Genomic DNA, 118,598 nt, shown 5'->3' on the forward strand with positions numbered 1-118,598 from the left:
GGTTGAGTTTCCTCCGCCCTCCTGATTTGTATTAAAGCTTGGCCTCTTCTAGACTCCCCCTCCCCTCGTTTTCCCAGAGAACAATATCTGTCTTTTCTTTTTCTTTCTTTTTTATACTTTTCTTTTGCTTTAAACAAATACAGATAAATATAAACAACCAAAATTACAAAAGAAAAACCCTTAATAATAATAATGGAAAAAGCTAAAAAAAACTACAAAAAAATCAAAGTACATGGCATAAGGGACGCGGGTGGGGCTGTGGATTAAACCACAGAGCCTAGGACTTGCCAATCAGAAGGTTGGCGGTTCAAATCCCTGCGACGGGGTGAACTTCCGTTGCTCGGTCCCTGCTCCTGCCAACCTAGCAGTTCGAAAGCACCTCAAAGTGCAAGTAGATAAATAGGTACCACTCCAGTAGGAAGGTAAATGGCGTTTCCGTGCACTGCTCTGGTTCGCCAGAAGCGGCTTAGTCATGCTGGCCACATGACCCGGAAGCTGTACGCTGGCTCCCTCGGCCAGTAAAGCGAGATGAGCGCCGCAACCGCAGAGTTGGCCACAACTGGACCTAATGGTCTTTACCTTTACCTTTACCTTTACATGGCATAAAACATAAGCTATTATGGGAAAGAAAAAAGAAAGAAGGAAAAGGAAAGAAAAAGGAGGAGGGGGGGAGAAAAAGAAAAAGAAAAAACAGGAAAATGAGCCAAAACACGCTTCCGTCAAGGTCACAACAGATCATTATTCTTATCAGTTCTCTCTATCTGCATTCCATAGAATCCCTCATCTTGGTATCAGGGGACATTTCCCTATGCGGTATCATTCTAAACATAACCAGGCCTTTATTGATGAACCCTTGTCCCCCTAAGTAATTATTTAAACATTCCCATTCTTCTTTCACCATCTTTTTAGGTTCATCTCTTATTGCATTCTTTTTCTTTTTAAGGCTTTTATGGCAAGCTGCAAATACAGCAACTTCCTCTCCCCCAACTGCTTTAAAGAACAAAATGAAAATATACAGAGCTTATGGCAATGGGGTGCCCACCATGTTTTGGGGGACAGAAAATAAGGACTTTGGGTGAGAAGAGAGACCTCCCACAGCCCCGGCAACCACGTCTTGCTATGGTTCAGCAGGGTCAGGTATGGCCGGATGAGAGTCGTCCCTTAATGGCTATACTGCAAGTAGGCTAGCCCAACCCAGCTTGATGTTCTGCAGATGTTGGCTTGGGCTGATGGGGGTTGGAGTTCAACAACAGCTGGAGGGTGTCAGGATGAAGGAAACCGCAGGAGACAATGAAGAGATCTGCTGGTCCAGGTTGCATGTAACAAAAAAAATCCCCTGTGTTGCAAACACAGACCAACTTAAGCAATAAGAGGCAGCGTGTGGCTAATCATGTTCTAACAACATATATATATATCACCTATATTATTTCACAGTTCTTGAATAGAGAACATATGGTGGAGATACAGCTAATAAAATAAATCAATATCGTATGAACAAAATTGGAGAAGGTATTCAATCGAGACAAACAAGCCTGAAGAAGTGTGCTCATACCAATAACAAACTTAGTTGGTCTCTAAGTTGCTACTGGAAGGAATTTTTTTATTTTGTTTCAGCTACGGCAAACCAACACGGCTACCTACCTGTAAACAATTTCATAATTATCTGTCTATGTATTTCTAATAGTATAACCAAATCAGCAATTTTTGATATAACTGTAAAAACTACTCTGAAAATTTATTATTTCAAAAATGAAACCTTCATCTGGTTGTGAATATTAAGAATGAGTCTTTCTGTAAAAAAAAAAAAAAAGATTTAAATCAAGTCTTACCTTACTGTTTAGGGAAGTTTTTTATATTTAATGCTGTATTGTTTTTAACACTTGATTGGAAGCCGCCCAGAGTGGCTGGGGAAACTCAGCCAGATGGGTGGGGTATAAATTATTATATTATTATATTATTACTGACTAGTGATATAAATCAAGCCTTGCTGACTAGTGATTTAAATCATGATTTAAATGCCTCGCAAGACAGAAAACCCGCTAGACGAAAGGGTTTTCCGTTTTGGAGGTGCTTCGCAAAACGAATTTCCTATGGGCTTGCTTCGCAAGACGAAAATGTCTTGCGAGTTCCTGTGGGTTTTTTCCCCTTTCCCCCCCTTTTTCTAAGCTGCTTAGCCGCTTAGCCGCTAAAAGCCGCTAAACCGCTAATAGCGCTAATCCGCTAAGCTGTCAATGGGCTTGCTTCGCAAGACGAAAAAACCGCGGAACGGATTCTTTTCGTCTTGCGAGGCACCACTGTAATGTATTTTCCTTGCCAGGAGGAAGCTAGGAGTCTGTTTGTATAGATGCCTTTCTGCCTATTCCCGCCTCTGGCCCAGCCCAGCCCAAGCATGAGGCCCCCGAAAAGTCTCCCACAAGGGAATGAAGCACACCAACACTCAGCTGAACTAAAGCCTGGTTTCGGGGCTCAGGAATCGGGAGGCAAAACAAAGCCCAGAGGCAAAGGGATGTCAGAGTGGCCTCTTTGCGGCATCATCCCAGCACTCAGCGGAGGGTCAAGGGTTAGGGTGCAGGGTTATAAAGGCCAGGACTAGCCGCCTGAGAAACAGTTTCTACGCTAATGCAATTCTGGTTCTAAACGCAGCATAAGGGGTCTTTGTAGTATAAAAAGGTAAAGGTACCCCTGCCCGTACGGGCCAGTCTTGACAGACTCTGGGGTTGTGCGCCCATCTCACTTAAGAGGCCAGGGGCCAGCGCTGTCTGGAGACACTTCCGGGTCACGTGGCCAGCGTGACATCGCTGCTCTGGCGAGCCAGAGCCGCACACGGAAACGCCGTTTACCTTCCCGCTGGTAAGAGGTCCCTATTTATCTACTTGCACCCGGAGGTGCTTTCGAACTGCTAGGTTGGCAGGCGCTGGGACCGAGCAGCGGGAGCGCACCCCGCCGCAGGGATTCGAACCGCCAACCTTTCGATCGGCAAGTCCTAGGCGCTGAGGCTTTAACCCACAGCGCCACCTGCGTCCCCTCTTTGTAGTATAGTGTATTTTAAAATGGGGTTTTAGAGTTTTTAGGGGTTTTCGAATGTTTTATGTAGTTTTTATGTAGTTTTATGTAGTTTTTATGTAGTTTTATGTAGTTTTTATGTAGTTTTATGTAGTTTTATGTAGTTTTTCAATTTCATTGTTCCGCAAAGGACAATGACAATAAAGATATCGTAATTGTAAGTCACTAGTCCTCATGGAAATGTTCTCTGGCAGGGGCAGGCTGAGGATGAGGCTTCCGAGGCTCGTGCTGAGCAGCGGTGGAACAGATTCTGGGACAAAGCCAAGGAAGCTCTCCTTGGAGAAGCCGCAAAATCTGCAGCCCATCTTCTTCACAAGGCACATTCCATTCTGAATGTATTCATTCATTCATTCATCCAGCCAGCCAGCCCACATTCAGATTTCTGGAGCCAGCACAGAGCCGGATGGGTGGTCCGAATGCCGTGCCTCTGTTGGGAAACATCTGTGCAAGACAACAGCTCCCTTCCCCGCCCCCCGCCCCCACCACGCATGCAGAGATCCAGAAATGCAATTTTCGGTAAACACAAACGAATGAGCAGGGCACGGTCCAGTTTCCAAAGGCAGAGTCTAGGGAGAGGTTGCAAAAAAATAAAATATAGAAGCCAGCGAGGTGCAAGGATAGCAGGGTCAGATTGGAGACTGGGGTGATCTTGCAGACAGTAGCCATGTTTTTGCAACACGCAGTGAGGATTCACAAATGTTGCACGACAGTATTTTAATCGTTAGAGGCAGATTTTGCTGAGTGATTCTATTGCACTGAACCTTTCAGAATTTTGTTTGTATGTCAATAAAGGTTTGAGACCGGGTTGACCCAGGTTGAAATCCTACCCTCTCCATTGAGTCATGAAGCCAATTATTATTATTATTATTATTATTATTATTATTATTATTATTATTTATATCCCGCCCTTCCCAGCTGAAGCCGGGCTCAGAGTGGCTAACAACATTAAATCCATTCATTATAAAATCACTTAAAATCAAATTAATAGCAACCATTGGGCTAGAGTTCTGTGAAGAATTACCAAAGGAGGGGGTCAGGCTGTGCCTTGGCCAAAGGCCTGGTGGAACAGCTCTGTCTTGCAGGCCCTGCAGAGAGATGTCAAGTCCCGCAAGGCCCTAGTCTCTTGTGACAGAGCGTTCCACCAGATCGGGGCCACGGCCGAAAAAGCTCTGGCTCTGGCTGAGGCCAGCCTAACTTCTCTGTGGCCCAGGACCTCCAATATGTTTTTGTTTGAAGACCGTAAGGTCCTCCGTGGGACATACCAGGAGAGGCAGTCCTGTAGGTACGAGGGCCCTGGCCATATAGGGTTGGTTAAAACCAGCACCTTAAACCTGATCCTGTACTCCACCGGGAGCCAGTGCAGTTGGTAAAGCACTGGATGAATGTGATCCCACGGCGAGGACCCCGTAAGGAGTCTCGCCGCGGCATTCTGCACCTGCTGGAGTTTCTGGGTCAGTCTCAAGAGCAGCCCCACATAGAGCGAGTTACAATAATCCAGTCTGGAGGTGACCGTCGCATGGATCACAGTGGCTAGGTCAGGGCGAGAGAGGTAAGGAGCCAACTGCTTAGCTTGGCGGAGATGAAAAAATGCCGCCTTTGTTATAGCTGCAATCTGCGCCTCCATGGAAAGGGAGGTGTCAAAGATTACACCCAAACTCTTAACGGACGGTGCTGGCACTAATTGCGCCCCCGCAAGAGATGGGAGTTGCCCCCCATATCGTCCCGACCCAGCCAAAGGACCTCTGTCTTCAAAGCCTACTGGGCAAGTCTATGGCTAACTTACCTCACAGGGTTGCTGTGAAGATAAAACAGGAAGGAGGGCCATCTATGCTGTTCCACAGTCCTCAGAATAACGTGTGTTCTTTTAGTATTTATTTGTTTGTTTATTTATTGCATTTCCACCCCACCTTTCTCTTCAAGGAGCTCAAAGTATCATGCATGGTTCTCCACCTCCTCATTTAATCCCAAAACATCCCTGTGAGGTAGGTTAGGCTGAAAGGCAGTGACTGAACCCCAAGGTCCCTCAGGAAGCTTCACGGCCATGTGGGGATTTGAACCCTGGTCTCACAGGTCCTAGTCTGGCCTCGCCACTTGCCTCACAGAGACACATTTCCCCAAATCCATGTGGATACGCTTATTCTTCAATCCTTCACCTCTCCCCCTCAAACAAATTATAAACTTGCAAAACCGCCTTGAGGATCTGGGTGTGTATGAGTGTTGGTGACGGCACAGGCATTGGCCAATAGACACCCCTCGTGCCCAGCTTTTCCCTCACTGCAGTTGACCACATTGGAAATCTTGCAAAACTGGTTTTTCAGAGCTCAGACAGAAAAGGGCAGCACTCTTTGTCCTGAACAGTAAAGGATACTTTCTATACTAGCCCACGGCTCAAACAAATTCCTGGTTTTCTGGCAGCAGGGCAAACGAGCGGCAGCCTTTGGTTCGATTCAGGGCACACTGCCAAACATTTTGTACAAAGTGGCAAAAGCAGATTAAACAGGTACAGATGGAGGAGTGTTTGAATTGACCCAAAGGCTGCCAGATGCAGGCAGAATGGAAGAAGGGTTAAGTTTCTTGGCACGCTGTCTAAATTTATGGTCCGTTTGTTTTGATCTAATCTGTCCAGGGCCAGGGCATGGGGCAGAGAGGAGGGGCAGAGAGGCACCCTGAGGGCATAGCAAACATGACGTCACAGCCGGAAGCAGAACTGGAAAATCTTACCAACTGGTTGTTTTCGTAGATATTTTCTTTGCTCAGAGCATCGAAGTTTCTGGAAAAGAAGGTCAAAGAGAAGGGAGGTTTAAGCCAAACGAGCGAGACCGGGCACAGAGAACTTTATTCAGCTGGAGAGTGGAGCATGCGATCCCGCCAGGTGCAGGGATCTGAGTTTCAAATGTGTTCCCTGCAGGGATTGTTGCAGGCAAAGCAGCACCCGGCAGGATTGAACCCTCAGCTCGCCAGCTCCGCTCACCATTTGGGGCGCTGTGATCTCACACAATCTCCTCACGAAGAAAGCGTTTTCCCCGGGGATGCAATCTTGTGCATTTTGAGGCGCCATGCCTGAAAAGCGCTTTTTCAGAGAGAGATTGCAGCGTGAAATCACGGGAAATCACAGCACCCAAAATGGCTGTCGTGCCCTCGCAAGGAAGGAAAAAAGGGACAACATCCCAGAATATGGTGTCCTGGTTTTTCCCTTTTGATGCACTGGAGGGTATGGAACGGGCGCCTCCTAAGAATTCCCAGCACCCTTAACAAACTACAGCTCCCAGAGTTCTTTGCAGGGGGGAAGCCATGCCTGTTTAAAATGGCATGGTGCTGTTTTAAATGTATGCTGTTAATGTGGCGAAGGAAGCTGGTAAAGGTAAAGGGACCCCTGACCATTAGGTCCAGTCGTGACCGACTCTGGGGTTGCGGCGCTCATCTCACTTTACTGGCCAAGGGAGCCAGCGTACAGCTTCCGGGTCACGTGGACAGCATGACTAAGCCACTTCTGGCGAACCAGAGCAGCACACGGAAACGCCGTTTACCTTCCTGCCACAGCGGTACCTATTTATCTACTTGCACTTTGACATGCTTTCGAACTGCTAGGTTGGCAGGAGCAGGGACCGAGCAATGGGAGCTCACCCCGTTGCGGGGATTCGAACCGCCGGCCTTCTGATCAGCAAGCCCTAGGCTCTGTGGTTTAACCCACAGCACAGAGAAGCAGGTAGATACGTTTATTAAAAGTGCCTTCCAAACTTGCTGAGGAACACGAACCAGTGCAGCCACCCCCAAATCCTATAGCAGCCATCCGCAACTCCAGGCATCTCCAGAGAACTTGAACTACAACTCCCTTAAGCCTGGGAAATGCTGGTTGCAATTCCCCCCTGATCTCAGACCAAGCCACAAGCAACCAATTGTCCACCGAGTGGGTGAGAGACTCTGTACAGGGATACAATGGTTCTCAAATGCCTTGGCACTCATACAAGTTGTAACCCAAACACTGCAAACCCGGAAGCAAGTGTTCTGGTTTGCGAACTTTTTTCAGAAGCCGAACATGTTCTGTTTTGAGGGTTACGCTTCCATTTTGAGTACAGTGGTACCTTGGGTTACATACGCTTCAGGTTACATACGCTTCAGGTTACAGACTCCACTAACCCAGAAATAGTACCTCAGGTTAAGAACTTTGCTTCAGGATGAGAACAGAAATCGTGCTCCAGCGGCGCGGCAGCAGCAGGAGGCCCCATTAGCTAAAGTGGTGCTTCAGGTTAAGAACAGTTTCAGGTTAAGAACGGACCTCCAGAATGAATTAAATTCTTAACCCGAGGTACCACTGTATTAAGCTGAGGTCTGTCTGTTTTTGCTACTTATTTTGAGTTTTTGCTTTTGTGCCTCTTTTTTGTTTTCTTTTTGTGACTGTGTGGAACCCAGTTCAGCTACTGATTGATTGATTGATTGATTGATTGACTGATTGTGTGGTACCTTGAGTTACGCCTCAGGTTACAAACTCCGCTAACCTGGAAGAGTTATCTCGAGTTGAGAACTTTGCCCCAGGATGAGAACGGAAATCATGTGCCGGCAGCGCAGCAACATCAAGAGGCCCCATTAGTGAACACACGCCTCTAGTTGAGAACAGTTTCAGGTTAAGAACGGACCTCTGGAATGAATTAAGTTCGTAACCAGAGGTACCATATGGTTTATTACTTTCATTTTATGAATCAGTGGTCTTGTTAGATAGTAAAATTCATGTTAAATTAGGGGTTGTTTTTAAAAGTCTGGAATGGATTAATCGGTTTTGCATTACTTTCTTTGGGAATGTGTGCATTGGTTTTGGAACGCTTTGGTTTTGGAACAGACTTCCAGAACGGATTAGGTTTGAGAACCAAGGTACCACTGTACTGGGAAGAACTGGGCACAGAGAGCTAGCAGGCATTTTCCACGGCGGTTTTAGGGAAGCATGACTCAGCACCAATGAGTCATCAAAAATCAGCTTGAGAACACATTTCCTCCAAAGGCATAGCTGGTTGGGCAACGCAGACGCCGCAAAGCAGCCAAAAACCCACGCTGATCTTTGCACTTTCCTACTCCGGCTCAAGACTTGAAAGGAAATCATCACCACCAGAGCTTTAAGCTTATAATCCTGCCGCAATTTGGAGGCCGCGCCCTCGCTTTCTCTTTCGTTTCCACCTGGGCATTAACCTTAAGACCCACCTGGCAGGTGCAAAGTTCAGCACGCAAACACAGAGGTTGGGCACTGGAGGAAAATCCCCTGCTGGCTTGTGTGTCCAGCCGCAGATAACGACAGTAGGGCGATAAAAGGAGAAATGGAAGAGATGGAAAGAAGATAAAGTCCCTACCAGAGAAGAATGGCGGATGAAGTTGATGGACTATGCTGAAATGGCTAAAATGACCGGAAGGATCAAAAATCAGGAAGACCTTTCCAATAGTTTGACCGGCTGTGCAATGGTTAGAGCAGGCTTCCTCAACCTCGGCCCTCCAGGTGTTTTGAGACTACAATTCCCATCATCCCTGACCGCTGGTCCTGCTAGGTAGGGATCATGGGAGTTGTAGGCCAAAAACATCTGGAGGGCTGAGGTTGAAGAAGCCTGGGTTAGAGGATTGAATCCTGCTTCAAAACCTCACTCAGCCACAAAGTTCACTGACTAGCCTCAGGCCATTTGCTCTGTCACAGCCTATCCTACAAATATAGTAAATGAAACCATAATGGCAAGCAAGTAGCAATCCTAGTATGATGATGATGATGATGATGATGATTATTATTATTATTATTATTATTATTATTATTAATTTATTCATACCCCACCCATTTGGCTGGGTTTCCCCGGCCACTCTGGGTGGCTTTCAACAGAATATTAAAATACAATAGTCTATTAAACATTAAAAGCTTCCCTAAACAGGGCTGCCTTCAGGTGTCTTCTAAAAGTCAAGACAGTTGCTTATTTCCTTGACATCTGGCGGGAGGGTGTTCCCCAGGGCGGGCGCCACCACTGAGAAGGCCCTCTGCCTGGTTCCCTGTAACTTGGCTTCTCGCAGTGAGGGAACCGCCAGAAGGCCCTCAGCGCTGGACCTCAGTGTCCGGGCAGAACAATGGGGGTGGAGACACTCCTTCAGGTATACTGGACTGAAGCTGTTTAGGGGTTAGAGGTCAGCACCAACACTTTGAATTGTGCTCAGAAATGTGCTGGGAGCCAATGTAGGTCTTTCAGGACCGGTGTTATGTGGTCTCGGTGGCCGCTCCCAGCCACCAGTCTAGCTGCCGCATTCTGGATTAGTTGTAGTTTCCAGGTCACCTTCAAAGGTAGCCCCACGTAGAGCGCAAACTGAATTCACTAGTCCATCTTACTTGACGTTTGCACATTGCTACTGTTGCTCTCCAGTTTTCTGAACTGCCCTTGGCTGGAATGTGAGTTTATCCTTTCCTGTACATGCAAACAACGCAGATGAAGAGAAGCTTGAAACAGTTGCTTGGTTGTCCTCCGCTCCCCTGAGGTATCCTGCCCCTACTCGCATCTCAGCTCAGGGCAAGGAATGACAAGGGGTCTGAGGCTGACCCTGAGTCACTGACCCCCACATGCCTGTGGCAAGTTTCCAGCATCACCATATCAACATCCTGGGAAAGGCTTGACCTGTTGATTTCTGCCTGCAAAAAAACCCCACTCAGTAGAAGCCAAGCAAATTCCTCGAGGGCATGCGGTCTCCTCTATCATTTCACAGCTGCTTAAAAAAGGACATTTTTTCAAGCCCACTGTAGGCAAGGGGAGAAGCATCACTGAATAAAATTTCCCCCTCCAACTTCTACACAACTATTAAAGGCACAGGAGTTCAAACAGACCTGTCTGGTGCAGTAATGAAACTGGAGTGGAAATCTAATCAAGATGTTTTATAGATGGTCCTTAGCACCTACCAAAATAGCTAAAATGTATAAGACAAAAACAAATCTGTGCTGGAGGTGTGGTAAAACAGAGGGGACACTTATACATGTTTGGTGGACCTGTGAAAAAATCAAAGGCTCCTGGAATATAGTATTGTTGTTGTTTAGTCGTTTAGTCGTTTAGTCGTGCCCGACTCTTTGTGACCCCCTGGACCAGAGCACGCCAGGCACTCCTGTCTTCCACTTGGTCAAACTCATGCTGGTAGCTTCGAGAACACTGTCCCACCATCTCGTCCTCTGTCGTCCCCTTCTCCTTGTGCCCTCCATCTTTCCCAACATCAGGGTCTTTTCCAGGGAATAAAGTATACGACGAGCTTAAACAAATGTTTAAATATAACTTTATGAAAAATACAGAACCTTTTCCACCAGCGATAACGGACACAGGTATAGCAAGAGAGGATCAGAAAATATTCTTCTATGCCACAAGGATCCTAAGTGCTAAAAACTGGAAAAAAGAATTTGTGCCAACAAAAAAGGAATGGCAAGACAAACTGTTAGAGTATACTGAACTGGCTAGATTAACAGAGGCAATTAGTAATGAAACTGGAGTGGAAATGAAGGGAAAGCAGGGAGAAGGGAGGGGAATCCCGTATCCTCAGAACAACACCAGGGCAGTGAAAAAAGGATTCCCCCTGCCACAGTTTGAAAGGAAAGTTGATTCCCTGGCCAGGAAGAGAAGAGGCAGGGAGAAAAGTTCAAGGAAATGCCTGAGGGAGGTGGGAGGAGCTGGCAGGAAACAGGAAGAGATACATGAAAAGGGAAAAAGGAGGGTAAATAATGAAGAGACAAAGGCCACTTGGCACCATAAATAAAGGGCTGTGATGCCACTTTAAACAGCTGTGGTTTCATAGAATCATAGAACTGGGGAGGGGACCCCAAAGGTCATCTAGTCCAACCCCCGGCAATGCAGGAATCTCAACTCGATCTTATAGGACAGATGGCCATCCAACCTCTTATTAAAAACCCCCAATGAAGGTTATGAAGATATGGAGATACAGAGGAGCTCAGCCGCCTCTCCTGGCTCGGGCGCCGCTGACTCAGGACAGAGGCAGGAAAGTACTTAGTTCTTTGCCTTTTCTACAGTTTTGGTGAAGACTCACTTTTACTTCTGGATCCTCAGCACAAGAGATTTTTCCTTCCTCCGCTCACAAATCAGCTTCAGGTCAGCTTCCAGTTCAGCTCCTCAAAGAATCCTGGGAGCTGCGGTTTTATAGGGTGCTGAGAGTCGCTGGGAGACCCCTCTGTTGCCCTCGCACAGCTGCAGACAATCCTATTTGGCTACGAGTGATAGCCAAAGAAGAAAGAAGAAGTAGCAGTTCCCAGAGTGGTTCAACAACCAATCCCTCTTCCCAAGGAAATCTGGGAATTGGCAGAATCCGAGACCAGGGAGAAGAGTCGGTGGAAAAAGATTGGAAGAAATTTAAAGCTTATTTACAGAAACATTGTAATATTAAGGAATGTTAGAAGGAGGCTGGAATGAAGTTATGTGGCTTTAGCGGAAATATTATAAAGGATTAAGTAAAAATAGATTGTTAATGGATGAAAGGAGGAAAGGTAAAGTTACATTATATTAAGATAAATTATAGGATAAAAATTGGGAAAGTTGGAAAGGATTTGCTGAAATAGCTAACTGAACTAGAATACAAAAAAAAGGGAGGTGCGAGGAGGTCAAGGAAACAAGTAAATGAAAGATAAGTTATGGGAAGGTTCGTTGTGTTTTTTAATTGTTTCTATTTCTCTGTTTTTCTGTATTTTATAATATTTTTTTTCCTATTCTCCTCTTTCTTTATTGTGATGTGTTGTTAAGTTTTTGTTTAACTTGGAATTATCTCTTTTTCCTTTTGTAACATTTAAAACTTTAATTAATTTTTTTTTTTAAAAAAAAGAAATCTGGGAATTGGAGCTCCCTCGCTACATGGGAATAATTATACTGGTCTACCTCACAGTGTCGCTGTAAAGATTATCAGGGGAAAGTATGTGAATTGCTCCCAGCACTCTGCTCTTAAGGTAGATTTGCGGTGTGCGCATTTCAAACATTGGAGGCAATGACTTCAGCTCGTCCATGATAATATGACAGCAGCGATCGCCGATAACAATGGCTCTCAGTGAACCATTCACAGTGGCATCAGGTGTTAAACAGGGTTGTGTTATCCCCCCAACTCTATTTATTATTTTCATCGGCATGATCCTACACTTTGTCAAATGGAAACTCCCCACCGGAGTAGAAATCATATATTGAATAGATGGAAAGCTCTTTAAGCTGAATAGGCTGAAAGCAAAGAATGAGATTACAATGACTTCCGTCATAGACCTTCAGTATGCTGATGACAACGTAGTGTTTGCACACTCAGAGGATGGCCTCCAAACCACCCTAAATATCTTCGCAGAAGCTTATGGAAATCTTGGCCTATTGCTCAACATCCAAAAAACCAAAGTGCTGCACCAACAAGCACAAAACAACCCCTCTGCAGTGTCACAAATCCAACACAATGGTGTAACGTTGGAAAGTGTCGATCACTTCTCCTGCCTGGGGAGTTATCTTTCCACAAAGGGCCGACATTCATGCCAAAATTCAGCATCACGTGAGCTCTGCAAGTAAAGCTTTCTCCAGATTGAAGTGCAGAGTGTATGAAGACTGGGACATTCACAGGGAAACCAAAATGCTTGTTTACAAAGGAACCTGGTGCCTTCATCAACCTGGTGCCCCTCCTGGTGCTCTGGACGACAAATCCCCCCCCCCCCTGTGCTTGTTGGGGCTTTGGGGAGGTAACAGCACAAAAGATGCTTTTGGGGGGAGCAGCACGCTGGCAAATGATATTTTACCTCAACTTAAGAAACAGCATAGAGAGGGTCACAGAAGCCGCCCCACCAAAGCCCACTCCCTATTAACACCAGAGATATGTGTGCATCAAAATCCTGCTCAACTTCACCCAAACGTCTCCTTCCCACAAAAAAAATAAAATCTTTTCCTCTATATCTATTATGCATATCAGGCCAGTGGGCAGAATTGACTCAGCTTCTGCTGGTCGTATTGAACAGGCGAGAAGCCACACGGGGCGCTCAGGTACCATGCTTGTGAAACACGGACCGCTTATAAACGCCATCTCCAACTCCTCGAAAGATTCCACTGTCTCCAAAAAAGTTTACACATCACTAGGGAAGACAGGCGAACTAATGCCAGTGTACTAGAAGAAGCAAAGATCACCAGTGTCACAGCGATGATTCTTCAACATCAACTTCGTTTGACTGGTCATGTTGTTTGGATGCCTGATTATCGTCTTCCAAAGCAACTACTCTATTCCGAACTTTAAAATGGAAAGCGTAATGCTGCTGGTCAACAAAAGAGGGTTAAAGACTCTCTCAAGGCAAATCTTTAAAAATGTCGTATAAACACTGACAACAGGGAAACACTTGTCTGCAAGCGCTCCAATTGGAGAACAGCCTTTACCAAAGGTGTCATGGGCTTTGAAGATGCTCGAACTCAGGACGCAAGGGAGAAAAGTGCTAAGAGGAAGGCATGCCTGGGAAATCCACACCGTGATCAACTCCTGCCCGGAAACCTATGTCTCCATTGTGGAAGGACATGTGGATCCGGTATTGGCCTCCACAGTCAATTACAGACTCACTGTTAAGACTGCGTTCATGGAAGACAATTACTTGGCTAGAGTATTCCTGTCAAGATTCAACAGGCACTTTCCAGAAACAGCTAAAGACATTTTTGATCCGACAGATGGATAAAGGGGTCTTTTCCACTATGCTTCACTGGGATTTTAATCGTGTTGTGTTTTTTTAACAGTTTTTAATTATCTTACGTGCAAATCACCTTGGGACAGTGGTTTAGAAGGTGATTAACAAATTGTAAAAATACCAAGGCAGGGGCTAGCCCTTGGGCGAGCAGATTCTGTGTCACAACTCCACCCCCGACCCTCTCGCCTGCTTTTCCTGAGAAGGATGTGGATGATGTATAAACAGCCAAACATGTGTCAGACCTGTTAGCAAAGCAAGTCAAAACAATAACAGGCGGACAGGCTTTCCATCTAAACTATTTGCTTTAGCCTCCACATTCCAAGGGGTAAGTTTAGCGTCTGTTTGCTGAGAAATAAACGCTGTTTAAACACAGATGCAATCAAGAGAAAGGATATGGGACAAGAATCCTGGCTTTTTTCCAGGAAGGTTCCATTGCAAAGGTCCAGAATCAGATGGGCTCTTAAGAAGAGAGCAAAACTTATTGAATCCATCTGCGGATCTAACAGTGAGACTGCAGAAGAACCTCCCTCGGGAGGTGGTGAACTCTCCTTCCCCCGAGGTTTTTAAGCAGAGGTTGGGTGGCCATCTGTCCTGGAAGCTTTAGCTGAGATTCCTGCATTACAGGGGGTTGGACTAGATTACATATGGGGGTCCCTTCCGAAATAAAAAATTTAAGATCTTATATATATAAAATAAATGTTCGTAAATGTACCAACCAAGCAGTACATAGATCAGCACGGAAAGTCAGTCCTGAAACCATTTTGACTCCCAAACTGACCAAATGTTTTCTCTGCAAGGAGAGAGGGGATCAGAGAACCTTCCCATTGTCTCAGGAATTGGGTGATCACCATCTCAAAGGAATGGCCAGACTACCAGGAAAGAGAATCAGATAAGGCATTACCAGATAACCTGGCAGACAGGAAAAACAACAACATTCAAATTTCTGTTGTAGACCGCCTTTTCTGTGATGTAGGTATGATGTTTGTGGGGGGTGGTCTTGGGTTACACCCCTTCTGGGATGTATGTATGATGTATGGAGGGGTGGTCTTGAGTTCCAGGAAGGCAATTTAAATTGTCTATATAAGGGCAGGCACACTTTTGTTCTGGGTCTTCCTCCTTTCCTGCATGTGAGGGGAGCACCCTGTTGCAACAGATCAATAAAGATCAGGCTTACGAGCTGCTTTGCTTCTCAATATTCTCTGGTTGGCCTCTGTTATTTTCTCCGACCGATGGAGAACCTACAAAGGACTCTATAAGGGTTCTTGTGTTCCCCATAAGGGAATAAGGGCAGATTTTTGTTTATTACAACTCAACATTTCTACGATTCTTTGACCCGTTGGTGCTGAAGACAGAGAGGAGAGAGTTGGGTAGAAGCAGGGATGTAGCTCGACCGCTCAGCTGTCTCCTTTCTCATTTCCCACCAATTTCTTCGTCAGTCAGTCATATGGAAGGAAGTTGGACATGGGCACATTATGCTACAGTGGCTCAGACAGTCATGCATAACCTCTGAGTTCATTCATCATGTGCGTTTGGGGTTTCAACAGGGATGGCGTCATCCAGTGAGCGAAGTTTGGTTGTGAGCGATTCCTTTGTCTGGCCCTGTTTTTGCAGAAGTGGAGGGCAATATAGTGGACCCCCAACAGGCCTGTGGAAAACCTCTTAGTTTTCTTAACTCCCAAGAGAAGGCAGTTCCTTTTCTTGCTTCTTAATCCTTTTGCTCCTGCAATGGACTTACTCGGAAGAAATGGAGGAGGAGGGGCTGAATTTTGTTATTTATTATTTAGAATTCCATCCTGCTTTTTGTGGGCGGCAATTGCCAATCTGAATTAATTTTGAAGCTTCAAGAGACGAACAGTGAACTTATTAGCTTTGGGGGAATGCATGCAGCCCCAGTGTGAATCTAGGGCAAAACGGGGGGGTGAACTTGCTGAAATGGGAGGGGCAAGTTGTGCTGCGCAGCCCCCACTCAGGCACTCCCTATTGCAGCTGATCTCACCAGGGCTTGCTGTGACCGCCAATCAGCTGACTGGACCATCAGCTAGAAGGGGCCATGAGGGTCATCTAGTCCAACCCCCTGAAATGCAATAATATTTTGCCCAGCGTGCGGCTTGAACCCATGACCCGGAGATTAAGGGCCTCATGCTCTACCGACTGAGCCATCCAGGGGATTGTAGAGTTTCAGAAAAGGGCAACCAAAATTATCAATATTCCACACTAGGGATCATTAGGGAAAAGAGCTGAAAAGAAAAATGCTGGTATCGTGACACCGTGATGCAAATCTCAGGTGCAACTGCATTTGGAATTCCGTGTAGGGTTCTGGTCACCTCACCCCAAAAAGGAGATGGAAGAGTTGGAGAAAGTTCAGGAAAAGGAAATGCAGATAATCAAGGGGATGGATCAACAACTTTACAAGAAAAGGCACCAGAATTTGGGAGTTTTTTGTTTAGGGAAAAGGCAAGTAAGCATATAGAACACTATTGAGTAAATGGTCTCTCCCAAAGTGTTAGAATGCCACAAGTAATTTAGTAACAAAACGCAACATGTGTTATTTTTATATGATATATTTATACAAAGGCATCCATTTACAACATACGATGTTATTCTTTGGGGGGCAAAAAATTTTAAGAAAAATTCTAGCCCCAAAGGGGGGATAATGTGATAGGAATTTTATGGTCTTAGATATATGGTAATGTTCATAACTGCACATACATAGATCAACACAGGAAGACCAACCTGGAACCATTTTGATTCCTAAACTGACCAAATCCTTTCTCTGCTAGGTTAAACTAGAAAAGCCTCCCCATTGTCTCTTTCCTCACAAATCCTGTCTCAAGGATATGCCTGTTTGAATAAGGTGTGAGCCTGTGACCTGGCCCAGGAAATAAGTATTTTACCACTACAAAAGAATGACCAGGCTCCCCAGGCAATCCAATCAAGTAACTTGCCAGACAGGAGATAAACTGTGACAGGAGAAAAACAACATTTAAATTTCTGTGATGTAGGTGGGATGTATCTGAGGGGTGGTCTTGGGTTACACCCCTTCTGTGATGTATTTATAATGTTTCTGGGGGTGGTCTTGATCTACAGGATGGGAATTTCAAAAGTCTTTATAAGCCCTTGCACAGCATTTTTGTGGGTCCTCCTCTTTTCCTGCATGTAAGGGGAGCACCCTGTTGCAACAGATCAATAAAGATCAGGCTTACTAGCTGCTTTGCTTCTCAATATTCTCTGGTTGGCCTCTGTTATTTTCTCCTACCAATAGGGAACCTATGTAAGGACTCTATATGGGCTCTTGGATACCCCATAAGGGAAAAGGGCATATTTTTATTTACAACAAGTTAGAGGGGATAAGATACGTACAAGTTTATAAAAATTATGCATGGCATGTAGAAAGCAGATAGATAAAAGTTTTGCTCCCTCTCTCAGAATACTAGAGGGTATCCAGAGAAGCTGAACATTGGAAGTTTCAGGACAGACAAAAATAATTTATCCACATAGTGCATAGTTAAATTGTGAGGTTCCCTACTGCAAAATGTGATAATGTCCGCTAACTTGGAAGGCTTTTAAAGCAGATTGCAGAAATCCATGAAGGTAAAAGCTATCAGCAGTGGCTAGCCCTGGCATCTCTGTATTATCACTTTTGCTTTTAGGTGAAAAAACTTGTTCAGATCTCACCTCTGTCCTGAATTCCCTCGGGGGAGTTTGGCAAGCCACCCTGTGGGCTTCAGCCAGCAATAATACCACCCCTACCTCACAGGGTTGTTGTACGGATTGTCAGGACAAAATTAATGAGCATGTTTTTAAAACCACCCTTCATCCGGCTTGACTCCAGGGCAGGTTACAGGTTTGTTTGTTTGTTTGTCTGTTTTTAAGAACACAAGACGAAACTGAGGGGGAAGGAGCAGGCAAGTACATTATAAAAGTGCAAAAGAACTTTTTCAAAGGCTGAGCAAACAAAAAGGTGGTGGTTTTTTTTTTACTTGGCACCTAAAAGAAAGCCGTGAAGCTGCCAGGTGAGCCTCAGGGGACGGCATCCCATAACAGAGGAAGAAAGCTTCTCTCACTAAGCACCACCCACTTTGCTTGAAAAGGGAAGGCACAAACAAAGGTGGACATTTGGAACATGATTTCAGAGCAAAGGCAGATTGATAAGGAAGCTTATTGGATCGACCTGGATGTTTACAGGTTAATGAATGTGAAGCTCTATGGACCAAAGCAGCCTCCTGCAAACTGCTGCCCTCCATTAGTTGTTGGGCTCCAACTCCCATCAGCCCCAGCCAGCATGGCAAATGGCCAGGGGGTGATGGGCGTTGTGGTCCCCAACATCAGCAATTACTACTACTTAAAGAGAGATATGGGACGCGGGTGGCGCTGTGGGTTAAACACAGAGCCTAGGACTTGCCAATCAGAAGGTTCAAATCCCCGCAATGGGGTGAGCCGTTGCTCGGTCCCTGCTCCTGCCAACCTAGCAGTTCGGAAGCATGTCAAGTGCCAGTAGATAAATAGGTACCGCTCCAGCGGGAAGGTAAATGGCGTTTCTCTGCACTGCTCTGGTTCGCCAGAAGCGGCTTAGTCATGCTGGCCACATGACCCGGAAGCTGTACACCAGCTCCCTTGGCCAATAAAGCGAGATGAGCACCGCAACCCCAGAGTCGTCCACGACTGGAACTAACGGTCAGGGGTCCCTTTACCCTTTACCTAAAGAGATATATCCCAGCATCATATTTTCTGATCAGAGCACTTTGACATTTCATCTAGCGTAGGAACAACTTTGGACCACAAACCCCAGCTGATCCTGCCTTTTGGAGACATGAAGAAGTTGCCACCGACACCACCTATATTATTATTATTATCATTATTATTATTATTATTATTATTATTTGCTTTAAATATCCCGCCTTTGCATGGTTTTCCCTGCCTCCTCATTTAATCCTCACAACAACCCCGTGAAGCAGACCAGGTTGAGAATAAGTGCCTGTTCCAAGATATAGCTCAGTCAGTTAGAGCATGGTGTTGATAATGCCAAGGTTGCAGGTTTGATTCCTGCAGCTGAGTATTCCTGCTTTGCAGTGGGTTAGACTAAATGTCCCTCAGGGTCCCTCCCAACTTTCTGATTCTATGATTTATGGCCAAGAGAACCCTGGTCACTCCCAGGCCTTTGTCCAACACTCTAACCACTGCACCACGCTGGCTTAAGTCTCTGGTAGACTGCATCTGAAAATGGAGGTGCCACTTAGCTATTCCAGCAGAACCCCCTCTGAAAGCTCTACCTGCCCGAAACTTGCCATCCTGCCCTCATCGCCCCCAGCGCTTTGCTAGGGTTCTTTGCGCGCGCACACCAAGTCCTTAATTGCAAGGGGGTGAGACCCCTAAGGCAGCCCATTCCCCAGCTCTCTCTCTCTCTCTCTCTCTCTCTCTGTAGAACTCACATGAGATCCGGCCTGTGCCGATGAAGGATGGCACAGAAGGCCAAACCGTCCCGGAAAGAAGTGGTCACGTTGGTGATGCTGACATCCCGGTATCCCTGGCACTGTTGCTTGCACCACTGCTGGAGGGCTTGGATAGCTGCCATCTTGGAGGGGGGCGATGAAAATACGAGGAAGCGATGGAGAAGGAGGAGAGAGCGGTTCAGAGCCCCTCGCCTTGGCTTCTGGGCTGCTCAGCGCAGGATTGGAGACGCTGGCGGTCTTCCGAAGCGCGCCGCCGTCTAAAGCTCTCCCCGCCCCTATCCAGCCCCCCAAGTCGCCCCGCGCCCTCCTTTTTCCATAGCAGGAGGCGAGGCGAGGAAAGCCGCGGGCAAAACTGTCTGAAATCCCAGGCACACGTGTCTAGCAGCGGGGCAACGTCTGGTGGCCAGCCACGTCGCGCGTTGCAAAATGTGCCAAATTGTTGTGGGGCGCGGGGCGGGCACTCTGTGCGAGAGACCCTCCCCAAATCCGGCGCCCGAGAAGAGCAGCGCCGGCGCAAATCCAACCCCGCTCCCGATCGGTGGAACGGAAAGCGGCTGCGGCGCTTCCGACGTGCGCCAAGACGCGCGACCTCTCCAAAAAGTACCCCAGAGGCGCCCGTAGGAGCGGGCGGGCGGCCGGGCGGAGGGAGCCCCGTAAGGAGCGATCGCGTTCGAGGAGGCTCCGCCGGGAAAGCCGGAGAAACTCCAGCCTCCGGATCTGTGGGAAAGAGGAGGCGGGGAGGGAAAGGAAAACTTCGGCGGCGGGGGGAGCCGGGGAGCCAATGGCCGAGCCTGGAGCGCAGGAGGGCGGGGAGCTGGACGAGACCAGCCGAACTCCGCCTCCCGAACCTCCCCGCTCTGCCCTTCCTGGCTGCTGTAGGGCCTCCAGCGGCGATCTTCTGCGTGCTTACTCTCCGGTGCGCTTGGGAGTGGTCCAGTGGGGTGCCCTGGCCTGATCCTATGCATGCTTACTCTGGAGTAAGGTGCGCTTCGCGCAGTTGGGAGGACCGGGTCCCTGCAAAGGATTCCCAATGGTGGGGCGAGCGGTCGGATCCTGATAGCACTTTTTTAGAAGTAAGCTCCTAGAGTCCTATAGGACGTCCAGCCCGATCCTGTTGTCCAACAGGAAAACGATCTAGATCATATATGATTTTTTTAAAAAAAACACATGGCTCGGCTGGGGGGAGCTGTCCATTTATTCCTACTTTTGGCTTCCTGCTTCTTAAAGGTAAAGGGACCCCTGACCATTAGGTCCAGTCGTGGCTGACTCTGGGGTTGCGTCGCTCATCTCACTTTATTGGCCGAGGGAGCTGGCGTACAGCTTCCGGGTCATGTGGCCAGCATGACTAAGCCGCTTCTGGCAAACCAGAGCAGTGCACGGAAACGCCATTTACCTTCCCGCCAGAGCGGTACCTATTTATCTACTTGAACTTCGACGTGCTTTCGAACTTCTAGGTGGGCAGGAGCAGGGACCGGGCAACGGGAGCTCACCCCGTCGCAGGGATTCAAACCACCGACCTTCTGACCGGCAAGTCCTAGGCTCTGTGGTTTAACCCACAGCGCCACCCACATCTTAAGCAGTTCCTAATCCATAAGAGGGCCTCTGCTCTTATCCCCTGTTTTTGGCACTTTTGGAGACAATGGAGAAGTGCACCTTCCTGGATAAAGTCAAACTGTTGGACAGTTACAGCGCCTGCCGTGGCTGTAGAGACCGATAGGGGAGAGACATGTTTTGTTGCAGCTGGGACACATGAAAGTGTCCAGTTGTGCTGCTGCAGATGCACCAGGGCGAGTTTTCTCTTCTCCTCCTGGAGGTTATTCCTCCTCTGGCCACTGGTGTGGACGCACAACTTGACTGCTCTTGTCTCCAGGGGATTCCCACAGACATCTCTTGAAACAGACGGTTGCCAACAACTACAAAATAGTATCTTTAACAATGCTTTTCAACCAAGGCTGACACAACCCCCCCCCCCCAGAAGTACACTATATAAAAGAATATAAACCTTACTCCCTCCCCCTTCCTCTCCCCCCCTCTTCTTCTCCAGCCTTATACTGTACTCAGCACTAATGTTTCATAACAAATGTAACTGGTGTGTGAGAAACTCTGAAAAAAAGAAACAAGGCATGTGCTTTTGTAAACCAAGAAGATCTTTAATCAACAACAACAGCAATGCTTTCCAACCCATTTTACCAGAACAGACACTATTCCCCCTGGAAATTCCACACTGGATCCCTTTTTAAAAAAAAAAAGAAAAAGCTTTTTCACTGGCCACTTACCAGTCCTCAAGTTTGGTAGCTGATCTTGGGGACAAATTACATATTTTTGTAAGGAGATCAGCAGTTTTCGCATCTGAGTTCTTTCTAAAGATTCTCTCTAAGACATGGCCCAGGGGCCGTGTCCGGCCCTATCGCCTTCTAAATCCAGCCCACGGATGGTCTGGGAATCAGTGTGTTTTTACATGAGTAGAATGTTTCCTTTTATTTAAAATGCATCTCTGGGTTATTTGTGGGGCCTGCCTGGTGTTTGTACATGAGTAGAATGTGTGCTTTTATTTAAAATGCATCTCTGGGTAATTTGTGGGGCATAGGAATTCGTTCATTTATTTCCCCGAAATATAGTCCGGCCCCCCCACGAGGTCTGAGGAACAGTGGACCGGCCCCCTGCTGAAAAAGTTTGCTGACTCCTGCTCTAAGAGGATGCCTCCTGGACCCAGCAATCTGCTGGGTTTTAATTCGCCAAGGAGGCCCCAAACTCCCCTCAAAGGTCTGCCAAACAAATAAGGGTTTCCAGAGGGTGGCAGAAACCAAAAAGAAAGTGTGTGTGTGTGTGTGTGTGTGTGTGTGTGTGCCAGGGCAGGTAGTGAGGAAGGAGGTGCAAGGCCCACTCTCCCCACCTGCACTGAGACCACTTCCAACCTTCTTGCTTACAACGCAAAAGGAGTTGGGAAGATCAGAGAACAGGAAACTTCTACTGAGGCGAACCCACTGGTCCATCTAGCTGAGAACTGCCTATTCTGACTGGCAGCAGCGCTGCAAGGTCTCAAAAGAAGAGTTTGGATTTGATATCCCGCCTTTCACTCCCCTTCAAGAGTCTCAAAGCGGCTAACATTCTCCTTTCCCTTCCTCCCCCCCAACAAACACTCTGTGAGGTGAGTGGGGCTGAGAGACTTCAGAGAAGTGTGACTGGCCCAAGGTCACCCAGCAGCTGCAGGTGGAGGAGCAAGGAAGCGAACCCGGTTCACCAGATTACAAGTCCACCGTTCTTAACCACTACACCACACTGGCTGAGCCACAGCCCTTCACCTTATAAACAGGTGACAGTCGCTACCATACTCCTTGCAGTTGTGAACACACACACCCCACATTACTCCCAAATAGGGATTTGCTGATCAGTGTTATGGGCAACGGGCATGGCTGATTTGCTTGTTAGGTAAAGGTAAAGGGACCCCTGACCATTAGGTCCAGTCGTGACCAACTCTGGGGTTGCGGCGCTCATGTTGCTTTATTGGCTGAGGTAGCAGGCGTACAGCTTCCGGGTCATGTGGCCAGCATGACTAAGCCGCTTCTGGCGAACCAGAGCAGCGCACAGAAACGCCGTTGACCTTCCCGCCGGAGCGGTATCTATTTATCTACTTGCACTTTGACGTGCTTGGTTGGCAGCAGAAGGGCTAGGTTGGCAGCAGAAGGGATCGAGCAACAGGAGCTCACCCCATCGCGGGGATTCGAACCGCTGACCTTCTGATCAGCAAGTCCTAAACTCTGTGGTTTAACCCACAGCGCCACCCGTGTCCCTGATTTGCTTGTTAACCATGGCTAAATGAGCTACATACATACCTTTAAAAAGCTCTTCTTTTTCTCTCTTTTTTTCTGTTTCCTTTCTTGGTTTTTCTCTTTTTGATATGTTAAGAAAAGGATAAAATGATAAAAGTGTATTATGAAAACCTCAGTAAGTTCAAACTGATGCTGTGTAATTTCTTTAGTAGGATTTACAAAATGTTTAAACTGCTTAATTGTAATGACTTGATGTAGCAACCACTGTGGTTGTTACCCCCCCCCTCTTTGTTATTGTCGAATTCTAAATAAAGTTTTATTCTGCTAAAAAATAAAAACAAATAAAAATAAAAAGCTCTGTTTTTATTGAAAAATTCCTCCCACTTCACAGACAACAACCAGCAGAAACAGCCGCCTAATCCCATTGCAGCCAAGCAAACATGTGCTTAAATGTCAGCAGAGATTTTTTCAAATCTCATGTCAGCCCCGTGGAAAGATGAAGACTTTAGAAGGCGACGTACGCCTCTCCGAAATGATCTGTGGATTATGGTGAAACATGGAATGGTGGAAGAGTCTTTGTTAACATGTGAGATGAGTAGGGGGCCATGATTCTGCGCAGGAACCTGACCGGGGGAGGCCAGCGCCAGCATGCATTTGTTGAGTTAATCCTCTGTCAGAACCAGTTCAGTAAAGCACATCTCTCTCCCAGCTTTCTGAGATGCTAGTCAGATCGCATTTGCAGGTAGAAAGCCAGTGAGGGCTGTTGTTCTATCAGATTTCTACCTTCTTATATTTGTACTTTCTCGGTGTTCTTCAACTTTGGGTTCCTGGATGTTGCTGGACTACAACTCCCATCAGCCCTGGCCAAGCTGTCTGAGGCTGATGGGAATCATAGAACTGTAGCATTAAAGAGTCTGCAAGAGTCATCTCTTCCCACCCCCTGAAGTGCACGAATCTCAACTAAAGCATGCATGACAGGGGAGCTATCCAACCTCTGCTTAAAACCCCCAGGGAATAAGAATCTGCCACCTCCTGAGGGAGATTGTTCCACTGTTGAACAGCTCTTACTGTCAGAAAGTTCTTCTTGATGTTTAGTCAGAATCTCCTTTCTGAAGGAGCATCTTCACCCCCATCGTTCTGCCCAGACACTGAGGTCCAGCACCGAGGGCCTTCTGGCAGTTCCCTCCCTGGGAGAAGTGAGGTTCCAGGGAACCAGGTAGAGGGCCTTCTCGGTGGTGGCACCCGGCCTGTGGAACGCCCTCCCACCAGATGTCAAGGAAATAAACAACTATCTTACTTTTAGAAGACAGCTGAAGGCAGCCCTGTTTAGGGAAGTTTTTAATGTTTGATCTTTTATTGTATTTTTAATGTTTTGTTGGAAGCTGTAACTTGAATCCATTATTTTGAGTTTCTCCCTCTCTGGAGAAGGAGAAAAGCTTCCATATTGAAGTATTTGAAGATGGCTATCATATCTCCTCTCAGTCACCTCTTTTCCAGGCTAAACAGACCCAGCTCCTTCAACTGTTCCTCATCAGGCTTAGTTTCCAGACCCTTGATCATCTTGGTCGCCCTCCTCTACACATGTTCCAGCTTGTCAACATCCTTCTTAAATTGTGGTGCCCAGAACTGGACACAGAATTCCAGGTGTGGTCTGACCAAGGCAGAATAGAGTAGTACTCTTACTTTCCTTGACCTGGACACTATACTTCTCTTGATGCAGCCTAGAATAACACTAGCTTTTTTTGCTGCTACACATACTGTTGACTCATGTTAAGCTTGTGATCTACTAAGACCTCTGTATCCTTTTCACATGTACTGCTAATAGGCCAGGTATCCCTCATCTGGTTCTTCCTGCCTAAGTGCAGAACCTTACATTTGTCCCTATTGCAATTCATTTTGTTAGTTTTGGCCCAGTTCTCCAGTCTGTTAAGGTCATCTTGGATCCTGGTTCTCTCTTCTGCTGCATTGGCTGCCCCTCCCAGTTTGGTGTCATCTGCACACCCCCTCAATACCTTCATTCAAGTCATTTGTAAAGATGTTGAACAACAATGGGCTCAGTCAACCAGCTGCAAATCCGCCTAACAGATACCTTGTCCAGTTGTAGTGCAGTAACATCTCAGGTCCCGAGGTTGAAGAAGACTATAATAAATCTAACTCACTTCTTTGGCCTGGTTCACACAAGCTCACTCCTTGCTGGCTAATGGAGAGGACCATGTATGGATGAGAAATCATAGCTTAATCACTTCAGACAGACAATTTTGAAGACATTGTGTTCTAACGGTGAGGCAGTTCATATATTCAGGTGAGCATTAAGGTAAAGGTAAAGGTACCCCTGACCATTAGGTCCAGTCCTGATCGACTCTGGGGTTGCGGCGCTCATCTCGCTTTATTGGCCAAGGGAGCCGACGTACAGCTTCCGGGTCATGTGGCCAGCAGGACTAAGCCGCTTCTGGCAAACCAGAGCAGCACACGGAAACGCTCTTTACCTTCCCGCCTGAGTGGTACCTATTTATCTACTTGCACTTTGACGTGCTTTCGAACTGCTAGGTGGGCAGGAGCAGGGACCGAGCGACAGGAGCTCACCCCGTCTTGGGGATTTGAATCGCCAACCTTCTGATCGGCAAGTCCTAGGCTCTGTGGTTTAACCCACAGCGCCACCCGTGTCCACAGGTGAGCATTAGCAAGTGCCAAATAATTACAGTGAGAAGTGATAAGTGATGGGCATGTCTATCAATTTCACCTCTTTTTTCATTTTTGTTTCCCCCTAAAGGTCAGCTGGCCCTGTTTCCATGATTTTGCCATTTGCCTTTAAAAATATATATATCATTGAAATTTGTGCTAATTTCGAAGGAGAACATAAAAAGACCCCTGGTGGATCAGGCCCATCTAGTCCAGCATTGGGTTCTCACATGGCCAACCATCATTTGAAGTGGTTTGCATCCTTTCCAGATTCTCTCATAGAAACCATCACAGCCCTTAATCTTGCTAGTTAGACTAATGTTAGCCCAAGGCTAACATTAAATTGTTATGGGGTGGTTTTTTTTTGGGGGGGGGTCAGTCTGGATGATACCCCGGGTCCTTTCCAAGCTTGTGATCTCGTGTCCAATGAGACTCAGAATCTGGTGGAAGAAGCTGCTGAACTGGTTAAACTTGTTCCTTTGTTAAGGGAATGGCACTGGCTGCCCAGTTAAGTACTGCCATTTACATGTTTAAAGTGGTTGCCATAGGGACAGACGAGCGAGCCTTTTCCCACCCCACCGGACTAAGAGTAGGCCAAAGAGGGAGAACAACAGGTCAATGATAGATAGGCCAAGGGGGACCGAGTTTGAGAGAGTTGCATTTGAGAGTTGGGCTGATGCTGGAAGCTGGAGAATGAGCTGTGCTGGACCCAAAGCTGTGAGCTTGGGGGGCTTCCCTGGAACATTAATGGGCAAGCAAGATCTATTGGGGCATTAATGCTGTGAGCCCCTCCATCCTATGCTCAGATGGTAAAGGTAAAGGACCCCTGATAGTTAAGTCCAGTCATGAACGACTCTGGGGTTGCGGAGCTCATCTTGCTTTACTGGCCGAGGGAGCCGACGTTCGCCCGCAGACAGTTTTTCTGGGTCATGTGGCCAGCATGACTAAGCCGCTTCTGGTGAAACCAGAGCAGCGCACGGATATGCCATTTACCTTCCCACCGGAGTGGTACCTATTTATCTACTTGCACTTTGATGTGCTTTCGAACTGCTAGGCTGGCAGGAGCAGGGACCAAACAATGGGAGTTCACCCCGTTACAGGGATTCGAACCGCCGACCTTCCAATCGGCAAGCCCTAGGCTCAGTGGTTTGGACCACAGCGCCACCCGCATCCCATGCTCAGATGGTACATATGTGTAAATAAAACCACGTATCCTAAAGACTTCGCAGTCTCCGTTGACCGTCATTCCAGGGCAACCGAACCCTGGGTGCATGTGGGAACCCCTGGAGTCTCTTGCTGCTCAGAAATTGGAGTGTATGCTCATTGGGGCAGGGACCACTCTTTCTTATTTCATGCTGAGAAATGCCATCTACAGTGCTGGCAGCATTTAAGCGATGAGCAAGCGCCCCCTAACTGGTCATGTATCAGGTTTGTCACGTTACTCCATGCCAAACTGGCATTTGGGATCCTGGCGGGAGCTGTGTGTGTGTCAGAGAGATAAACCCTCACCGTTGATTCGCAGGAAATGTCGGGGAAGACCCAACAAACGTACGTCGCTCCCGGGTGACGGTGCGGCAAAACAGGAGAGGTAAGGCTTATTTCCCCCTCTGCCAGAGCTGCTGCTCATAAATTGGGCTGGAATTATTAATAATACATGCCATATAATATATTGATGACAGTTCTATGGGCACGATATGGATAATATACATTAATATATAACCACCGTTACAAATAATTCACCACATTCCCTCCGTCTACATCAGCGGTCACCGGACAATGCATTTACTTTACGGTAAGGATTATAGATGGCGTTATAAATGGCTCGCCGCCCACCGCCCGCAACTTTTCTCCTTTTCCCTCTCGCGCATCTCGGCGCGCTTTATTATTAATGGGCTCCCGAACTGCAGTGGCGCAACGGCGCAAACAATGCGCCATTAATATTTGATGCGGCATCTATAGCCTCCCCCCCATCCATCATTTATAACAGGCTACAAAAACATTATAAAACATTTATTACGCGTTTATAGATCATTTCATACTAAAAAGCAAAGTTGTGTTATAAATGCATTATTAATCCTTTACGCCGTTTATAGGAATCTCTTGTAATAAGGGTTTAGCATATGTTGCTCTACAAGCGGGATAATAAATAGGTTGTCGGCCGCTGATGGGAAATATATTACACTGTGGAGCTTTGCTTCCTTCAGTCACGGCAAGGCTCAGCGGACGAAAGAGGACGGAATCGGCATCTGTTTAGACCTGCACGGCATTAGGCGTTAAGCGACACCCGCGAGGCATGGCAAAAGGCAAGGCGTTTAAAGCCCAGATGGGTTTTAGCAATGGACCGTTTTGTTGCAAAGGACCCCAGCCAAGGATCCAAACAACTCTCTGCAACTAATTCCTGCCAATATCGTAATGGAGTTATACAATTGCACAACTGCAGTTGGGATACCGTGTATGTTTCTTGCGGCCTCACCCAGTGCCAGATTTATGTATAAGCTAAACAAGCTATAGCTTAGGGCCCCACTTTCTTGGGGGCCCCAAAAAAAATTAAAGGAAAAAAACCCTGGATGTATATTTCCAAAATATAAGATAAAAAACAAATAAAATAAAACCTACATACAGCAACAGTGTTTTGTGTTGTGTGGGCTCCTATAACAGCTACAGTGGTACCTCGGGTTACATACACTTCAGGTTACATACGCTTCAGGTTACAGACTCTACTAACCCAGAAATAGTACCTCGGGTTAAGAACTTTGCTTCAGGATGAGAACAAAAATTGTGCTCCGGCGGCAGCAGGAGGCCCCATTAGCTAAAGTGGTGCTTCAGGTTAAGAACAGTTTCAGGTTAAGAACGGACCTCCGGAATGAATTAAGTACTTAACGCGAGGTACTACTGTATTGACATTTTAGACAAGAGCAGGCAAATCCCTCCTGCCCTGCTATCAATGACCATCTTCTGCCAAGTCAAATAAGGTGTTTGGACTTAATCTTCAAAACGGAAACCGTGGCTGTGTACACACCCTGTACAGTTGTACCTTGGATCTCAAACGCCTTGGCTCCCAAACAAATCAGCTCCCAAACGATCGAAACCCGGAAGTGAGTGTTCTGGTTTTCGAACGATTTTTTGAAGCCAAACGTCCAACAGGGCTTCCGATTGGCTGCAGGAACTTCCTGCAGCCAATCAGAAGCCGCACTTTGGTTTCCGAACGTTTTGGAAGTCAAACGGACTTCTAGAACAGATTCCATTTGACTTCCAAGGTTACGGCTGTACATTGAAAGCACATGATGATCTCCCCTCGCCCCCCGAGAATCCTGGGGCCTGCCATTTAAGGGTGCTGAGAACTGTAGTTGTGCAAGGAGTAAAACTCAGCTCCCAGGATTCTCTGGAGGGAAACTGTGTGCTTTAAATCCACAGCCCAGCCTCCAGGTGCATTTCTGCCCAGTGACTCCAGAGAGGCAATCCCAGCTGAGCCCTGGAGATAGCTGGAGGTTGAAGTCCAAATGAAACCAAGGCAGCCTTGCCACTGAAATGCAGCCGCTCCCTCCTGACGGCAATTAAAAGCCCCCAATGGTGTGGGTTTAGTGATAAACAATAAGAGTAATTTAGTGGCTGCAGAGCATCTAATCATCCTGCAAATATTAACCAATTAACCTCCCCTGCCCTGATGAGGTCGGTAAATTAATATTTGGAGGGCAGGCCTGCCACGCTTGCAGTTTTCTCGTGGGGGTGGAACAGATCTGAAGCAGAGATGTGGCTAGCCCCAAGTCTTTTGCACCAAATTTCCTGTTCCTCTTTCTCCCCCTCCTCCTTTCCCCATTACAGTGGTGCCTTGGTTCTCAAACTTAATCCGTTCCGGAAGTCCGTTCCAAAACCAAAGCATTCCAAAACCAAGGCGTGCTTTTCCATAGAAAGTAATGCAAAATGGATTGATCCGTTCCAGATTTTTAAAAACAACCCCTAAAACAGCCATTGAACATGAATGTTACTATCTAACGAGAGCCTTGATCCCTAAAATGAAAGCAATAAACAATGTACTGCAGTCACACAATCAGTCAATCAATGGGTAGCTGAACTGGGTTCCACACAGTCACACAAAGCCAGTTCCACCCTTCGAAGGAAGTGGAGTTGCGGGCTTCACGGTCCCACCATGCGTGTGGCAGCTGGAGCCCAACCCCTCACGATTGGGGGGATTCCCGGCTGCGTCATCCCCTGGCCAGCCAATCCGATGGCTCTGGGGGTGTGGCCTGCCTTATTTAAAGCAGGACATGGCTGGGGATTTCCCTCTTTGCCGCCTGCCAGCTGTTCCTGCTTTTCCCACCCTCCCACCCTACAAAGTTTTCGTTCCTTGACCTTGCTATGGACCTTGGTTGGTCGCCATTGAGGGGCCTGGTAGGAATTTTTCCACTTGGCAAATTGGCACCAGCCACTTGGTTTTTGCCTACCTCATAGCAAATCGTCACAACTTTCTGGGCATTGGCGGTTAGGCATTGGTATTGTTCTGTAGATGGAAGAGAGGAGGTAGCGCCATCACCTGCCCCACGTATTGAAGGGGAGTCCGATAAAGGATTCTGGCAGGCGTGGCCGTGTCCGAAGCCTGGGGAGGTGAGGGCCTAAGGCATGCCCCCCAGGGGCGCTGACTTATAAAAAATATTGGGGGGGCCCATACCGGGGTCCTGCCCCGGGAAGTTTTCTAAGATCCGCTCCCAGCCCGTTGCTGCTGCTGCCGCCCGCCTCGTGGCCCCCTCGCCAGCTGAGGGAGGGAGAGAGACCGAGAAGGAGAGAGATGCGTGGTGGGCAAGGCAAGTGCCCGCCGCGCCTCGCCTCCCACCGCCCCTCCTGCCGGCCGCCCCCTCCCCTCCCTTCCCCGCGCTCGCTCGCTCGCCCTCCTCACCCCACCTCTTGGCCGTTCGCCCCAGGAACTCGCCGCTGTTGGGGTTGTAGATGAACCTCCGCCACTCGGCCATAGACTGGCTGAAGGGCTTCTCCTCCTCCTTGGCCAGAGAGAGAGAGAGAGAGAGAGAGAGAGAGAGAGAGAGGCTGGAAAGAGAGAGGGAGCTCGGCGGTTCGCAGGCGGTTTTTCCCCTGCCGAAACAACAGCGGCTCCTCAGAACCGCTAAGTAACTCTCCCTCAGGCGCCCGGCGGGAGAGCAGAAGAGAGGAAAAGGAAAGAGGGGCTGGGCCAGTCGCACGCACCGAGCAAAACTACTCGAGCCGCCTCTTTTACTACCGTAATAATTATTTGTTTTAACTCATTACTGAACGTATTTTAAAAGGTAACTATCGTCAAACAAGGAAAATAAAAAATACCAACATAATTTTGTGATTTTACAAAGCATAATATAACTAATAATTTTCTTAAATTATTGGGGGGGCAGAGCCCCCCCAAATGAATTTTTGAGGGGGCTCGGGCCCCTCAGGCCCCATGGAGTCGGCGCCTATGATGCCCCCTATCAGTGACCCCGGGGGGGGGGGATTTCCTAGTTGATGTGCATCAGCAGGGCTCCCCCTACTGGTGGTTAACCCTTCCCAGACTTCAAGCGGATGGGCTGAAGCCGGATATAGTTGGTTAGGACCAATGCCTAAGCCAATACCACTCATCACCTGTAACCAATAAAGTTGTGGCCTTATTTAGCCCATTAACCTTAATAATTGTGTCATGTGTGTGGCACTCAAATCGTAAGCGTAGCACTCAAAATGGAGCACGTTCAACTTTTGGAAAAAGGTTTGCAAACCGGAACTCTTACTTCCAGGTTTGCAGTGTTTGGGTTCCAGGTTGTTTGAGTTCCAAGGCGTTTGAGAACCAAGGTACCACTGTATTTCTAAGAAATTTGCTTGCTGGGTGGCTGGGGCATGTTTCAAAGCACAGGTGAGTCGGAAGAAGAGCCTTCTGGATCCGACCAACGGCCCACCTGGTCCAGCATCGTGAACAACCAGACCCCTGCAGGAAACCCACCAACAGGACCAGACCACAAGACCAACTCTCCCCTCCTGCAGTTTCCAGCAACTGAAATTGGGAAGCATCAGTTTCTCTGGTTGTGGAGACAGAGCAGAACCAGCCAGCCATGTTGTTGTTGTTGTTTAGTCGTTTAGTTGTGTCCGACTCTTCGTGACCCCATGGACCAGAGCACGCCAGGCACCCCTGTCCTCCACCGCCTCCCGCAGTTTGGTCCAACTCATGCTGGTAGCTTTGAGAACACTGTCCAACCATCTCGTCCTCTGTTGTCCCCTACTCCTTGTGCCCTCTTTCCCAACATCAGGTTCTTTTCCAAGGAGTCTTCTCTTCTCATGAGGTGGCCAAAGTATTGGAGCCTCAGCTTCAGGATCTGTCCTTCCAGTGTGCACTCAGGGCTGATTTCCTTCAGAATGGATACGTTTGATCTTCTTGCAGTCCATGGGACTCTCAAGAGTCTCCTCCAGCACCAGAATTCAAAAGCATCAATTCTTCAGTGATCAGCCTTCTTTATGGTCCAGCTTTCACTTCCAGCCAGCCATGCTTTATTCCAAAATACTCCATTATACCCCACCAGATCATTTTCAGCCCTCATTGGGCTGTTTTGTTCTCTCTCTTTCTCCCACCAAGGTTTCCCCCCGTCCTTCAGATTTTGGGGTCCCCCTCTTGCATGCCAATATCCTCCTCTTGTTTTTCAATGACCCCATTTTTTGCTAGAGCACTCGCCATCTGGGTTGGTTATTAAACAGAGTTATAAATGCTAGGAAAAGAAATGTTTTATTATGATTATTTATTAAAGCCAATTGGGCATGGGTTTTCTACGCCAAAAGTCATGTGAGCCCAAGCTCTGCCCGCCTCCCCGTCCCCACTCCTGGTTTAAATAACATTGCTAACAAATATCTATATTCCCTTTCTTCAAGGAAACATCCCTTTTTATCTCTCAGCCTCTGCTTTCCTTTCTCCCTCTTGCTCCTTCACAGGAAGCGGAGCCTGAATGGGGGGAAAAACGCGTAGCAACAATTAAGAATTTCATTATGATACAATAGGACAGTTATTGCGGCGGCATAATTATTAAGCTATAATTGCTAATTGTCTTATTAGCATTTAACAATTATGCAAATAATGGCAAACAGGCTGTAATAGCAATAAAATTACTCCTTTTATTTTTACACTAATAAAGAGACTGCAGATTGCGGCGATGGCCATTTTGCTCTCCAGAGTTTATTGGGAATGACTCATGAGCTGAATAAAAAAAGCTCCAACTGACGCTCTGTGTATGCAGGGAACTGGGGGGGGGGGGGACTGTTCCTACATTTGGGGGCGGGGATTGGCTCTGTTAATGGGTTTGGAATTTGGTTTCCCAGCTTCTTGATTCATGTGGGATCTCATCTGCCTCTTTGCAGGGGAATGAGGCAATCTGATATTATTATTATTATTATTATTATTATTATTATTGCTTTTCTATCCCACCTTTTTCTCCCAGGACCTCAGAGTGGCAAACCTAGCAGTTTGAAAGCACGCCAGTGCAAGTAGATAAATAGGTACCGCTCCAGTGGGAAGGTAAACGGCGTTTCCGTGCGGTCTGGTTTCCATCATGGTGTCCCGTTGTGCCAGAAGCGGTTTAGTCAGGGGTCAGCAAAACTTTTCAGCAGGGAGCTGGTCCACTGTCCCTCAGACAGTAGAATGAGTAGAATGTGGTGGGCCGGACTATATTTTTTAGGGGGGTGGATGAACGAATTCCTATGCCCCACAAATAACCCAGAGATGCATTTTAAATAAAAGGACACATTCTACTCATGTAAAAACACACTGATTCCCGGACCGTCCATGGACCAGATTTAGAAGGCGATTGGGCCAGATCCGGCCCCCGGGCCTTAGTCTGCCTACCCATGGCTTTAGTCCTGCTGGCCACACGACCCGGAAAGCTGTCTGCGGATAAACACCAACTCCCTCGGCCTGAAAGCGAGATGAGCGTCGCAACCCCATAGTCGCCTTTGACTGGACTTCACCTTCCAGGGGTCCTTTACCTATTTAATCCGCACAACAACCCTGTGAGGTAGGTCAGGCTGAGAGTTATAATTCAGCCTGGGGAGATCCCAGGCCAGCTCTGCAGGTCTGCCAACTCCTTTTCCATCAGCAGGGCAACACTGCCTCCTTGGCCGGACGCTGGTAAAGAGTCAGATGTTGGCAGGACGGGTGGGGAGCTATCCAGCGGCAGGCAAGCCAGATTCATCATCCTGAAGCCATCCGGGGAAATACCTAGGCGATTAGCCTCGGATTTCATTCCAGGCCCGTTGTGGGCACTCAAGTCGTTTGCTGAAGCTGCCGCGGTCAGATGTGAAGTGTTAGTTTGACTCCAGAGAATGCAGCAATCTCTGTGATGGGAAATGCGCCTGGCCTGATGTTTCGAAGGAAGGAAGTTGCAGATTCACAAGCCTGCCTTCCCGCTACCGGGTCGACTGCAAGCAAACGCCAAGTTTGTGATATCCCCGCCTCCAAATATATAGGGCTGGACCCAGCTTGGCACATCTTGGGATGCACAAGCAGGGCAGGATATGCTACCAGACCTCCTTTCACTTGTCCCCATCATCCGTACATTTAATAATAATAATAATAATAATAATAATAATAATAATAATAATTAGCGTGCCTCTGAACATGGGGGCCCAGTTCAGTCGCCATATCTGCTTACTGTTGACAGAACGGTCCCTCCATGGATTTGCCCTCTGTTTGAAAGCCACCTGAACCAGTGTCAGCCACCATCACTTCATGTGGCGGTGAGTTCCATAAGCTGATGGTCATGCATGCCAGAAAGGATATTATTGCACCCAATTTTCCCTTTCCTTTGTATAATGAAACGTGATATTCCTCGCCTCTAAAGTAGCCTATCAAGAAGCATGTGGTGCAATGCAGCAATTGATTAACACAGAGCTAATAACAAGAGTTTTATGATAACAAGAGTTTTAAGATGCTGTGTTGAGACAGCATCTTAAAAAGTAGACAGCATCTTAAAAAGTAGAGACATCACCTTGTCAACAAAGGTCTGTATAGTAAAAGCTATGGTTTTCCCAGTAGTGAGAGATGGAAGTGAGAGATGGACCATAAAGAAGGCTGATCGTCAAAGAATTGATGCTTTTGAATTCTGGTGCTGGAGGAGACTCTTGAGAGTCCCATGGACTGCAAGAAGATCAAACCTCTCCATTATGAAGGAAATCAGCCCTGAGTGCTCACTGGAAGGACAGATGCTGAAGCTGAGGCTCCAATACTTTGGCCACCTTATGAGAAGAGAAGACTCCCTGGAAAAGACCCTGATGTTGGGAAAGATGGAGGGCACAAGAAGAAGGGGACGACAGAGGATGAGATGGTTGGACAGTGTTCTCGAAGCTACAAACATGAGTCTGACCAAACTGCGGACGGCAGTGAAAGACAGGAGTGCCTGGCGTGCTCTGGTCCAGGGGGTCATGAAGAGTCGGGCATGACTAAACGACTAAACAACAACAACAAGTGTTGAGAGGCATACGGTTTCAGCTTTGTATTCTCTTATTTGTTACTTTGGACCATATGTGTTGGCTCAACTCTGCTTCCATCCCAAATACTCTCTCCACCTCCAGGGGTCACTCAAACTGCCACCCACTCCCAAACTCAACTGACCCTCCCACGCCGGGATCCTTTGGAAAGAAAAACAAAGCTGCCCCTATCATAATGCCATTATACGAATCTGTGGTGCGACTGCATTTGGAGTACTGTGCACAGTTCTGGTCGCCTCGTCTCAAAGAGGAGTTGGAAAAGGGGAACCAAAACGATCAATGGGAAGAAGCGATTCCCCTAATGCAGAAAGGTTGTAGCATTTGGGACTTTCTGGAGAGTAAAGAAGTGACACGATAAAAGGGTTTAAAATTATGCACGGCAAGGAGAAAGGGGGTGAAGTTCTTCTCTCTCTCTCGTGCTAGAACTTGTGGAAATCCAATGAAGCTGAAGGGTGGATGATTCAGAACAGATAAAATAAAATTCTGCACGCAGCACATAGTGATACTCAGTCCTGCATGAGGATTAGACAAATTCATGGAGAAAGCGATCGATGGTTAGTAGCCATGATGGCTATTGCTCTACCCTTCACAGCCGGAAGCAGCAATGCTTTGGAATACCAATTGCAGCAATAAGATCAGTTGATTAGTAAAGGTAAAGGACCCCTGGACAGTTAAGTCCAGTCAAAGGCGACTATGGAGTGCAGCGCTCATCTTGCTTTCAGGCCAAGGGAGCCAGTGTTTGTCCACAGACAGCTTTCCGGGTAATGTGGCCAGCACGACTAAACCGCTTCTGGCACAACGGGAGAATGAATGAATGACAGGGAGAATGAATGAATAGACTTTATTTGCGTAGCCGACAGGCCATAGCATCAACACAACGGGACACCGTGACAGAAACCAGAGTGCACAGAAACGCTGTTTACCTTCCTGCCGCAGTGGTAACTATTTATCTACTTGCACTGGCGTGCTTTCGAACTGCTAGGTTGGCAGGAGCTGGGACAGAGCAATATGAGCTCACCCCGTCATGGGGATTTGAACCACAGACCTTTTGATTGGCAAGCCTAAGAGGCTCAGTGGTTTAGACCACAGCACCACCCGCGTTTTTAGTGCATGCTGCTGATAACGCCAAGGTTGCCGGTTCAATCTCTGTATGGGAAAACTGCAGATTCCTCAATGCAGGGGGGGAGGAGGTTTGGACCAGATGACCCTTGGGGTCCCTTCCATAGTAATTTATTACTTATAATAATTTATTACTTATACCTCACCTCACCCATCTGTCTGGGTTGCCCCAGCTACTCTGGGCGGCTTCCAGCGTAATAGAAGCACTGCAAAACGTCAAACATTAAAAACGTCCCAACACAGGGCTGCCTTCAGAAAGTTGTGCAGCCGTTTACCTGTTTGACATCTGATGGGAGAGCGTTCCCAAAAGGAGGGCAGAGGGGCTCTCATGCTTGGATCCTGCTCGCTAGCCTCCCACAGGCATCTGGTTGACCCCTGGGAGAACAAGATGCTAGACTGGATGGGTCTAACAAGGTTCTTTTAATGCTCTTATGCTGTCTCCCACCAGCATTCAAACTCCCCTTTCAAGCTCTTGGCCAATCACTTCACTTCCCACATTCCAAGAACGCTCTCTCGCCCCCTCCCAACCTAACACACATTTTTTTTGCTCCTAGCTATACGTTTACCTTAGGGACACGGCTGGCGCTGTGGTCTGAACCACTGAACCTAGGACTTGCCGATCAGAAGGTCGGTGGTTCAAATCCCTGCGACAGGGTGAGCTTCTGTTGCTGGGTCCCTGCTCCTGCCAACCTAGCAGTTCAAAAGCACACCAGAACAAGAAGATAAATAGGTACCGCTCTGGTGGGAAGGTAAACGGTGTTTCCATGCGCTGCTCTGGTTTGCCAGAAGCGGTTTAGTCATGCTGGCCACATGACCTGGAAAGTCTGTCTGTGGACAAACGCCGGTTCCCTCGGCAGTAAAGTGAGATGAGCGCCGCAACCCGAGTTGTTCACGACTGGACTTAACTGTCAGGGGTCCTTAACCTTTACCTTTATATGTTTACCTTAATTACACCTCATGGCATGCAGAAGATGTTACTTACATAGACACCTGGCCATCACACGGCCCAAGCCCAGAAGCCCTGGCAGGTATCGACTCTTCCCTGCCGAACTTCCAGATTTAATCAAGATGTGTTAAAGGGAAGCGTAAAACAAAGGAGCAGAAGGCCGCCGGGTCGGCATCCATTTCCACGCTGCGGTCCCTTGTACTGAATGGATAACCTGTCCCTGAGACGAAATGACCCAGGCAAAGAAGACCAGACAGCAGCGATCTGTCTCTTGCTGTCCACTGGTGTTTAGGAAGGCCATCAATCCGGCCGTCACCAAGTATCTCAGGACCGCTAATTCACTGGCTCCTGGGTCTTTGTCTACTGGGTCTTCACTTCGTTTGTCTTGGGCTCGTCGCTGCATCACCTCAAGCCTTACGGAAGCGGATAAGGACTTGCATCCTTGACAGGTCGGCGAGAGATGGGCTGAGAGGCATGTGCTTTAAACGAAGGGTGCCTGGTTTATTTATTTATCGCCCAGGTGGATCTCTCGGTTCTTAATAACACCGAAGAGAGAGATAGCCAAGTACCTTCTCCCATGACTTCCTAAGGTTCACCCAGTAAGAACCGGAAACCCGGGGCTTTCTCTGTGTTGCTAGACTACAGCTCTTGCCACCTCCGACCATTGGCCCTGCTGCCTGGGACTGATGAGAGCTAGAGACCAGCAGCCACCCGGGACATAAAAGAAAGCCCTTCTTTGCAGAGCTCAGAGCTGAACTAGGGAACTCACTGCCACAGGAGGCAGCAATGGCCAGTAACCTGGATGGCTTTCAAAGAGGATTAGACATATTCCCAGAGGAGAAGAGGGCGACTGATGGCTACTAGGCATGTGGCAGTTTCAGATTTATCTCTGTAACCTGGAGAAATTCATCCAGAGATCACCAGGTGTCGTTGTGCAAGCTCAGATCACCTTTAATGAAGGTTAAAAAACAAGTTCAAAAGGTTAAAAACAGAAAGGAAAACTGCATTTTGTTTTTTGAACGAGGCAGAAGCAAATTTACCCCTTGGGCTACGTTTTCAAGACCAAAAAGGAAAGAGGAACCAAACAAGAGATGCATAAATAAAGGCAGCGCAACAGGAAAACAGCTATTTTTAATTTTCTAAAAATGAAACATTATCAGGTCGTCGTTGTGGAGCTGGTTGGCTGCACTGGGAGGTGTTTTGGCAAAACCACACCCCAGGAAGAGTCCAACAGATAGCCCCACTTTTTGGCCGCTCCAAATGAGAGGGGTGCTCACCACACTGGTTCACACTGGAGATGCAAAATGGCTTCTAATCAGGACTTCGAAGACATTTTGATCTCTGCCTAAATCAGAGCTGCAGAACATCTGGCCCTCCAGATGTTGGACTACAGCCCCATCTGCCCTAGCCGGCATGGTCAACAGCCAGAGATGTTGGGAGTTTTGTCTGACAACACCTGGATGGCCACAGGTTCCCCATCCCTGACCTTCATCAATGGCTGGAGTGGAGCAGTAACAGCATCCCTTAAGCCAAAGGGACCTTTGTCCTTTTTGTGGAAGATGCCTGGTAAGAAGTACCAGGGACTGGTCCTCGCCAGGAGGCAGACTCAAGCATGTGCCTTCTCCTCGGGTTCTTCACTATCAAGGTCCTTCTGTCCTCTCGGAGTCCTGAGCCACCAGGTTGTCCCTCTTCATATCATGGCTTCCATATGCAAAATCTTCAGGGCTTCCGAGATCTGGGAGCTGGTGTCCATCTGCCCGTACATCCCCACCAGGAACGCCCTCTGGAGCAAAATGGCGGCATGCTCTGCGAAGAAGAAGGAGAGAGATGGGCGCTGGCAGAGGAGACGAAGGAGAAACAGCAGATTCATTCAGGAGGTGGGTGGGTTTGCCACAGGAAACGCAGGCTGGCCTAGGACCCTTCCTCATGCCCACCCCCCCAAAAAAAATCCAGAAGCAGAGCTCTGCGTTAGGAAGAGAGGACTTACACTAGTGGCCAAAATTGTGGAAACCTTTTGGGGAAAGTGTATTTCTGAGGTTTGACGGCTCATAACACCACCTTCTTTTGGAGTAATACCATGAAATTATATATCAATGGAAAGATAATTTAATGAAGAATGTAATGTTCAATTATCTGTATTCTATCAAAAGTTATAGCCAAATAAGCAGGAAAAGGAAACTTAGGTTGATACGCAGCAATGTTTCTGAATACCAGTTGCTGGAAACCACAGGAAGAGAGAGGGCTCTTGGGCTGGGGTCCTGCTTGCCGCAGCCCAGAATGCCGAAAGACTCCTTACAGGGTCCTCACCGCGGGATCACATTCACCCGGTGCTATACCAATTGCACTGGCTCCCAATGGAGTACAGGATCAGGTTTAAGGTGCTGGTTTTAACCTTTAAGTCCTATACGGCCTAGGACCCTCGTACCTATGGGACCGCCTCTCCTGGTATGTCCCACAGAGGACCTTACGGTCCACAAATAAAAACAGCTTGGCCATCTCGGGCCACAGGGAGGTTAGGCTGGCCTCAACTAGAGCCAGGGCTTTTTTGGCCGTGGCCCCGATCTGGTGGAACGCTCTGTCACAAGAGACTAGGGCCCTGCGGGACTTGACATCTTTCTGTAGGGCCTGCAAGATGGAGCTGTTCCACCAGGCCTTTGGCCAAGGCACAGCCTGACCCCCTTTCTCCTTCTGTAATCCTCATAGAACTCTAGCCCAATGGTTGCCATTAATTTGATTCTGAATTGATTTTAGAATGTATTTTGTGGCTTGCCGTTGTTTTACATTATATTTAGTTTATAGTTTAGATGATAGTTTAGAAATGATTTATTGTAACTGTTGAGTGGATTTCTGTTTAACTTTTGTGTTATTATTATTATTATTTAATACTATTCTAATGATGGTTGAATGTTACTTTTTTGATGTAGGTTGCCTATTTTAAAGTTATGTTTTATTATCACATTTTTGTATTGCATTAGATTGTTATAAGATGTACATTTTTTGCTTCTTTAGCTTGTTAACCGCCTTGAGTATTGGAAGATAGAAAGACGGTATACAAATTAAAAATTAAAAAAAAATATTAATTGATTGCTTGTGATTTTATGTAAACTGTGCTATTTTTACTGTTGTTACCAGCTCTGAGCCCAGCTTTGGCTGGGGAGGGTGGGGTAAAATTATTATTATTATTATTATTATTATTATTATTATTATTATTATTATTATTATTATAGCAGCTTCCCCTCTCCTACTGCACAACTCAATTGGCAATGTCAGAGACTGAGCTGGGATGCCACCGTACTGATCAGCATCACCTCGGCCTAACGGGAATGCCTGCCAATATTTGCCCAGGATCAGAGAAAAAGGTTGCCTACTGACATTTGACCAAAGCGTACACACGGCCCCATCGTGCCACCATTGGGCCGGAGAAGCCCATTTGTCAGAAGAGGACGCAAACTCTGAGAAGCCCAAGCCGAACCCACAGAATCTGAAGGAAAAGCCAACAAGCAGCTCCTCTGGGGCTTCCACACTAAATGCCACCTGTGTTTTCAGAGCAAAGAAAAGTAGCTGGAAAAGTTGGGTTTCGAAGGAGGGTGGAAGGCTGGGAGCTGAAAGTGAGAACAGAGACAGAAGGCTAAAAGGGGGCAAAGCTATTCTGGTGCTGGTCCGGGGCAGGTAGGGTTTAGCAGCAGGACCTATCTTGGAAATAACGGAAAAGAACTATCCCAGTACGTTTCCGAGCACAATTCAAAGTGTTAGTGAGCTAAACAGCCTCGGCCCGGTATACCTAAAGAAGAAGAGTTTGGATTTGATATCCTGCTTTATCACTACCCGAAGGAGTCTCAAAGTGGTCAACTTTCTCCTTTCCCTTCCTCCCCCACAACAAACACTCTGTGAGGTGAGTGAGGCAGAGAGATTTCAGAAAAGTGTGACTGGCCCAAGGTCACCCAGCAGCTGCATGTGGAGGAGCAAGGAATCGAACCCGGTTCACCAGATTATGAGTCTACCGCTCTTAACCACTACACCACACTGGCTCCACCCCCGTCTCCACCCCCATCGTTCAGCCCGGACACTGAGGTCCAGCTCCGAGGGCCTTCTGGCGGTTCCCTCATTGTGAGAAGTGAGGTTTCAGGGAACCAGAAAGAGGGCCTTCTCGGTAGTGGCGGCCGCCCTGCAGAATGCCCTCCCATCAGATGTCAAGGAGATAAACAAATATCTGACTTTTAGAAGACATCTGAAGGCAGCCCTGTTTAGGGAGGTTTTTAATGTCTGATGTTTTATTGCACTTTTAATTCTATTGGGAAATCCAGCCAGATGGGCAGGGTATAAGTACAGTGGTACCTCGGGTTAAGTACTTAATTCGTTCCGGAGGTCACTTCTTAACGTGAAACTGTTCTTAACCTGAGGTACCACTTTAGCTAATGGGGCCTCCTGCTGCCACTGTGCGATTTCTGTTCTCATCCTGAAGCAAAGTTCTTAACCCAAGGTGCTATTTCTGGGTTAGCGAAGTCTGTAACCTGAAGCATCTGTAACTTGAAGTGACTGTAACCTGAAGTGTCTGTAACTCAGGGTACCACTGTAATACATTATTATTATTATTATTATTATCCATGTTGGCAACCATCAGTCTCAAGAGTCAACAGAGTGTGCCTCCAGAGGTGAAGCCAAACAGCTGTGTTAGTAGCACCTAAATGACCTGGGCAGTGTGTATGGAAGTCCTGGGCTGCCCAGACAACAAGCCCACCCCCACCCCCTCATCCTCCAAGGAGCACGAAGAAGCTAGCTGTGGTTCTCCTCCCCTGTTTGATCCTCACAACAAACCTGTGAGGTAGGCTAGGCTAAGACCCAGTGACTGGCCTAAGGCTGCCCAGGAAGTGTGATGGCTGAGTTGGGATTCGAACACGCGTCTCCCCAGTCCAAGACTCTAACCGCTGCTCCACACTGCCTCTCTCCTCGAAGGTCAAGGGCTCTTCATCCCCTCCCTAGCTGTGCTTCTGTTATATCGGAGGAGCCAGCCTTACACAAATGCAAACCTCTCCCCACTTCCCCTTGGCAGTGTTCAGAGTCTCTCGCTCGCTTACACCGAACTCTGCAATTCTTGCAAAGCACGGTGGCCGTTTTGAAGCGTCAGGAGAAGCAACTGCCTGCTCTTACCTTGGCAAAGGAGGGTGTACTCGGGCAGGTTTCTCAGAGCTGTCTGAACAACCTCAAAGTCACGGCTGCCAAGGCAGTACATGAACGTGGGAAGGAAGTCGGCTGCAATGCTGGAAAAGTGGGAAGGAGAGAGAGGATTTCGGTGAGTCGAGAATATCAGGAAAGCCAGGCTGCTGTTTCAGGCCAAAGTCCCATTTAGTTCAGTGTCCTGTTTGCACAGAAGGCAGGAATATGGAAAGCCCCCAAGTGGGATGTAAGGGCAAAAGCACTCTCCCATTGTTGTTCCCTCGCATTTGGTATTTGCAGGTAGACTGCTGTTGTGCAGGGAGGTTCTGCACAGTCATCATGAAGAAGAGCCTACTCCTTCCACCACAAATGTGTTGAATCCCTTGTTAGCGGCTGTCGCGACAGCATGTTAAATTGAGCTTTATCTGTATTTAAAAGCATGCCTGAACCGCTTAATATTTTTAACAATATCTAAACGGCCATGCAAAGATGCAACATGAAAACAGGAGGGGAGAGTGCTCTTGTGTTCAGGATGCTGGACTAGATGGGCCACGGGCCTGATCCTGCCAGACCTCTTCTTGTGTTCTTACATTACCATTGTTCGGCTTTGCAGCTGGCCTGTACCCAAACCCATCACCGCCTCCTGTTTCTTGCAGATTTACAACCAAGTCATGTGGTTCCTGAGATCTACAGCCACCCATTCCTTGTTGGACAGCGTTGCCCTGGTACTGATTCTGTTTCTAACTGCGTGATCTCCGTCATCTGTCTCAGAAACGGTCTGGAATTCGTTCCTCCTCCCTGGGGCTTTCAAGAGGGTGCCCTCTCCAAGCAAAGCGGCTCGAGTCAAACTTCCTGTGTCGGTTCCTAGGCCCCATGAGCCCCCCTATCCCCTACGCAGGGTCTGCCCATCCACACCTGGGGTTGTTCTGTATCGAGCGCAGCGCGAGGGAGAAGGCGAGATTCCGGCAGGTTTCCTCGGGAGAGCTCATCTGTCTTTGCAGGTGAGTCTGAGCGGTGGAAGAGAGAAAGGACGTTGGAGCACAATGCAAGTAACAATACAGTGGTGCCCCGCAAGACGAATGCCTCGCAAGACGGAAAACTCGCTAGACGAAAGAGTTTTCCATTTTGGAGGTGCTTCCGAAAACGAATTTCCTATGGGCTTGCTTCACAGGACGAAAATGTCTTGCGAGTTCCTGCGGGGTTTTTTTCCTCCCCCCCTTTTTCTAAGCCACTAAGCCGCTTATCAGCTGACCCGCTAAGCCGCTTATAAGCTGACCCGCTAAGCCGCTTATCAGCTGACCCGCTAAGCCGCTTATCAGCTGATCCGCTAAGCCGCTAATCAGCTGATCCGCTAAGCTGCTAATAGCGCTAAGCCGCTAAGCTGCTAATGGGCTTGCTTCGCAAGATGAAAAAACCGCAAGACGAAGAGACTCGCGGAACGATTTTTTTTCGTCTTGCGAGGCACCACTGTAGTTACAGAACCCCTACTAAGAGCCAAGTACTGGAAGGGTGATCATATACCAACTAGAGAAGAATGGCTACAGAAGCTGAGCGGATTGAAGCCTTAAGGAACAAGTCAAATAAAATCACCCAGAAGGAATGGGAATGCCTAAATATCTACCTATTGAGTCAAGGTTCAAGATTTGGTTGTGTTTAAAATAAACCCGTAAGTAGGAAAATGTCTCCTTATACCAAGATGAGGAATATACTCAAATACAGAGAAATTGCTTTAGTAGGAAAAATGAACCACTGTGAGGTCAATGGAAGACAAAATACCAAAAGTATAATAAAAACAGATTCACCCCAGAAGGGTTAGCATCTCGGTAGAGAAATGACATTCTGAGCTGTCTGTTATAGTTACCTTGTATTATATTTATGTTCTTACTTTTTGCGTTTGCTCTGTTTCCCCCCCCCCCTTTTTTCTGTTTCTTTTCTTTTCTTTTTTGTATTCAATTGAAATGTTTTTAAACCTTGTTTCATTTGTATTTGTATAACAATTCAATTATTTTTTTAAAAAATAAAAATAGTTACAGAACCCCTTCGGTGGTTCAGAGTAAGAGAAAGCAACTTGCAGGGGGGCTTTTCTGTAGGAGAGAGGTGGGCATTCTAGCCCAGCGCTCTCTTCCCCTCCTGTAACCCCAAAGAAGTCAAGGAACCTGGCTGCAGAAGTGCTCCCTTTTGGCAAATCTCTGGAGTGTCTACAGTGGCTGGCAGAGGCCATGGGGAAAACTGGCACTGCCAGGGCCGGCTTGCGCCCAGAAACAGAGCAGGAAGAGGTGGAGCCCACTGTTAGCCCTAGGGCATGGGGGGATGAAAGGGAGCCAGGGTACCCCAAGGGATACCCTGAAACTCATACCCAGGTCAACCTGCCCACACATTGAGATCATCATTGGAGCCTCCCTGCCCCTGCCTGCCACCTAGGTTACGGATTGCTTGCGGAGCACTGACTTCCATTTTCACAAACACTACCTAACGGCTTGCATGGAATTCTTACTCGGCACAGGTGATTAGGCTGCTTAGGAATTTGGCCAAAGTCAGGGGTCAGCAAAGTTTTTCAGACCTTGTGGGGGGCCGGACTATATTTTGGAAAACAAAAAAAAGAACAAAACAAAAAAACGAATTCCTATGCCCCACAAATAACTCAGAGATGCGTTTTAAATAAAAGACACATTCTACTCATGTAAAAACACACAGATTCCTGGAAAGTCCGCAGGCCGGATTTCGAAGGCGAATGGGCCGGATCCGGCCCCTGGGCCTTAGTTTGCCTACTCATGGCCAAAGTGGTTGGTGACACAAGCTCCGTCAACCCTTTTTCTGAAAGGGTGGGGAAATGAACATCCCACCGAAGGGGGCCAGGGCAGAACAAGAGACACACAAAGCAGACAACTGAATGAGAATAGGCAACGTACAGAAAAGAAGGCAAGGATTTCTGGTCTTCGCCTGGACATCTCGTCGATATCGGTCAGCACCTCCAGGATATCTGGGAAGCAGGGCGAAACAAAGAGACTGGGGTGAGCAATCTGGTGTCCCTACCCCTAAGAAGAGGGGGAGGAAGGAGTTGACAGCCTCTCAAGGGAACACGATCTGCTTTATAACAGCTCTTCATAATCAAACTTATCTTTTATACACAAAGTCGATCGCTGCGGTCTGCGGGACAGTCTCTTCTGCAAGTTCCAAAGATCTCAGAAACTTTCTCTGCAGTAAGTTGGAGCAGGGCTTTTAGTGTGGTGGCCCCTGTTCTGTGGAACAGCATCGCTATCAATATACCACAAGCGCCCCCTATCTGCACTTTCTGGAACAGCCGGAGACATTTTAGTTCCAACAGGCTTGCTTGGCTGAATAAATGGGGCTCTACTGCGAGTGTCCATTTGTTAGGCTTTTAGTCGTGTTTTAAATATATTTCCTGGTGTTTTTTTTTGGTCTTTAACTGTTTTTAATTATTTTATGTGTAAATCGCCTTGAGACAGCAGTTTAAAGGTAAAGGGACCCCTGACCATTAGGTCCAGTCGTGACCGACTCTGGGGTTGCGGCGCTCATCTCGCTTTATTGGCCAAGGGAGCTGGTGTACAGCTTCCAGTTAATGTGGCCAGCATGACTAAGCCGTTTCTGGCGAACCAGAGCAGCGCATGGAAACACCGTTTACCTTCCCGCCGGAGCGGCACCTGTTTATCTACTTGCACTTTGACGTGTTTTTGAACTGCTAGGCTGGCAGGGGCAGGGACCAAATGGGAGCTCACCCTGTTGTGGGGATTCGAACCGCCGACCTTCTGATCAGCAAGTCCTAAGCTCTGTGGTTTAACCCACAGCGCCACCCACGTCCCTGATTTGCTTGTTAACCATGGCTAAATGAGCTACATACGTAACTTTAAAAAGCTCTTATTTTTCTCTCTTTCTTTTTGTGTTTCCTTTCTTGGTCTTTCTTGGTCTTTCCACAAGCTCTAGGCTCTGTGGTTTAACCCACAGTTTAGGAGGCGATTAATAAATTAATTGAAATAAATCATCATCATCATCATCATCATCACATATCTCTTCCAAGCACTCCAGGCACACCGTTTTGTTGTAATTCTTGCAACAATTTTCCAAGTCAGTTCAGTATCATTATCCCCTCCTACCCCCATAGTACAGATGGGGAGACCGATGCTGAGAAAAACAAAACAGTGGCTTGTTTAAGGCCACCCATGGAGTTCACAGCAGAGGCAAGGATTTAGCCAGTAGTTTCCTGGTTCATAGGCTATTACACCAAGAGTTGGGATGTAAACCTAGTAGCGTTAGACCGATTCACAGGTTGCCTGCGGCTTCTGTAGGGAAATGCTTCCCCACTGAGGGGAGCCCATAGCAAGGAGCGCCACGTGAATATCCTAAGGGAGCCTGAGGGCCCTGCTCTGCCTCTCTCCACCTGGGCTGGGACAGGGCCTGACAGGCTCCATAAATGACTGCTGTTGATCGACAGAGAGGGCTCCTTTTAAAAATGTTTTTTATTTCTTATCTACATCATTTTAAATTGTTATTGATATTAACATTGTATTATTAGTTTTAGATTTTATGATTTTATGACAATAGAAACAGTATCATGAGAACGATCGGACGTTTTATGCAGAAATTTTTATTTGATGGATATGATTTTGTATAAATTTTGGGTTCTTTTTCTTGTTTTTCTTTTCTTTTTTGTCTTTTCAAAGTTTTTCTTACTTTTATGTCTTCATGTTTTCTTTTTTTGTATTTAACTCCTCTATACTTACCTTCGTTGTACGTTTGTATTTTAAACCGACAAAGATTTACCATGGAAAAAAAGGGAAATTGTTTTCCATTTGGTTGTGTACCTTTTGATGTGTTTTATTTATTGTTTATGACTTTTGTTATGTTGGCAATTATGGAAATCTTGTCACGTTGTAAGCCACCTTGGGCATTGTTTTAACTATGAAAAGGCAGCATACAAATGAAATTATGATGATGAATGTCCCCTGCCATTCAACATTGCCAACCGCTTCTGCAACGTTTGGGTACCAGCACTGTGCAAGCGTTGGATCAGCGTTTTCAAAATGCGCTATCGTTTTCAGAAGCATGTTCACCATGAGGACTACCCTGTCTGAAACCCTGGGCAGAGCTGCTGCCCAGTCAATTCAGACCATATTGGCCTTGACTTACCCTCCACAGCCTGACCTCTGGAGAGTCGCTTCATGTACGGGGCCATTTCGGCTGGAGTGAGAGGAGTGAAGAGAGAGACACTGACAAGGGGCAAGGAACTTGCGCCGGGGACTTCATCTGAAGATGCACGGAAGAGAGAGGGAGAGGGTTTTGTTAGTGCTCTGTTAGGTGCACAGATCTCAGAGTCCAGAAGTACTACTACTACTACTACTACTACTAATAATAATAATAATAATAATTTATTCATACCCTGCCCATCTGGCTGGGTTGTCCCAGCCTCTCTGGGAGGCTTCCAACACACATAATAATAATAATAAAACATCAAACACTAATAGTAACAACCAGATCCTAAATAAAAAGTCATCCTAAGTTTAAAATAAGCAACGTATATATAATAAAGCAATACATGTATTCAATAATCCATTAGAATCCAACAGTAAACAGAAAAATTAAACACCAGCAAATAATAATTTAGCAGTTTACACTTATCAATTACAATAATTACTAATCTATAATCAATAAAACAACTGCAAATCACAGTGCACAAGATACCAGAAAATGTACAAAACCATGTAAAAGGATCAAACTGAGAAACAAGGACACACAACTCATAAAATTATTTTTAAAAACTACCCCTGAACTCCTGGGACCTGCCTATTGTTTACACCTGGATTGTTTTTATGATTGCATGTTTTGTAATGATGTTTTAAACATTGTAAAGGTAAAGGTAAAGGGACCCCTGACCACTAGGTCCAGTTGTGGCCGACCCTGGGGTTGCAGCACTCATCTCACTTTACTGGCTGAGGGAGCCGGCCTACAGCTTCTGGGTCGTATGGCCAGCATGACTAAGCCGCTTCTGGCGAACCAGAGCAGCGCACGGAAACGCCGTTTACCTTCCCGCTGGAGCGGTACCTATTTATCTACTTGCACTTTGACGTGCTTTCGAACTGCTAGGTTGGCAGGAGCTGGGACCGAGCAACGGAAGCTCACCCCGTCGCGGGGATTCGAACCGCCGACCTTCTGATTGGCAAGCCCTAGGCTCAGTGATTTAACCCACAGCGCCACCAGCGTCCCTTTAAACGTTGTAAGCTACTTCAAATCCCAGCTTGGGAGAAGGGCGAGTTATAAATACATTAAATAAGTTTAAACAAACAAATGTGAGAGGTGAAACTCAAATGGAAAGCCCAAGACTCACCGTCCTTTTCCTCGTCAGCCCCTCGGTCCGTGGTGCCGTTCTTGCTGGGCAGGCTCAGGCCGGCCAGGAGAGACTTCAGCATCGCCAGGTCGCTGTTGTCCGACGAGAGGTCGCTGCGGGGAAGGGGAGGAACGGCCGCGGGTGTGTTCACATCGCTTCAGGGCCACCCCATCTCCCTCCTCTGAGCTCCCAACCGCCCCACATCCTGGACAAACCCAGAGCAAGAGACTTACTGAAGGGAGTCCGAGTGCTTCTGCAGGAAGGCGACAGCTGCCTGGGCGTTGGAAGTTATGTACTTGTGGATGAACTGCACAAACTTCGAGATGAAGGCGGCCAAATGGCGCGATGACTTCCGGTAGCTCTGAAGCAAAGCAAAAGCGACTGGGGATGAGATTTTTCTTTCCTTTCCTTTTTTTATTGACTTAAGAAAATTATACAGACAACAAAACGAAGAAGCCTAAATGAACATTGCCTTCTACCAATAATAAATAATAATAACTATTACAATAATGAAAATACTAAAAATACATTTACTTCCCCTTTTGAACTTCTATTCTGGTTACGATATATTACTATTCTATAAGAATCTATTATATCCTTTGCTGTCCCATATATTATTTTATTTCCCAAATTCAACCTAACCCTCCCCTCCTCCTCACTGCTTCCCTTCACCTGTGTGAGATCTTCCCATCATAATATTTTTTCCTAGCTGCTTCAACAAAATAGAATAACATGAAAACTGTTAAATTATAATGACTTCTTTTGTTCTTACACACTTAACAATTGCCTATTAAGAGTTCTGCTTCAACACCATATTTCTTCATGTATGCATTCCCATTCTGTATAGAATTTTTGACTGGAGCAGCCCCTGAGTGATGCTGTCATTTTTGCCATCTCGGCAAACTCACAAATCTTAACTTGCCATTCTGTCATTTGTGGTGCTTTTCCTGTTTTCCAATATTTTGCCATAAGTATGGGGACGAGATTTTGGAAGCAGCCTGGAGGCTCGTCCTTCTCCCGTAACCCAGGGTGTTCTAAGGGCTGGTTCACACAGGCAGAGTTGATGGGAAGAAGAACCTCAACTTCTGCTATCAAGCCAGGGAGCCCAGGGCCACCGCGAGGCTGCCTCCCAGGAAGAACATTAAGACAATGGGGAGACCAGCCTAGCCCCACCCTGGCCATTCCAACTTCTGGTTGTCCCAGGGAGTCTGGCCTCATCCACTTGCTGAAGGAGCGGGAGCCACCTATTGCCATTCAAGCAACACCACCAGCAAAGGAATGTCACATGGGCCTTAGCTGGATATAGATGCTCTCCAAGATCTCACTTTGAAGAACTCGGCGAACAAGCTTGTTTTCTCCTGCTCCAGTTACAAGAAAGGAGAGTCCAACTAAACATCAGCAAGAAGAGTTTGGATTTGATATCCCGCTTTATCACTACCCGAAGGAGTCTCAAAGCGGCTCACATTCTCCTTTCCCTTCCTCCCCCACAACAAACACTCTGTGAGGTGAGTGGGGATGAGAGACTTCAGAGAAGTGTGACTGGCCCAAGGTCACACAGCAGCTGCATGTGGAGGAGCGGAGACGCGAACCCGGTTCACCAGATTACGAGACTACCGCTCTTAACCACTACACCACACTGGCAAGAAACATTCAACAGTGCAACAGGATCTCCCTCCCTGGAGGTTTGATTGTTATTTTTTTTTAATCATTTTTATTTGATTTTACAAATGTAAATTAGATATAATACCAAATACATATCCATAAAACAGGCAAAGGCAAACTCAGCCCTCCAGGTGTTTTGGGACTACAACTCCCATCATCCCTAGCTAACAGGTTTCCCTAGCCACTCTGGGCGGCTTTCAACAGAATATCAAAAATCTGGTAAAACTTCAAACATTGAAAACTTCCCTAAATAGAGCTGCCTTCAGATGTCTTCTAAAAGTCAGATAGTTGTTTATTTCCTTGACATCTGATGGGAGGGCATTCCACAGGGCAGGCGCCACTACCAAGAAGACTATTATTATTATTATTATTATTATTATTATTATTATCATCATCATTATTATTACAGTGGACGCTCGGGTTGTGAACGTGATCCGTGCGGGATGCACGTTCGCAACCCGCAGCATTCACAACCCACGTCTGCGCACTTGCGGGTTGTGATTCGGTGCTTCTGCGCATGCGCAAAGCGCGATTTAGTACTTCTGCGCACGCGTGACTGCCGAAACCCAGAAGTAACCCGTTCCGGTACTTCTGGGTTTCGGCAGTCTGCAACCCGAAAAAACGCAACCTGAGGTATGACTGTATTAGGAAGGGTCTGGGTGGAATCTCAAGGGCCAGGTAGAAAGGCCTGGGGGGCCACATCTCACAGCTGGGCCCGAGGTTCCCCAAACCCCTGAAACAAAGAAATAACAGCAGAAAGCAAAGTTGACCTTGCAAGCCTAGAGCCTGCTTACCCCAGGAGCTGTGTTCACAGTGATGGGTGCATTCCCCCCCCCCCCCCAGGCCACAAGATTTTTGCAGGGCACCCAGCTTTTTGGCAACCCCCCTCCTGCCCCTGCCAGAGTATGGCTCCTCTCTCTGCCCGAAAAGCCTCTCCTACCAGAAGCAAGCGGATGAAGGAGAGGAGGCAGTCCCACAGCGCCTCCTGGTGTTCGCTCTGGAAGACCTGCGGCTGCAGGAGCTCCAGGATGCCCAAGACGTGGAGGAAGAAGGTGAGGTGGTTCTGCTGGCGGAACTCCTGGAAGTTGAGGTGGACCCGTCCGTGCAGCAAGGCCGCGATCATCGGCAGGTGCCTGGGGACAGAGGGAGGAGAGCGGACGCCTTAGGACGTATATGCAGCAGGCAGCAAGAACTTACTCTTTGATCCCTCTTCCTGAAGGAGTTTTGGATTTGGGCTTCCCATCCTTTAGCCTGTCTCAAGAGACAATGGAGTACAGTGGTACTTTGGGTTACATATGCTTCAGGTTACATACACCTCAGGTTACAGACTCCGCAGACCCAGAAATACAGACCCAGAAATAATGCTTCAGGGTAAGAACTTTGCTTCAGGAAGAGAACGGAAATCGTGTGGCGGTGGTGCAGTGGCAGCAGGAAGCCCCATTAGCTAAAGTGGTGCTTCAGGTTAAGAACAGTTTCAGGTTAAGAACGGAGCTCCAGAATGAATTAAGTACTTAACCCGAGGTACCACTGTACACCTTCGCAGGCTAAGTCAAACTGCTGCGTTTGCAGCACCAAAGCTGAAGTGAAGGACACAAGGCAGGAGTTGATAATGCAGGTGAGCTGCAAGCAAGCTGCCGGCCAGCTCTGTGGAGCCTCCTTTTATTGACACAAAACGCAAACCCAGGCAGATACATTTTGGGCTGTCACCTTTACACATCTTCCAGTCCCGAGATCGTGGGGTGGTACAAAGTTATTTTGGCACCTGCTTCCACCGCGCCATTTTCCCCTTGCATAATGTATGCCGAAGGAGACAAAGGTCTCAGACAGGACACCGCAGACTACTGAGACCGCAAAAGGTTAGACAGAGGGCAAGATGTTCAGACAGCTGTGGCCTTATCTGTGAGGGGGAGTATGCCCTGCACCCCAAGGTCACGCGTGCAGGCAGCTGAGGCTGCCCGCGGGCAGGGAGTGTGCTCCACACTTAGCGATCATCCCTACAAAAGTGAGCCCCCTTAGGGGAAAGCCTGGGCAATGTCTAAGGGGGTCCTGGGCTGCCCGGATAACAAGATCCCCCTCTCAGCCTCACTGATGGGGTCCAAAGGAAAGCAGAGCAAGACGTTTGGCACCAGCTGGGCTGCAGGAGTTGCCGGAAGGAGGCGTACAAGGAGCCCCTCAACCGCCTTAGGGACTCCACTCCAGATTTGTGCAGGGTTTACTCCTTAGCATTGTCTTCCCACAAGGAAGTGGAGGTTTAGGGTCAGAGTTTCCCCACTCCTAGATGGGCTCCCTTCCCAGGCGGACGAGCCCCATCTGCCTCTCACTTCCCTCCTCAGCGCTCGCAGAAACTGCCTTCTTGACTGATATACCACTCTTGGTCTCGCCCGCTCTCATTTATATGGCTGGAGCACATTCCCTACAAGGCGGGTTCTCTGCTGCTGTGCTGCAGCCTATAAACAAAGCAGGTTTCCAGTCCTCATCGTTCAGACTAAAGGGCTGATCCAAATAGGAATCATAGAATCATAGAATCATAGAGTTGGAAGAGACCACAAGGGCCATCGAGTCCAACCCCCTGCCAAGCAGGAAACACCATCAGAGCACTCCTGACATATGGTTGTCAAGCCTCTGCTTAAAGACCTCCAAAGAAGGAGACTCCACCACACTCCTTGGCAGCAAATTCCACTGTCAAACAGCTCTTACTGTCAGGAAGTTCTTCCTAATGTTTAGGTGGAATCTTCTTTCTTGTAGTTTGGATCCATTGCTCCGTGTCCGCTTCTCTGGAGCAGCAGAAAACAACCTTTCTCCCTCCTCTATGTGACATCCTTTTATATATTTGAACATGGCTATCATATCACCCCTTAACCTCCTCTTCTCCAGGCTAAACATGCCCAGCTCCCTTAGCTGTTCCTCATAAGGCATCGTGCCTTAGAATCTGCCTTAGACCTTGAGTCAAACCTTTAGCATGCCCAACTCCGTGATGTCCGCTGGACTGGTAGCAGCTCTCTAGGATTTCAGATGGTGATCTTAATTCCTCCACTGCCTGCAGGTGCTGAGGACTGAATCGGGGACCTTCTTGCATGCAAAGAGGTGTTCTGCCACAGAGCTACACTGCTTCCCCCTAAGGGCTTTGCTGTCCATGTTATTGTTAGTTATGAAGGATGATTGTGGTTTGGAGTGGAGGAAGTTCACATTTTGGCACCTGGGGGGCGTATAATCAGGGCTGCACTTCTAACTCACGGACCAGCAGAACAGATGTGTGGGGAAGAAGCCTCCCTGGGTGTCAGCGCACGACAGCGGGAGGGACATGGTGGCTTGCAGAGATGACGCGTGGGGAAGAAGCCTTCCTGGGTGTCAGCACATGCCAGCTGGAGGGACATGTTGGCTTGCAGAGCTGATGCAGGGAAGAAGCCTCCCTGGCTGTCAGCGCACGCCGGCCGGAGGGACATGGTATCTTGCAGAGCTGTCATGCAGGGAAAAAGCCTTCCTGGGTGTCAGCACATGCCAGCTGGGGGGACATGTTGGCTTGCAAAGCTGATGCAGGGAAGAAGCCTCCCTGGGTGTCAGCGCACGACAGCGGGAGGGACATGGTGTCTTGCAGAGCTGACATGCAGGGGAAAAGCCTTCCTGGGTGTCAGCACATGCCAGCTGGAGGGGCATGGTGGCTTGCAGAGCTGATGCAAAGGGAAGAAGCCTCCCTGGGTGTCAGCGTACACCAGCTGGAGGGACATGGTGTCCTGCAGAGCTGACGCGCAAGGAGGCCTCTTTGGCCTCATGGGACCTCTTTGGGCTCTGGGGTGGGTCTCCTCTTTGAGCCACTAGGGCACTCCAGGCTGCTCCCCATTATACGTGATTTTGCGTACGTGCGCAGGGGCCCGGAACAGAACCCCCGTGAAAACGGAAGTCGCCTGTACTACTACTACAAAGGTCTGTTCCTGTTTCAGTGTATCTGAAGAAGTGTGCAAGCACACGAAAGCTCATACCAAGAACTAACTTAGTTGGTCTTTAAGGTGCTACTGGAAGGAATTTTTTTTGTTTTGACTATGGCAGACCAACACGGCTTCCTATCTGTAACTGTTCCCGATGAGTTCCTGTACCTTTTTCTTCCCTAGGAAAAAAAAAGCACTGGGTATAAAGATAATGTAAAAGTCCCTGAAGCAACGCAGGCTGAGCAGAACCTGAGGAGGAGGATGGGGTGGGCAACGGCCAGCTTCCGACACGCCATGTTGGCATCCCACAGGCGGCTCCCACTCGTCTTGGAATCGCTGGAGTCGGCAAGGAGGGTGATGAAGCGGTGGACCAGGGCGTCAAGCTGCAGGGAGAGAGAGAAGAGCGAAGCATCGTCCAGGCGCTCAAACACTTCCTGAAATGGACCAAATGTGCTAAAACTACCTTTTCCAACCTCCCAACTTGCAAAGAGACTTCCAGTCTCCCCAAGAGGAGGTGGCCAATGGCAGGTTTCCGGGTCGTTTCCTTAGGGCTGATGATGGAACGCGAGGGACAAAAGGTTCGAGACCGCAACCCATTTCCAAAGACTCTCTCGATTCACATTGGACTGGGTGAAAGTTACTGGGTGCTTTTTATTTTATTTTTTGGGGGAGGGGGACAATCAGAGCGCAGGTCACATTTGGAAGGTCAAGCATTTGACACCCTTTTGGAGGGGGGTGGAGATGGTGGTCGCCACCCAGCGGGCAGGCAAATGAATCATTTAGTGGAAATCACGACTAGGATTTCTCAAACTCGTTGCCGGAGCGAAGCTTTCCTGGGCTTGTGAACTGTGTAGCTGGCGGGTGCCTGTGCTGGAACGGCCCGAGGAAAATGGAGGGTCCAGGCTTTTTCTGAAGACTTTTTCTCTCCCCCCGCCCTTACTTTGCAGGTGCTGCTGTCGGTGGCCCCTTCAGTGGAAAGCAGGGTCCCGGGGACTGGCACCAGGAGCTCAGGCAGCTGAAGATAGATTTGCAGGAGAAGATCCTGGCAATGTTTTCCCATTGAGCTGAAACAGAAAAAAGAGACAGGAGATTACTGACCCATCAAAGAGGGGTTTCCAAGTCTACCAAATGTATCTGCTTCATATCCCCAGCTTTGCCTTCACGGGGCAATGCCAACCCAACAGCTTCACCGGAATAAGCTATTTTAAAATGCAAGCCGCTAGTCCTCAGGGGTACCAGATAAATCCCTGCAAACACGTGGAGAGTAAAGAAACGGAAACGAACAGTGCATGTTTCTCCCAGAGGGACTTTTCGAATTTGCCAAGGATTTATGAGCATTTCCCTCCAATCTTGAGCCCCCTAAGGTCCCGGGGGAGGGGTATAACAATTAAAGTACAACATGAAACAACTTAAGATCACAGAAATAAGGAAGGTCCTTAAAAATACATACTTGAAAAGAGGAGCGTCTTCAGCATTTGCCAAAAGCTGTCCCATACAATTAGATCTTATGCTGCGGGGTTCAGTTCCAAGGGTTCCACATAGACACAGAAATGTGTATACTTGAGCATCCCTAGCATCCCAGAGCCAGGAAACACAGCACGAAAATAGCTTTTGAGCTCTCTACATGGCTTAGTGGGCAGGGCCCACTCAGTGGACCTGTCTGGGATACTCTTGTGAGATCTTGCAGGGCCGTCCAAGTTCCTTTCAGATCTTGCAGGACCATTGGCAGGCTTCCAGAGCCGGCGTGGCAAGAGGTCCTTGACTGGCAAGCAATGTAAACAGCTCAAAAGTTCTTTTTGTGCTGGGAAAACCTCTTGTGTGTTTAATTTGTGCAATTTCAGCCGCTTTAAATGTGTGCAAGATGCACCCCTTTGTGGATCACTGCCTTGTCGTGGCGAAGGGACTTGAATAACACCAAGAAGCTGTGAGCTATGCCTTGCAGGGACACCCAAGATGGACAGGTCATAGCCGAGAGTATAGACTAAATGTGATCCACCTGGAGGAAGAACTGGTAATCCACTCCAGTATTTTGCCAAGAAAACTCCATGGACATAAAAAAGGAGAAGCTTTGAGAAGAAAGTGAGTTTTTCCAAGCCATGCTCTGGTTCATGTGGTCGTGGAGAGTCGAACACGACTAAGACGACTAAACAACAAACAACAACAACAAAGATGCACCCGTCTTGCATGGCGAAGTGTGTCTTTTCCCAAAGCCAAGTGAGGCCTCACCTGCTCCCCCACTGCTGGACGCAGCCTGTCAAGTATTCAGCGACTTTCTTGATGCTTTCAACATCTCCGTGGCAGCAGCTGAGCAGGAGCGGCAGGCGGGACTGGGTGACGGAGCTGGAGGCCTCTCCAGAGCGCTGGCTCCTGGTTTCCGATTCAGCCAGGATCAGCTCCACCAGGCTGATCAGCTCAGGGGCCTCGAGACGCAGAACAAACTCCTCCCGCCGTTTCTGCGATGCAATTTGGAGACGGATGTGAACAAAGGCAATCCAGGACTTTGAATTCCCAACACAAATAGGTATCTCAGAAGAGCAACAGCCATCTGTTTGGGATTGCTCCTGATTTGGGTTTCCTGCAACTAGCGGGCTGGGGAGGTGGTCTAAAGTAAAAAGGTAAAGGACCCCTGGACGGTTAAGTCCAGTCAAAGGCGGCTATGGGGTTGCGGCGCTCATCTCGCTTTCAGGTCAAGGGAGCCGGCGTTTGTCCACAGACAGTTTTCCGGGTCATGTGGCCAGCAGGACTAAACCGCTTCTGGTGCAACGGGACATCATGGCGGAAGCCAGGGTGCATGGAAATGCCGTTTACCTTCCCGCCGGAGTGGTACCTATTTATCTACTTGCACTGACATGCTTTTGAACTGCTAGGTTGGCAGAAGGTGGAACAGAGCAACAGGAGCTCACCCTGTCACGGGAATTTGAACCGCCGACCTTCTGATTGGCAGGCCCAAGAGGCTCAGTGGTTTAGACCACAGCACCACCCGCATTCCTGTGGAGGTGGTCTACAATGGGGGTAGCCAACGTGGTGCCCTCCAGCAGTTGTCATAGACTCCAGCAGCATCAACCCAACCATTAGGCAGGCTGGTTGGGAGTTGCACTCCAACATCTAAGATCTGTAAGAGCTGTTTGACAGTGGAACAACGGTGGAATCATATATAATTGAAAAGTCGGAAAGCTGTCCAAGGGTCCTCTAGTCCAGGGGGCAGCAAACCACTGCCCCTCAGACTATATTTTGAAGGGGAAAAAAGAACGAATTCTTATGCCCCACATATAACCCAGAGATGCATTTTAAATAAAAGCACACATTCTACTCATGTAAAAACACGCTGATTCCCGGACCGTCCGTGGGCAGGATTGAGAAAGTGATTGGGCCAGTCCAGCCCCCGGTCTTAGTTTGCCTACCCATGCTCTAGTCCAACCCCCTGCAATGCAGGAATCTCAACTAAAGCATCCATGACAGATGGCCATCCAAACTCTGCTTAGAAACTTCCAAGGAAGGAGAGTCCACAACCTTCTGAGAGTCCTTTCCACTGTCAAACAGCACCTACTGTCCTGGTATTTAGTTGGAATCTCGTTTGTTGGAACTGGAAGCCAATGGTTCGAGTCCTACCCTCCGGAGCAGGAAGAAAACAGGTTTGCTGCTGCTGAACTAAGCCACCTTCAGGAGCTCATCTGTGGGCTCACATCTGCGGTCAGGCAAGGACCCTGGGTTTTAGTAGCAGGGCTCTTTGGATCCATTTGTGGAGGGTCACTGAGAATGGCCTTTTGGGCCAGCAAGGCTTCCTTCCTTCTTATGCCCCTATCACCCTACAAGTTGACTTGAAAAGTGCACCCCCTTTAGGCCAGGAACGGGGAACGTGGCATCCTCCGGATCTTGTTGGACTTAATCTCTGATGATCCCTGACCACCAACCACGCTGACCGGGGCAGATTGGAGCTGGAGTCCAACCATGCCTGGAGGAAGGCCACGGAAAGGCCACCTTCTCCTTGCCGCAGTAGAGAAAGCAGCTCATTACCTGAGGTATCCTCTGATCCCGTCCTTGCCAAATGCGAGGGATGTGAATGCAGGCCCAGAGGAAATCCAAGGACGCCGTTGGGTCAAATCTAAGCGAAGACATAAACGCAGGTGTGCAAAATCAAAAGGAGGGGGAAATGGCACACAACTAACTTGGGAAACCAAGGAGCAGAACCTGGGATCCACTGCCATCACTCTGCTGCGTCCGTCTCCATCTGACAACCATCAACTGCTCTCCCCAACACCTGATACACAGTCTTTCACACACACACACAGGCAGATTAAAACTGGGTTGGGGGGAAGGTTCTTCCATCTGAAATCTGTTTCCTCCCAATTGCATGCCCTTCCTCTTTCCCTAGGGCATAAAGAATCATGGCTGCAAGGCGGCTGCAGGAACCACCAGCCCATTTCAATGCCCAGGTGGGAAAGAGGTTGTGTGCATGGCATGAAACAAGACCTGCAGGTCACTCGGCTTTGGTGAAGTTAACTCTTTATTCAAAGAAACAAGACAACTCCAGGAGGTTCTAGACCTAGTGAGCACCTCAACCCTTCCTGGTAGAACTTGCTACTAAGAGGCAGCTGCAAGGACTGAAGGTTCCTGCTTTCCCGCCGTTGACCAAGCCTCCTCTTCCCCAGGGTCCTTCCCAAGCAATATGAGACTCCTTCATCTTGTCTGCCTTTGCTCTACCCTCTTCATACCTCTGCAGGTTCTGGGAGACCAAGGGAAGCTTCTGCCTCTGATTCTGCACTGCTCTCTGACACAGCCTCTTTCTGCTCACTAAGCCCAGCCTCCGATACCTCGTCCTCCCAGTCTGCTCCCTCTTTCTCGGTGTCCCACCACCGCTCCCCTGGCTCTGAAACTTCTTCCCTTGTGGTTTCCTCAGTTGGTGCCTTCCACCATTCCTCTGCATCTAGCCAGCCCATGATGGCTGGGAACGAGCCCTCTCCCAGCAAAAGCAGGGCAAGAATCTAGCTAAAGCAAAAATCTCCTACACCGCACTGACTCCTGCTTTTGCAAGGGGGGGGGGATATTCACCTCCTCGCTGTGTCCCCATCACAGCAGCAGAGTCCCCTGCAAGCATCTCTGGCATTGCACCTGAGGCCATGCGAGTCAGTGGTTCTTTGCACACCTGACAAACACTTTTATCTATACAGTGGTACCCTCTGGTTGCGAACGGGGTCCCTTCCAGAGGCCCATTCGCAACATGAAAGGAGCGCAACCTGAAGTGCTGTATCTGCGCAGGTGTGCAGCGCGTTTTCAGGGAGAGGCAAACGGGAAAAGATGAAAGGACAGAAACCAGCAGTTATAGAGAGCCTAAAGAGATTATCAGCAGCGTGTCATCTGACAGTCAGTCTGACGTAGAGGGGGAGGATGAGGAGCCTGGGACAAGTCATGCTGTACACAGAGGAAGTAAGGGGAGGAGTTTTCGCAGACTTGCATGCTGGATGAAAAAAAGGAGGAAGTAACATTAGAGGGAGCAACTGCGCACAAGGGGAAGGAGGTTAATGGAAACGCTGGAGATGTACGTTTGAACTTTGTCAAATAAATCAATTGTTTGGAACTGCCTGGGAGCCCGGAGTCTTATCTATGGCCAGCTGGGCAGCACTAAGCCTCTGACACACGTTTTGGCGATTGTGTGCAAAGCGCCATTTAGCACTTCTGCACATGGGACGTAACCTGAAAGAATGTAACCTAAAGCAAACGTAACATGAAGTATGACTTTACAGGGGTACCTCGGGTTACATACGCTTCAGGTTACAGACTCCGCTAACCCAGAAATAGTGCTTCAGGTTAAGAACTTTGCTTCAGGATGAGAACAGAAATTGTGCTCCGGCCGCGCAGCGGCAGCAGGAGGCCCCATTAGCTAAAGTGGTGCTTCAGGTTAAGAACAGTTTCAGGTTAAGAACGGACCTCCGGAACGAATTAAGTACTTAACCCGAGGTACCACTGTATTGCCGCTTTATGCTTTGATGCTGTACGTCGCCCTGTCGTTTTATGATGCATCGATACAGATACACTTTTTACGAATTAGCGAAGCCACCCAAAGAGGCTCTGGGTTGACCCACCTGTGCTCTCGGCTTTTGCCAAGCAGGATCTTGATGCAGCGGTGCAGCGTGGTCCAGCTGGACTGGTGAGTCAGGAGAGCCAAAAGGTATGGGCGGAAAGAGGGTGGCTCTGATTCGGAAGAGCCATTATCCTGAAAGGAAAAGGGGAAAGGGAACTATGGAGGGATATGGGATTGAAGCCGGGATCTTCCGCTTGCAAGTCAGCTGCTTGGCTACTGAGCTACAAGGGAGTACTTGGGGCAAAGAGACGAAGACGAGGCAAAGCCACAGAGGGTGATGAAGGCAAAGGAAAGCTTGTGCAGCTGTCAGGCTTTGGGGAATCGGATCCCTCCCCTGGTGGCAGTAAAGAAGCAGATCAAACGAAAGGAGCATTCTTATCAGTTAGTTTCTTTAATAATCACAGCGAGAGACAAAGGAATGAATGTCTCTCTAGAAATGGCGTTGCTCCCAGTAAAGGTTTACCCCCTCTGTCCCTATTAATCTACATCACTCCTACGTCAGGGAATCTGAGCTTAGCGCTTTCTGTTCTATCACTCTCAGAGCCCGCCTAGTCTTAGGCGAAGGTCAGGAATACTTTCCAAGGGCTCTGAATCTACCGTCTGTCTCTCTCCTGGTGTTTCCTCTTCTAGCTGTTCCTCGCCCAGTATTTCCCAGCTTTCCCCCTCTGGACTATGCCCCTCTGCAAACCACTTTTCTTACTCTATACCCCCTCCTGCCCTTGGGAAGGTTCAGGAGAAGTGGGTGGCGGCCCCCACCATTCCTCCTCTGTCCAGCCCCTGACAGCAGCTCCGGACATAGGAAGAAAGCCCCCACTAGGATCTCTTCAGCAATTTCAGCTCTTGGGAGCTGGAGATGCCACCTGATGTCACAGGTACACTAGGCTTGATGGCTCCTCACCTTATTCCAGGAGAAGAGCAGCCTTTGCTGGAGATCTGGGCAGTTGCTGATCACTTCGGGGTCCAAGATCTCCAGCCAGTCGATAAACAGGCCAGAGGAAGGCCCCAGCTGGCAGGTTTCGGCACTGGCGGGCGAAAATGAGGAAGGAGACATTGAAAAATACCGACAGGAAAGGCAGCTGGCAACTGGTTGAGCCTGTCAAGGTCTTAAGGAGGGCAGAGGGTACCTGCCCAGCCAGCAGCTCACCTGCAGTTCTCGGTTTCTTTCTTCACAGGGGTCTCTTCTTTGTCCTGGAGCAGCAGCGAGCTCACCACGGAAATAGGCCCCGTGGCAGGGAAGCAGGATGGCATCTCCATGGTAACTGAGAAGAGGGAAGCCAGCAGCTCCTCCAGGTACAGCGAGTGTGTTTCTGTCAGGCCTCGAAGGACTGGCAAAATGGAGGGAAAGGACAGAAGAAACTGAGCGGAAGCACGAAAGAAGAAAGGCAGACGAAATTAATGGACTATGCAGAATTGGACAAAATGACAGGAAGGATTCGAAACCTGCGGGACCAGAGATTTACAGAAGATTGGAAGAAGTCTATGAATTATTTGAAGAGCAACTGTAATCAACAAATTACACTAGTGTAGGACTACAAGAAGTTTTGTAAGGAGAAATATACGAAGCATTACAAAGTAGAAAAAGATAGAGATATTGGTTATGAGTTTGAAATGTAATAGGGAAAATAAGAAATGCATACTAAGAGATTAGACTGGAAAATTTTCAGACAGGACTGATGGAAGTCAAAAAAAAATTGAATAAGATGTAAAAGTATGTTTAATTACTGTTGAAAATGATACGTTAAAAAACTAATAAAATTATATATATATGAGAAACTGAGCAAAAGCACAGGCAGAGAAAAAGGTGGTCATGTCTCCCAGGACTTGAATTAAAACCTTTGCACTAAATGCCCTTCAGAGCAGAGGTTGGGAACCTGAGGACCTCTCCAGACCCTGCCGGACTACAGCTCCCATCATCCCTTGCTAACTGGGACTGATGGGAGTCGGAGTCTAGCAGCATCTAGAGCGTGTGACCTGTTCCCGAAGCTGTGCCATGGATGGAGGCAAACGAAGACAGAAAAACAAGGAATAGGAACCGCAGGAGGTGCACAGGAGAATCTTAACTAGAACTAGCTAGGGAAGGCAGGAAATGGACTGAGCGAGGACAGGAAGTAGCTGCACATTCCTTGACTCTCAGCACTTCATGCCTTGGGTGCCAAGCAATGGCAGCCTTTGGGCTCTCCGATTTCAGCTCTGTGCGACACTAAAATCCCCGCTGCCTCTTGCGCTCCGTTCTACAGCATTGCTGTGGCGTTCCTGCAGCTGGTTCTGAATGTGATGTCTTTTAACTATCATTTTCAACCAGTTTTTTTTTTTTTTTAAATTTTCAATACAATTGCACCTCACACTTAACTTGTGTGATTTCAACCTTGCAAGGCTGGCTGGTTGAAATCATACAAATTAAATGCACGCAAGGTTTTCCCGGTGCAAAAAAGAGCTTTTAAGCGCTTGAATTTGCTTTCTGGGCAAGGTCCTCCAGGGTCACCTGCTCTGCAAGCCTGGAGACGGTCGTGTGAGATCTTGCGAGAGATCTCACAGAAACTCAAGGCGGCCCTGTGAGATCTCATGAGAACATCCCAGAGCTGTGAGGATGCCCATGCAGTGGCGGTTCCAAGAGGGCAGCTCAAGTATGCACAGTTTCACCCTGGAACGATACCGTATTTTTCGGTCTATAGGACGCACCCGACCATAGAAGGCACCTTGTTTTAGAGGGGGAGAACAAGAAAATAAAAGTTATACCCCTCTCTGCTCAGCGTCCCTTCAACGAAGGGGCAGGAGAAACGGAGCCCCTTCCATTTCTCCTCCCGCTTCGCTGAAGGGACGCTGCACAGCTCTCCCTCTCTGCTGAAACCAGGAGAGTCTTGCTCTCCTGGCTTCAGCAAAAGGAACCCAAAGATTTCGGAGCGCAGCACAACCTGCTGTGCTCTGAAGGCTTCAGGGATAGCCACCTGAAGCCTTTGGAGTGCAGCGGGAACTCGCACTGCGCTCCAAAGGCTTCGGGTTCCTTTCACTGAGCCAGGAGAGTCTTGCTCTCCCGGCTTCAGCAAAAGGAACCCAAAGCCTCCGGAGTGCAGCAGGAGCTCCCGCTGTGCTACGGAGGCTTCAGGCGGCTATCCCTGAAGCCTGGAGAGGGAGCGGGGTCGGTGCGCACTGACCCCTCTTACTCTCCAGGCTTCAGCGAAAGCAACGCGAAGCCTCTGGAGCGCGGAGGGAGCACTCCCTCTGCACTTTGGAGGCTTCACGTTGTTATCACTGAAGCCAAGGAGCCTGCATTCACTCCATAGGATGCACACACATTTCCCCTTCATTTCTGGAGGGGGAAAGGTGCGTCCTATAGAGCGAAAAATACGGTAGTTCATATGTGGTGGGGTTGCAAGGAAATAAAGAAGTTTTGGGGAATAATACATGAGGAACTTAAGAAAATGCTAAAAAAAAAACCTTGATAAAAAATCCTGAAGCTTATCTGTTAGGGTTGGTGGGCAAAGACATACCACATAAGAAAAAAAAATATTTTTATATGCAACAACAGCTGCCAGGGTAGTGATTGCTACTAAATGGAAATCTCAGGACACACCAACAAAGGAAGAGTGGATTTCTAAATTAAGCGAGTATATAGAATTGGCAAAATTAACCTCAATTATAAGATATCAATCAAATCAAAAGTTAAAAATGGAGTGGAAGTATTTCAAAGATTATTTGTCAAAATATTGTTCTAAAAATTACATGCTAATAGGCTTAGAATAAAAAATGTACGCAATAACAAAACCAATAAAGAAAGAAGGAAAAGGTAGAAAGAAATATAAGGGAGTCGAATTGCTGTGGAGGGAAGTAGGGTGGTGGGTTTTATAATTAAGTGTATAATTATGCAGCTGTAATTTAAATATTATATTTTATGTGAGGGAATCATTGGGAATTTTGGTTATTATGTATATATGTTAAGTTTCAATAAAGATCTTTGAATTACTATTTTTTTTAAAAGTATGTACAGTTTTGCATATAGGCCAAACCCTCAGATATGAACCTGTGTGTAAGATACTAATTGTATTATAATAGTGCATTTTGTACTGCCGTTTCTAAATGTTGGAAGCTGCCTTGAATCCCAACCGAGAAGAGAGGCAGGACATAATTGCACCAAACGACGCATACCATGTTTTTCGCTCTATAAGACGCACCAGACCACAAGACGCACCTAGTTTTTGGAGGAGGAAAACAAGAAAAAAAATATTCTGAATCCCAGAAGCCAGAACAGCAAGAGGGATCGCTGCGCAGCGAAAGCAGCAATCCCTCTTGCTGTTCTGGCTTCTGGGATAGCTGCGCAGCCTGCACTCGCTCCATAAGACGCACACACATTTCCCCTTACTTTTTAGGAGGGAAAAAGTGAGTCTTACAGAGCAAAAAATATGGTAATTGCTGGAGGAAAGAGTAAGCCCTCATCTGGCCCCGAACTCCCATTTCCCAGCTGCCCATGGAGTCACTGCTTCATCCATGATCGGAGGAAGGGTTGAGGAGACGGGTCTTACCTTTGCTGACCAGCTCAGGCTCCACGTTATACTTCTCCCCAGACTTCAAGGTGGTGATGATGGCGCAGACGGTCGGGCCGATGACATCGGCATCCCGGCAGAAAGCCAGAGCCTCGGCGAGGTGCAGGAATCCACTGCGGACTGCCAGGGAGAAGAGAGGAAATAAAGGATCGCTCAGGAGCCAGGCCCAATGGTTGCGGAGGCCCTTTGACTACAGACAGGCCCGAGTTCGATTCCTACCACCTTCTGTTACAGGGTCACAGCTGATGGGAAAGACCTGTGCCTGATAAACTTGGAGAGCTGGCGCAAGTTGGAGGAACCAGTTCTGAGTTATGTGTGGGGCCTCTTATACCCATGAAATGCAAGGTGTGGTTAGCGCAGGATGCTGCAGCACGATTGCTAGCAGCAGGGAGACCAGGTTGGAGATAAAGCAATGATTTAAAAAAATAAATAACATTTTTAAAATCAGATTTTTAAAATTTAAACTGGATTTTTAAAAAAATTAAATCAGGTTTTTTAAAAAAAATTAAATTCGATTTTTAAAATAAAATACTTTTGGAGGAAAAATATTTCTAAAGATAGTTTGCTATTTAAGTTAGATTATAGTGCAGAGGATATAAGGATTTGTTTCAAGTTTTCATGTGTGCTAAAAATCAGTCTAAGGTTCTTGTTTTAGAAAATTGTTTAACCACATCAGTTAACAAACATGGATACATATGCTATAATGTTATTGTTTTAGTTAAATAAATTGTTTAAATTGTTACTGAGGAAATGATTATTTTTCTCCTTCCAATAAAGCACCACAGAAAAGTTGTCCAAATATAAACAGTAAACCTATTAAACCTCACCATGATTTCATAATTATCTGTCAATGTATTTCTAATAGTATAACCAAATCAGTAATTTTTGATATAACTGTAAAAACTACTCTGCAATTTTATTATTCCAAACAGGAAACCTTCATCTGGTTGTAAATATTAAGATTATACCAGCAAGAATGAGTGTTTCTGTAAAAAAAAAAGAGAGATTTAAACCAAGTCTTACTGACTAGTGATTTAAATCAAGTCGTACTGGCTAGCGATTTAAATCATGATTTAAACTGATTTGATGTACAGTAAATCAAATCTTGAGACTCTTGAGAGTCCCATGGACTGCAAGAAGATCAAACCTCTCCATTCTGAAGGAAATCAGCCCTGAGTGCTCACTGGAAGGACAGATCCTGAAGCTGAGGCTCCAATCCTTTGGCCACCTCATGAGATGAGAAGACTCCCTGGAAAAGTCCCTGATGTTGGGAAAGATGGAGGGCACAAGAAGAAGGGGACGACAGAGGACGAGATGGCTGGACAGTGTTCTCGAAGCTACCAGCATGAGTTTGACCAAACTGTGGGAGGCAGTGGAAGACAGGAGTGCCTGGCGTGCTCTGGTCCAGGGGGTCACAAAGAGTCGGACACGACTAAACGACTAAACAACAACAACAAATCAAATCCACCCTGCTGTGGAGTATGATAATGTATTTTCCTTGCCAGGAGGAAGCTAGGCGTCTGTTTGTATGGATGCCTTTCTGCCTCAAATCAAATCCAGGTCTCTGCCGAGTCCCCCTCCAAGCGTCCCAAACAGCCCCTCTTACCATCATTGATCCGGTGTCTGGAGGAATACTGGACAGCAAACGATTTGAGCTGGGTGCGCAGAGGCCCTTCCTCCACAGCTGGATTCTCCAGCCACTGCAACATCTGCATGAGGACTTTGAAAAACAGCGAGGAGAAGGTCGTGTCCTGGGGAACGGAACGCTGGAGAAGGGAACAGGTGGGGTTACAGGCAGAACACAAAGCGAAGGGACAAGGCAAGAGAACGGCAGACCAGAGGAGCTTACATTTCCCCCTGCTAAGTCGCCAGAGTGGTCTTGAAGCCAGGGCTAAAGGTAAAGGTAAAGGTACCCCTGCCCGTACGGGCCAGTCTTGCCAGACTCTGGGGTTGTGCGCCCATCTCACTCAAGAGGCCAGGGGCCAGCACTGTCCGGAGACACTTCCGGGTCACGTGGCCAGCGTGACATCGCTGCTCTGGCGAGCCAGAGCTGCACACGGAAACGCCGTTTACCTTCCCGCTGGAAAGCGGTCCCTATTTATCTACTTGCACCCGAGGGTGCTTTCGAACTGCTAGGTTGGCAGGCGCTGGGACCGAGCAACGGGAGCGCACCCCGCCGCGGGGATTCGAACCGCCGACCTTTCGATCGGCAAGCCCTAGGTGCTGAGGCTTTTACCCACAGCGCCACCCGCGTCCCTGAAGCCAGGGCTACCAGAGTCTAACTGGAGCCTTCACCTTTGGAACCACAAATGCTTGGTAGGGTGGCATGCGGGAAATTAATAGATTAATTAATATGAAATAACAACCACCTAGTTGTTTGTATGTGCCAGACTCCATCTACCCACACAGATCATAGATTAATAGAATCATAGCTAGGCCTGGGCGATATATTGATAAAATCATCCAAAACTTGTCTGAAGTCCATAATGTGGTATCGGTTTCATAATTTTTGACCAGGCAATGTATCACAAATCATGATGTATGTTAGGGCTGAGCGATGTCTGGCTTTCAACATTGTGATCTACCACTGGCTGAACATTGCGATATGCGAATATATCATGATGTCTGAAATAAGGATGGAACTATGTAGAGGTGAACGGGATCATGTCCTGAAAATGGCTTCTACGTAGGGGTCTAAAATGGAGAGGGTTTTTTTACTTACCTTTAACATATTATTACAACTGTTATTTTAATAATAATAATAATAATAATAATAATAATAATAATAATAATAATAATAAATTATTTATACCCCGCCCATCTGGCTGGGTTTCCCGAGCCATTCTGGACGGCTTCCAACAAAGTATTAAAATACAGTAGTCTGTTAAACATTAAAAGCTTCCCTAAACAGGGCTGCCTTCAGATGTCTTCTAAAAGTCTGGTGGTTATTTATTTCCTTGGCATTGGATGGGAGGGTGTTCCACAGGGCAGGCACCACAACCAAGAAGGCCGTCTGCTTGCTTCCCTGTAACCTCACAGTGAGGGAACCGCCAGAAGGCCCTCGGCGCTGGACCTCAGTGTCCGGGCAGAACAATGGGGGTGGAGACGCTCCTTCAGGTATACTGGGCCGAGTCCGTTTAGGGCTTTAAAGATCAGCAGCAACACTTTGAATTGTGCTCAGAAACGTACTGGCTTTTATAGTAGAGCAATGGGAACAGAAGGAATAATGAAAGAAGCAACGACTGGCTTCATGATTTTTAACAGCACACAAATGCACATCGTGATTTGCGATATATCACCATGTTGAATATTATGAAACTGTTTCCACGATGAAACCGATTTTTGACAGTGCATTGAGACATTGCCGAGCCCTAGAGTGTGTGTGTGTGTGTGCGCGCGTACTATGTTAAAATCACGATGCAGGAAAAATCGTGAAGCCAGCCAATGCCGCTAGATAGCTCCATCCTTATTTCCGACATCATGTTATTTCAGTATATTGCAATATTTAGCTGGCGATATATTGCGAAGCCAGATATTATTGCCCAGCCTTAATTGCAGAATTCAGACCACGAGGGTCATCTGGCCCAACCCCTTGCAAGGCAGGAATTTTTTGCCCAATGTGGAACTCGAACACACAACCCTGAGATTAAGAGCTTCATGCTCTGCCAACTGAGCTACCCTCAATAAACACACGAGACGTAACCGGCTATGTTCTTAGATAAATAAGGTATGCTTTCCGGAATATTGGCCTTGTTTCGTCATCCTGGGCTTCATCAGTAGTTAAAGCACTAAGTAATGCAAATAAATACAATTATCATGATCTCACACATTTTACAGCAAAAATAATATCAAACAATAAATAACTGTACATACCATATGTATTTTGTGGAAGTGTAATAACCTTTCATGTGGATTGTTTGGACTTTATGAATAGACAGGTGGAATAGACACCATTACACGGATGGACCTTATGCATGAACTGACGAGAAAATGATCTGATCCACTGGGTCTTTTGCTTTGTTCGTTTGTTGAACTTTATGAGTTACTTCTGTTGAAATTTGATACTATGAATAGCATACCTTATTTACCTAAGAACACAGCCGGTTATGTATCGTGTGTTTATTGAGGATGCTTTACGTGACCATAGGTTTGTTTGTATGTCCCACAGAGGAACCTACGGTCTGTAAATAAAAACATCCTGAAGGTCCCAGGCCACAGAGAGGTTAGGCTGGCCTCAACTAGAGCCAGAGCTTTCTCAGACGCGGCTCCAATCTGGTGGAACGCTCTGTCACAAGAGACTAGGGCCCTGCGGGACCTGACATCTTTCCGCAGGGCCTGCAAGACAGAGCTGTTCCACCAGGCCTTTGGCCACGGCACAGCCTGACCCCCTCCTCTGGCAATCTGCACAGAATTTTGCTTAATGGTTGCCATCAATTTGATTTTGATTAATTTTATAAGCAATGTTTTTAGAATGTTGGATTATTTTGATTGTTGTTAGCTGCCCTGAGCCCAGCTTCGGCTGGGGAGGGCGGGGTATAAATAAAATTTATTATTATTATTGTTGTTGTTGTTGTTGTTGTTGTTGCTGTTTTGTAACTGAGCTACCCTGGCAGCCTCGTATGACAACCTGGGACCCTCCACCCACAGACGTCCTCACCTGACACTGGAACAACAGGCGCATGAGCGGACAAGACGCAACGTGGTTCCGGTGCATCGCCATCACCAATGCCCCACCGTGGGGAGAGTTCAGCAGGGCCGCCACCGCCTGCAGGAGTTTCACCGTGGTCCCCGGCGTGGCGTCGTTCCCCTGGCGGAGCCGGGCCAGCTCCTGCCCCAGCGCCTGCTGCAGAGCCAAGGAAAGGGGGCGTGGGTTCGAGTTCTGCCAGCGCGGATCTGGAGTCAACGGAAAGAGCTGCCCGAGGCACAAAAAAGGAGGCGTTAGAAAAGCGAGGGAGCTGCATTTGCTTCCAGGCTAGGAAAACCAAGGTTTCCAGGTTTCTACATTTTAAAAAGCAACACAGAGCATCAAAGGGGCTGGTGTTTGCTTCCTTTTCTCCCAGTCACAATGCCTGGGTTTCTGCAGATCTTGGTGCAGTGGAAAAGGTCAAAGAGGGGGAGAAAAGGAAGCATGGAGTTTCGGGGCAAGGGACCCACTGGGAAGGGGCTGGTAGTGAGAAGGAAATGGGGGGGGGACAAAAGGTTTTTTCAAACCCAAAGCCACATCTGCCCGTGGCATTTGCTGCCCCAAAGTCTGCCCTCCATAAAGGTAAAGGGACCCCTGACCATTAGGTCCAGTCGTGACTGACTCTGGGGTTGCGGCGCTCATCTCACTTTATCGCTTTATTTAGCCGGCATACAGTTTCCGGGTCATGTGGCCAGCATGACTAAGCCGCTTCTGGCGAACCAGAGCAGTACACGGAAATGCCGTTTACCTTCCCACCAGAGCGGTACCTATTTATCTACTTGCACTTTGACGTGCTTTCGAACCACTAGATGGGCAGGAGCTGGGACAGAGCAATGGGAGCTCACCCCATCACGGGGATTCGAACTGCTGATCTTCTGATTGGCAAGTCCTAGGTTTAACCCACAGCGCCACCCACATCCCTCTGCCCTCCATACCCATTTGCAATTAAGCAGACAATGACAAGACACAGGGCCTTCTCAGTGGTGGCCTTGCTTCTGTAGAACTCCTCTTCCATGGAAGCCTGCCTGGCACTATCTTTGTTCTCCGTTTTGTGCCAGATAAAAATATTCCATTTTTTTAAAAAAAAAATCTGCCTGGGCCTTTACAAAGTTCTGCCCCCCCTTTTTTTAATGCCATATTTTCAGAAGTTGCCATTTGTTACTGCGCTCTTAGGGAATCTATCACCTGTTGTCTTTCACTGCCTTATGGCATCTGTCGGTCTGAGAGGCAAGGCTGAAGAACAGCTATTAAAGGTTTCAACGAAGGAACAAAAATGGAGTGATGGGGAATCCTGGGATGGATGTGTGTGAGAGAGAGCCGGCATGTTGACAGGAATATGTTTGCTCAGAAACTGGGTTTAGATATTTGTGGTCTCTTTCAGAGTATGGGAAGCCTTAGACCTGTCTCTTATATGAACACATGCATTGTAAGGTTTTAACATTTTGTACTGTTTTGTAAGTCATTGCGGGTCACTTTTTGTGAAAGTAAGGAGACTAATAACTACATTAAATAAGCAAAACAATAATTCTGTGGTGGAGACTGCCTGCAGTTTTGCCAGAGAGAGATAGACAGTGTAGAAGAACATGCAAAGCAGCCTAAGAAACAAAGTCGGGTTGTGGATGTTATAATTGCTGCTCCATGATTGCAATCACGGGATTGTTGTCTATCACATGACAGTATATGTCTATCACATGACAGTATATGTTTTGACTCCACAGAGTGGGAAGTGACGGAGACAGGATGTTTGTGTTCCTGTGTTCCGTGAAGTGGGACTATTGTCCTTTGTTTTTTCTCTTTGCTGTCTGATGCTAGAGAGAGAGGGAGTGATGTTGCAGTGCTCCGTGTGTGTTTATATGTAAATAAAGTAGATTAGCCAAAATGCTGAGTTGCTGAGGTCTGTTACACAAGCTGCAAAGACTCTGCGGATCCCTAAGTGTGCCGATGTCTGTAGGCATTGGTCACTGTGATGTTTGGGCAGAAGAAAGCTCCTGAACAATCGATCAGGAGGGAGAGAACATGCCAGTCGGGCATGTGTCCTTGCCAGGGTCCTACTTGAGTGTAGGACAAGCTCCTGATGGGGGGGGGTAAGGATCAGGGTCCCTACCTGAAGGAGGATGCCTGCCAAGTCATCGTCTGGACCAAGAACTCGGATCTGGGCCAAAGCGCGGATCCTGCCCTGCCCTTGTGGAGTCTCAAGGCTGCTTTTGGGTCGTGGAGAATCATCGCTGTCTGAAGAGAAAATAATGGGGAAATCTTGAGAGTGGGGCTTTTTCAAGAACCTGTCACGTGCAGATGAGGGAGGCACTGAGGAGGAATGGTGGGAGCCTCCCCCTCCCTCTGATCAGGATCCTGAATCTTCCCAGGAGCAGTGGGACAGTATAGATTTGGAACAATGGTTTGCCGAGGGACATAGTTCAGAAAACAGTTGGGAAGAACCAGGGCGTGAACAGTTAGGCGAAGCAGAACTGGGAGAGAGAGAGAGAGTTAACAGACTCAGTGTTGCTGGAAAGCCTACATTTGATCAGCCCAAGGTCAAGGAGGGCAGATAAGATGGCAGCACAGAAAGCACAGTGGTTGTGAGATCAGTTTGCAATAATAACAATAATAATAAATTTTTATTTATACCCCACCCTTCCCGGTTGTAGTTGCCTTCTGTAATCATAGACCACACCTTCTTGGAGTGTTTTGTTACCGATTCATTTAAGTCCTATTGGCAACTGCAAAAACCAGCTGTTTTAAAACAATTTTTTGTTTCATTTCTGTAAGCCACCTGTTGCTACTAAAATTCAATTTTTAAAAATGTGGGGAGAGAGGAAATAAATCGCTGGAACTTCGCCACACAGTGAAGACATTTTTGTCGTCCCCTGCTGCCGCTGCCAAACCACATTTAGTCTCTTTTTTTGTATTGCTTCTTGAGTGTAACAGCTTTATCGCTGTGGTTTTAAAGTTGCATTTTAGGATTTCTATTTATTCTGTTTTGAGCACTTTATGCAAGCAGATTTGAGGTTACTTTGTGACAGAAAGTGGCATGCAAGAGCATGCAGAACGAATGAATGAATGAATGAATGAATGAATGAATGAATGAATGAATACCTCGGCGAGATGGGATAGAAGCGGTGAGCAGCGAGTGGAATGTCTGTCCGCCAGTAGCTCCTCTCTCATGCTGGACCTCCACCAGGTGAGCCATGTAATCTGAAAGAGAACAAATCGCCAAAAAGAAAACAAAAAACAGGGACAGTGGATAGTGTTGTTATACAGTTCAATCACTAGGGGGCACTGGAGTTAATTGTATAAGGCTGGAGTTAGGGAATTTCTTGTGCGGACAGGATCAGCGGCTGGGAATCGCAAGTGGGGAGATGGCTGCTGAGCTCAGATTCTGCTTGTGAGCTTTCCCATATACATCTGGCTGGCCACGTTCAGCACCCTTAACAAACTACAGCTCCCAGAATTCCTTGGGGGAAACCATGACAGTTCAAAGTGCGATCATAGCACTTTAAATGTATGGTGTGGGTGTGGTCTGAATGGAACAGAAAGTGTCCCATGGAAAGCTAAAACACAGGAGAAATGTCCTTCCCTGCTTAATGTTGCAAGAAAGAGCTGGTGGATGTGATGCTTTTTAGATGCCACTGAGACTCCAACTCCCATCAGCTCTTGCTAACAAACCAGGGGATGATGGTAGTTGAAGCCGAAAACATCTGAACGGCAGAAGGTTGGGAAGATTATGATACGCACAAACAAACCTGCCCGTATAATATGACCCATGCCCAGAAGGTTGATGCTGAATAATAAGAACAATAATAAAATCAACATACAGTCATACCTTGGGTTACAGATGTTTTGGGTTGTGCGATTTTGAGTTGCGCACTGCGCCAAACCCGGAAGCACCGGAACTGGATACTTCTGGGTTTTGGCGCTTGCGCATGCGCAGAAGCTGCAAATCGCGACCTGCGCGTGTGCACATGCGGTGCTGCAAGTTGCAAACGTGCTTCCTGCATGGATCACATTCGCAACCCGAGCGTCGACTCCGTTCCGCGAGTCTCTTTGTCTTGCGTTTTTTTCGTCTTGCGAAGCAAGCCCATTAGCAGCTTAGCGGATTAGCGCTATTAGCGGATCAGCTGTTAAGCAGCTTAGCGGATCAGCTGTTTAGCGGCTTAGCGGATCAGCTGTTTAGCGGCTTAGCGGATCAGCTGATAAGCGGCTTAGCGGCTTGGGGGAAAGGGGGGGAAAGGAAAAAAACCCCGCAGGAACTCGCAAGACATTTTCGTCTTGCGAAGCAAGCCCATAGGAAATTCATTTTGCGAAGCACCTCCAAAACGGAAAACCCTTTCGTCTAGCGGGTTTTCCGTCTTGCGAGGCATTCGTCTTGTGGGGCACCACTGTATTCGTTTTTTCTTCCCCTCACTTTTCCTCCTTTTTCCTGTATCACTTAGTTTTTTTATCACTGATTCCACCCCCCAATATAAAAAAGTAAAAAGATGGAGCTTGAGGGGATCCTCCCCCCGCCCACTGCCACAGCCCTGAGTTCCCTTACTTTTGTCCATGATATTCTGCTCCAGAGTCTGAGGGTCGTGGGAGACAGCCTGGTCCAGGTACTGCAGAAGCTTGCTCATGCTGGAGACGGGGATGCCAAAGGACTGGACAAACAGCAGCAGCTGCTGAGGCTCCAGGTCTTGCAGAGCTGGGACAAAACACCCCCCAAGTCAGAACCGGCTCGCTCCAAGTTCCTTGCGAACCCACAAAAATCACATTACACAGAGCCTTGTGTGCACGGCCAATTGTGTCACAGATAGCTCAACAGGCGTCTTTCTCTCTCTCTAAAATAAGTGACCACAAATATTACGATGGAAACGATGCCTTATGAGGAACGGCTAAGGGAGCTGGGCATGTTTAGCCTGGAGAAGAGGAGGTTAAGGGGTGATATGATAGCCATGTTCAAATATATAAAAGGATGTCACATAGAGGAGGGAGAAAGGTTGTTTTCTGCTGCTCCAGAGAAGCGGACATGGAGCAATGGTTCCAAACTACAAGAAAGAAGATTCCACCTAAACATTGGAAAGAACTTCCTGACAGTAAGAGCTGTTCTACAGTGGAATTTGCTGCCAAGGAGTGTGGTGGAGTCTCCTTCTTTGGAGGTCTTTAAGCAGAGGCTTGACAACCATATGTCAAGTGCTATGATGGTGTTTCCGGCTTGGCAGGGGGTTGGACTCGATGGCCCTTGTGGTCTCTTCCAACTCTATGATTCTATGATTCTATGATTACAAAACTCTTGTCATCAAATAGCTTTTTTAAACACATAATTCCTTCTTGATTTCCCACCCCTCCTTTCCTGATGTTTGTTTGAGTACTCCTTTTTAACAGCTGTTTTAGAACAAATACACTTTTATTATCTAAGCCCCGATATCGTTAAGTCTTTCAGTAATTCGTTCCTTATACAGTGGTACCTCGGTTTTCGAACGCCTCCATAGTTGAACGTTTCGGAACTTGAATGCCGAAAACCCGGAAGTAAATGCCTCCGTTTTGAGTTTCCCATATTGAGGCTTCTGTTTTGAGGCTTCCGCTTTCAGTTTTGGAACGCTTTGGAACTCAATCAGACTTCCAGAACGGTTTGCATTTGAAAACTGAGGTACCACTGTATTTCAAGCCCTGCCTGTGTCTTCATGTATGGAGGATAGTTTAACAGATAGGCCACCAATGACGTCTCTTCCCATATCCCCAGGCTGGCCGGCCTACCTACCTGCATCCACCAGCCGAGGCACCTCTGAACGGATCATGCGCAGCTTTAGCCAGTCTGGGAGGAGAAGAGCCTCTTCCGACGTGTCCACCAGGAAAGCGGTGGGGAGGGGCTTCTTCTCGGGGAACCAGATGTCCAGCAGGGTGGAAAAGTCCCCGCCCCCGGCTTTAAATAAATGTTCAGAGAGTCATCTTGCTTGCCTCGCACATATTTGCTATACCCCAAACCAGCCTTCGTCAACCTGGTGCCCTTCTGATGTTCTGGACCACAATTACACCCCCCACCCCCCCACCCCCCGTGCTGATTGGGGCTTGTGGGGTGGTAACAGCACAAAAGACGTTTTTGGGGAGAGATCTTTTATGAAGCTTATGGAAATCTTGGCCTATTGCTCAACATCCCAAAAACCAAAGTGCTGCACCAACAAGCACAAAACAACCCCTCTGCAGTGTCACAAATCCAACACAATGGTGTAACGTTGGAAAGTGTCGATCACTTCTCCTGCCTGGGGAGTTATCTTTCCACAAAGGGCCGACATTCATGCCAAAATTCAGCATCACGTGAGCTCTGCAAGTAAAGCTTTCTCCAGATTGAAGTGCAGAGTGTATGAAGACTAGGACATTCACAGGGAAACCAAAATGCTTGTTTACAAAGCAACCTGGTGCCTTCATCAACATGGTGCCCCTCCTGGTGCTCTGGACGACAAATCCCCCCCCCCCTGTGCTTGTGGGGCGGTAACAGCACAAAAGACGTTTTTTTGGGGAGGCAGCAAACTGGCAAATGATCTTTTACCGCAACTTAAGAAACAGCATAGAGAGGGTCACAGAAGCCGCCCCACCAAAGCCCACTCCCTATTAACACCAGAGATATGTGTGCATCAAAATCCTGCTCAAGTTCACCCAAGCGTCTCCTCCCCACAAAAAAAATATCTTTTCCTCTATATCCATTATGCAAATCAGGCCAGTGGGCAGAATTGACTCAGCTTCTGCTGGTCGTATTGAACAGGCGAGAAGCCACACGGGGCGCTCAGGTCCATGCTTGTGAAACACGGACCACTTATAAACGCCATCTCCAACTCCTCGAAAGAATCCATCAACGGCGTCTCCGAAAAAGTTTACACATCACTAGTAAGACAGGTGAACTAATGCCAGTGTACTGGAAGAAGCAAAGATCTCCAGGGTCGAAGCAATGCTTTTTAAACATCAACTTCGTTGGACTGGTCATGTTGTTTGGATGCCTGATCATCATCTTCCAAAGCAACTACAGTGGTACCTCGGGTTACATACGCTTCAGGTTACAGACTCTGCTAATCCAAAAATAGTGCTTCAGGTTAAGAACTTTGCTTCAGGATGAGAACAGAAATCGCGCGGCAGCGGGAGGCCCCATTAGCTAAAGTTGTGCTTCAGGTTAAGAACGGACCTCCGGAACGAATTAAGTACTTAACCCAAGGTACCACTGTACTCTATTCCGAACTTAAAAATGGAAAGCGGTGGTCAACAAAAGAGGTTTAAAGACTCTCTCAAGGCAAATCTAAAAAAATGTAGTATAAACACCAACAACTGGGAAGCACTGACTGGCCTGCAAGCGCTCCAATTGGAGAACATCTTTTACCAAAGGTGTCGTGGGCTTTGAAGACGCTCGAACTCAGGACACAAGGGAGAAATGTTACTAAGCGGAAGGCACGCTTGGCAAATCCTCACCGTGATCAACTGCTGCCCAGAAACCTATGTCTCCACTGTGGAAGGACGTGTGGATCCAGAATTGGCCTTATGGATTCACTATTAAGACCGTCTTCATGAAGGACAATCTTACTCGGCTACAAGAGATCGCTAAAGAAGATCCACTGGAAACTGCTATGTAGCCACTGCTTAAGGCATCAGAGATTTCCTCGGGTATTTGTCTCACCTGCCTCTGCACCTATAAGGTCTAGGGACCTTATATTCATTTATTTAAGGGGGAGAGAAACCGGGAGCACCAAACTGAAATCTGCAATTGGCGCTTCATTCCACAGATTCTCTTCTTTCACAGGAGAAAGACAGAGCCTCTTAAAGAAGCTTTGCAGGGATTCAAGGAGAGATTCCCCATTCCATTTGGCTCAATCAGGCATGGATCTATTAATTCCTGCCCGGGGCAAAGGAGGCTGGGCAGAGAGGCAGATCCAGCATCCACTGGAAAATACCTAACCTCCATCATTCACCTTGAGGTGGTCCGAGAGTCAGCAGAATCACCATGGCATGGACGACCAGGATGTGCATCGTTGCTGTTTCTCCGGTGCTCCAGCGGAGGAACACCTGATCTTGGGACTCCGACTAGAGAGAGGAAGAGAGAAGATTGGGTAATGAAATGCAACCGCTGTTGGGAGAAAAATGGCGGCTGCTCACTTGCAGAATGCTCACCCCTAAGAATCTCGCCTGGCCCCTTCCTTGGGGAGAACGTTTCTAAATCAATCCTTTTTATTAAAAAAAACAACAACATACCTCCAAAAAGCTTTTATTGCTGTCTCTTACATTAAAAAAAGAAAACTGATCCTGTTTCTAATACATGCAATTTATTTCATTGCTTCACTGCTTTTTTAAAAATCATAAACGGCCTTGCAAGGGCTTGTCCAAAAGGGAGAGTAAAACCAAAATAAATATAGAGGGTGAATTTATTTATTTATTTGATAGATTTATATCAAGCCCTTTCTCCAAAATGGAGTTCAGAGAGGTTTAAGGCAATGATAATAAAAATTCAATGATCATTAAAATACAGTGAGTCCAACACGGTAGTTGTTGATAAAACAACGGTAGATAAAACACCGTGGAATTGGATCATGCACAAATAAAAAAGTATTCAGTTCCTTTTTCATTTGACATATTTGTATCTTGCTTTTCCAACAACAAATGTTGAGCTCACAATAATCGCAGCAGCATTAAAAACACACACACAAACATTGCAATCATTATAATATCAAACCCAATTGCATATAAATAAACACAACAACAATACATTTCTCAAAACAATGACACAATTCAATAAAGGCATCATAACTCATAGTTACTTCCTAATCGCAGGGAACCCTACGCCAAAACAACAACAAAATAGATTAGCTGTGTGTCCTGTTGGTTTTCAAACGAACTGTTTTGCAACGCTACAATGGATGGAAGCCTCATTCACCGAACGTGAATTGTAGATACTTACACGGAATGATACATTCCTTTCTGTGGAGGCAGACCAAATCATTTGGGAGGGAATGCCAAAGACATGGGGCTGCCACCAAGAAAGCCCTGACTTGTGTCGCTGTCCTTCTCCCAGCCTCTGTCCTGGACAGGACGATGAGCAGGGCTCCCCCCCATGACCGTAACACACGGGGTCACTGAGTAACAGGGCAGGCACTCCTCCAGGGACTCAGCGGGGAAGGAGAGGGACACTCACCCAGCTGTAGACCTCCTCGCCCTCTTTGCTCTGGCGCATGCGCTTGATGTAGCGGGAGAAGACGGAGAGCAGGGCCACCAGCACGGCGTCAGACTCTGAGCTGTAGGAGAGCTTCGAGAAGAGGTGGGTCATGATGGTGGACCGTTCCACAATCAGCCTGGCCACGTCCTGAGAAAGTCAACGGCAAACAAGGCATGAGAGCTGCACTGGCTCTCCGTGGAGTGCAGGATCAGGTTTAAGGTGCTGGTTTTAAAGCCCTATACAGCCTAGGACCCTCGTACCTACAGGACCACCTCTCCTGGTATGTCCCATGGAGGACCTTACAGTCTTCAAACAAAAACATCTTGGAGATCCCGAGCCACAGAGAGGTTAGGCTGGCCTCAACCAGAGCCAGGGCTTTCTCGGCCGTGGCCCTGATCTGGTGGAACACTCTGTCACAAGAGATTAGGGCCCTGCGGGACTTGACATCTTTCCGCAGGGCCTGCAAGACAGAGCTGTTCCACCAGGCCTTTGGCCACGGCACAGCCTGACCCCCTCCTTTGGCAATCCTCACAGAACTCTAGCCCAATGGTTGCCATTAATCTGATTTGAACAGATTTTATAATGAAATGATTTTAGAATGTTGTATTATTTGACTGTTGTTAGCCGCTCTGAGCCCGGCTTCGGCTGGGGAGAGTGGGATATAAATAAATATTATTATTATTATTATTATTATTATTATTATTATTATTATTAATGAGAGGCTGTGAGATCAGGCCAAAGGCCCACCTAGTCCAACAGGGGGAGTTCCAAGATGGCAACATTAGGAAGCAGGCTTCAGAGCTCCGCAGATAACAGGACTGTAATTAGCGTTGATTGCTACCCAGGGAAGTAAGTTTTCCTTTTTTTACTTCTCTACTTTTAAACTTACCAACCTACTGAGATTCTATCAGCACCTTCTTGTCTATGCTATGAGAAACATCTGGGCAGTCCGCCAGTTGCTAGCTATTAACCGCCAGCTCCCTTCTATACTTTGTTCCTGGAACTCCTGGCAGTCACCACACAGAGAAGCTCTTCAATTGAACAAACTGAGCACTTTCTATTTTTTCTCTCTTCTTCGGTTGGGGAAACCTCTCCTTGTTTACTCCCCAGGGGGACGATATGCCTGCTAGTAAACGCTACAAGGACCCAGAGGATGTAGCTCTCTCACCGGTTCCCAAACAATCTAAAATAGAGGACTTTTTAAAACAAATCTGCTTTTATGGTTCCAACAAAAAACGGCTTTCTCCCCTTGATGATTATTGTGAGTGTGGGGAGAGTATTCAAGGTGAGAGCGTGGAACTGGATCCAGCAATGGGACAAGTTGATCCTGTTCCACTAAGAGAGGAAGGAATAGCAAGCAGGGAGAGCACCCAATTAACTCTAATTGCAAGAACGGTTGAGCATATCTTTCAACAAACTAGAGGTAAAAGGTAAAGGTAAAGGGACCCCTGACCATTAGGTCCAGTCGTGACCAACTCTGGGGTTGCAGTGCTCATTTGGCTTTATTGGCCGAGGGAGCCAGCGTACAGCTTCTGTGTCATGTGGCCAGCATGACTAAGCTGCTTTTGGCGAACCAGAGCAGCGCACGGAAACGCTGTTTACCTTCCCGCTGGAGCGGTACCTATTTATCTACTTGCACTTTGACGTGCTTTCGAAATGCTAGGTTGGCAGGAGCAGGGACTGAGCAGCGGGCGCTCACCCCATCGCAGGGATTCGAACTGCCGACCTTCTGATCAGCAAGCCCTAGGCTCTGTGGTTTAACCCACAGCGCCACCTGCGTCCCTCCAAATTAGAGGTATTGCCTCTCAAATAACCCAATTATCCAAAGAGGTCCACAATTTATCAGTTAATAACAAGCAGGCATTAAGAGAACACACCTAGTCCAACGTCCTGTTCTTACAGTGGCCAACCAGACAACCGCAGGAAACCTGAAGGAAAAAGGAGCTCTCTCCCCCTTCTGCAGCTTCCAGCAGCTGGTTTTCAGAAGCCCATTGCGGTGGAACCTTAATCTGTCCCAGAAGTCCGTTCGGAAACCAAGGTGCGGCTTCCGATTGGCTGCAGGAGCTTCCTGCACTCAATCGGAAGCAGCGGCGGATATTCGGGTTCTGAAGAACGTTCCAAACCGGAACATTCACATCTGGATTTGCAGCATTCGGGAGCCAAAACGTTAGATCTGCAAGGCGTTCGACAACCAAGGTACGACTGTACTTAGAAGAGTCGCCAGGTACCTGTGGCCCTTCAGATGTGTTTGAACTCCAGCTCCCATCAGCCCTCCCAGTGTGGCCAGTGGTGAGGGGTGCTGGGAGCTGCAGTCCAGCAATGTCCCCAAAGAACCTGGTATGAAGAACACATGGCCGAGGAGAAAGTTAAGAGGGAACCACCACAGATCCGTGTGTTTGGCCCTTAAAACGAAAGGCCTCTCTCTCACCAGCGCGAGGTCGTTGTGCTGTCCCTGTTCCTCCACTGGAGCATGCTGGGAAAGGTAAACCAAGTAAGCACTGATCGTCTGAGGATCCGTCTCCATGTGGATGGCCTGGAAATGGCAGAAAGAATTGTATTTCTCAGACTCAAGGGGGCTCAACACTAACTAATGGAAAATTGGAAACCCTTTTTATTTTATTTCTCTCCCTTTCCTTTCTTTTTTCCTTTATTTTATTTTAATTTTGTTGTTAAAGATTTTCTTGTTTTACACAAGTATGTGTAATGTCTCTTGCATTTTTTCCATGTAACATTTTTACAAATCAGTTTCATTTGTTGAGACTTTTTGGGGGGGAGGAGGGGGGGAAGATGGGGGGGTCGGGTGGTGATGTTTCTATTTTGCTTAATGTATGTAGGGTTTGGTGTCAGCGTTGCTCGTGCTGTTCATTTGTGTTTCTTTGGTGGTGAGAAAGGTTGGGTTTGGCCATGGGTGTGGCTGTTCACTTGTGGTTGGCTGTGGTGGTCTTTGTTTTCGTGTGTGAGTGGGGTGGGTGGGTGTTTTGGATCAGGTTAGCCATATGGATTTGTATGCTATTGGTGGATTTTTGTCATTGCCTTGTTGGGCTGTGTTTCTTTTTTCTTTCTTTTGCTTCTGGTTTGTGTGTGTGTGTCCTCTACTCTGGGTCACTGAGGAACCTGTGTAAGAGGCAGGGAAGGGAAGATCTCCCAGGCTGGGAGACTAGGAGGATAAACTGGAAGCTCCCAGGTGAGCTGGGGGTGACTGTGTGTCCAACCCCTTCTGGGTGAAATAAGGATTAAGATAGCTCCATCCAAGACATGAGAGAAAATAGCAACAACCGGGGGAAAGAAAAAAAGAAAAACATAACATCTTTCAAAGACAGGAAGAAACACCACGGACAGAATAACAAACACACACAGGGAGAACAAGGATCTAGTTTTGAGTCCCTCACTTGTAGTTTTATAAATCATTTAATGGGTCGACACAAATAGAAGTGATTAATATTGCAGTTGTTGTATGAGGGATTATCATTATGACCAGAATGTAATTGAAATTAACAAGATTTTGGAACGCAGAAATAAAGGAAATAATCAAACCATCGAATTTAGCATGCCACCTTATCTAAATTATAGAATTCAGTATTTGAACAATTGGTATTAATAATTGTATTATAAATCGGTATTGTTATAATGAGGCTATTATGGGATTGTAATTGAAAAACTAATAAAACTAAAATAATAAAAATAAAAATAAAATTATTTAAAAAAGAATTAAGGATTAAAATCTACCTTTGAGAGAGGGCTTTGTATTTTCTTTTTCTTTCTTTCTTTTTTCATTTAGATTCGTTTCAGTAAAATCTATGGGGAGGGAGGGAGAGGGCCCAGCACTGCTTTTCTAGCTATGTAGCATGTGGACTGGGGCTCATCAGAGGCCGGGTCGCGAGATGCCCTGGTCTCAAGCCCATCAGTTCTTAGATGGATAGGTAATTTATTACGGTCAAAGACCAGCTCGCCTTCAGTTTCTTACAAGGTGAAGACCTGCATTTTGAACTAAACCGAGAAACAAGTCAGATTAGCGACCGAGTCCTGAGACGAAGCCATCTTCCGTGTCACCCCGAGCGGGAGATCTTACCTGCTGCAAAGCAACCGCAGTGGCGGCCCTAACGCTGTCAAACAAGGGCAGTTTGGGCAAGTCACGTAGAAGCCACTGGTAGCCCTGCAGGAGCTCTGAGTCCCCAGAGTCTTCCTCCATAGGGTGGTCCTTCTCCTCTCTGTCGCGGAGTCCTCCTTCTGAAAGCACCAAAGACAGGCCCTGCAGGAAGGAGGACAGAGGCAGATTAATACAATACAGAGAATTGCAGAGTTGGAAGGGACAGCGAGGGTCATTCACTCCAACCCCCTGCAATGCAGAAATCTCAACTAAACATCCATGACAATGTCAGGAGCTTAGCCCTACACTCGAGCAGGACCCAACTGGCATGTTCTCTCCCTCCTGGTTGATCCTTCGGGAGCTTCATAAGCTTTCTTCTGCCCAAACATCACAGTGACTGATGCCAACCGACACCGGCAAACTTAGGGATCCGCAGAGTCTTTGCAGCTTGCGTGACAGAACCCCAGCAACTCGGCATGTTGGCTAGTCTACTTTATTTACATATAAACACACACGGAGCACTGCAACATGGCTCCCTCTCTCTCTAGCATCAGACAGTAAAGAGAAAAAACAAAGGACAACAGTCCCACTTCACAGAACACAGTCACACAAACATCCAGTCTCCGTCACTTCCCGCTCTGTGGAGTCAAAACATATTCCGTCATGTGAAAGACAATCCCATGACTGCAATCACAGAGCAGGAATTCTAACAGACAGATAGATGGCTGTCGAACCTCTACTTAAAAAACCTACAAGGAAGAAGAGTCTGCAACCTCCCGAGTGAGACAGCTCCACTGTCGAACAGCTCTTACTGTCAGGAAGTTCTTCCTGATGTAGAGTCGGAATCTCCCTTCTTGTAACTTCAAGCCATTGGTTCGGGTCTCCCCTCCAGAGCAGGAGAAAACAAGCTGCTCCCTCTTCCATGTGACAGTCCTTGAGGTATTTGAAGACGGCTATCCTGTCTCCTCTCAGTCTCCTCTTTTCCCAGGCTAAACATAACCAATTCCCTCAACCACTCCTCATATGGCTCGGTGGCAAAACTATCTTTCAAAGAAGCCAACAAAGGGAGTAAAACACCCCCCAAACCCTAAACAGTCTAGTGAGGGCTGCTCAGTAGCCTCAGAATGTCAGCTAGAAAATAATAATAATAATAATAATAATAATAATAATAATAATAATAATAATAATAAACAACTAGAATGGAAAGTTGGCTGAAGACCCTGCTTAACTCTCAATCAGCTTAGGATTTATGGATATATTGCCATGTTTTGCTGCACTCGTTGTGCTTACTGCCATTTGAATCTTATCCTTTTATTTGAGACCCACATCCGAATGGGTACACAGGGCAACAGATGGCCAAGCTACCAGTGGAATAAGCTGCCTGACTTCTTGAGCTGAAGAAGCATCTTCCTGGGAAGCGGTCCCGTTTCAGGAGGCTCAAGAGAGGCCCGGCGACACCGTCCTCGCCATCTTCCTTACCTTCATGGCCAGCACCCGCGAGGCCACCTGGGAGGAGCTGAGGCGCCTCAGGAAATAGTCGAGGACTTCGCACGTGGTCTGCTCGTCGGCCTTGGGTCCCAACAGCAGGTCCTGGAGGCGTCCAAGCAGCTGCCTCTGCTTCTGCTGCCTCTGTGGAGAAAGAGGTCGCTGTTTCTTCCCAGCGGTTCCTCAGCTACTGGACCGCTGAGAGCTGATGTGGGGTAGCAGCTACCGTGGCCAGGCCAGGGCAAAGGAGGCTGGGGTTCAAAGAACCGCTCAGGCCGCATCCACACCGTGAATCTGAAGAGCTCTGATGCCCCTTTAAACAGTAGTAGTAGTAGTAATAGTAGTAGTACAGTGGTACCTCAGGTTACATACGCTTCAGGTTACAGACTCCGCTAACGCAGAAATAGTACCTCAGGTTAAGAACTTTGGTTCAGGATGAGAACAGAAATCGTGCTCCGGCAGCGCAGCAGCAGAAGGAGGCCCCATTAGCTAAAGTGGTGCTTCAGGTTAAGAACAGTTTCAGGTTAAGTACGGACCTCCGGAACGAATTAAGTACTTAACCCGAGGTACCACTGTAGTAGTAGTAGTAGTAATAATAATAATTTATTTATACACCGCCCATCTGGCTGGGTTTCCCCAGCCACTCTGGGTGGCTTCCAACAAAATATTAAAATACCGTAATGCATCAAACATTAAAAGCTTCCCTAAACAGGGCTGCTTTCAGATGTCTTCTAAAAGTCTGGTAGTAGTTGTTCTCTTTGACATCTGGTGGGAGGGCATTCCACAGGGCAGGTGCCACTACCGAGAAGGCCCTCTGCCTGGTTCCCTGTAACTTGGCTTCTCTCAGTGAGGGAACTGCCAGAAGGCCCTCGCCGCTGGACCTCAGTGTCCGGGCAGAACGATGGAGGTGGAGACACTCCTTCAGCTATACTGGACCGAGGCCATTTAGGGCTTTAAATGTCAGCACCAACACTTTGAATTGTGCTCGGAAACGTACTGGGAGCCAGTGTAGGTGTTTCAAGACCAGTGCTATGTGGTCTCTGGCTTCCACCAGAGAATTATGGGGGCTGCAGTTTGCTAAGGGTGCTGAGGGTGTTTAGGAGATCTCCTGTATCCCTCACAGGGCAACCATCCCCAGAGTGGTTGAGCGATCAACTCCGCTTCACAGGAAACTCTGGGGAAATGGTAGCTCTGAGAGGAATATTGGGCTCTCTTAACAACCCTCAGCAACCTTAAAAAATGGTGGCTGTCTACCAACACTATCCAGTACACTGGCTGAGACCCTACCTGCCCACAGACTGTCTCGCCAGAGTGGTACATGCTCTGGTTATCTCCCGCTTGGACTACTGCCATGCGCTCTATGTGGGGCTACCTTTGAAGGTGACCCGGAAACTACAACTAATCCAGAATGTGGCTGCCAGGCTGGTGACTGGGTGCAGCCACCAGGACCGCATAACACAGGTCGTAAAAGATCTACACTGCCTCCCAGTACATTTCTGAGCGCAATTCAAAGTGTTGATGCTGACCTTTAAAGCTCTATGTGGCCTCAGCCCTGTAGACCTCAAGGAGCGTCTCCACTCCCATCGTTCAGCCTGAGATCCAGCTCCAAGGGCGTTTTGGCAGTTCCCTCACTTGAGGGTCAATTTCAAAAAATCCCGCTGGAAAAATGGTTGTGTCCGTGTGGAGATGGCAGTACTGAATCAGTAACTCATGTGCTTCTAGCTTGCATAAAGATTTGAGGACTAAGGTTCTTACCTCTCTACTACTAGCCATAAATGGTCACTCAACCATTGCTACTGTGCTTGCAAAAACCATTGCTACTGTGTCCTTGCAAAAACTGTAGTTTTTTTAGCAGGGACAATTAGAATACAGTGGTGCCCCGCAAGACGGAAAACCCGCTAGACGAAAGGGTTTTCCGTTTTGGAGGTGCTTCGCAAAACGAATTTCCTATGGGCTTGCTTTGCAAGACGAAAATGTCTTGCGAGTTCCTGCGGTTTTCCCCCCCTCCCCCACTTTTCTAAGCCGCTAAGCCGCTTATCAGCTGATCCGCTAAGCCGCTAAAAGCCGCTAATAGTGCTAATCCGCTAAGCCGTCAATGGGCTTGCTTCGCAAGACGAAAGAACCGCTAGACGAAGAGACTTGCGGAACGGATTAATTTGGTCTTGTGAGGCACCACTGTAACGTCTATTGTTTGATTATTAATTTAAACCTCCAGAATGCATTTTGTATAGTTAGGTTTTTACCTCTGTCTTCGGTAAATTTTATTTTGTTTTATTGCTATGGCTAGTGGCCGATGCAAAGAGAGAGCACCTACCTCTCGTTTCTTAGCACGCTGCTCTTTGCTTTCTCCTTCCTCTTCCTCCTCACCAGAGGCAGATTCGTCAGCGGCGTCATGCAGAAGGAATTCACAAAGGCACTGCACTGGCAGAACATCCAAGGAGCCCTCGCTGGACTGAACCAGGTCTGCCAGCCAGGGCATCGATTGGGAAGACGCCTAAGGAAGAAGAGGGTCAGGTTTACCTGTGGGACCACCTCAGCCCACCTAAGCCCTGGGACCTCCGGGTATAGGGCAGTAGATAAAGCCAATAAATAAAATAAATAAAAAATAAGCCCACTTGGCTGCTTCAGTCTGCAGAACTGGCACTGCTACAGGTGCCACACAATACCTGCTCCACACCTGTAAGAAATCCATCTTTTGAGTGAGGAGGCTCCTACACTTTGGAACTACTGATAACAGGCAGCACTCTTTATGGCGCCTGAAAAAAACATTTTTTGCTTAAGCAAGCCTACCCAGATACACAGAATGTTGACATGCCTTTAAATCTGTTTTTAGAAACTCCAGCGGGTGCAGAATGCCGCGGCGAGACTCCTTACAGGGTCTTCGCTGCGAGATCACATTCACCCGGTGCTATACCAGCTGCACTGGCTCCCGGTGGAGTACAGGATCAGGTTTAAGGTGCTGGTTTTAACCTTTAAAGCCCTATACGGCCTAGGACCCTCGTACCTACGGGACTGCCTCTCCTGGTATGTCCCACAGAGAAACCTACGGACTGCAAATAATAACATCCTCAAGGTCCCAGGCCTCAGAGAGGTTAGGCTGGCCTCAACTAGAGACAGGGCCTTCTCGGCTGCGGCTCCAATCTGGTGGAACGCTCTGTCACAAGAGACTAGGGCCCTGCGGGACCTGACATCTTTCCGCAGGGCCTGCAAGACAGAGTTGTTCCACCAGGCCTTTGGTCAGGGCGCAGCCTGACTCCCTCCTCTGGCAACCTGCACAGAATTTTGCTTAATCGGTTGCCATTAATTTGATTTTAATTAATTTTTATAATGAAATATTTTTAGAATGTGTGATTATTTGATTGTTTGATTATTTGATTATTGTTAGCCACCCTGAGCCCGGCTTTGGCTGGGGAGGGCGGGATATAAATAAAATTTATTATTATTATTATTATTATTATTATTATTATTATTATTATTAGTTTACGTGGTCTTAATTTTTCAAATGTTCTAATTGTTTTTAAGTTTTCACTGAGAATCTTATCGTTTTCTTCTCTGAGTAAATTGCTTTGAGGTGTCTTCTTTTAAAAGAATGAATGAATGAATGGGTCTTTGAAGCTGGATGGAAAGCCAGAACTGATGGGATCAACCAAATAACTGGGATGGTGGAGGAATTCTGCAAACAGAGGGCCACCACCAAGCAGAGGCAACCGTGTGCCGTTCCCAACGCTCTACAATAGCCGCCCCATTTCCAGCCTCAGCCTTCCATCTCTTCCCAACCCTCTTTCAGTCTTGCTCCGATTGAACAATCCTTGCTCCAACATTCTCAGCGCATCCAGACGTTGAGTCGAACCATTTGGTGCGACCCCAAAGGCTCCCCGTTTCCCGATGGATAGCATTCAGAATGATGAAACCAAGCGGCAGCCCTCTGCTGCCTTCGATTCCCCTGCCTCCCCCCACAAATGGCACTTCCCAGCCCTGGGGGTGACCCACCTGCCTCTGGATGATGTTGAGCAGGAAGTCGGGGTGTCTGCTGCGGCAGAGGAGGTGCCCCAAGCGGAGAGACTGGTTGAAGCTTTTTACCTGGTCCAGGACAGGCTGAGGTGGCCGGCGAGGGGGGCCCCTGAGAAGGGAACAGAAGGGGGTCTCTTGGCTTTTATCCCAACACTCCCCACCTCTCCACTGCTTCCCTGGAGGCTGCTAAAGACTGGTCTGCCTCGAGGGGAGGCAGAAGCGAGGCAGCGCAGGCAAAGGACAGCACACAGGCCAGAGCGGCCAGGGCAAAGCTGTCAGACGGGCAGTTCACAAAGGAAAAAATTATTAGTACAGTCACTAGGCTGGATGAATCCCAAGCCAAAATTAAGACTGCCGGAAGAAATATCAACAACCTCAGATATGCAGATGACACAACCTTGATGGCAGAAAGTGAGGAGGAATTAAAGAACCTTTTAATGAGGGTGAAAGAGGAGAGCGCAAAACATGGTTTGAAACTCAACATCAAAAAAAAAAACCTAAGATCATGGCCACTGGTCCCATCACCTCCTGGCAAATAGAAGGGGAAGAAATGGAGGCAGTGAGAGATTTTACTTTCTTGGGCTCCATGATCACTGCAGATGGTGACAGCAGCCATGAAATTAAAAGACGCCTGCTTCTTGGGAGAAAAGCAATGACAAACCTAGACAGCATCTTAAAAAGCAGAGACATCACCTTATCGACAAAGTTCTGTATAGTAAAAGCTATGGTTTTCCCAGTAGTGATGTATGGAAGTGAGAGCTGGACCATAAAGAAGGCTGATCGCCGAAGAATGGATGCTTTTGAATTCTGGTGCTGGAGGAGACTCTTGAGAGTCCCATGGACTGCAAGAAGAACAAACCTATCCATTCTTAAGGAAATCAGCCCTGAGGGCTCACTGGAAGGACAGATCCTGAAGCTGAGGCTCCAATACTTTGGCCACTTCATGAGAAGAGAAGACTCCCTGGAAAAGACCCTGATGTTGGGAAAGTTTGAGGGCACAAGGTGAAGGGGACGACAGAGGACGAGATGGCTGGACAGTGTTCTTGAAGCTACCAGCATGAGTTTGACCAAGCTGCGGGAGGCAGTGGAAGACAGGAGTGCCTGGCGTGCTCTGGTTCGTGGGGTCATGAAGCGTCGGACACGACTAAACAACAACAACCTCATGTTACGTTTGCTTCAGGTTACTTCCGGGTTTCGGAGGTTGTACATGCACAGAAGAGCTAAATTGCGCTTTGCACATGCCCAGAAGCGCCGAAACGCAACCCCCACGTGTGCAGACGCAGCATTGCGGGTTGCAAACATGCATTCCGCACAGATCACGTTCGCAACCCAAGCGTCCACTGTATAATGACAATTTTATTATTTATACCCTGCCCATCTGGCTGGGTTGCCCCGACCACTCAGATCAGCTTCCAAAACATATAAAAAGACAATAAATCACCAAACATTAAAAACTTCCCCATACAAGGCTGCTTTCAGAGGTCTTCCAAGAGGTGTGAACTTCTTTATCTCCTTGACATCTGATGGGAGAATGTTCCACAGGGAGGGCTCCCGAATCCCCACCACCACCCACACCTTCATTTATGGTACATCCCATGATCTCCCCCCACTTTGAAAGACCTGAACTTGTGTCACTTGTGTCTCCTTTGGAATACAATTCCCATCCACCCCAACCGGCACAGTTCAGATCGTACAGAGGGCGCCGGGTTGGGGAAGGCTGCCCTGGGGGAACAGAGGCTGCTTACTGGGGATCCAGGCTGGTGAGCTGAGACAGCAGGAGGCTGCTGCTCTCCGTGATGGTCTGCTTGGTTGATGCCGCCGCCAGGTGGCCCTCGAAAGCGAGGATTTCTTGCTTCTCCCGCTGCGAGATCTGAAGTTCGCGGCTGATCATTTCCGTGCGGGTCTCTTCGTCCGTCAGAGTGCAAGGAGGGTAGGAGTAATTGCTGAGGGGAACATCAGGGAAATATAAGACCACAGGAGGAGATCAATGATGTTTCCTGGGATCACATCCCAGAGGGCAGTGTGGGGATCATACAGGGTCCCCGGACATTTCACCGTCTATTGATCCCTGTGCCACCACTTTATTTCTCGCTGCCACCACCTAGGCCTTACCTGGTACAATACTGAGTCCTGTCAGGGTTAAATTGGAACATAAACTTCTGTTTATTTATTGCAGTTTAACGAGCGTGTGGCTTCATAAATGGTATCGGTCAATTACAATCATGGGGTGCCTATCCAGACCTATAACTTCCGCTACCTGCTCTCACTCCCTAAACCACCTCTCAGATATTTACTTGTCTTCCTAGCCCCTGACTCAGCTCATTTCACTACACTAACTCAACCTACCCACAGACTCTGTTCCAATTTACTCCCACTCCAACCAACCACCTAACTAACTCTCAACGAACTCCTCCCTTCGCCCTTCCGAGAGCTGGTTTTATAGTCCCTCTGACTCCACCCCCTGGGTTCTGATTGGGTAACCTGTTTAACTATTTCACCTCCAGCACTCTCATATGTTAACGTCACATGCAGGCACCACCACACAAAAGGCCCTGGTGTTAAGAGGACATAAAAGCAGTGTCAGGAGCACAGAACACTGTAAAGAGCACCTCTTCCAAGGGTCATAGCTGCTAACTCGGAGCTATCAGAAACTCTTGCCCTGCCTTCCCAGCCTTTCCCATTTTGAGTTTTCATCTGTGGTCAAGACAGGAGGACACCTCCTGTGCTAATCTTCAGCCTTCGGCTGGTTCCCCCGCTCTTTTAATGTTAACGCAGCACCCACCTGCAGCCAGAAATTGTACAATCCGTTTGGCCCACTCAGGAATCAGTCTCTACATCCTGCCCTATGTACAGACTAAGTTCCCCGAAATAGGCAGGATTAGCATACTTACTTAGTCATGGCCATTTCCATGAGCATCTTTAGCGTGGGGTACTCGTCCCAGGCAGCCAGACCTAAGACACAAGCAGGGGGGGTGGGGAGAGAAAGAGAGAATTGAGATGGCACCCATGCAGAACAGCCAGAGGTTTGAACACAGCTCTCTGCAATACTCTGCCCAATGACACACCTCTCCCCAGTAGATCACGTGTTATTTTTGTCTGTCAGTTCCTTCCTTGAACTGGTGCCTTCTGGAAGTCATTGGAATACAATTCCCATCACCCTCAGCTAATACACACACACACACACACACACACACACACACACGGACATAGACATAGACACACACACACACACACTGGTACCTCGGGTTAAGAACTTAATTCATTCTGGAGGTCCGTTCTTAACTTGAAACTGTTCTTAACCTGAAGCATCACTTTAGCTAACGGGGCCTCCCGCTGCTGCATGATTTCTGTTCTCACCCTGAAGCAGAGTTCTTAACCTGAGGTACTATTTCTGGGTTAGCGGAGTCTGTAACCTGAAGCGCCTGTAACTTAAAGCATCTGTAACCCGAGGTACCACTGTATATAATTAAACAGCCATGGCTCCCCCAGCAAAGAATTATGGGAGTTGTAGTTTGTTAAGGATGCTGAGAGTTCCCCCACTATTCCCTTCGCAGAGCTACAATTCCTTGAGCTTCCTAGGAAAAGGGAATGACTTTCTGCCATTCAGAGCACTGTAGTTTGGTAAGGGGATACAGGGTAGCTGGACCAGATGGGTCCTGGGCCCGATCCAGCAGGCTTTTCTTTTTGTCCTCAATACACTCACCGATGTTTTCGGGGTTGAATGCGGCAACAACGAGCAAAAGAGGCCAAGCTTTCCAGTAGAGAGTAGAGATGGCCAGATTTGGAGGCTGGTACCTTCAAAGCAAACAGAAACAATCATATTGCATTGCTGCAGTTTCATATTTTTTTTTTAAAAAAATGTTTCCCTTGCCCAAAGATGCTCTAGACATAGCCATTCACTATTATTGGCTCCCCACCCCTTCCTTATGTTTTCTGCTCACAATAAAAATAAGTTATTCTCTCTAGCACAAGAGTTGCATGCATGCAAATGTTACCCAGGGGGGAGCTGGATGTTCTCTGGGTGATGGTAAGTGCACAGGTTCAAGACGGCATCGATCAGCTGGATCCTCTCCACTCTCAAGACTTCAAGATCTAAAGGAAGCAGATGTATGTCATGAGCTGTGTGTTGATGCAATTCAATTTCTTAAGACTGCAGACTCAAAACTAGCGGAGTCCTAAAGGAAAACAGTGCAGATTCGACGAAGGGGAAAAGGAAATTAGGTTATATAGGAGTAACAGATAGCACAGCTAAGCTGGCCCGGGTCTGGTCCATTGCCCAGATAGGATGATGCCCATGAATGCTGCCCAATGGAGCTTCGCAGAAAGAAAGCAGGGCAGAAAAATAAATGAGTAAAAATGGGAAAATACAGACAAATACATTGGGGAGACACAGGGAAGTTTATAAGTGAAAAAGTCCTTCTGCCTCAATTGGAAATCTCACCTAGACTCCATTTACCCTCAAAGGTTGTGAGCAAACTCTGCTCTAATCTTATTTGTACAGTGGTACCTCTGGTTGCAAACAGGATCTGTTCTAGAGCCCAGAACGCAACCCACGTCTGCGCGAGTCGCAATTCGCCGCTTCTGCGCATGCGCGTGACGTCATTTTGTGCATCTGCACATGCCCAAGAGGCGAAACCCAGAAGTAACCCCTTCCGGCACTTCCAGGTCACCACGGGATGCAACCTGAAAAGATTTAACCTGAAGCAAACGTAACAAGAGGTATGACTGCATCTTTGCTGCCATGAGGGCCAGCCCCTAGGTTTCACTTTACACACACACACACAAGGGCAACTTGTGTTTTTTTAAGAGACAGGATTATTTGGCAGGTGTTCATCCTGATTTTTGACTGGAGTCCGCACACCGTTTATAGTAGAAATGTGGAAACTGCGGCCTTGTTTCTCATTTCCCCCCATCGTCCTTGGCCAATGGCCGCGCTGGCTAGGTCCAGCAGCAGAGGAATCCATGGGGCGGCGTGCCCAGGGGTGGTGCAAACCGCACCGCGGGGCTTCTGGAGTCTGCCTGCCTCCTCCCACTCAGCTGCCCTACAGCTGGGGGGCAGGCAGCAGGCAGAACGTTTGGGCAGTGGGGGCTTGTGGGTGCCAAGCCACCGTGTCTTTCCCAGGAGAGATGCGTGGCTTGGGCACGCTGCAGGCCCCACAGTGAGTGCTGCCTGGCATTTAGTCACCCCCCCCCCCCAGTGGTGAAACCCGGGGCACCCCGCACCCCCCTTCCTCCACCCCTGGCTGGCTCTGATGAGAACCGGAGTCCAACAACAGTGGACGCTTTTGTTGAGTTTCTACCTAGAACTAGTCTGTGTGTGTGGTTTGGGAGCTGCACAGTCAGGGAAAAAACAATGCTGTCCAGAGTTATAAAGACTGCGGAGAGAACACTCTTCCCACCTTGGATCAAATCTATGCTTCCAGGTGCCATAAGAAAGCTGCAGCGATAGCGCAGGATAGTGCGCACCCCAGAAATGATCTCTTTCAGCTTCTGCCTTCTGGAAGAAGGTGCAGGGTTATAAAGACTAGGACTAGCCACCTGTGAAACAGTTTCTATCCAAATGCGATTTTGGTTTTAAATGCAGTGTAAGGAGTCTGTATGGAAGCATATTGTATTTAAAAATGGGGTATCAGAGTTTTTAGGGGGCTAACCAGGCTGGGATAACAGGCTTGTTGGGTTTTGAATGTCTTATGTAGATTTTTCAATTTCGTTGACAATGACAATAAAGATTATTGTATTGTAGATGACCCTCCGGGTCCCTTCCGACTCTACAGTTCTATGATTCCAGCACCTGGAGATGCATGAGCAAAATAAAACTGGTGGGTGTGTGAAACCGAGGCTTCACTTCCAGAATCCTACCGTCTGCCTGCACAGCTGCTGCCCGTTTCACCAGATGGTCTGCAAGCTCCATGGCATCGGCGGGGCCGAGGGGGAGATCCCGCGACAGGCCGATCACGAGGATGCGCATGAGTGTGTCTTCGAGGATCGGCACTTCGGAGCAGAGGCGGAGGTAGAAGCTGGTGAGAGAGAGAGAGGGAGAGAGAAAGAGCTACTGACTTCCAAATACAGTGGTGCCTCGCAAGACGAAATTAATCCGTTCCGTGAGGCTCTTCGTTTAGCGGTTTTTTCGTCTTGCGAAGCAACCCTATTAGCGGTTTAACGGCTTTTAGCGGATCAGCTGATAAGCGGCTTATCAGCGGATCAGCTGATAAGCGGCTTAGGGCTTAGGAAAAGGGTGGGGGGAGGGAAAAAACCCTGCAGGAACTTGGAAGACATTTTCGTCTTGCGAAGCAAGCCCATAGGGAAATTCGTTCTGCGAAGTGCCTCCAAAACGGAAAACCCTTTCGTCTAGCGGGTTTTCCATCTTGCGAGGCGTTCGTCTTGCGGGGCACCACTGTAGTCAGTCCATATAGGGTGCAAAGTCAAACAGATCAGCAAACCTAGCTGTCAGGTGCTGTTGCGGTTGCTTGAGAGCAACCAGGCGGGACTCTGACCTGTCTTTTACAGGCTTTATTTTGGTGCAAACTATTTACAGGGACGCGGGTGGCGCTGTGGGTAAAATCTCAGCGCCTAGGACTTGCCGATCGCATGGTCGGCGGTTCGAATCCCCGCGGCGGGGTGCGCTCCCGTCGTTCGGTCCCAGCGCCTGCCAATCTAGCAGTTCGAAAGCACCCCCGGGTGCAAGTAGTTAAATAGGGACCGCTTACCAGCGGGAAGGTAAACGGCGTTCCGTGTGCTGCGCTGGCTTGCCAGATGCAGCTTGTCACGCTGGCCATGTGACCCGGAAGTGTCTGCGGACAGCGCTGGCTCCTGGCCTCTAGAGTGAGATGAGCGCACAACCCTAGAGTCTGTCAAGACTGGCCCGTACGGGCAGGGGTACCTTTACCTTTACCTTTTATTTACAGTGAAGAGCCTCATAAGTTCATGTCTGGCTCAATCGCTGGCAGAATCCGGGAGTGGTCTGTTTTTGTACCTCCCCCAGCATAAAAGTCGCATCACCCCCAGCGTTTTCCGCCCCTCCCTGTGCCTCAGACTACTGCGCATGATGGGCGATGGCAAGGGCGTGCTTCCCTCCTCTCCGGCTGCCTCAGACGCGGTGTTAAGGCTCTTCCTAGCTTCCTCTGGTCCTTGCAGTTCCCCTCCACTGGAGTTGGGGCTTTCCTCCTTGCCGGAAGAGGAACTGCTTTGCAAGATTTTTGGAGGTTCCCTGGGACACAACTGCCCTTCTATCTCTCGCCTCTGGCCGATGGCAGTTCCCTGACACTAGCCAATAACCTTTCTGCATAAGAGTGACCACCTTTTTCCCTGGGCTTTTGTGGGTTTTAAAAATAAATAAATAAATAAAGCCAAGCCCCCGACTTACTTGCGGTCGCTCTCGGGAGGCCAGTTGTCCCATTTGTAGTAGGTCTCTGGCTGCTCTGTGAACAGCACTTTGTGGAGGCTTAAAAAATAAGACAAAGCGATGTGTCAGAATCAGTTGATCCAGGAAGAAAAGGGTCACGGTTCAGAAGCCCAAGAACAGGAGGAAATGTTCCAAGACTGCACAGGAGCAGCAAAGTTGCTCCAACGGGATTCCCTGTCCACCCACCAAGCTTTCAAGTGGAGGGGTGACAGGTTTTTCCACCTGCCTTGCCCCACCCTCCAGCCCCAGGAGTCTTCATAAGGGAGCGGTTTCCAGAGGAAGAACTGTAGGGGTGAGAGACATGTGGGGGTTGGTTTCCCTGGTGCTGCCCCACCTCCAGCCCAAGGAACCTTCAGGAAGGAGTTGCTGCCACAGGTATTACCGTACTTTTCTGTGTATAAGACTATGTATTCATTCTTGAAAAATCATGCTAAAAAGTGGGGGTCGTCTTATACATGGGTAGGGCATAGGGTGGACGTGTGATTGGTTGTTGCCCAGGCTGTCAGCGGCTATGGTGCGTGTTATTGGTTGCTGTGTCAATGGGTGGCGATGACTGGCTGACGCTCTGGCAGTCGGGTGGGTGATTGGCAGCTTCTGTTGGCGATGGGACAGATGGGGGGGTGGATTTAGCAATGAGTGGGGGGAGTGATTTTGGGCAATCCTCCGCAAAAAAAAGCTTCAGGGCAATTCTCCGCAAAAAAAGGCTCAACAGCTCTGTGCCATCTCCCCCCATTTTCTTGAATTTGAGTCCCCCAAAATCTTATACATGGGGGCATCTTATACACGGAAAAGTACAGTATGTGCCTGGGCATTTTAATGAGCTGAACAGATTGAAAGATTATCAGTCATGGGGATGTGGGAAGTGTGTGTATGAATTGAACAGCGCTTAGTTAAATTTTGGCAGCTGTTGTGCCAACGGTAATATTGCTTTCTAGATTACAAATACTGTAGTCCTAAAACATGACTATGATTGTGATACTTAGTTTATTTTGTAGTAGTTGTTTTGTTAATAGTGCCTTATAATTGAAACTGTTTCACTGATGATTTGTAATTGTTTTACTGGTGACTTGCTAATTATTCCATGAGAGTTATGCTGTATTTGTAATGCTATTATGTCATTATTTACTGCTTGAAGCAGGGATCTCATCGTTTGAATGAAAATCAGCATAGAAATGTAATCCATCAATCTATGTCCAGCGGCTTCTCTGTCCCTGTGGGGATTCATGGTCTGCAGGTGGGGCTGAGAGGTTGAATCTCTTCTCGTTGTACCGCCTCTCCCTGGGAGACAACACCAGACCTACCTCCCCATCCCCTCTGTATCTTCCAGCTGTCACAGCAGGTCATGCCTCTGGGCTCCCCTGTCATAAGAGCCTAAGAGGAGCCCGCTGGGTCACGCCAATGGCTCACCTAATCTAGCACGCTGTTCTTACACTGGCCAACCAGATGACTGGGGAAAACCCACATGCAGGACTCAAGCACAAGAGCAACTCTCCCCTCCTATGCTTTCCAGAAACCAGTATTCATAAGCATGGCTGCCATCAGTAGCTCTTTCCTCCGTGAAATTGCCTAATCCTCTTTTAAAGTCATCCAAGTTGGCACCTGTCACTGCTTCCTGATTGGAGCTCCTTTCCATGGAGGCGCAGGTTGCAGCCACAGCAAAGGTGGCATTTTTCCATCTCCGCCGTATTAAGCAGTTGGTCTTTCTCGCCCTGATCTGGCCACAGTGATCCACGTGACGGTCACCTCCAGGCTTGATTATTGTAACTTGCTCTATGCGGCCTGTCCTTGAAGCTGACCCAGAAACTCCAGTGGGTGCAGAATGCTGCGGCAATGCTCCTTACGGGGTCCTTGCTGCAGGATCACATTCATCCAGTGCTTTACCAACTACACTGGCTCCCGGTGGTGTACAGGGTCAGGTTTAAGGTGCTGGTTTTGACCTTTAAAGCCCAATGCGGCCTAGGACCCACGTACCTACAGGACTGCCTCTCCTGGTTGGCCCCGCAGAGGACCTTAGGGTCTACAAATGACAACACTTTGGAGGTCCCAAGTCGCAAGATGGTTAGATTGGTTTCAACTAGGGCCAGGGCCTTTTCAGTACTGGCCCCGACTTGGTGGAACGCTCTGTCCCAAGAGACCAGGGCCCTGCGGGACTTGACATCTTTCCGCAGGGCCTGCAAGACAGAGCTGTTCCGCCTGGCCGTTGGTTTGGACTCAGTCTGACCCTTATGTTTCCCTACCCCAATGGTTTTGATCTATGGGATACTTTTAAAATGAGGCTGCATTTTAAATTGCATTTTAACCTGTATTTTAAATTTGCCCCCCCCCCCCCGCATTTTGTTTTTACTGTAGTTTTACTGGTGTTAGCCACCCTGACCCGGCTCTGGCCGGGGAGGGCAGGGTATAAATAAAATTTATTATTACTACTACTACTACTAAAGGTAAAGGTACCCCTGCCCATACGGGCCAGTCGTGTCCGACTCTAGGGTTGTGCGCCCATCTCACGCTAGAGGGCGGGGGCCAGCGCTGTCCGGAGACACTTCCGGGTCACGTGGCCAGCGTGACGAAGCTGCTCTGGCGAGCCAGCACCAGCGCAGCACACAGAAACGCCGTTTACCTTCCCGCTATAAAGTGGTACCTATTTATCTACTTGCACTTAAGGGTGCTTTCGAACTGCTAGGTGGGCAGGAGCTGGGACCGAACGACAGGAGCTCACCCCGCCGCGGGGATTCGAACCGCCGACCATTCGATCAGCAAGCCCTAGGCACTGAGGTTTTACCCACAGCGCCACCCGCGTCCCTACTACTACTACGTGCTGAATCTTTATCTGTCCTGAATCTTCCCACAAGATCTCTTGGGCAGGGAAGGAGCAAGCTCCTACCTTGTCAGAAGATCCATGCATGTCCCCCCCCCCCATTTCATCTTATTCTGATTCCCCACCCTCTGCCTCCTGGCCCCTGGACAGAATCCTGGTCTGAATGAGGGTGCTCAGAGGGAACATTCCCCCAAGAGGCCAGGTGCACCATCAACACCATCATCTCCAGCTCAGCTGCTTACCAGTGAACGTATTCTTTGGGAGCCAGTTTGGTGATGGAGGGAACCACCGTGTGCAGCCACCAAACCGCGTCTCTCTGGATGGCTGCGATCTGGTTCTGGAAGGCACGCAGGACCTCCAAGTCTGGGGAGAAGGAGAGAGGCAGAGGAGGTCAGAAGTAACATCATCTGGTCCCAGGATAGCAGAGCCAGGACGCCCTCTTGCACACAGCCATGGTGGGGAAGGGGCAATGGCAAAGGGCAAAGGTCAGCATCTTGCCCATCTTACTTAGAATCATAGAATCATAGAATCATAGAGTTGGAAGAGACCACAAGGGCCATCGAGTCCAACCCCCTGCCAAGCAGGAAACACCATCAGAGCACTCCTGACATATGGTTGTCAAGCCTCTGCTTAAAGACCTCCAAAGAAAGAGACTCCACCACACTCCTTGGCAGCAAATTCCACTGTCGAACAGCTCTTACTGTCAGGAAGTTCTTCCTAATGTTTAGGTGGAATCTTCTTTCTTGTAATTTGGAACCATTGCTCCGTGTCCGCTTCTCTGGAGCAGCAGAAAACAACAGGTGGGTCAAGGTTCTAGGCCAGGGTGGGCTATCTGCAGCCAAAGGGGCCTCATTTTATGCACCTCTCGGCCTGATTTCAAAAGCCTTCCAGAAGTGATCAGACCTTTTGGCAAGAGAGGTGAAGTACTTCCCTGGGCTGGGATGGAAGCAGGAAAGCAAGAGGGAGATGCAAGGGTGTGGAGGGATGGCTAGAGGGGGGAGAAGGGGCAAGAAAGAGAGAGATAAAAAGGAAACAGGGTAGTAGGAAGAGAGATGAGGTGACCCTGCCCACCACTGGTTTCAGTCCTGCCCCCCAACCAAAATGCGGCTCCAAACAGGTTACCATGGGGAAAATTGTGGCTCTCAACACATAAGCCCTGTTCTTAAGTCCAGGCAGACAGATCTGAAGGGTGGGTGGCGGCAATAAGAAAATTCATTTTATAAATTTATATTTATTAATTAGAATTTATGTACCACCCTATACCTGGAGGTCTCAGGGTGGTTCACAGAACAAAATCAAAATGTAAAACCCCAATATATATAATCAAAATGAAAACAACAAGCCAATAACACTCCCCCCCAAAGAACATTTCAAAAATTAACTAGAGTTCAATTTTTTGCCTGCAAGAGTTATCCTGTTAACAATGTTCAGATGGGGATTAGGAAAAAGAGATAATAAGGATCACATGATCCCCGGGAAAAGAGAGGGATCCTTTGCTGCAGGACTGGCGTTGGAAAATACGCCCCCCGACTCTTGCAAACGAAACAACTGTTGCTGTCTGTGCAGTTTGGGCATGCAAATGCTTCATTTTTAATTGATAAAAGAGGGCAATGCTCTCGAAACAGGCTGTGGGACTAACCACGCATGGCAACAAAGCTCAGATTTATTATGACAGACATGTGATGGAATTAATAATTTTATTTATTTACGTGCTTATTTTCACATCGGTTCTGGGCAGCGTCTCCAGAGCAGGCCCACGGATCCTACATGTCTACCCAGCTCCCTCTTCCTCGCCCTGTTTTTAAAGACTAAGCCAGGCGATGCAATCCACTTACTCTTCTTCTCTCCTTTGTCCCACGCGAGGCCGGCTTCCTTCACCTGGGCAGTGATGCTGAGCATCATGGAGACAGCCAGCAGGTCTGTGATGTGGATGACAAAGCGGTCCTGCCGGGGGTAAGAGGGGAGGATGGTGAATATGGGGGTGGGGGTCGCCGGGAGACAGGACAGGCCCCCAGGCAAACGACATATGTGCCAGCCCGTCTCTCCCTTCTGCGTTTCGCTCGGGAGATCCATCAGTCTTCTTCCCCAACGTGCTTCCATGACTCATGTCTTGGGACGTGAGCGCACACTACCTTAGCAGAGTCAACAACAGCAGAGCTAGACTCGAGGTTTGAGTACTAAGCTACTACTATTATATACAAATCAGGACAAAGGAAAACATGGTTCCTCTCGGCTTCCTCAGAGAGAGGGGGATACAAAAATACAACAACAGAACGGAACGGTGTACATCAGGGGTCGGCAAAGTTTTTGTGGCTTGGGCTGGTTCACGGTCCCGCAGACGCCACGGTGGGCCGGAGTGCGTGTTCACGCACGCATGCGCGAATGCTATTTCCGGCGCTCCTTCCAGTGCGGAGGAGGCATGCGCAGCTTCACATTGGCTTCATCCTGCTGCCCTGCGGAAGCTTCGCGGGCTACCCCAGAAGCCAGAACAGCTAGAGGGAGCGCTGCGCAGCACTCCCTCTTACTGTTCTAGCTTCTGCCTTAGTGGCACGAAGCCTCCGCAGGGCACCGGGGAGCCTTCATCCCGCTGCCCTGTAGAAGCTTCGCGCGGCTATCCCTGGCTTTTGCGGGAGGCGCGTCTTATGTTCCGGTGCGTCTAATAGAGCGAAAAATACAGTAAACATCGCACACAGGAAATTTATAGGACGTAGAACTTCTGTTACAGAAATAAGATTCATTAAATCTGATAATACGAATGGAAGTCGTATAGCTGTGGATAAGGGATTAAGAACAAGACTGAATGTAGTTGGATTAATTAAGATTTCGGAAGCAGGATGGAAAAAAACCCACATTCTACCTTGAAATCCAGCACACAGGAAGTCACACAAAATGTATACAGTGGTGCCTCGCAAGACGAAATTAATCCGTTCCGTGAGGCTCTTCGTATAGCGGTTTTTTCATCTTGCGAAGCAAGTCCATTGACAGCTTAGCGGATTAGCGCTATTAGCGGTTTAGCGGCTTTTAGCGATCAGCTGTTAAGTGGCTTATCAGCGGATCAGCTGATAAACGGCTTAGCGGCTTAGGAAAAGGGGGGGGGAAAGGGGAAAAAACCCGCAGGAACTCACAAGACATTTTCGTCTTGCAAAGCAAGCCCATAGGGAAATTCGTTTTGCGAAGCACCTCCAAAACGGAAAACCCTTTTGTCTAGCAGGTTTTCCGTCTTGCGAGGTGTTCGTCTTGCGGGGCACCACTGTAATTGGCTTTATAATTGGTATAGATTGGCAAATGAATTGTAGTTAGATATTGACAAAATGTGGTTTTTATCGGATTTTAGTAATTGAAAATTACAAAAAAATTACAAAAGCAAACAAAAACAAAAACACGGAAGGAACACACCATATAAGGCGCCTTTCGCAGAAGCAGCTGGTGGGGGAAACCAAGCGGGCCTCTTACCTTGAACTCCATCTCGGCGTACTGAGGCTCCTTCCGCTCCTGCATGAGACCGAGGCAGAAAGCCTGGAAGTTGATCTCGTGCTTCGTCTGCTTGATGATCTCCCGCAGCAAGGCCCGCGAGGCGCGCAGGTAGTCGTCTTTGTTGGTCAGCAGATCTTGGAAGACCATCGCCAGGAACTGGGAAGAGAGCAAGGAGGAGATGCTGCATTAAGCGGGCTGGGCAAGAGGGGGGTGATCTTTCCCACAGGCTGCTTCCCCAGCCCTGGCTAACCAGCCACCTACCTTCGGAGCGAGCTCTGGGCTGTGCTGCAAAACCGTGTAGAGAATCTGCATGTTGTTGGGATTTCTGGCATTTGAAAGCTCGTTGAAGACCACCGATTTGACCACCGTGCCCAAGTTGTCCCGGTGGGCGTTCAGCAGCTCCCTGCAGGAAATGAAAGTTTTTTCAAAATGGGGAAAAAGCTTATTTACGCAAAAGGAAAAAAAATCCAACATAAAATGTAGGAAAAAGAGGAGTGGGAATTCAACAAAAGCACCTGTCAAGGCATGTCAAGACCTCCTCAAAGAATAAGAAGTTCCAGAGTTCATGTTACATACATTAAAGTTGCCAGATGTCCACAACTGACTACTGTATATGTAATAAAGTTCTGCCAGGTGATGTAAAATTATTGTGGTTTTTCCTTTTCCTTGCAGAACCTGGATTCTATATGCATTTTTTAATGCTATTGCTAAAGTCCAAATCGTTCTATATAATGGGGGTAAGTTTAGGTTATCCAGTTTTTTCCACGACCAAATGGTGGTTTGTCTAGCAACTATAAGGAAACGCAGAAGCAAGTCCTTAAATTTGGCGTCCTTGTGATGTCCTATAAAGCCATTATTATGTGCCACATAATACTCATTCTGTATTTGTAAGAAAACACTTACACTTTGGAACTCCCTGCCTACTGACATCAGGCAAGAGCGTTCATTGAACTCTTTTCAGCACTAGATAAAAACATTTTTGGTCTAGGCAAGCCCACCCAGATGTGTTGACATGTCTTACCCTGTTTTTTAGTTTGTTGCTTACTTAATTTTATTTTTAATGTGTTAGATAGTTGTTCTTGTTATTACTGGTAATTTTCACTTTGTGGTTTGCTCATTTGCTTTTCTTTTTAACAGTCAAGAAGTGTTTAAACATTATGAAAGCAAAAAATAATTCTAGCATAAATTTAATATTATTACTAATCAGTTGCTTAAGCACATCAGACCAAAATCCTCGTACAGGATGGTGTTCCCACCAGAGGTTTTGAACAAAGAACCAACCAAGTTGACTGTAACTAGGCTCCTGGACACAAGGAGAAGGGGACGACTAAACGACTAAACAACAGGGGCTCCTAGACAAACGGCTGGACTTAATGCGAATTCCACCTGTCCCTTGCTCCTGCTGCCCCTGCTCTCTCCCGCAAGTATGGCTGGGCAATAGATTGATATATCGTCCAAAACCAGTTTGAAGTCCATATTGTGCTATCGGTTTCATAATTTCTGACGTGGCAATATAGCGTGAATCACGATGTGTGTGTGTGTGTGTAATTCAAGAACCACAATGCAGGTAAAGCAGTGGGTCCAGCCAATGCCTCTACATAGCTCCATCCTTATTTCAGACATTGTGATACATTGGTATATCACGATATTTAGCCCGTATATCACAATGTTGAAAACCGGTTATTGGTCCAGCCCTACCCACAAGCAGGATTTGGCCCACCTTTGCCCTTTGTCCTACAGGACCGCCTCTCCTGGTATGCCCCGCGGAGGACCTTAAGGTCCACAAATGACAACATTTTGGAAGTCCCACGTCACAAGGTGGTTAGGTTGGTCTCAACTAGGGCCAGGGCCTTTTCAGTAGTGGCCCCGACTTGGTGGAACTCTGTCACAAGAGACTAGGGCCCTGCGGGACTTGACATCTTTCCGCAGGGCCTGCAAGACAGAGCTGTTCCGCCTGGCCTTTGGTTTGGACTCAGTCTGACCTTTATGTTTCCCTCCCCTTATGGTTTTATCTAAGAGCTACTATTAAAATGAGGCTGCATTTTAAATTGTATTTTTAACCTGTATTTTAAATTGGTTCCCAACCCCCTATTATGTTTTTATTGTAATTTTACTGGTGTTAGCTGCCCTGAGCCCGGCTCTGGCCAGGGAGGGTGGGGTTTAAATAAAATTTATTATTATTTATTATTACTCAGGTGTCAGCGCAGGGGTGTCCAAACTTTTTTCAAAGAGGGCCAGATCCAAAGTTGTTGACCTTTTTTTAGGGTTCAAGTTGTTGAGCTTTTTTTTACGATTTTACCCCAAAGTTGTTGGGCTTTCTTGGGATTGAAATAAACTGTTGCAGGGGGCGGATTAACCCAACCCCCAGGCCTAGTGAAAGAGGGCCTTTTGCCTGGCTTCAGCGTGGGCTTACCTGACACACAGCATGTAGTGGTTGAGAAGCACTTTGGGTTTGAGGCGGATTTTGATCAGGTTGGAGACCACCTCAACGTCCTCGGAGCTGTGGGTGTTGCAGTTCATGCAGACCGACATGAGCAAGTCCTGGGCAGGTCTGGTGAGCTGGGAAGAAAGAAGAAGAGGGGTGCAATGAGGGCAGGCAGGGGAGAAAGAAGCCACGTGAATAAACCGAAGATGGGAAGCTTAGCCCAGAGTTGGAAAGAAGATAAGAGTCCCTACCAGAGAAGAATGGCAAACCCAGCTGAAATGGCAAAGCTGACTGGAAAACTCAGAAACCAAAAGGATAAAAACTTTATAAAAGAATGGGGAAATTTTATAAGTTACTTAGGAGACCACTGTAAGGAGATGGAAACAAGAGCAGGATTTTGACTCACTTGTAGCATAAAAAATATTATGGACAATATGGTTTGATATAAAAATTGGAGTATGGATGAATATGCAATTGTAGATGCTTAAAATAAGACTTTATGGAGGGGATGGGGGAAGTCTTGAGATTAAGAGAATTTATACAGATATGTTCTTATAGGTTTGTGTTTATTTGTACTTTGTATTTGCAAAAACAATAAAAATGATTTAAAAAATGAAGATGGGAAGCTGCCTAATATCAGGTCAGACTATTAGGATTATTTATTAAATCTCCTTACTGCCCTTCGTCTGAAGATCACAGGGCGATTTACAATATAAACACACACACAACATACCGTAATAACAAACAAAACCAATACCTGTCCTGGATAGAATCCAGCCCCATCTCCAAGTTCAAGTAAGGGAACGGGGAGTTTCAGTTTTTTAAAAAATCCAAACCAAGCCCAGCCTTCTTACCTTGGGGTTCTGCAGCCACATCTCCAGCCTCTGCACGGCCATTTGTCGAATCTCCTTGTAGCCGCAGGTGGCGGTCAGGAGGCGCAAGAGATTCCGGGACACGTTGTCCATGGGCTGGCGCCTGTTGAGCTGGTCCCTCAGCATGTCCAGGACGTATTCCTCCACGCTCTCGGCCAGGTCGTCGTACCTGGGACAGGACAAGGCCGCATAAGAATAGGAATTTATTATTTATACCCCGCCCACTTGGCTGGGTTTCCCCAGCCACTTTGGGCAGCTCCCAACAGAATATTAAAAACACAATAAAACATCAAACATTAAAAACTTCTCTAAACAGGGCTGCCTTCAGGTGTCTTCTAAAAGTCAGATACAGTGGTACCTCAGGCTACAGACACTTCAGGTTACAGATGCTTCAGGTTACAGACTCCACTGACCCAGAAATAGTACCTTGGGTTAAGAACTTTGCTTCAGGATGAGAACAGAAATTGTGCTCTGGTGGGGCAGTGGCAGTGGGAGGCCCCATTAGCTAAAGTGGTGCTTCAGGTTAAGAACAGTTTCAGGTTAAGAACGGACCTCCGGAACGAATTAAGTTCTTAACCCGAGGTACCACTGTAGTTGTTTATTTCATTAACATCTGATGGGAGGGCATTCCACAGGGCGGGCGCCACCACCGAGAAGGCCCTCTGCCTGCTTCCCTTTAACCTTACTTCTTGCAGGGAGGGAACCACCAGAAGGCCCTTAGAGCTGGACGCCAGTGTCCGGGCTGGACGATGGGGGTGGAGACGCTCCTTCAGGTCTACTGGGCCGAGGCCGTTTAGGGCTTTAAAGGTCAGCACCAACACTTTGAATTGTGCTAGGAAACAAATGTTGGGCATAAAGCACAGGCTGCTTTTAGAAGGAGGTTAACAGAGAAGGACAGGTTTGGGGCCATGGCTTTTAGGTCTATCAAACAGCCGAACTGGGATTCAGGGCGCCTGACAACATTTGGAAGAAGCATTATTATAAAATGCCAAAAACAAACACTAAATGAGACGCATCAAAGCATGTTGAGAATCAGCAATTACAAATGCAGATTGTCCTGAGAGCAACCCCATTATCAGCATCGTCTGTCTGCACCTTAGTTTCCAAAGGTCTGTCTGAAGAGGAAGGTCTTGATCTGCCAGCAGGAGGATAACAGGGAGGGAGCCAGGATGAGATCTTTGAGTGATTTGCAGGAAATTGGAAAGAGTTTGACTCCTGGTTGTTTAACTGAAGAAATGATCCCCGGGCGCGGAGCACACTTCCACCCACAGACAAGCCACAGCTTTCTGAACATCATGCTCTCTATCTAACCTTTGGCTTTCTCAGTGGTCTGCCGTGCCCTGTCTTGTGACCTTTGTCTCCTTCGTCATACATTGTGCAAGGGGAAAATGATGTGGTGGAAATAGGTGCCAAAATAGCTTTGGACCACCCCAAGATCGCGTGATTGGAAGATGTAAAGGGCACAGTCCAAAATGCATCTGACTGGTTTTGCATATTGTGCTAATAAAAAGAGCCTTGGCAGAGCTAGCTGGCAGCTTGCCTTTGCACAGCTCCCCTGCATTACCAACTCCTGCCTCATGCCTTCACTTCATTAACAATAGCAGCAACAACAAGTTGACTCTGCCCCCCATCCCGGACACCCACACTTCAAATTAAAGCTAGGGGGTGACCAGGAATGGATCTGGGGGGCGGGGAGGAGTGTGAGTGCACCTCAGTTCCGGCACTCAAAGCAAAGCTCAGCAGCAGAGGACGCCATGCTTTTGCACCTGGCTCCCCTAGGTGGATCTGATAAAGCACAAAGAAGGTCCTGTAAGTGTGGAGTCTGTCCTCCCCTGCTATAGGGTTAACAAAGACATAGGCAGGTCCAGCTGAATCTCACATGCCACGTTTCCTTCAATCATTCTGCAGTTCTCCAGTGCTGTTTGAAGTGAGGGCATTTGCCATCAATGGGTAAGCGTACCTGGGCATCAGTTGTCCTTCCTGCTCTGGGCTCATCTTGTCTTCAGCAATCAGCAGCTCGCTCTGGCTGTCCTCCTCTTCAGGCACAGAGGGATGTGGGCTGTTCCCTGAAAAGCCAAGAACACACATTTCAACACAGAGAAAGGGGGCAAGTTCAGATGTCACAATAAACCGTGGTTTGTCACAGTGGGAACAAGCAGCAAACATCACAGACTCATTCTCACCCTTCCTCTCCAGAAGAGCTGTGAGGAGTGCAGAAACTTTCATTTCCAGTTTCAGTTAACGACAGTTTAGTGCTATGTCTGAACTGTACACTGTGGTTAACCTTAAATGATGGTTTATTGAAATAAGCCCTATGAAATGACACCATCTCGCTTTGCAACAATTTCTCTGCTAATCTCATCTTCGGATCCCAGGACCTGCCAAGCACCATTGTCAAAATTTCACAACGGGTCAATTTCTGAGAAGTACCATTTAAGCTTCTGCATCAACAAAATGTTAAGCAAACCACGCTGGAGGGATTGTACTGATCATATGTGGTGGAACTCTTCTGTAACAAACTGATTTTGGCAAAAGGTATTTGAAGAGACTGGTAAAATAGTAGGATGCAAGCTTCAGTGTATTCTACAGCTGGCTTTATTGCTCCTATTTGATAATGAAAAGGCTGGTGTTCCTTACAAGGACTTAGTTTTAGTTTCAAAGGTGGCAGCTCATCAGCTGATAAGTAAACATCGGAAAAGTGGTACAGGATTAACGTTATCCAAGTTGTACATGAGCATCTGGCAAATTTGAGAGCCAGTGTGGCACAGCGGTTAAAGTATCAGACTAAGACCTGAGAAACAAGGGTTCAAATCCCCATTTGGCTATAAAGCTCACTGGGTGACCATGAGCCGGTCATTGTCTATTAGGCTAACAGGGTTGTTGTAGGGATTAAATGAGGAGGGGGGAGCTATGCATGCCACACGTTGAGCTCCTTGGAGAAAAAGGTGGGACGTAAAACCAGTAAAACCATGGGTAGGCAAACTAAGGCCTGGGGGCCAGATCTGACCCAATTGCCTTCTAAATCCGGCCCATGGACGGTCCGGGAATCAGTGTGTTTTTACATGAGTAGAATGTGTCTTTTTATTTAAAATGCATCTCTGGGTTATTTGTGGGGCATAGGAATTCGTTCATTTCCCCTCCCAAAATATAGTCCGGTCCCCCACAGGGTCTGAGGGACAGTGGACCCGGCCCCCAGCTGAGAAAGTTTGCTGACCCCTGAGTAAAACAATACATAACTGAAAAGTTAACAAAAAGACAATGGAAGGTAAAAAACACAACTGGCAGTTTAGCTTGGTTTGATTTCATACGTCAACAGGTCTACGCATACCATAATTTCTCAAAGAACAGAGATCTTTTAAATTTAATCTACTGGACTTCACAGTGAACACGATTAAAATGGATGTACTGTGATTCACTTGCATGTTGACGTTGTTATCTGTAAAAACAACCATCTTCCAAGCAACTCTCCAAGTAAGGGCCCTACCAGCGCTCAGGTCTCCTCCGCTGCGTCCAACCTCCCCATGCAGCAAAATGCTTTTGGGGGGCATCTTGGTGCTGAAGGCTGTCTGGATGTTTTCCACAAAGGTCTTGCAGTGGGGGCTGTCTACCCAGATACGCTCTCCCAGAGAATCCTCAATGTAAACCTGTAAAGAGGATGAACAGAAACTCTTCTCTGCACCTGCACCGAAAAGAACTGGTCCCCTTTTTGTATCCCAGGGCTCAACTGTCAAGAGAACCAACACACAGGCATCAAAGCAGTTAAGCAGGGTGGGTGGGTGTGCCCCAAACAGACAAGATCAGTACTTTCCAGCCACTCTTATATCAGATGCTGGTGTTACGGGTATTCAAACTTTTGGGATGGCACAGATCTGTGTGATAGAAATGAACGGTAGCTGATAATTGCAGCTCCAGCAAGTCTGGGCTCCCTCTAATTTTAGCCAAAATCATAAACACTCCATAGCTTAATAAAAACATTAGTCAATATTTCTCCACCCCCAACGTTCAGCCCGGACACTGAGGTCCAGTGCCGAGGGCCTTCTGGCGGTTCCCTCATTGCGAGAAGTAAGGTTACAGGGAACCAGACAGAGGGCCTTCTTGGTGGTGGCGCCCGTCCTGTGAAATGCCCTCCCAGCAGATGTCAAGGCAATAAACAACTATCTGACTTTTAGAAGACAACTGAAGGCAGCCCTGTTTAGGGAAGTTTTTAACGTCTGATGCTGTACTGTTTTTAATATTCAGTTGGAAGCCACCCAGAGTGGCTGGGGAAACCCAGCCAGATGGGCGGGGTATAAATAAATTATTATTATTATTATTATTATTATTATTATTATTATTATTATTATCATTAGTATTATTATTATTATATTACTGTTGTATTTGCTTATCTTTCTAGAAGCTGCCATTCCACCAGGCTGCAGCAGAGTGACTGACAACACCACTCCAATTGGCCCTTGGATTGTTTTGATTCAAGCTGGCCACTTTATGAACTGATGCTGAGTTTGCCTGATTTCCTCTTCCCTCCCCATTGCTTTTTCCTTTTGTGACATGTTCACCAGGGCCTGCCTTGTTTCCTTTTGACTGTGTATATCTAAAACACAAAGCCGCTCTGGGAGCCTTCTCATCTGAAGAGCAGGGATAAAAACACTTTAAAAGAGATAATTATTTTCGAGTGACAGGTGTTGAAGATGCTCCTGTCCTTGCACACAGCCTTAACACTTCTGCCTGCCTTCAGTAAGCCTCCCACACGAGCACTGCCTCAAATTGGTGTACCTTGACGAAGATCTCAGGCCAGTTCTCGTCTTCCTCGTATGCCGCCATGAGGAGGTTGCAGGCCAAGACAGACACCAGGCTGTTCCCTTTGGCTTTGAAGTTGATGGAGGCGTCTCGGCGGAGGAGACTGCACAGTGCCTGCAGAAGCAAGTCCCCCCAGTGAGAACAAACAGATAGTCTGAAAGCTTTCCACCTGCTAAGAAAGGCTTCCGTGTAAATGGTGCAGTCAAATGTTAAGCAGGTTTGTATAATAGCTTAGAGTTGATTCTATCAGTTAAGGGTCTTCTACTCTCTCTCTTAGGGTGGCGCTATGGTCTAAACCACAGAGCCTAGGGCTTGCTGGTCAGAAGGTCAGCGGTTCGACTCCCCGCGACGGGGTGAGCTCCTGTTGCTCGGTCCCTGCTCCTAGCAGTTTGAAAGCACGTCAAAGTACAGTGGTACCCCGGGTAAAGTACTTAATTCGTTCTGGAGATCCGTTCTTAACCTGAAACTGTTCCTAACCTGAAGCACCACTTTAGCTAATGGGCCCTCCTGCTCCTGCCGCCGGAGCATGATATCTGTTCTCATCCTAAAGCAAAGTTCTTAACCCGAGGTAATATTTCTGGGTTAGCAGAGTCTGTAACCTGAAGTGTATGTAACCTGAAGCGTACGTAACCCGAGGTACCACTGTAGATAAATAGGTACCGCTCCAGCGGGAAGTAAACAGTGTTTCCGTGTTCTGCTCTTGTTTGCCAGACGTGGCTTAGTCATGCTGGCCACATGACCCAGAAGCTGCACACCGGCTCCCTTGGCCAGTAAAGCGAGATGAGCGCTGCAACGCCGAGTTGTTGGGCCTAATGTCAGGGGTCCCTTCACCATTACTCTCTTTTTAAACCAATTGTCCCTGAGTGAGTTGTGAGTAGCTGATGGAAAGAGGGCAACATTGTCATTTCCTGTATATTGAAAAAGCATGCATCATATGGTTTAAAAATCAACTTTGGTCTTTGTGTTCCTTAGTGCTACATTAGTTTCTCCAAAAGAGATATGTTCCACTGTCTATCCCACCATGCCCCTCGATTTAAGTTAGTCAATATTTCTAATCCTGACGCACAAAGACAAATCTGGCTCTCACCTCAATCACTCCTTCCGTGGCAAAGATGTTGGGCTTCATTTTTGCCAGGTACATCAGGCTCAAGTACAGGGTGGTGTCGGGCTTTGCCCGGTTCATTTTCAGCTGCTTCACGGCCCCGCACAACACCCCTTCGATGCGGTCGTCATTGCCTTCGGCTTCCGCAGCCTCGATCTCATCCAGCAAAACTGCTGGGGCCACTGCAAAGAGAGCCAGACAGGAAATGGGTTCCTCAGAGCCCTCAACCGATTGGCAGGTGTCATTTTTAAGCAATCCAAATAAATGTTATACCAAAGCTCAAGGCAAATGGCTTCTAGGGGGGGTTGGAAAAAAGGTAACACTCTTGATAACCTAAAGGTGGACAATCTTTTTGGTGACGGTGCCAAAATATTAAAGAGCAGAAGTCTTGCAGCATGGTTCATATTTGCCCACAGGGCTTGAAATCTGCATCAGAGCAACAAAGCCCATCATCTACCTTTGCTTCAAAACATCTGCATATGCAAATGATGTCTGTTGGACACAAGAAAAACCTGCTGGATCAGGCCAAAGACCCATCAAGTCCAGCATCCTGTTTTCGCCATGGCCAACCAGATGCCTTTCCTGGAAACGCTCAAGCAGGATTCAAACACAAAGCCCTCTCCCCTCCTGCGGTTTCCAGCAACTAGTATTCGAGGCGTATATTGGCTTCTCCGGAGCAAAGGGTCTTTCCCTCTCTCTTTACCTTCAATGGGGACCACGGAGGGCTCCTTGATGGAAGGAGAAATGGCCCGTTTCTCAGCCACGGCTGCCTCCGCCAAGCGTCCCAAGGCACTGAGAGGGGGAGTCGAGGAGAGTTTGGGTCGCTTGGCAAGACTGGAGGCAGCCTCCCGCTTCCGTTCGGAGGGCAACCCGGCCGAAGCTGGCTTGAGCAGCGTGACGGCTGCTTTCGATTCATTGGACTGGCCTTTTGAACCCAAGGCGATGAAATCTCCCGGAGGTGGGTGACCTAGGAGGAAAAAAGAAAGCAGTTCACAGCAATGCAAAGTCAGGGAGAACAGAGGAGTCGGACCATTGGCTCAGGTAACTGAGTACTGCCGACACTGACTGGCCGTGGATGTCCGGGAATCTTAGTGGACCACAAGCTTCAAATGATGAGGTTGGAGGATGGATGGCAGCTAACAGATTGAGGTTGAATCCTGACAAGACAGAAGGACTGTTCTTGGGGGAGAGTGGGTGGGTGTGGAGGACTCCCTGGTCCAGAATGGGGTAACTGTGCCCCTGAAGGACCAGGTGTGCACCCTGGGAGTCATTCTGGACTCACTGCTGTCCATGGAGGCGCAGGTTAATTCTGTGTCCAGGGCAGCTGTCTACCAGCTCCATCTGGTACGCAGGCTGAGACCCTATCTGCCCGCGGACTGTCTCGCCAGAGTGGTGCATGCTCTGGTTATCTCCCGCTTGGACTACTGCAATGCGCTCTACATGGGGCTACCTTTGAAGGTGACCTGGAAACTACAACTAATCCAGAATGCGACAGCTAGACTAGTGACTCGCAGTACGTTTCCGAGCACAATTCCAAGTGTTGGTGCTGACCTTTAAAGTCCTAACCGGCCTCAGCCCAGTAGACCTGAACAATTATTATATATGTTGTTGTTGTTGTTTGGTCATTTAGTTGTGTCCAACTCTTCGTGACCCCCCTAGACCAGAGCACGCCAGGCACTCCTGTCTTCCACTGCCTCTTGGTCAAACTCATGCTGGTAGCTTCGAGAACACTGTCCCACCATCTCGTCCTCTGTCGTCCCCTTCTCCTTGTGCCCTCCATCTTTCCCAACATCAGGGTCTTTTCCAGGGAGTCTTCTCTTCTCATGAGGTGGCCAAAGTACTGGAGCCTCAGCTTCAGGATCTGTCCTTCCAGTGAGCACTCAGGGCTGATTTCCTTCAGAATGGAGAGGTTTGATCTTCTTGCAGTCCATGGGATTCTCAAGAGTCTCCTCCAGCACCATAATTCAAAAGCATCCATACCAGGAGAGGCAATCAGATAAGGCATGATATCTATTACATTTCCAAGCAGAGGCTGGACGGCCACCTGCAAAGGGCCGTCGAGCTGTTACTCCTGCTTTGCAGGGGGGTCAGCCTAGATGACCCCTGAGGGTCCCCCTCCCAGCTCTGCAGTTCTAGGATTCTACGTCATTCCTTTTTTGGGGGGGTGGAGAAGAGGGTTGGTTTTTTTATTTGTTTTTAAGGCGGAGCTGCCCTCCCCCCCCCGGGTGTCGTGCACGCGCTTCCCCGCCCCCACCCCCATTTACCCACCGGAGGGTTTGGCGACGGCGCTGGGGCGGCGCGCGGCCGCGGGCTTCGGGCGGTTCATCCCCGCGGAGCCCCCTCCCCACTCCCGCCCTCTCCGCTTTTCCCCCTCACAGTCGAGGGGCTGGCAGGGAGGGAGTTAACGGAGAGGAAGGCGGAAGCGGAAGAGGCCGCGCGTGCCCTTCTCGACCCGGAACAAAAATAAGGCGAGGGAGGGGAGCGAACGCGCTTCCAGGCTCTGGGCTGCGCGTCTCTCCGGCGCCACTGCGCGGCCGGGAGGGGGAACTGCAGGCTTTTCTCTCCCCTTTGCCGGAGGAGACCGCGGAGCGCCACCTAGAGGTTCGGGATCGTTTCAAGTTAAGCGAGCGGAGGAAACCGTGGCGATGCCTTTCGCCACCTAGTGGCGGGCAAGGGGAACTGCGATGACGGGGCTCCCAAGCGGAAGACTTATTATTAATATTTTAATAAATAACAACAACAACAATAATAATACGATTTCCACCCGCACACCACCACCATTGTAATCCATGGGCCAATGGCCCTAGACAGGGCTGGCAAAGGGGGCAAAAAGGGTTATTGTTTTGTTCTTGTTTTTATTATGTACAGTGGTACCTCAGGTTAAGTACTTAATTCGTTCCGGAGGTCCGTAATTAACCTGAAACTGTTCTTTTTTAAAAAAAGTAATATTTATTAAAGTTTTAAGGGTTACAAAAAGAAAAAAGAGAGAACACCAAATTAGGCAAAAACAAAACAACACATCACAATGGTTCGTATCCCACCTTTGTCGCCAGTGTTAAGTTGTGGGTTGACATAACAGACGGCACAGCGATTTCTCCAAGTAGCTCTTTATTTTGTAAGCTGGAATAGAACTGACTGCAAACAGCTCAGCCGGCCTGCTTTTATAGGCAGCCGGCTGTCAACATTGTAGCAACAACAGCCCAGAGTTCCCGCCTAAAATAACTGACGTGGACCTGAGTGAAAACTATCTACAGACCTGAGTGAAAACTATATACAGTATCCCCCTGCTGGCCCAGGGTGAAACTTCACTACATAACACCAATAAGGAAAAAAACACAGAAAAATAGAAACAATTAAAAACACAACGAACATTCCCATAACTTATCTTTCATTTGCTTGTTTCCTTGACCTCCTCACACCTCCCTTTTTTGTGTTCTAGTTCAGTTAGCCATTTCAGCAAATCCTTTCCATCTTTCCCAGTTTTTGTCCTATAATTTATCTTGATATAATCTAACTTTACTTCCCCTCCTTTCACCAATTAACAGTCTATTTTTACTTAATCCTTTATAACATTTCTGCTAAAACCACATAACTTCATTCCAACATCCTTCTAACATTCATTAATTTTACAATGTTTCTGTAAATAATCTTTAAATTTCTTCCAATCTTCTTCCACCGACTCTTCTCCCTGGTCTCGGATTCTGCCAGTCATTTCCGCCAGTTCCATATAGTCCATCACCTTCATCTGCCATTCTTCCCGGGTGGGTAGATCTTGTGTCTTCCAATACTTTGCAATAAGTCTTCTTGCTGCTGTTGTAGCATACATAAAGGAAGTTCTATCCTTCTTTGGCACCAATTGGCCGACCATCCCCAGGAGAAAGGCCTCTGGTTTCTTCAGAAAGGTATATTTAAATACCTTTTTCATTTCATTACAGATCATCTCCCAGAAAGTCTTAAGCCTTGGGCATGTCCACCAAAGGTGAAAGAATGTACCTTCAGTCTCATTACATTTCCAACATTTATTATCGGGCAAATGATACATTTTTGCAAGCTTGACTGGTGTCATGTACCACCTGTAGATCATTTTCATTATATTCTCTCTTAAGGCATTACATGCCGTGAACTTCATACCTGTGGTCCATAACTGTTCCCAGTCAGCCATCATAATGTTATGTCCAACATCTTGTGCCCATTTAATCATAGCTGATTTCACCGTTTCATCCTGAGTGTTCCATTTCAGCAGCAAGTTATACATTCTTGACAAATAACCTGAAACTGTTCTTAACCTGAAGCACCACTTTAGCAAATGGGGCCTCCCGCTGCCGCCGGAGCACAATTTCTGTTCTTATCCTGAAGCAAAGTTCTTAACCTGAAGCACTATTTCTGGGTTAGCGGAGTCTGTAACCTGAAGCGTATGTAACCCGAGATAACACCGAACTGGTATTTTGTGTTTCATCTTGTATTTTTATGCCGTGATCTGCCCCAGTGATCCAGCCCAGGATGCCTCACTATTCTGAGCAAGGCAGCAGAATGGACACAGATAAACATAGCTTATGGATGTCACGCAAAACACTTTGCGCCATTGCCGTAGCTGTCAACTTACAGATTTGAAAATAAGGGACCAGCAGCCAAAATAAGGCACAGGTATGTTCAGCTTCTGAGCCCCTCCGAGCCAAAGGCAGAAAGCCCAGCCAGCAGCCAAACGAAGCCTCATCAATAAGGGACAGCAGTGGGACATGGCGCTGGGATAAGGGACTGTCCCGCCAAATAAGGGACGCTTGACAGCTATGGCCATTGCTATTCTGCAGGTGAGGAAGAGAGGGCTGAGGTTTTTTTCTGGCTTTGATAGCTGGTGGTGGTGGGAATGGGATACCAGATGCAGCCCATGCTGGCTTACCCAATAGGCAGACTATTGGGCACCAATAGGGCACCAAATAGAGTAAAATTTGACAGTTGCAGTTCATAGTTCATAGAACCATAGAATTGTAGAGTTGAAAAGGACCCTGAGAATCACGTGTTGTGGGGAAAAACAGAATCTTGCTTGATTTCCTTACGCTCCACACTCTTCCTCCATTTTCCTGTTCTCTTGTCATTACTTATCCCCACTTAAACCAAGGTGGCGTCCTACGAATGCGAATGGAAAGAATGTGAGGAAATCCGCTCCCTGCCGCGTGTTGCACATCATATACCTGCATGTACGTTTCAGTGCATGTGTAAGTTTTGTGCCATTTCATAAAACAAAATTTTGATGCTTTGCTATTTTGAATTGCATATGGAATGTAGGCTATGAGTCTAATGCCTGCAATTGTAACCTGAGGCCCTTCTCTGTGTGCCCTCTCAATGGGAAGTCCAGAGGGTGGCAACACAAGAACGGGCCTTTTCAGTTGTGGCTCCCTGCTTGCTGAATGCTCTCCCCAGGAGTTATAGCCGTAGTTCTCCATCTCTGCCCTAGAGATGTTGGCACCCAGAGCCAGCCATGCCTCCCTGACTCAGCCAAATACGACAGAGAGTGAAGGGGCAGCAGCCAGGCTCAATTCAGCCAGTTCTGTGGCCAACGCAATAACTAGTGTTGTTTGAGGATTTCTTCCTAGAAAAGCTTTTTATTTTAATATTTATTCAGGAGCACAGTAGCCTAGGGCTTGCCGATCAGAAGATCGGCGGTTCGAATCCCCGCGACAGGGTGAGCTCCCGTTGCTCAATCCCTGCTCCTGCTCACCTAGCAGTTCAAAAGCATGTCAAAGTGCAAGTAGATAAATAGGTACCGCTCTGGCGGGAAGGTACCGTATTTTTCGCTCTATAAGACGCACATTTTCCGCTCCAAAAATTAAGGGGAAATGTGTGTGCGTCTTATGGAGCGAATGCAGGCTCCTTGGCTTCAGCGATAGCAACGCGAAGCCTCTGAAGCACAGTGGGAGCGCTCCCGCCCCGCTCCAGAGGCTTCGCGTTGCTTTGGCTGAAGCCTGGAGAGCGAGAGGGGTCAGTGCGCACCGACCCCTCTTGCTCTCCAGGCTTCAAAGATAGCCGCTTCGGGTTCGGAGGCTTCGGGTTCCTTTTGCTGAAGCCAGGAGAGCAAGACTTTCCTGGCTTCAGGGATAGCTGCCTGAAGCCTCCGGAGCGCAGCAGGAACTCCTGAAGGCGAAGGCAATGTGGGAGAGGGAGAACTGCGCAGCGCCCCTTCAGCAAAGTGGGAGAAAAAAGGGAAAGGGCTCCGTTTCTCCTGCTGCTTCACTGAAGGGGTGCTGAGCAGAGAGGGGAGAATTTTTTTTCTCTTGTTCTCCCATCTAAAACAAGGCGCGTCCTATGGTCCGGTGCGTCCTATAGAGTGAAAAATACGGTAAGCGGCATTTTTGTGCGCTGCTCTGGTTCGGCAGAAGCGGCTTAGTCATGCTGGCCACTTGACCCGGAAGCTGTACGCCGGCTCCCTCGGCCAGTAAAGCAAGTTGAACGCCGCAATCCCAGAGTCATCTGCGACTGGACCTAATGGTCAGAGGTCCCTTTACTTTTACCACCAGCTGTAATTCCAGTTGTCATTCCCCGCAAGCCCCAGCTACCAGTGTTTGCATTTAAAATGAGAATGGCAAAGCTGCATTTAACATTGCACTTCTGTATGTCCTAGGGACAGGTTTGCTCTCTCATGCATTGCTCGAGAAGTGGCGAGCGGATCGTGCATCATTTCACCGGGGTCCTGAATTTCTGCTACGACACGCTTTGCAGGTTTGCTGTTTTGGTTCTCTTTGAATATGCCCAGCAAGCATTCATGAACTAAATCACTTTGAACTCTTTGAAGGTTTGTTTTATTGAGAGTCAATCTGGGTACAGCCAGCCACAGAGAAATGGCAGATGCAAAGCTCCAAATGAACAAGTGAAAGCTAAACAATCTGAATGCGCCAGTCACTTTGTTTGTTTTTCACCATTGCTGGCCTTTCCCAAATGGCTAGAAGCAAAGCAGGCAGCTCCCTGCTCTGCTCACGAAACTGCAGGTAGGGGGAAGGAGGGATCTGTTTAAAAAATAGTGCAACTGAGCATTCCCCCCCCCCCCTCCCCAGGATACATTCTGAATCACTGCAGACACATTCAAACAGGAGGCGGGTTCATAACCAGCCCCAATTCCCTCTTGGCAAAACAAGCAGGTGTTGGGATGTGTGATGCTAGAGGTACAACCTCCGCAACAGTGAATGAAGCGAACCTCACCTAAGGCGGCAAAACCCCGGCCTTGGGCAAGGCTGTGGGTTAGGTCAACAGTGGCATCTATCACTTGAGCAGCTCGTGGAGCCCGGTTCAGTTATCGCTGGAAGGCACCTTCAAGCAGAACCTGTGAGCCATCGAACGTAGCGGGGTTATGACGAAGTGAAAACCCTCCGTTGATCTTTGTGGGTTTAAAGCAATGTTGGCAAAAGAGGGCTTTGGCT

At 47.8% G+C, this 118,598-nt stretch overlaps 2 protein-coding genes across 7 annotated transcripts in view; both read right to left on the reverse strand.

Moving 5' to 3' along the window:
- Positions 1 to 19,951, reverse strand: part of MICALL2 (MICAL like 2) — a 462,536-nt gene extending 442,585 nt beyond the window's left edge. For 3 of the 4 annotated variants that reach the window (XM_083711474.1, XM_083711476.1, XM_083711475.1), the window contains exons 1-2: positions 19,171 to 19,910; positions 5,785 to 5,833 (exon numbers count right to left, since the gene is read on the reverse strand). In XM_083711474.1, the coding sequence (XP_083567600.1) occupies positions 5,785 to 5,833; positions 19,171 to 19,313 (192 nt within the window). In that variant the 5' untranslated portion in view covers positions 19,314 to 19,910. Of the gene's footprint in view, positions 1 to 5,784; positions 5,834 to 19,170 lie in introns of all 4 variants that reach the window. The other variant, XM_083711477.1, reaches the window with a different exon arrangement.
- An 18,161-nt stretch (positions 19,952 to 38,112) lies between these two features.
- On the reverse strand, positions 38,113 to 113,643 carry INTS1 (integrator complex subunit 1). Of its 3 annotated transcripts, none has more exons than XR_014557756.1 (48): positions 113,458 to 113,643; positions 111,893 to 112,156; positions 111,175 to 111,371; positions 110,064 to 110,201; positions 108,778 to 108,937; positions 107,254 to 107,359; positions 105,276 to 105,462; positions 104,410 to 104,555; positions 102,258 to 102,399; positions 101,976 to 102,152; positions 100,358 to 100,466; positions 98,765 to 98,885; positions 95,672 to 95,749; positions 94,168 to 94,325; positions 92,304 to 92,400; positions 92,012 to 92,103; positions 91,200 to 91,260; positions 90,054 to 90,251; positions 88,288 to 88,417; positions 86,612 to 86,791; positions 84,292 to 84,441; positions 82,795 to 82,974; positions 81,154 to 81,258; positions 78,705 to 78,872; positions 77,488 to 77,599; positions 75,297 to 75,458; positions 74,094 to 74,240; positions 72,656 to 72,754; positions 71,667 to 71,791; positions 69,536 to 69,790; positions 66,485 to 66,644; positions 64,858 to 64,998; positions 61,485 to 61,665; positions 61,239 to 61,362; positions 60,342 to 60,472; positions 58,276 to 58,363; positions 56,488 to 56,714; positions 55,202 to 55,325; positions 54,511 to 54,644; positions 51,279 to 51,471; positions 48,910 to 49,037; positions 48,677 to 48,789; positions 47,482 to 47,598; positions 45,246 to 45,316; positions 43,252 to 43,343; positions 42,331 to 42,440; positions 38,639 to 38,988; positions 38,113 to 38,581 (listed from the first exon to the last, which is right to left on the reverse strand). XR_014557756.1 is itself a non-coding variant. In XM_083711234.1 (47 exons), exons 1-47 carry the CDS (start codon positions 113,513 to 113,515, stop codon positions 38,873 to 38,875), a joined length of 6,552 nt encoding a protein of 2,183 aa, XP_083567360.1. In that variant the 5' UTR covers positions 113,516 to 113,631; the 3' UTR covers positions 38,113 to 38,872. The 3 variants fall into 3 exon arrangements, 1 of the variants encoding a protein (XP_083567360.1); XR_014557757.1 differs by having other exon boundaries at positions 105,276 to 105,549; positions 106,758 to 107,359; positions 113,458 to 113,508; XM_083711234.1 differs by having other exon boundaries at positions 38,113 to 38,988; positions 113,458 to 113,631.
- Positions 113,644 to 118,598: the final 4,955 nt, after the last annotated feature.

Source organism: Podarcis gaigeae (assembly GCF_964106915.1).
Source record: "Podarcis gaigeae genome assembly, chromosome: 14".
NCBI classification, from domain to species: domain Eukaryota; kingdom Metazoa; phylum Chordata; class Lepidosauria; order Squamata; family Lacertidae; genus Podarcis; species Podarcis gaigeae.

Bases quoted from the DNA above. Each gene is read 5' to 3' on its own strand.
- INTS1 (XM_083711234.1), bottom strand. From the start codon at position 113,515: ATGAACCGCCCGAAGCCCGCGGCCGCGCGCCGCCCCAGCGCCGTCGCC. The intron at 110,202-111,174 runs GTGAGAGCCAGA...TTGCTTCTGCAG, and splicing joins CCACGGAAGGAGTGATTGAG to GCACTGTGCAGTCTCCTCCG. The intron at 90,252-91,199 runs GTAAGTATGCTA...TGTTCCCCTCAG, and splicing joins ATGGAAATGGCCATGACTAA to CAATTACTCCTACCCTCCTT.